Source organism: Alexandromys fortis, unplaced genomic scaffold (assembly GCF_014885135.2).
Source record: "Alexandromys fortis isolate MF-2015 unplaced genomic scaffold, M_Fortis_MF-2015_v1.1 scaffold_73, whole genome shotgun sequence".
In the NCBI taxonomy this organism is placed as follows: domain Eukaryota; kingdom Metazoa; phylum Chordata; class Mammalia; order Rodentia; family Cricetidae; genus Alexandromys; species Alexandromys fortis.
The window spans coordinates 8,146,204-8,290,382 of NW_026067959.1; the positions used below are offsets into that span (position 1 = coordinate 8,146,204).

The 144,179-nt window shown below is 37.2% G+C and overlaps 1 protein-coding gene across 1 annotated transcript; it reads left to right on the forward strand.

Annotated features, from left to right (window-relative positions):
- The first annotated feature begins 34,252 nt into the window (after positions 1 to 34,252).
- On the forward strand, positions 34,253 to 110,492 carry Fgf10 (fibroblast growth factor 10). Its single transcript, XM_050152794.1, has 3 exons — positions 34,253 to 35,383; positions 103,028 to 103,131; positions 107,670 to 110,492. The coding sequence occupies exons 1-3, from the start codon at positions 35,032 to 35,034 to the stop codon at positions 107,865 to 107,867; spliced, it is 654 nt and encodes a 217-aa protein (XP_050008751.1). The 5' UTR covers positions 34,253 to 35,031; the 3' UTR covers positions 107,868 to 110,492.
- Positions 110,493 to 144,179: the final 33,687 nt, after the last annotated feature.

A 144,179-nucleotide genomic window follows, 5' to 3' on the forward strand; every position in this document is an offset into this window, starting at 1 on the left:
TGTCACTTAGAATGAGTCCACCTTCCTGTGGGTGATTTCTTGGCCAAGTAATTGACCTGGCACAAATGGAGTGTAAGATTTCCTCCCAGACTAGAGCTTTTACTCCCTTGACCAGAGGGACTTCGTTTTCTATTCTATCCTTTCTATCCCATCTCCTCGTGCTGAAAGAAAATCAAAGAACAACAAAGCTAATTATATTCATACTACTTTGTATCATACCAATGACAAGTGTCATACAAATCTTCTACCTTGCAGGAAATGTCAGTCCAAGGTCATGGACTTCGTAAGTCTAAGATTATATTAGCCATAATAAACAGGGAACACATTTTGGTTGGCTCATGTCTCTATAAATATTTATACTTGTTTGAATCACAGCATTTTCCTCTTAATTAATATCTACGTAGAAAGTAGAGGCTGCCAAAACATTTAATTGATCCACTTTCCAAAAAAATGACCACTATAGAATCCAAACACAGGAAGATATCACTAAAATTTTGGTAACCTAAACAAATAATGCATGCCAATTATTTTATTTAGGGGAAAAGTCTAAATGTGCAAAGATTTACCATGCTATAAAAATCTAAATTATATTACTATTGTGTTTCTCTATTAATTTCATGTGTCAGGTATTAATTTCTTTATTTCCTTTATTTTCCTGAGGACACAAACATTTATATCTCTCACAGGTCATAATAGTACTTCACATGATACATGCTCAATCCATACTTGGATGGTTAGAAAGAATAATGCGAATTGTTAATTAGAACTATTTCTTAACCTATTCTTATTGTAACTTGATATGCCATGTTTGGTTGATATCCTTGGGAGGCCTGCTTTCTTCTGAAAAGAAACAGAGGAGTAGAAGGATCTAGGGGATAAGAGGCCAGGGGAGGGGCTTGGGAAGGGGGGACAGAAGGAGGGACAGGAAACTACAGTCCGGATGCAATACATGAGAGAAAAATAAAACAAATAAACAAAAATGTTTCTCAGACCTTGTACCCCCAAATAAAGTTTGTATATGTTCTTGTTCTAGAGAACTAGTGTATACACACAGTAGCAGATGTTCTTGTTCTAGAGAACTAGTGTATACACACAGTAGCAGATGTTCTTGTTCTAGAGAACTAGTGTATATACATAGTAGCAGATGTTCTTGTTCTAGAGAACTAGTGTATATTCACAGTAGCAGAAAGGTCCTTAGGAACTCCCGAATGTTTTTATTTCAAAATGCTTTAATAATTTATTTCTTATCTTGTCTAAAAAAAATAAAACATTCACACTAGTTACCCATCTATGCCCTTCATGAGTGACTCTACCCTTTGGGTTTTGCTAGATACAGTAGTTACAACAAACAAGCCCATATCCTAGTAGTGTACAAAACAACACTTTTTATCTATCTTACATTTTTTTTATTGGTCAGCACTTTATATTGTGAGTTACGTGTTTTATTTTCTGTTGGCAGAACAAATCATATAGAGATGTTTAGAGTCAACTATAATAAAAATAAAATGGAATATGATTCCCCCATCTAAAGGAAAAGAAGTATCTCCAGTGAAGCTATTCTCAATGATCCCGTACCCTTGACATTACTTTTTCTAGCCCCTAATTTGTGACAAAGATACTGTCACACTGACAAGTCATGGAGAATTGTCAACATGGCTCCAACCTGCCTTCATTTGCCTACATCTACTTACTCCCAATATTTTTCACCGCTTATATGTGCCTGGAAGTGTACAAAGACCACATTAAAGAAAGAAAAACTTTACTATTTTGTAACCATAAATAATCCTCCTTTTATTATTAAGGATGGCTTCAACGTGATTCACAGCGTTAAAATTAGCAATGTGAGCAAGAACAAAGATACCCATTGTATGTTTTCTTGAATGTAAGACATCACATCTTTATCTCAATTACCTTATTATCATGGCCTGCTTTGGTGCACTATGGAACAAATCAGGAAGTTTCTGATGCTTCACAAACCTCCTATCAGGGAATGGACTTCCAGCGTTGCTCCTTCTGAAGAAAGCTTCACTTTCTCTGATGAATTCTATTGAACCCTCCTTTGTCTAAGCAGAACAACCATGGCTTCTTTTGGTAAAAGGCAAAGGCAGTGAGATGCTCTTCTACTCTCAGCTAAACAGGAAACACATGATACACATAAGCTCATTCTCCAGGGGACTCTCAGCTGTTGCTTATACAGCCAGGGAGTCAGCATGAGGATGATGGTAGAACAACCCGGCAGACATTTTTTTGTCTAAACCCTGGCAGTGGTACTGGCCCCTCCCGAGAATTTATCAGCAAATGAAGGAGATTCTAACCTACATTGAACAACTCTCTGTATTCATGTACAACACAGGCATGCTGATATTTCTTTTATATAAGCACAGACAAATTAATCTATCTGCAGCGCACTCTGCTTTCTCAAATGGAAAGACAATGCTACACTAGTCAAATGCCATTAAAACCACTGGTGGCAGACACACCTTTAATCCCAGCACCCGGGAGGCAGCAACAGGACAAGCTCACTGAGTTTGAGGCTGGTCTAGTCTACAGAGGTAGTTTGAACAGGAGTTGGGAGAGGTACTTTGGTCTTTGACCTATTTGCATTACAAGAAATCAAGGGCAGACTTGGCGCTTCTTTTTTAAAGTATAATCACATTTTAAACACTAGGCTTCTGCCTTCTCTTTAGGATGGCGTTGGTGACTAAATGGACCACACCTCCTGCCATACTGATCAAACATGTAGGTCCCCATTTAGGACAATTTTAAAGCCCTTCCAATTTTGTGAAACCATGGGACTTACACTTTAGAATTTTCCATCCCTAACTACTTCTTGCGCGTCATAGGAAATCTATTCCATTTAAAATAAAGAAAAGATTTTAAATTAAGGCACAAAAGATCCAGAGGACTCTAAATTCAGTCCAGTTCTTCTTTGAAACCACAACTGATGAAAAAAGAGGCCTTTGTTAATTTCAGTTTGTGTTACATTCTTAATTTCATTTACATGTAGGTATTTTGTAATTTCCGTTTTCTTTCATGTAAAAAAAGAGCTGTATTGGGGATTATGGACATAAAGTTTCACAAATTACACGTATCCGGTATGAACCAGTTTGGACATAGCACCCCCTTTATAAGCAAACAACATAAGTGTACCTGACGTGATACGGACAGTCCCGAGCTCGGACAGTCCCGAGCTGTCATCTGTCATCAGCCTCTGTGTATTTCTACACAGTAACAGTGATTCTTTCCTCCTCACAAAAGCTATTTAAAAAGAAAGGAATAATTACTTCCCACTGGAAATTTAGGTACAATACTTTACTTCTAAAGCCTACTTGTAAGTATTTTAGGTTTGGTAAGTGATAATTTTCTAATTTTGAAACCAAACATTTTCCTGATTTGAAATCACTGAACAAACAAAATATTACTGTATTCTCAATGTAAAATCATTAAACATTTACTGATTTTGATCATGACCCACGTCACCTACTGTACTATGTGGAATTCCCTTTTAAATATCAGAAGGCTTGATTAGGAGTATGTAAAGTTTAACCACAGAGTTGCTTTATTTATTGGTAAGCAGACACCATATACTTGAGTGTTGATTGATGTTTCTGTCCCACCAGGTCCCACAGCCATTTAGTCCCAAATAAACACACAGAGGTCTACATTAATTATAAACTCATTGGCCTATTAGCTCAGGCTTCTTAATAACTCTTATAACTTATATTAGCCCATAATACTTGTCTGTGTTAGCCATGTGGCTTGATACTTTTTTTTTTTTGGCAAGGCAGTCACATCTTGCTTGATCTTTTTCTGGTTTTCTCTGTGTCTGGGTGATGAGTACAGACTGAAACTTCCCAGAATTCTCATTGCCCTGCCTCTACTTCCTGTCTGGTGGCCCAGCCTATACTTCCTGCCTGGCTACTGGCCCATCAGCATTTACTTAAAATATAAGTGACAGGGTACAGACCATTGTCCCATAGCACTTGAGAGCTGGAAGATCTTTTTATGTTAGGTAAATATTTATTTACACACTAGGTACCTCAAACTGTAAAGAGTTTGGATGCTGAAGTAACACTTGCCTCTTTTTGATTATGTCTAATGTGTGACTCTAGGGCTTGAGAGTCTAAACACTAGGGTATCAGTGCTAGGGAGAGAGCAAAGGCTGAGAAGGAAAAAAAAAAATGTGAAAAACCCAAAGCTTCTGCAATCTAAAAATTACTCATGTAGTTTTCTGAAGGAGACAGGAAAAGTTGCTCTGAAACCAGGTCCTCTGGTCACACATTGCCTTGGTAGCTATAAGGCAACAGATGCCTCAGGAAACACCAAAAGAGCAGAATCACAGGTTTTTATTCCTTGCTTTACTAAAGAAGAAAAAACGATCTCTTTGATAACATAGGAAAGCAGCCTAGGCAAGTGTGGGACTGTGAAAGGCATTGAGATGACACAGGGAAGTTGAAGCATGCCACAAAGAGAGAAAATAGGAGGGATGAAAATCTGACCCTTTGTTTAAAACAATAAAACAAACAAAAACATTTTTTTAAAAAAAAAAAGCATGTAAGTAAGTTACTCTAGCCAGACCTGATGATGTAGGCTTTTAATCTCAATTATCAGAAAGCTGAGGTTGGAAGATAACACATTCAAGACTTGTTGGGATCTTGTGGCAAGTGCCAGGCCACTCTGGACTAATGAGTGGAATGTCTCCAAACTCTTTTTAAAATAGAATAAAAAGGACTGGGAATGTAGCTTCCTGATAGAGTGCCTGCTTGGTTTCTTTCCTAAGACACACTTTCAGAGTTAGGAAATATTGAACACCAGGTACTGTAACTGCAAAGAAGAAAAACACCTATGTATAGGTTTCAACTGGCCTAATAAATACTTCTTCTTTTTTCGCCAAGTGGACAACTTGGTACTGATGGAGAGTTAACTGGGACCAACCAAATCATTGCCTTGGTACTCTCTAAAACTAAGTAGCCAGACAATAAAGGTAGTTTGAGAAGGAAAAAAATCAATAATTTCTCTGGCTTATTATCACTCAACAGATGGAATGTGCACTAAGGATATAAACACAAGAAACTTGGTAAACAACTCTAAGAAATTGTAAGTCCTAAGCAAGAAATAAGTTTGTTATAAAGTAGTGTTGTTCGTGTTCCTATTTCTGAGTTAGAGCTTTTGTAGATCGAGGATTAGTAAAAGAATGGTCTGCTGAATAAATAGAAGTACAGGACAGTGTCTGGTTGCTGCTCCAGGATCTTCCTGCAAGATTGATGAACACCTGGAGTATACAGCACAGAATGACCTGGAAGTCCGCCAGATTTATGCTATAAAGTCCCAATCTTAGGGAGAGAAAGAACATTGTCAGATGAAACTATAAAACTGGATGTAATGAAAGACATCAGCCATTACCATCAACCATGCTATGCAAGCAGTACAGGAAAAAGAGAATTTATAGTTAAAAAAGAGTAAAGAAGGACCCCGAATTGTGTAATCAGAGCCGAGATCATCTGCAACTTTTGGAGGATAACTCAAGATAGTAAAACACTAAGATTTGTTGCTTGAAACACATGATCATAGCAATGAAAACTTGCACTTTCTTCTAGTAGGAGCTTGAAAGAGTAATTAGATTCTACATGTCATGAAGATATAAGTTTATGTGGAACTCATCAATTCTGCTTTTGATAGCATGAAAGAAAATATCCCAGTGGAGATAAAACGAAGAGAGAGAACAGGGCGAAACAGCAGAGAAAATATTCTGTAGCTTGCTTATTGAAAGAAGGCCTTGTTCCTGCTCTTAGAACTAACATTAAGCTTGGATCCTGGAAATGTGGCTGGAGATGGCTCTAACATAGGCGGCCAGAGTAAGGTCATCTTGGGAACACTGTTTACCTAAGGAGTTAGAGGCCTTGTGGCTGGAGAAAGAACCTAGATCTTAGTTGAAAGGAAAAGTGCTGAATGGTAGATTTAAAGATCAAGACAAGGCAGGAAACAGGAGCGGTCAGCAACTGGAAGGATTAAGAGGGAGCTAGGAGGTTGTGGCAAAGTTTGCGACAAACGATTCATGCTGAAAGCAGTGGGCAGAGATCGGCGGAGTGTTTGGATTACCCTTGGAAGCAATGTTTAGTGCACAAGAGGTGGCCGTGGGTGGGAAAACTGACAGGTGGCACTGTCCGCAGCTTAGAGGACACTGAGATCCCAAACGTGCACAGGAAAATAAATACAATGCTGTTGGGAATATTTTGTTGCTTCCCTGTAGTCTTCGTTAAGGGTCTCACCTGTAACAGGGCTGAACAGTTTAACAAAATCAGGTAAAGCACAGATTTTAGAACAAGATAATTTTACAGGGAGACTGACGCTACAGGATTCTGCTGTGTGACCCTGAACAAGAGATGAAGCTCTCTATAATCGCTTCAGAATTTTTGTGTGTGAGGTGGAATTACAATATCTTCCAGTGCTGCTCTCACTGTGAGATGAGGAAGAATAAATACGACAGACAGCACATTCACCCACTGGAGCCTTGTGCGTTGTAGTTTCTATGTCAATGTTGGTTTCCTTTCAGTCCGAACACATGACCAAAAGCAATTGTAAGTTCTGGATCTGCCTGATAGAAAGTTTTGTTTACCATCAGAATGAGTGTATGAGAATACTCTACTGTGGGTCGAGATAGCTTTTAAAGAAAGGCATCTTATTCTCTCGTCTGAAAATGGGAGTTCTCTAGCTCAACACGCTTTCAACATACCTGATTGAGCTAGCCTAGATATAGTTTTGTAACGGGGGCTTAGTAAGCAGAGGCTGAGTAAATGAATAAATAGCGAACGAATTGCCAAGTAGTAAAGCTAGAACATGAAGGTTAGGTCATGAAAATCACGTCAGGTTTTTGTAAAAAGAAAGATGTTTTGCTCTCTCCGTATTTTGACAGTTTCATACATGTGTATAACTCATCTGGATTTCAAATATAGCTGCCCATCTGGCATTCTATCTAGAAACTCTAAAACTCAGTAAAGAAAAAACACCAGATTGAAAACTTAAGTGAAATTTATGAGTATTTATCACTATTTACTAGTAATAAGGAAGAAATTCATTTTCTTCCAATTTTATATTTATGGATGTAGGGAAATCACAGTGTGGCTGTTCAACAAAACATAATTCAAAAATTATCTCTCTGAAGGGATAAAAACAAAAGACAGTTGGGTTTTAAATATTATGCTAGATACAAAGGTATTATAAGCTACCTCTGCATGTGTGTACGTGGGTGTATTTTGGGATAAATCTTCAAACAGCTTTTAAGTGTTTTCTATAATTTGTCCTTCTCACGTTGGAGGTCACAGGGTGTATGTTTTTGCAACTAGTTTAGGCATGACCTTACACTTTGGATTACACAGCAGAGTCTGACAGGAACTATTACATATAAGTAATAGATACATACAAGATAGTCAAATACTATCTTTTCCGAACGTCCAGCAGAATGGCTTCACTTCCTGACACTGAAGACCAGTTAGTTGAGAGTTGCTCATACTAAGCCATCCTTGTAAGCAGTTGTCGCTCACAATCTGAGATCCAATTTATCAATTAGCAAGAAATATGTTGATATTTATGAAATTGTAAATATCTTTAATGAAACATCAGCTCTTGGGCTACTATTTAGACCATCCATCTTAATATATAGTAACTCTTCAATTCTTTGTGGGATAATTAAATTTTAGCTCAAGTGAAACACAAATAAGGCTATCACTGTTTTTTTCCATCTTTCATATTTTACTTCTCATTGGTGTAGATTTCCAGTCTCTCCTACCTTCTCAGTAAGTATTCAACTAGTAGCTTAATGGAAGCCTGGTGCCTGGACTCCTTAACCTATGGGCATAAAAATGTACCTAAGCTATAGTGCTCTCATGAAGATTAGCCTTATGTGGAGAAGTTCCTTGAAGTGAGAAATGGTAATCATTCCTTTGGTCATCACAAGAAGCAACATTCATCGTGGGTGACATTTTCACAGTGACAGTTTCATGCTGTCATAGTCTCTTTTCTCTAGGTATTCCGTTAGTCAAAGGGCCAGCCTTGAACTGAACAAACTACTTTTCACTGTTTTAAAAACAAAATCACCACCCTTTCTGGACTCTAAAACATCTTCTCAAAAAGTAAAGCCTACAACACTCATTCTTGATTCTTTAACTTCCTCTCCTCTGGCTTTCTGACAAGCTTCTCCTAAATGTAGTTGGTAACACCTTGTTTAACTCTTAGAGCCCCAGTTTTTTTCCCTGTTCATTCTAAAAGTCCATTGTGATATCGTTGCCATACTGTTTTTAATCAAATTCTGTCCGTTGAAAATGGAGAATTATTCTGTAAGCTGACGTTTACAAGACAGGACTAGACAACACAGAATACCACGCTTTGTAATATATTCACTATTTAACATTTATATTAAAATTCCCTATCGTCTGTTGCTTAAATAGATTTACCTGGCAGACCCACCTTATATGTTTAGCACATAGTTGTTTTTTTGAATACTCAATGTAATAAGTAATGTAATACATTTATAGTATCTCTTAGTTCTCTTAGGCCAGAAATGTGTTAATAATAGTTGGCATAAGATTCTGTGATACTATCTTGTTCTTACTACTTCCAAAATTACCATCCTGAACTATCTTCTATACTTGATTTGTTTTTATTTTCTATCATGTGTGTTTGTGTGTGTGTTCTAGTCTAGTATACAGGGCAGATAAATGCAAAAGTCTGTATATGAAGCTCACAAGACAACCTCGTCTTAGTTCTTGCCATCCTTTTGCTACTGCATGTGCCAATCTAGCCCATCTAGCTGGCCCAATTGCAGAGATTCTCCTATATCCATCTTCTGTCTTACCACAGGAGTGCTTGAAGTATAGATCCTGCCTATAAGGGAAAGAAGAAAAGATGATAGAGGCGAAGGAAAAATAAAGAAAAAGTAAAAGACAGAAAATGTTATCTTATTGGGAAAAAAAGAAAAACCTGTAACTGAATGCCTCTTTTGCCTCTTTGTAATTATTCATGCCCTATGCATTTTGAACGAGTAGTTCTCAACCTTGGTGCTGCAGCATTTTAGAAACATGGACAGGGCTGTCCCAATTCACTCTCCAAGAAAGGAATAGAACATTTTATGATTGGAAACTTGAACTTATTCTTTAAATAAGGTTTGTAAGATATTCTGATGGTCACGTGTGAGATTCATCCCATTTTTTTTCTAATGAAAGCAATTCACAAATCTATTAATGTACTTTTGCTTTTTTATAGCTTCAAAATCCTGAAATGAATTTACACACACAGTAAAGGCCACAGTCACTATCCAGACACCAACACGGGCCAATCTTACTTCATGTTCCAGCAGATCACTTTGTAACTGGAAAGGTGTCCTAGGAAATCCTTGTTCTCTGCTGAAGAACACTGTCGTCATCCTAGGAATCCACTTGTGGTACATTGTACCCTCTGCCTTAGAGTGCCATACCTGCCAAATGTTTGCTTGTTTTCCTATGAACTCTGCTTGGTGAAAAGAGACAGCCAATATATATGGACCCACTATGTAAATGAGCTTAGTTATTAGTAATGACTTACAATTGTGATGAAAAGGTGTATTCATTTGGATTGTAATAGTCAGTGTTTATTCATATTCTTTAAAAATAACTTACAGCTTAAGGAAATTAGTATATATAATTGTACTTTAGAAATGTTTTCTTAATTCCAAACAGATTGAATGCATTTTAAATAATGCTAGACAGAAGACACTCTATTATAGCCTTCAATTATCCATTTTAATATTAATAAAACTAAAAAAATGCTAATCTATGTGCATCATGATTAAACAGATAAAGCCTGACGTAGTTTGGAGCCAAACGCTCAGAAGAACCTTAGCGGGGGAGCATGCTTTCATATATAAGTTGTACCTCCATCTCTAATAGCTGTGACTGAGTCATATCTTATACATTAAAATATACAGCATAATGATACACTACAATGGAATGTCATCTACTTATTCCTAATATATATTCAAACATATGTAAATAACTAAATTCTGCATGGATCTATTTGCCAGTTTATTAATTACGTATTTTTCTGTTTTGTTTTGAAAGGGTATAATCGCTGTGGAGGCCAAGAGACTGGTGAAGTTCCAGGACCTGATGATAGCACTTAAAGAGACACTTAACCATGAAAGGAAGGCACTGGTTACAAAAGCGTGCAATTAATGACGAGCCAAACAAAATGCCTCAGAATTTCAATGACTCATTCTATATGTAGTATCAAACAACAGCAGAAAACGATCACATAAGGAATTCCAATGTGCTTTTAGTTTGGAATGAAACACAATAGATACCACTTTAGCTAACAATAGATCTAGGACCCAGCCCAATATAAAGAACTGCAGCTACAACCATTAGCAACACAAAGCAAAGCTCTGACAGCTATGGTTTGAGCTCAGATGCCCAGCTCTCCAAATTCCTGGACAATTTCCATCTTTCTAAACAAGTTTTTTGTTTGGCCCTTCTCTTTGCACTGAGGTATATGCCTCAGGTGTAAAAGAACTAATGTAGTATAACATGGATTACTTGAAGTTACCATCAAACTGTTTCTAAAAGTTGATAAATACTTCTTATGCCATCACAAACAAGGATGGGCCTTTGAGAATAACCACCACTACCATCAACACCTGAGCGATATAGCAATAATAGTTGGTAGTAATAAGTTACAAGCTTTTCTGTGTTACAGCCTTGTATCAACTGTCTAGGGGCATCCTGCTCTTGCAGAGGACCCAAGTTCTGTTCACAGCAGCCAGGACAGAGGGCTCACAACTGCCCATAGCTCCAGCTGTGGGGGATCAAGTACTCGTTGAGGGCTGGAAGTTTTTCTTTGTTTTTTTTTTTTTTCATAGAGTTAACTGCTAAATGACAACAAATGCTCAAATGAAGAAACCATGAGCTTTTTAACTACCCAGAATTTTATATTTTTTTGCATTAAGTCATTTTATCAATATTCCTCAGTTGCAGTAAACTTTAAGAAGAAAGGCTTATAATCATATATGACTAAAAAGTGTATTTTTGCTTAGACAATAGAATTAACAAACACAAGTTTGTTTAAGCACAGCTCTGTTAAACTTAATTTACATAATGGATTGGGGATAAACGAGTAACAGACCCAGTCTTTTTTTTTGGAACACTCAATACTCCTTCCTTCATCATAGAACCATGACCTTTATTGTATTCATTTGAACATTTATTTAATTTGAGGAGGGGATATATATGATCAAAATACATTGTATACACGTATTAAATTCTCAAAGAATAATAAATGAAACAAAGTAGAACACCACTGAAAATGTTTGCCCTGGATAAGCTTAAATTATGTTTAATCTCATATTTTAATTAAGTTCACTTGAAATACTTACATGCAAGATAATGATGTTTTAAATCATAGACTTCCCCCCACCCCGTGAAAATATAGTTTCATGGAAATGGATGGCTCATGAGATAGAAGGACGAACTAAAAAATAATAATAAAATGAAATATGTCACTAAATTGCAATCCACAACAAATTTTATTGCTTCAGTCAACTTAAGCCTAGAAAAGAAAATCTGTGACAGTTGTTCAAGGAGCAGAGATGCCCACACAGCACTTAAATTTCAAGGCCTTACAGTGTAGTAATTCTTTGGAAGCTGGGGGACTGAAATTGGAGATAGGTTTTGCATATTTTCAACTTCCGTTATCTTAACAAAATGCAAGACTTGAACTTAAGTTATTCCTTAAATCTTAAGCAATAAAATATAAATGACATCTTTATTCAAATCAGATAATTATGTAAGTTCTCTGGACATTGCTCCTGGAGAACATTTAAAAAGATATTATGACTACAAAGTCAAAACTATTCTTTCTCATTAAATTTCAAAAATGGTGAACATAGATACATTGGACGTGTAAATAACTTAGAAACATCAAATAAAAAACTACGATATTATAAACTAAAACAGTACATACATATTTGGTAGAAATATTCTTTCAACATATACATTTGAACACAGTTAAACCATTACAATATCCTTTGTCTCCTCTTCTAACCCTCAAGAAGAAGAAAAAAAACAAAACAATGAAATTTTTTAATATTCTTCTGAGATCCTTAGAATTGGTGTTTCCTACTATGCAGATTGGGATGTACTATGCCTGAAATGTCAAATACGTTCTCCAACGTTTGCATCTTTACCCTTATGCTCTCTACCTAGAGTCATAGCACGTGTTTGATGACAGTATTTTACCATCTAGAATTCAGAGATCATTATCTCAAGAGACAGAGAAGAGAATGCTAATTTGTAAAAGGCAGCAGATCAAGAACAGAACAGAACAAGTACTATGGTAAAATCACAAGTAGATACTAGCCCAGACCATGCCAGTCAAATTACTGAAACCAAAATGGCAGTACCAAACCAACATGATGTGTTAGCAGTTAAGCCAGCTGCACTCAGTTCAGTGGCTGCCACATCACCACTCTGCGTCCCCATCACAGTTTCTGACCAATGGGTACACAGTAGATTGACCACATAAATAAAAGCAAATTGTGCCCCTGAAAGTCCTCCCCCAGAATGTAGATCTGGGGTTGTTCTCATGGAATGAATATTTTTTAACTAGTTCTTTGGGTAATATTACTGTCAAAGTTGAAAGTTTCTGATGTAAAGAAATAGATGGGAGTATGTCACAGTATGTCACATGCAAAACATTTGTTTTCCCTATTAAAGGTTAATTGCTCATGGTCAGGAACAGGCTACTCATTGGGAGACATATCAAAGGCAATTCCCTCAGCTGTTTTTCAAGTGCTTACACTACTTTGGATCATGCATTTGCTTGTGAGAAAATGTTGGGGATACAAGTTCATTTTAGAAGATAACATTTACAATTACAAGTCTTAGAGATTTAAAAGAGACAATAGCAGAATCAACACTGTGTGTGTGTGTGTGTGTGTGTGTGTGTGTGTGTGTGTGTGTGTCTATTCAGAGAGGGAGATTGGTGACAGCAAGAACTGGCAAGTTCAAATGCTTCAAGGTAGACCAGCAGGCTGGAGACCTAGGCAAAGAAGTAACATTTTAGATTGAGGCTAATGTCTGTCTGGAGGCAAAATTTCCTCCTTCCCAAGAGACCTTCTTCCTTTTCTTAAATACTTTAGCCAATTGGTTTATTGTCAATTACATTATTAAGAGTTTAATGAGTGTCTATTGATTTAAAGTTTAATTTCACCTTAAAGATACAGAAATATGGGGAAGAATGCCTATTTATTTGTTTCATGTTCTTTGGGTAGTCCAGATGAGCAGAAGACACCTAAGGGAGGGATGCTGAGCATTTCCCAGGGTGCTCAGAGCTATTATTCCTGTACTTAATGTAGCAAGTTATATGAAGACTACAGCTACCAGAAAGGAGAGGGATTTACAAGGTGAATCTCCTGATCCTCAACTACAGAATGGAGAAGCCCATTACAAAAGTGAAAACATCCAGGCTTATTAAAAAAAAAAACTACAGGAAACAACTCCCTGTGACCTTTGGGGATGCCATTGACATAAAGGACAACGATTTTGTAAGCAATTCTTATTGATCAACTCACTGAACCTCATCCTTGATGGATCAATCACTACTAAGCAGACAATACCTAGAAATAGCATCTTAATGGTTATTCGATGTATCATGTTTATAGAGGGAAGCTATGTTTCTGTAGAAAACATGTAAGAATACCTGAACATAATGGGAACATAGGATGGTAAGGGACACTTCATCTGTGGAGCACCCAGGGAGTTCCCCATTAGAAATTTGGCACAGCAAAATTACCTGAAGTATCATTGGGCTCCTAAAAGTCATCTTTCAGGCTGTGAATTCTTGTAGGGTCCAAGATCTTACTCTGAAACCAACAAGATGAAAGTTCTTGGATTTTTGGTCAAGGTCCTAAGGAAGGATCTTATTTCTTTCTTGCTCTTCTGTGTTGAGGTTCTCAAAAGCAAGGAAGAGAGAAGCCTGGGCCAGAAGGGTCTCACGAGTTTGTACTGTGCTGACAGCAGAGCATGGGACAACAACTTCTCCTATGCAGAAGACCTCTATTGGAATCCATCTCACCATCTTAAGAGGAAAGTAAAAATTCCAAGTACCAAAGAATCAAAGTTATCCTGGAAGAACACGGCTTAGCACAGCTTGGTGTTCTGGCTCTAGACGGTGCTAGGCTGTTTCATCATTTTCCTTTTAGGAAATTTCCCCAATACTGGTCTTTGGAATTGAAGTTGTATTACCTTCACAATTTAAGTTTACATTACTGAACTGCTTTCACGTCTTTTTTTTTTTTTTCTGTCTTATCAGGATCTGAGAAAATATCAGGGGAGTATTCAGGGGTTAATTTTTGGGTTCCTTTAGTCTTATTAATTAAATCAAACCCCTCTCCTTGAGGCTCAATAATCTACATGGAAGAGCAAGGGGGGGATTGTAAGAGCATGAGGTTATGGACGACTCCAGGGAAACAGTGTCTTCCAGACTCGACAGGATCAATGTACGCGAGAACCCACGGAGAGTGTGAGAAGATGTGCATGGCCTGCTCATGTTCAAGCCAGACAGAATCCAGGCACTGAAAACGGGACGTGAAAACAAAGTCCTAACCCTAACCAAGAAGCTATTTGCAATTGATATCTCCTTGGAGGCAGAAAAACAGTTTCTCCAGTGGTGTGTCCCTGAGGATGTCAACCACACTCAAGGGTAGGCCCCATGCCCAGAAATAGGTGGCCAATACAAATTAACTCTTTTTTTTTTTTTTTAAGAAGGGGCTTTTAGTTACATTTTGGTGGAATTTTTGTTTGTTTGTTTGTTTGTTTGTTTTTCTTGTTTTAGATTTTCATTTTTGTTTTGGGGATTTATGTGGGAGAAATGAAAGAGGAGAAGGAGAGAAAAAGAAGTTGAGTAGGTAAGGAGGTGGGAGAGGAAGAAACATGATCAAAATATACCGCATGGAAAAAATAATAATAAAAGATTTTGACAACAAGAAAGAATCCAGTGTTCATAAAACTTGTCTTCAAAACACTTGGTAAGTAATGACATTTGAGGCAGTCAGTTAGCAGCAACTCTCCAATCCTCTGCTGAAGGGAAGCTGGAGAATCTGGCCTCAATGGCTGGAGTTCGAAGGCCACAGCATAAGGTAGAAGTACTTCTTGCTTGCATCTCTAATGCGCGGTGCCAGAGTTTAAATCCCAAGCTGTGTTCCAAAGGGAGATGCCAAAGGTCAGTTTGCAGAAATGTGTCCAAAAGTGCTGTCAAATCAAAAAGGCCTGAAAACCAAAGCCAAGACAGCCCTAATCCAGGAAAGCACACAGAGAAACAATGGGTCAGAACTTGGAACTGGGAGGCAGGGAGCAGGATGTCACTCCTTGGGCTGCCATTGTTCTAGGTGAACTAAAAGATAAAACAAGCCAGGATATTTAAAGACCCAGGACAAGGTAGATAGCAGACAAATTGGCTTTTTAAAACTGAGGTTGGGTAGAAATTAATTCTGCCAGAGAAGTTTTCTAGGAATCTAAAATCAGCAATAGCAAATGCAACTTGAGCAGAAAAATGTGATGGATCTTGGCTCCTCTGAACTGTATCCTTAATAATTCAGTTTCTAAATACAGCTGAATTTTAGCCAATAATATATTTCCTATAGATTAATAAATTATTTCAAATTTATATACAAATATTATTATTTTAATAAGATACCAATTCAGTAATTTCTTTTTTAAAATAGCCTCATTGGTTGCTACTCAGAAACCTCCCTCCAAAATGCAAACCAGAGTGAAGGTTTAGAAATAAAGTAACAGTATATTTTTCACACATATATACATATATGACATGTATTAAGTCAATGGGTCAGAACTAGGAGGTAGTGAGCAGCATGTTATCCCTTGGATTGTCGTTGTTCTAGGTGAAGCAGAAGATGAAACAAGCCGGGATATTTAAATAACATTCTTAGATTGGTTTTCCCTGAAATACCAAATATAAGAATCACCGTGCACATGATTTCCATGAAAAATGTTCCCAGGAAAACACAACAGGGACCCAGAAGAAAGGAAGGAGGGGAATGAACCAAATAAGATGAAATTCAAGACCCTTACTCTGAAACTTGGATACAACATGACTTTGTTAGAGTTCTCTCGAGTACGCACCATACCGTAGGGTTGTCCTGCCCTGGCACAGGAGAGATAACTTTCATATTATTGCATTATACTAACCCATCTTTAAAAGCTACCTACAGCAGACCTTCTGTCTTTTCTCACAGGCAGGTAAAAGCAGTCCTTTTTGCATAGAGTCATAAATACAGGTTGATGGAAGCAAAGATGCAACAAATCTTGGATGAGGTCTCTGTGAATCAGAAAAGTGTATTATTAAATACCCGGCGAGAAGGCTAATAATTGTAGTGTAATTTGAAATAATATTATATAATCAAAATCCATTTGGGCATTCATAGGAAAATAGTATAGAATGGGTAATTTCTAAACAATGAGGATATATTGATAACACTTCTAGAATCTGGAAGCCCAAGATTGAGTCATCAGTAACATCAACAAATTTACCTGACTTTCTAGATGGTCTCTTGTGGCTGCATGCTTGCAAGAAAAAATGGGCACAGTTTCCCTGAGCCTTGTAAGGGTTCTAATCTCATCCATGAGAGTAGAACCTTCATGGTTTGCTTATTCGCATAAGATACATTTAATATTATAAAGGTGGGTTTTAGAAACCCACACGGAAACTTTGGAAAGACGCTAACTTCAGTATATGTGATCAAAGAGTCTTTTGTAAGATAACAATGCTGAAAAAAAAATCTATTATGGGGTCTTGGAGAGATGGTTCAGTGGTTAAGTGTACTGTTGCTCTTGCAAAAGACCTGGATTAAATTCCCAGCACCCACATGACAGCTCACAATTGCCTGTAACTCCAGTCCCAGGGGATCTGACACCTTCTTCTGACCTTCACAGGCACAAGACTGTTGAAATAGGAGCGGCGGCGGGGCTGCGTCCCCAACACCCCGGCCACCTGCTAGCTTATGCCTGAAATAACAACACACAAACCATATTCATTTAAGAACTGCTTGGCCCATGAACTCTAGCCCTTACAGGCTAATTCTCGCACCTGGACTAGCCCATTTCTAATGATGTGTGTAAGCACCCCAAGGTGAGCTTACCGGGAAGATTCTAGCCTCCTTCCATCATGGTGTCTCTGCTCCAGATAGCAGAGCTGTCCGGTCTCTCTGGAAGCAGAGCAGAGTCTGACCTCACTTCCTCTTCTGCCCAGAATTCTATTCTGTTTCCTCCTCCCATCTATGTTCTAAGCTATGAGGCCAAGCAGTTGGTTTATTACTTAACCAATGAAATCAACAGATTGATATATGACACTCCCACATCACAAGACACACCTATGATGTACATACATATAAGCATGAGTCTATCACAACAAAAATTAGAAAGTAGAGATTTTGTTTCTTAATTGTAAAGAAAACTATCATCCACCTACAACTATAAATGAAAGGGAAGTGCAACAATACCAACCAACGATCTCTGATGGCCATTGAGTGTCCTCACAGTAAAGACAGTAATAGATGAAAAGAATGCACAGACTCACTGATCCCCACTGGGAAATAGTGACATGAAGTAGATTAAAATAATAATTAAAAGAAAACTGACACGTATAGTGATAAAGCACATTATTATAAAACGGCACATTAATGAAAAAATCATAAAAACTGTTGACAATTTAAAGCATGATGTGAAACCTGGAAGACTTTGAAGGGGTATTTCATAGACATGACCTATACTGTGCAATTACGTTCACCGGCATCTGTAACCGAATAGATACTTAATGGCTTCTATAACTAAAAGAATTTAAGTAGAAATACAATGATATCAGGAAATGCTGCTAAAGTATAATGGCAGATGTATACATAAGATCTAAATACAGAGACTATTTAGGCAAGGGCATTAAAAATCACTTTTCTTCAGGTGAGTATTCGAAAGCAATATGCATTTCTTTTCACAACTAAAACAATGTATGATAAAAGAAAATTATTCCTGCCATGAATCTCGTTCTCTTCTATACTTTCAAATAAATAATATTTTTAGTATCTCTACCCATATTTTATAAACATTTTTACATAAATAATTTATTAAAATTTACTAATTGATATTAAACTATATACCTATGCCCTTATATCCAGAGTTGGTTTTTTTAATTGCTAAGCTCTTTCACCCACTGTTAGGACAGAAATATTTCAGTGTTTCATTTCTTTCTTCTCTTAGTACATTTTTTAAAGTAGGGAGAGTTTCATGTATAGCACAAATTGTCCTGAAACCTATGGCCATCTTCCTGTCTTAACCTTCTACGTGCCAGGAAGGCAGGTATAAACAACCACCCCTGAATGTCAGTGTTTTCTTTCTAAAGGACAAATTCCTAGAAGTTGAGCTTTCTGGAGTAAATGTATAAATTTTTAAATTTAAAATGGTAAAAAGAAAGTTAGACAATAGCCCAGTTTTCTATTTCATTGGAAAAACAGGAGCAACCAGGATCAAGTTATAAAGTTTCCATAAACAAAAATCACCATGCATTTTCCAGAATCCATAAGCACAGGCTCTTGCCCATTGTAATTATCTTTTCTCCCAATCCAATATCTCCACATCTCTAATATACCTCAATATCTGATATACTCAGGAACATTTCAACTTCAGCTTTTTTCCTATTCTTTCTAAATTAGTTCAGTTTTTACATTTCTCCAAGACAAAGCCCAGTGCTGTTCCACCCCTGATTCTTGTACACATACAGCTCATCAGCACACAGTGTCTTGGTATTTTTGTGTGTCAAGGACACGGGCACTCCCCAACACTTTTAATGCTGTCATCCCGCCATTCCTCTTGAATGTGGCTCAATTTGGAAAATACAATCTCTCTGTTATGTTTTATTCCCTTCAAGTCTGCCTTTCATACAATAGCCACGATGATTCCATTTACCTTAAAATGGAGGCTGTCACTTCTGCGAAAAACTCCCATTAGATTTGCTGACAGGAGACACCGCATGTAATTCACCTTTCCCTGATGTGTGATGATGGCGAAAACATTTTCATGCATTTGTTACTCTTTACTACTTTTCATCTTTTCCACAACCATTTGATAATTTGAATCGCTTTGTCTTTTGCTCATTAATACATGAGCTCTTTTCACACTCATAGGCAACGATTTTTTCCCCCGGATGAATTGCTTAGGTATTCTTGCTCCACCTCCGTGGCCAGCTTCTTCATCTCTGTCTCTAGTGTCTTCATCAGCCTCAAGTTTTAGTTTGGGAAAAACTAGAAATGATCACTTTTACAGCTATTATTTATGAACCTAAGAAACAGTTCGTCTTCTGAGCATCATGAGAAAGTCCTTCCATGCTTATTTTACCAAAAACATTCCATGATTTGAGCTTTTACATTTTAATCTATGATTCATCATGAGCTACTTTGTGTGGTCAGAGGTAAGAGTTAAATTTGTGTACAGTCAGTTGAAATATGGTTCTTTGTGCACTACTTACTGGCAACATTTGTAAAGAACTATCATGATCTTTGTCAGATAATACTTAAAACAACTAACCATTGAGGACATTGGGCTTGAACTTTTCTTTGAAGGTAAATATTCATTAAATAAAGTTCCTTTAATATGAGGACTTCCAAATTTCCTACTGGGGGTAGCATTTCTTTATTTTAATAAATTTTCTCATTATGCCTAAGTTGTAAAACTTATTTATGTTTATACATAACATATTTATACTTGTTATACTGTTGCTAGTTTTTAATGTCCAAATCCCCTTTGTTCATTCATAAATTTCACTTTTAGATTCATGCTAAAACTGAAGAGAAAACTGAGTTCCCACACATATCCTATCTCCTCCACATACACCTTTGCCCACTATCATCATCCCACACCAGATAGCTACACCTATAGTCACCAGGCAACCTGTATGGCTGCCTCATCACCCAATCCCAATATCCATATAATGGCTACTTTCAGTGTTTTCTATTCTGTGGGTGTTTACAGATGAATGATGACATGTGATGACCATTCTACTCTTATATACACTAGTTCACAGCCCTAAAACTCATCTGCACTCTGCCTATTTAACACCTACATCACTTGCCAAGCCTGGAATACACTGCTCTTTCATGTCTCCGTGGTTGTGCCTTGTCTGGAATGTCATATACATGGAATCATGCATGGCCTCCTCCTTTCTGATTGGTTTCATTCAATTACTCATATTCAGTATGTCGTTCCCATGCGCACCATGGTTTATTAGTTCGTTCTGTTTTAGCATTGCACTCCAATGGTGCATGTAACAGTATATTTATCCGCTCACCTACTGAAGGACATATTAGTTACTTCCAAGTTTAGGTAATTATGAATAAAGTTGCTATAAATATTTATGAGGAACTTTTTGAGGGAGCCTCACTTTACTGTTGATTTGAGAAGCTTCCAAGGAGTGATTGCAGGATTATATCCTGGGAGTTTTGTTTTCCTTTGTGAGAAACTGTCAACATCTTCCAAGGTGTCTTATTTTCTATTCCTACCAGTGAGCAAAAGGCTATCTTTTTTTTCCCCCCACAATGATTGTTCCCTCTTGAAAATAGAGTTATAAAAAGTAATGTGAGTCTACTTCTGGATTCTTTACTCTATTATATTGATGTATTTGTCAGCTCTTTACCAATACCATCTGTTTTAATTATAAAATTAGAGGAAATTTATTTTTTTTACTTGTTGGTTTTGCATCTCTATTAAAAACAAACTATAGAATGAAGCTGAGAATATCTAAAGAACTATTTTATTTATTTATTTATTTATTTATTTATTTATTTGGATTTTCGAGACAGGGTTTCTCTGTAGCTTTTTGGTTCCTGTCCTGGAACTAGCTCTTGTAGACCAGGCTGGCCTCGAACTCACAGAGATCCGCCTGCTTCTGCCTCCCGAGTGCTGGGATTAAAGGCGTGTGCCACCACCGCCCGGCTTTAAAGAACTATTTTAAGGGAGATTTTGATGGGATTGCTTTGAAAATATAGATGAGGGTGACAAGATAATTCCGTCTCCACAACTTTGACTTTTGAATGTTCTCCAACTTAAGTCTGCTTTGCTATTTTTCATTAGAATTTGTAGCTTGAGCTTTCATTGAGTAGATCTCGAATGAGATTTGCACCCAAATTTTTCATTTCTATGGGTAATAATCTAAAGAGAATTGCAGTTTTACTTTCAAATTCTGCTTGTCTATTGTTCCCAGGCAGGGATTTGATGAATTTTGTAGGTTAACATTGTAGCCTACAATGTTCATTGCAGTCACCTGTTAGTACATTTGTAAGTTCCTTCATATCTACATAGATGATCGTATCATCTGGAAATACAATTTTACTACTTCATTGTCTCTCTCTCTCTCTCTTTGTGTGTGTGTGTGTGTAAAATTTTGTTTTGCTTTTGTCTGAATTCAGACTTCCAGTACAGCGTTTGAAAGCAAAGGAGAAAGAAGACACAAATACCTTTCTAGCCGTTCTGGGAAAATTTCAAATTTTTCTAAAGTGTGTCACCTGTAGTTGTGTGCAAGACTGATTTTCTCAAGCCCACAGTTCATCTCTATTTCTAGTCTCATTAGAGTATTTATTTATCATGAGTGGGTTAGGAACTGAGACCAGTGCTGTGTCTGTATCTATTGGTTTGATCATATGATTTTTTTTTCTCCATGGCTTTTTTATATGGTTATTATGCTTATCAGTTTAAAATGTTAATTAGCCTTGAAAGCATGGGGTTGGTCCTATTTGGTCATTTTGCACAAATTTATTTGTGCATTATTAGATTCAATTTGAAAACATGAGGATATTTATATTTATGTTAATAAGATATATTGGTCAATAGCTTTCATTGCTTTTAATATCATTACCTGGATTTGTTCCATGATTAGTGATGATATCTAGAATAAGTTATGAAATACCCCTAAATCCATCTTTTGAAGGAGAGTGTAGACTACTAGTATGTTGTTCTTATTATTATTATTAAAGGCTTAATAGATTTGACCATTGAACAAATCTAATCCTGTATTTTAGTTTCGAGATGTTAATAAATAACTATTTATTTAATTTCTTTAATAGATATAGGCCAATTCATATTGTTCTACTTATTTTTGTATGAGTGTGTCACTCTAAGAATTGACTTCTTTAATATAGGTTATCAAATTTATGAGTGAAGAATTCTTTTAATGTTCTTTTATTATCCTTGTGATATTCATAAGATCTTTAATGACTCTTTTTTGTTTCTGCTGTTAATAGTTTTTCTTCCTTAGCCTTTTAAATGCTTATTAATTTCTTTAGATTTTTCTTTATTATTATCTTCAGATTTTATTGTTTTCTTTATTGAATTCCTGACTTTGATTTCAACAATTTCTGCTGACCATTCTTTTCTGTACTCACTCCGAATCCAACTCTCTTGAGAAAGATGACTTTAGATAATTTTTCTAGTGTGTACACTCAACACTTACAAATATTGTTTTCATTTTTCTTATGCGCAGGCTATAAAAATGTTATCTCTTTATGTTATCAGACTTAAAAATAGCATGACATGAAAGATGAGAACAGAGCTGAAGTCTCCTCTACACATACATGTTTCAGTGGCTAGCCACATAACAGCCTAGAACTTATGGGTGGAAACTGGAATTACCATTATCTGACTCTCGTTTCTGAGAGGATTTTTCATTTCCCAGAAGTCACACAAGTTGCTGTGTTATGGTTATGGTTTTTGCATTAGAAACTTATCATGCTGCCTGGCCTCTAACTGCACCTTTTCCTCAGGCAGGAGGAGAACAAATGCTTCACCTATGGGAGGCCCTGAGTGCGATTCTCAGACAAGAAAGGCAGGGGGAGAGAAGAATGAGGGCATGGGGGACAGAAGAAAAGAGGAATAAAAGGAGAAAGAGAGAGGGGAATAAGAAAAAAAATGCAACAATAATTCTGGGGTACAATATACTTAGTCAGATTTAATAGATTTAATGTGATTTTTTAATATAGCATTTTGGCTACATAAGGTAATTCTTCTAGGTTATTTTGTTCTCAGAAAAGATGTTGGTCTTTAATATTTTAATATTGGTATTTAATATTTTTGTAATGTCTTTTTCATACTTTGTCCTCATTTCATGACATAAGTTGGAAAATTCTAATTTCATCATCATTAGAGCTGATCAGTTACACCAATGGGGACTACAGTTTTCTTCAAGTGAAGTTTTCTATAGCAATGTTCATTTATTTAATAGATTCAGAACTGTTATTTATACATGTTAAGAAGTTATTACACTCATATATGCCAGTCAGTTGTAACTGTGGCCTTTTCTTCTTGCTCTTGCCACGGACTGGCTGGCATGCTTTTGTCTTTTGGGTATGATGAGTTACGCTATTATGCCACAGGTTTGAAAGTTGCTTTTTATTATCAAAGCCTTGTTCCCTCTATTTTTAATATGAATAATTACCACTGAGGTAAGTTCAGTTTATAGACCCTTTCCTTTGAGAGCTTCATTCTATTAAGTAACTATTTTAGAATGCTGTATTTTGATTAATTGATTGATTGATTGATTTTAGTGTTCTTCTGCCTTCCTTTCGGATCGTTGTATCCCTGTGGGAACTCATTTTCCTTTACTTTAATATATCTCAATGATTTCAGCTCCTTTAAGTCTTTCTGTGGTCACAAGGATAATGGGGCTACGTTGATGCTGGTGTTTGTTGACTGCCCTGTTCTTGAGAAAGGGTCACACGTTTTTCCTGCCATTTCTATGTTGGGAGACTTGCAGCCACATTCTGGACATTGTAAGTGGCATGTTGTTTGTTCTACTGTAGTCCTCTAGCTTATTAATTGGCTGAGCTCCCACCATCAGCTTTGGGTTAATTCAAATCTCAGCTCGCTCTTTTCTTCTGCAGCCGAGCTCTCCTTCCACACACACACACACACACACACACACACACACACACATCTCAGATAACTGTCTGGTGTGTATGGGGAGATACTGGAGCGCTCACGCTCTGGCTGTCTTCTTGCAGGAGAGCCCCATACTTCAAGTGTCCTGTATTGTCATTCTGTCATTTTGTGTTATAGAGCAGAAAGCTGTGGTATTTCCTCATAGATTTGCCATGCCACATGGCCACTAACTGTAGCCTGCCCTCAGGCTTCTCCCTTTATAGCCACAAACTCTGCCCGGCTCCTTGGACCACGGCTGCCTATGACAAAGGCTGGCATAAGAAAACAGACATGTCTCTTTATTTATCAGTGGGGTTGCCAGAACCCTTTCCTTATGCCAGACCTGTTGTCATATGTCCACCCTGAGACCAGTCACCAGCAGAGACAAACACTGGTGTGTTATGTTTGGCGTAGTGAGTTCTAGGCATGAGAAGGGAAGTGGGCTTTCCGAATCAGACAGTGACAAGGGAAAAAGCTAGTAATGGGTCTGAGATAGACAGCCAGTGGTATCTGCTGCAGAAACTTCTGCATTGCAGAATTCCAGGAGATGCTTTTCACACAGACTACTACAAGAATTGTGGGCCCCACAATTGTGCAACGTGGTGCTGCTAAAATTAATTAGTAGATAATTTTATGAAAGTTGAGAAATTTCCAAAGTTGATAAGTCACTTTTAATCCCATATAACGATGGAACCACTGACAGAGGGGGCATGAACAGTGTGCTGAGGAATTCTGAAAGTATATGGCTACGGATGGAGCTCAGCTGGTGGAGAGCTTGCCAGAACCACATTAACCAGGCATGATGGCATAGTCCTGCAACCCCAGCACCCAGAAGGTAGAAGGAGGAGGATAAGAAGTTCAAGGTCATTCATTCTTGGCTGTAGGTTCAAGGGCAGCCTGGAATACTTGACACCCTGTCTTAAAAAAAAAAAAAAAACATTCAATTCTCGAAGAATGTGGATATATGTATGCATATATCTGTGATGGTTTGAATGACAATGACTCCAACAGGCTGGTTATTTGAATATTTAGTCCCCAGTTGGTAGAAAGGTTTTGAAAAATTAGAGAGACATAGCTTTGTTGCAAGAAGTGTTTCTGGGCTTGAACTTTGTAGTATCAAAAGCCCGTGCCATTCTCCTTAATATATGTAGCATATATTAAGACGGAGTAGTATAAAAGTAAGTGTCTAAATCTTGACCTTTTGTGTGTGTGTGTGTGTGTGTGTGTGCGTGCATGCATGTATGTGTGTACACTGAAGGTTGAAACAGGGCATTGTTCATGCTAGATAAGTGTTCTGTTTTTGACCTATACCTTCAGCCCTTATTTTTCCACCAATTCCTATTGATCTATAAGTCTGGTTTCTATTTGTTGGATTGTCTGCTGTTTGCTTTTTGCAGTAGCAGATGTTGAATCTAGGGTCTTGTACATACTATGCATGTACTCTGCCACTGAATACATTTATCCATTTATGTATATGAGGATAAAAATATATCTGTGTATATAATATGCACACATATAATATGTATTATATATATATATTTGATACAGGATCTTGTTAATTTGCACAACTGACTTTAAGTTTGTTCTGAAGGTCACATAAGCCTTGAGCTTGTAATCCTCTTGCCATGGTCTATTCCTATTAACTGGAATTACAGAGCAAGGCTACCAGACCCAGATTTAAATTTCACATACTTACAGGACTCAAAGCAGGACTAAATATCTAACTAGATGCCGCTGAAAGATTGCATATGTGTGGGTATCTGCGTGTGTGCATTAGTTTATTGATACTTGGAATAAGAGACATTCCCACAATAAGATTTTAATGTGAAAAAATAGGAATAAAATAGAGCTCATGCTTTTCTTTCTAGCCCATGGCAAGTACAGTTGAAGTAGGAAAGCAAATAAAGAGGCTAAGAAAATTCTGCACTAATCAATTTATATAATAGGCTTGATTTCATTGGTTAAAAGCAAAAGTGCTTCTTTCTCACAAAATTAGCCAAAGGAACTAAGGTCATATTCCCTCTACCAAGAAAAATCTAGTATTGTGTCCCAAACCCCACTAATTGCAATGGGAACGTAGAAGGCAGAGTTTATAAAATATTTACTCTCAGGCCACCCTAGACTCCACTAACTACAGCGGGAATGTAAGGTAAGGATTTGTACCTGGTCGTGAAGGCAATAGGGAATCACTGAGAAGATTCTTCTGCAGAAATGGGTTGTAAAACTCACAGTTTTGAATTGCTAGATTTAGTTGGCATTCAAGGAACTCATCAAGAACCTTTCAATTTAGAGATGGTTTTAGTACATTCCTGTCACAAAGCATGGTCTTCTAAAGGCATGATTTTCCAAACTAGGGGCAATAAACCCCGAGAAGTGTCCAATCCTCACAGGCTCAAGACCCTAATTCTGAAGCGTATCTTTCCTTCCCGCTCAATTTAGAGCCTGGAAAGAGTCTCTGCTCACCAGGAAGTGGATCCTGTCCTTGGTATGTGGAAAGCTAAAACCCTTTTCTGTTGTCTGCTGTCTGTTGATACACGAAGAAGATTATCACCAACCTGATTGCCTGAGAGAATACACTCACCTTTCCCAGACCCACCTTTCTTCAACCTGTAAAGTAGGGGCTGGAGGACAACAGGAAGTCCAGTCTTTACAAACTGGCAGGGTGCAGGCTGCACCTTTGCCTAGGACTGTAAAGTGAAAGCGAACAACGAGCATGGTCTCCTCTGGGTGGTATCAGTTTCAAAGGAAGTCAATGATTTGTGGAATTCCTAGAAGGACAATGGCCAACAGTCATTATCTACTCGCGTATTGTATTCCTTGAGATTTTTCCATGTGGAACACCTTTATGCCTAGCCTTAGAGTTTAGATGTGACGACTTCTTCATCTTAAAATAGTTGTCTTTAGTGGAAAACAAGATATTCAAAGAGTAACCCTAAGTGTCCCAGAAAGAAAGGACATAATTAATTCCAATCCTTATTTTCTACAATAAGCTATAACTATTTGTTAATAAAATATTTTAATTGCAAATATAATTTTTTAAAGATTTGCTAAGATTCATGCTAAGAAAAATTTGGCATTTTCATAGTTAACTGGAAAGGGAACTAGTTTTTATTTTTTTTATTCTTTGACATACAGGTATAGACTAAGTTTTAATTCTTTTCACCCCTATTACCATAGAAAAAATAATTTTTAATGTGGAGTTTTTAACCACAGTTTTCTGCACAGAAATGCATTTTGTTTACAGATGTAATTTCAACTTTACTAAGCTTCTTTCATTTATATGAAAGTATTTTATCAAACTTGTAACAATCAAATAATAGATTCTTTGAACCTAAAAATTCATTAGCTAAATAAAAAGCTTGGTAGTCCTCAATCTAAATGTGACTCCATACTATTTATTTCGGTAGGGGAAATGTCACGTATCATTATCCTTTTCTACAAAGAATTCAGCACATCCCCAAGCAAACACTAGCTGTTTTACAATGGGCTTTGTGTTAAATTGAACTTCCTTATAACCTCGTATAAAAAAACAAAAACACATTATCCCAGACTGATTACTTGCTGTGGAAGATGTGTATTCCAGTCCAGAGTCTGTCTGTTCTGTCCCAACAAAGACAAAAGTGAACTCAGACAATTCACAGGAAGAGACCTTTAAACCGAGCTTAGTTTACTCACAGAGGTGTAGCACAATTGAAGGAGCGACAAGGGGTGATGCTGGCAAGCCAGAAACAAAGAATAAAGCAACTCCTTGAGCTTAAATAGCAAGAGAAGAAAATATTATCCTAAGGACTCCATGAAGAGCTAGAGACTTGGAGGAAGGGTTCTTTGAAGAGAAGTGTAAATCTGGAAGGATGCACCTCCGGTGGAAATCAGGACACTGAAACAAAATGGAATATAGGAAGAAATACAATGAGATCTCACGCAGTTGCTTATCTACCCACTGACAAAACCATATGCAAGTCACCTGTCAAAGGAACACTGGAGAAGTACGGCTGTCAGTCTAGAGGTAGCCAGAGAAGGGAAGAGAATGGATTTCCAGAGATAATCCAAGAAAGCTTAGCACAACAAAGATCGCATTTACTACAACACAACAACTTTTTGGTTATCACTAATTCACAGAATGCACATTCTCTGTGTCTAATTCTATGGAATAAGGGAACAACTTGTCAAATTTATAATGGGTGCTAGGGTGTTGGTCAAATTGAATTTGATATGCCGTATGTTTTAATAGTAAGCTAATGGGGCTGGGGAGATGGCTCAGTAGTTTGTAACACCTATTGCTTTTACAGAGGATTTGGGTCAGTTTCCGGAACTCTGATGGCTGCTCACAACTGCCTGTAACTCCATTTCCAGGGCACACGCTTTTGGCCTCCATTGCAGCTCATGTATACGCGAAGCAGGCACTCTCTCATGCAACGCACATCAATAAAGAGTGATAAATAAATCTGACCAAAAATTAGAAAGTACAGAAGACGGTTCAGGGAATTTTTTTTTATCAGAAAACGGTTAACTTATTCATTTAGAACACATATACTATCCATCCACGATTCTGGAAAAAGAAACCAAGGTGAGAACATCAGGGTTAGCTGGCGGAGGTTTTGTTCACATCCTAAGCCTGTAGGGGAAATCTAAAGCAAAGAGTTGAGCCCTAACCACAGAGGAGATGGTCAATCCTGAATCCTTCATGGAGCCAGTGAGTAGAAGCCACCATTTTTTTTGTTTCTTTTGTAGAGAAGGACAACATAAAACTAATTGTCAGGATCCAAATCTCTTCAGATATTTTCTAGGTCATTCTAACTTTCCTATCCCTGATGACGAAGGCGAAAAATACAGGTTCATGCCTATGTACATACGTGCAAACTCTTTAAGAGCTGAATTGCCCGATCTTCTTTGTTAGAGCCAAAACACTAACAATGGCCTACTAGCACGTAGTTGGTACTCAGTAAATATCACTTGAGTTTAAAAAACTCAGAAAATGTATGAAAAAAATGGCTGTAAATATGTCCATGTTGATCAATTGAAATTATAAGGAAAATAATGTAATTTCCAAACAAAACATTGACAAGTGTCACACAACTAAGCAATCTAGAGAGCTTGGCTTGACAGGAGACACAGATCTGCTCTGGGACAGCTGGAAGCTCCAAACCCAGCTCTTGGGAGACTTCACAACATTGTCAAGGGAGGCTCTGTCTGCCAGTGGGGTGCAGGGATAAACAGCCGCTCTGTGGAAATATGTTCACTGTGTTTGCTTTCAAGTTGCAGAGTTCAGCTTTCTGGAATTGTGCTGACTTATTGTGAGAATATTTCGAACATGCCAATATAGATACTTCTCTTTTGAAAGATCCTTCAGATTTCTATCTTAGCCTTACACATTTTCAGTAGGAGATCATTGGATCTACAAAAATAAGTCAACAGAAAATTCATCTAACTTTCAAACATTAGGAAAAAAAGGTTTTATAAATGTCTATGCCCTAAAATAGCATACGGTTTCAGGAAAATTTAAGAGGATGGCATAAAGAACTTAATAGATTACTTTTCTAAATGATATCAGTTGCTTGGGGGAAGCAACTTAAAAAATGCTTATTAAATTCCAAATACCTCGTGAATATCCTAAAAATGTGTAGCGTAAGTCACATTTAAATGTGTTCATTGCATTTAAGAGTCTGCTTTACCCAAACCACAAAAACACTTATTTTGTTTTGTCTAAGAAACTGATAGTTAATAATTCAACACTGGGCTATTTTATTGCTTTTCTCTGGCTAATCAATGGCATCAAAGATATGCTGGTTTTCCATAACTAAAGCCTTCTAAGCTTTCTTATCTCTTCCATTCTGGCAACTCGGACATATTAGGGTAAGTAGGGTTAGTAAGGAGAAAATCAGAGAAAGGAGGAAGGGAAAGAAGACAGGTAGAAGGTGTGGCGAAACCTAGGGTCTCGGGTGAGGTCTGTCACTGGCGCTCCTATCCTATTGCTGAGCGACTCCAATCATTTTATAATGCAAGAGTCCTCAAAAACCAAAAGTTCAAACAGAAAATTCAATCATACAAACTTTGTGAGGGTCACCATGACACCACGAAAAGAAAATTCCACATCTGACCTCCAAATCTAGGTTGCAATCAAAGCAGACACACAATTAAAATAATAAATAAATAAAGTGGTCGGTGTATTCTTGTGTATGAATATGTGAATGGGTTTTGTGCCCGTAGTATAGAGTGAGCTATGCACAGCTCAGGGGAGTTTGTGCCGTTATACCATGCTCTACCTACCTTATTCCCTTGGCCAGCAAGCACCAGAGCAATACCTATCTTTTCTTGTGTGTACAGGCGCCAGGGTTCCAAACTCTGGTCCTCATGCTTACATGTCAAGTGCTGTTATCCACTGAGCCATCTCCACAGTTCCCTAAGACAGCAAATGAACTTACCTTTAGCACATCTCTATGAAGCATGCTTGAAACACTAACATCACTACTGGACTTACATTCAGCCTGTTAGTTACCACTCAGTATATATGCAAATGTGAAAAACCATTCAGCAAATCTGAATCCCAAAGGCCTTCCACCCTTGTTCATTTCAGGGAGGGATGTTCAGCGCCCCCTGCCATGCTTCCTGCTGACGGTGAAGTGTTGCACTCTGTAAGGTAAGCATGCTTTTTCCTTCCACCTTGAAATCAACAGTTATAAACTTTCACTTCTGTTCTAACATCACTGTTGTGGCCATCATTTCTAGCTGTAGCTTTGGGGGGGGGGGGTGAAAAACAAGCAGGAAAAATAAAAGCCTTCCTTCCAGCATTTCCTATATGTAAATAAGAAAACAGGCTCGTGCTCCTATTGGCTGCATGATGGGCTTTAAAAAAAAAATGAGGCCTGCACATGTTGTAATTGTCAAACAGCCTGGCTGACTTTTGACCTGATTTAGAATTATTTGAAGCAGCTTACTGACACTGCCAATAACATCTCACACAATAGAGCACACATCTTGTAACTGAACCACAGACACTGCGCAGCAACATAAAGAATACAGGAAATACATGTTTCAAATGTAAACTGCTCCAAGAGATTTGCTACTGAAGGGTCTGGAAGAAGGGCCCTCACAGAGCCTCCTTACCCGGCCGTGTCACAGTTTCGAGGTCTTTAATGCTTTCTTCTCACGAACTTGCTTCTTTAAAGTCTATAATTTTTCCAGTCATCCCATGTAACAAGAGTTTGCCTCCCTTTCTATCAATAAAGATTTAGTCGAATATCACTGGATATGCTTAAGCCATAGAAACAGAGCTTGCCTTCCAAAGGTTGGATGAAAGAGACAGACAGCCTTTTAGAATAGCGAGTACCACTCTAATCCGAAGCTTGTACTGTCCTTTCAATCTGGACAGAGAAACAATTAATAAAGGGACCCATTAAGACCTGATTATTGCAGCTAGAAAAGGAAGGTAGAATTTCAGCCCTTTGAAGTAACTGAGAATGATTCAGGCCTCATTAGCGAGATATAATCTACATTCATACATTTATGTTAGTGATTCAAATCTATTGGGAGAGATTGGATTCCGTTAAATAGTGCATCTCTCCTGTGGAACTTTTCTCAGGCTTTCTGGGGCTATGCGGAGAGGTGACTTTACAATACAAAGTGGTGGGGGATTTAGGGATCCGACTGTGCTGGGAAAGAAAGGGCAGCACAGAAAGGAAAAAGAAGACGGAGATACAATCTAAAAAGCCACGTCAGCTTCCCCATTGGGCAGTTTGGTAAATGTCCTCCCTGTCATCAACACAGTACAGAGGAGAGGCGAGAGGATCTCAGACGGCTCAGACACCGCACCTGCTGCAGCCAGGTTTAATATGGAAGCTTCGAGAATGGCTCTTTCCTCATTTTAGATAGACTTAAAGTAAAACTTTCAGCTAGAGGATCTGAATAATTTTCTCTGGAACAAAAAGGGAGTGTGTGTGTGTGTGTGTGTGAGAGAGAGAGAGAGAGAGAGAGAGAAAGAGAGAGAGAGAGAGAGAGAGAGAGAGAGAGAGAGAGAGGTGTTGGAATGAATGTGTGTCTGGTGTGAATTAAAAAAAGAAAAACCACTCAAGTTGGCATCAATAGTGTTGGTGCCCAGTGTAAAGAAACCCCAAACTAATTACTTCCTGTGTTTCATAATTTTTCACAAAAGAATCTTCATTGTATGTTTCCATCAAACATATTTTTAAATGTAGTTTCAATTAGTTGTCAATTCAAACATTTGAATTCTTCTTTCTATGAGGATGCAACTTAAATTCCCTAAGAAATTGTCTGCTCTCTCTGTCATTTGTCTGTTCAGGTATAAAACTGTGAAATAGGAAATTGAAATTAGCACTGTGGCCTCATTTTTCAATATCCATACTTTAATTAAAGAAGCAAGACTTCTTTGACGCATGCTCTTTATTTGCTTAACTTTTCAATTAATAGCTACAGAAATCAGCTAATTATATTAAAGTTAGAAATCTGCTGTGATGTTCGTCACATTGTTGAAATCTTTTGAATAAGCATTGCAATGAGTTATAAATAATGCAATTAAAATCCCGATTCTGCTACTAAATAGTTCTATTTCAAAGGCGCTGAACACACAGAAAAATATAAGAATATGCATTCAAAGCCATTCTTGAAGTTCCTAAAATGTATTTGGGCAATCATTAACAATGCCTATCTCTAGAACTTTTAAATTTTAATTTTCTTTCTCCAGTTCTCCAGGAAGACTGAAACCGAATGCTCATGACAAGGTTTCTAGCTTGTGTGTGCAAGTTCCTTTTGTAATTGTTTTTTCTGAATCATTGTTGCGGTTGTCTGTGCAGTTCACCTTGAAATGTCTGCATCTTATGCCGCCTCTTAGTTTGAGCTATGTGAAATTGCCACTTTCCTAAATGGAAAGCTCTAAGATATTGACAATTTGTTTGGCTTAGACAGAACACAGATGGCTAACTGCCTCTCACAACAGAGTAATCTATGTTCATGCGTTCTCTCCAGCCACTGGTTCCCTAGCTTAGATATTATCCTGAAGAAGTGATCCTCTGGGAGTCAGAACTGTATCACACTAAGGTAGGAATGGGTTAGCACAGTATTTCCTTCTCTCTGTGTGTGTGTGCCTTTTGATTCTGGGCAACGGCTTCCTGGGCGGCTCCTGACTTCTGTCTGCATCTGGGTTAAGAACTGGTTTGTGCTAGCTGTGGTAGAGTTACGGGTTGGCGTGTGCTTGGGGTGTGAGTGGAAGATTTGTAGGTAGTGAGGCTGCATTGTAAAATACAGCCCTTCAAACGTTACTTTTCCTCCTCTTTAGACGGTAAGATGCAAAGGAAATTACATAGGGAAGAAAACAGGCAGCAGGGGATTTGGTCAAATTGTGTGATAACATCTGCGGTTGCAGGAAAGTGCTTAGACTTTGAAGTCCATGCGTGATTCTGTAAAGGACTCATGTTAGCAATTAGAAATCAGTAACTCGGGTCCCTGATTTCATTTACGCCAAGAGAGAGGCGATGTTTAAGGGTGACAATAAATCTCCCTGAGCTTAAAAAGTCAGAGAGGGCCAAAGTGTGAACTTTTTACTTCAGCAACGGAAGCGAGAAATCAATGATTCATTAAAACCCGAGACCTCCTTGGAAGCTGGCAGGAAAGGAGGAAACGAAGCAGCTCGTTAGGTCTCCCTTTCCGACTCTAGCTCCTATCAGTTTATAATCTGCTAATCTTGGGGAGAGTTTGCACTGAGCATCCCCCCCCCACCCCCTTGTACTCTCTCCCCAGCCTTCTTCCCTGCTTCTGGGACCTGGAGGAGAGAAACGCACAAAAGCCAGGCTCCAAATTCTATTTTCACGGCCAATGGGGGGGGGGGGGGGGCGGAGAGAAAGAAAGAAAAAGGAAAAAAAAAGAAAAAAAAAAGAAAAAAACTACACTGGAAAACAAGTGAGCAAGGGGCTCCCAGGAGGGGAGTGGTTCCCGCCGGAGGGCAGCAAAATTCGGAAAGCATGCGGACAGCTCGCGCTGGTGGCCAGCGCTGCTAGCACAGGACGCTGGAGCAGCAATTAGCTGGAGCTGCAGGCTGCGGAGCGGCTGCGCCCACGGAGGCTGCGAGGAACGGACCCGCAGCCCCCAGCTCAGAGCAAAGACATCGCGCACTCCTCTCGCCAGGCTCCCCCCCCACACCCGGCCCCTTCTCCACCCCCTCCCTTTTCCCTGGCGTTCCCAGCAGCTTAGGGTTTCAGATGTCCCACCGCCGTTTGACCCCCTCCCCCGCCTTCTCCACCCCTGCAAATGAGGTTTGACCAGCAGAGTTAGAGCCCACCTCTGGCTGAAAAGCACTGACATTTAGACTGCAGGCTTCAACCTGTTTACAAGCGGCTTTCCAAGGGCCTTGGAGGTGGAGGGTAGAGCCAAACAAAACACCAGCCGCCAGCCGCCCCCCAAACTAGAAGTGGCTTTCGGGAGACTTCACATCAACAGGCACCACCAAAAAGAGAAAGGAAGGAGAAGAAAACAACAGCGCCTGGGCAGCTGCCTCCAGTTCTGACAACTCCAAAGAGACACACTTTTTAAGTTGGCCAGCAGGCTGGGACTCTGCAGGGAAGGACCAGAAGGTGCCAACCGCAGAGGGGCGCAGATGTCTTCCTGCACCCCCACCCCACCCACTTTGGGTTTTGTTCACCGTGCTGTCATCTGTTTTTCAGACCTCTTTTGCATCTAACATGGTGAAGAAAGGAGTGAAGAAGAGAACAAAGTAACCCCTGAGTGGGGAGCGGAGAGCGCTGGTGACCGACACCACCAGTTCCTACTGCTGCGGCCACCCACGTCCACTGTTCACCCGGAGACTGGAGAGATACAAGCAGCGGATCTGAGAACGGAGCGAGGACAGGCAGCCGGCACTTCCGAGGAGTTATGGATGTTGGTGTATTCGCTTCTGGCCAGATCCGTACCCGGAGGGAGCTAACCAGTAGCCACCACCTCCAGCTGTCTCTTTGCCTCGCACCAGGTCTTACCCTTCCAGTATGTTCCTTCTGATGAGACAATTTTCAGTGCCGAGAGTTTCAGTACAATGTGGAAATGGATACTGACACATTGTGCCTCAGCCTTTCCCCACCTGCCGAGCTGCTGTTGCTGCTTCTTGTTGCTCTTCTTGGTGTCTTCCGTCCCTGTCACCTGCCAAGCTCCTGGTCAGGACATGGTGTCACCGGAGGCCACCAACTCCTCTTCCTCCTCCTCCTCTTCCTCCTCCTCCTCGTCCTCCTCCTTGTCCTCTCCTTCCAGTGCGGGGAGGCATGTGCGGAGCTACAATCACCTCCAAGGAGATGTCCGCTGGAGAAAGCTGTTCTCCTTCACCAAGTACTTTCTCAAGATTGAGAAGAACGGAAAGGTCAGCGGTACCAAGAAGGAAAACTGTCCGTACAGTAAGTTACAAATGCGTGCTCCTCTCTTTCCAATTATCCACCCCCACCCCACGCGGGGAGGGGGGGGGCAGAATCTGTTCCAGATGTGGCCAGCTAAATATTTATGTCCCCAACCCCTGTAAAATGATGAAGTGGAATACTTTCACACTAAATCAACCCCCTCCCGAGTATACATTGTGCCGCAAGATTCCCTCCACCACACAAGCCTCCTCCACCTATTGCCACCCTATTCTGGGTCTCTCTAGCTTGTCACTCACAGGGCCACTCCCGGTACCCTAGAGTTGTTGCTGCTAGGAGATTCCCCATTCTGTCTCCAACCGCTCCCCCCCCCCCCCCTNCCCCCCCCCCCCCATCTCATCCAAAGGTCTCCTTTCCCTCCTTCCTGGAAATGGCTCAAGTAAACACATTTTGTTTCTTTTCACTGGCAACCTTAAGAGTTTTGGGACAGACTCCTAAAGCTGAAAATAATTATCCACTGTCAATTATAGGGGCTTTATATGACCTTTACGGAAGAAGAGTCACTTCCACAGTCTACCGGCCCCCATCTTTTGCCCCACCACTTCTAGATAGAAGCCAAAAGGTTTTTTCCCCTAGTTTTGAACTCTCCCCCCCACCCCCATTTTGGGTCCCTCTTTCTGGTTTGAGTGCTTGCAGTCCGTGAAGTTAGCGTTTCGGGCAGCACCACGGCTGTTTGTCTCTTGCCTGCCTTCTCTCTTGGTAACATGATGCTCATGTCTGCATTGTCAATAGCATATGCGCTGCTTTGTGGAGTCTTGTTGTACTGTTTCTTCTGAACCCTCTCATATTGCAGAGGCATAGTACTACAGCATTGTAAACATCTGGGACTGGATTCACACAGACCTCACACAAATTTCATTGTCATTCTTTTATTTTCAAAGCAAAAGCCTAAGTCTGTTTCCAAGGCTGTATCCCATAGGGCGAGGTTTGTCTCCCCAGCACACATTCGGCAGGGGATCCTTGGATCTCTTTCTCTCCTTCTTCCTGTCTCTCTGGCCTTTCTTTCCCTGGTCTGTCTTGGGTTGGGGGAGGGGAGAGCCTGAAAAGGGGGAGGAAAAATGAGAAGGGAAGGGGTGGATACCAAGTCTCTTCTTGAACCAACCCAGGCAAGCCAAATTATGCTGTTGGCTTCCTTTTCTGGTTGCTTTCATGTGCTGAGACTTATTCATATTCTATTGATAGTTCTTTGAAAGGATTCCCAAGGCTATGTAATGGCACACTGAAGACAGTAGACAATGACATTTAAACATCTTTAATGACCACTTGGCTTTATCTCTGCGGTAAATTCCAAGTCACCTTTCAAAGGGAACACTTTGTGTCAGTTCTTTGGGAATTCCAAACATATACTGGCCAGCACGCTGAAATATGTGAGTAAACCAATTTCAGACTTTTTTTTTGACTCGGTTGTCATAAAAATGACAACTGACCAGAATTCAGTATTTTATTTTTCAATAAAGACTAAATAAATTGAGACTTAGTTTTCTTCTTGTGGGACTCACAAACATCCAACATTCTTTTGTTCCTTTTCAGTTGCTTTCGTCCTAGTTGCTCATTAAAATTGGCAATATCTTTTTAAGTAATACCTTTACGGAAGCATTTGAAGTAATCTATGTTAGGTTTAGTATTGGAAATATTAAATACCTTATTATATATGCTAATATATTTCATTCTGATGCTAAGAAAGTAGCTGAAATAGTATCTTTAATGATAATTTCTCTTCCTTGAAAGTCTCTTGTCACCTGAGTGTGACAGATGCTATCCTATAAACAGTCTTTATGGTCTGCTGATGCGAATGTAATAGCTATACCTACTTCTAAAACAAAATCCGTAGTGGTGCTCAGTTAAAGGAAGAAGCCGCCTCCAAACTGGGCTGCACTGTTTTCTCTTTTATAATTCCCATGGCCCGAATTTCTTTTGTTCATATGGAAAACATGAAGATACTGAGCAAAATGTCCAAGTTTTAACTTTGAGCTTACTTTCCTCTTCTTAACATTTTGATAATAGCTAGGTCTTGCTGTTACTGTTTTAAGCGTTTCTTAAAATGTGATGTAATGATCAACCTGAAGATATTTTAGTTTATGATACTCAGATGACTATTTTGTAAAATAATGATCCCTGTGCCATGAACTACTTAGTAAAATGACTCCCAGGGAACACATTGAGTTTTATTTTTACAATATGAACTATCCCAAATGAGAAAATTATGCAACTTTAATTGCACAAACAAGTACAACAAATTTCCAACCTAACATTAAAAAATAGACATTATCTCTTTTGTGGAATAAAATATGGTAATTACTAATAGTCCGTTTTGAAATTAAAAGCTAAATATATAATATAAGAAGACCGTTCTAATTAACGGTTTAAAGGAGAAGGGTGGTGGTTATATTGCTAAATATTGTCAAACCATAACTAATTTAAGCTTTCCAAGAACATGTGTATCAAAACATAGCAAGTGAAAAGCACAGATTGAAAAGGCCTTAATTTTACATGTGGCCCAGGCATCAGAATGCGGCTATCATTTCCAGCTAGACTGATTCAGCTGAAATACATGGTATCATTTAGATATTGTTTAAATGTTGCATAATTGCACATAAGAAACATTTGCCACACCCACAGGGCAGCCAACAAGTCAGCCCACCAAAGAGTAGCCTGTTAACGAGTAGACTATCTAACCTCTGAAGAGTGTCAGGTCCTTGTCCAAAAGCCACATTTTGGGACCATTGTCCTAAACAAGATATTACTTAGTATCAATGCACAAAAATGTTATTTTGAGATTTGCATATTTGAAGACTACTTTTCTTTGTTACTTTTGACCCTGGTATCATTGCTGTTAGAATACCATCACCGCTTACCTAAGAGGTGATATATTTTTGATGCCTTGGATAATTAAACAGTGTTTCACTGGCTCATTGCCAGCAGAATGCTAACAAAAGGGAAGAGTGGAACTCATTCATAAGTATTGCAAAATGATGCTTTTTTAAAACTTCATCCTCCAAAGTTAGCACCTTTGTTTTGAATAGATCTGAAAGGCTGACATGTGCTAAAGAAATTCTTCTCAAATTAAGTGATTACTAAAGCTTTTTTCTTTAGAAGGGGAGAGCTGGGATGTAGCGGGGTGTGAGTGTGTGTGTGTGTGTGTGTGTGTGTGTGTTGCTCTTTGCTATTATCTGGAAGTAGAATAAAGAGAGTAGGGGTGAATTATGAAGACTGAGGAAGCTTGAATAATTGAGACTGGCTATAGCATATCTGTCACTAGATATGCGCAGGCTCATTTAGGGTTTGTTTTATCATTCCTTACATCTAGAGCTTTGCCCTTGAAACATTACCACTCAGCTCTGCTTCTGACCTCCTAGAAAGGCTGGATACAGCTGTTAGGTCCCCCTGCAAATGGGACTGGTTGACTTATTTCTGGACATGAGGAAAACAGCTGTGAGCTTCTCCCATGGCTGTCACTTGAAGAAAAAGAATAATCTAGTGAAAGGAAAACGTATCCCCAAACGAGAGACAACTGAATGGATGTTCCCAATACAGCATCCCAGAGCTTATGGGCCTCTCTGAGAAAAGATTATGAAACACAGGGAGTATAGAGCACACAGCCATATCTTGAAATATGTGTCCCAATTAGTACTCATCATAGTAACATAGCTTTGATTAACTATGAGCATTTTAAAATATTTAAATTAAGGTGGAATGATGCAAAGTTTCCAAACACTCAACTGGCAAGTGACAGAAGCACATTGCAAATCTAACCCTATCTATCTGGTTATCTCTCCTTGTAGGCTGTAGCGCTCTGCTAAACTGCACAAGAATTCAAGTTTATTAGACCAAGACATTTCCAGCCTCCTAAGAACAAATCATTTAAAACTCGTGGTGCCTTTTGCTGTGAACGCTAATAGATTTCAGTCTTTTTTTTTAAAAAGATTTCTGTCTCTTCCCCACCGCCGCCTCCCCTTTCCCTCCCCCTCCCCCAATCAAGTCCCCATCCCTCCTCAGCCCAAAGAGCAATCAGGGTTTTCTGCCCTGTGGGAAGTCCAAGGACCACCCGCCTCCATCCAGGTCTAGTAAGGTGAGCATCCAAACTGCCTAGGCTTCCACAAAACCAATAGGTGCAGTAGGATCAAAAACCCATTGATTTCAGTCTTAATTGGAAGAGAAGTAAAATGGCTGTGGGAAGAAAAGAAAATGTTAGAGATAATCAGTGCAGGTGGTCACCTGGTACCAGACAATGGCAGTGTATCATCCAGGTCAAGCCTCTCTCTTGCTATTATGTTTGGGAATATAATTGCTTGTGGACACACAGAAAGTACACACACATCAATCTCACTTATGTGAGCAGAGGTCATTAGGAGTACATGACTATTTAGGAAAATCCATGAATGTCATTGTCTATAGTAATTGTTTACAGCTGAGGGCCAAGTGCTTAATTGTTCCCACGTGCAATAAAATAATTTGATTGGGAATACCTGTGGGAGCTCAGGCTGTTGCAGGAACTTCTAACAGGTGACCCTACAAAGAATGACATTATAGAGACCTAAAGCTTTGCAGACAGTAACGCTTGCAAAGTGAATCCGTAAATCAAAAACATATTTTGCCACATAAAAATGATAGATTGTAATGCTAGACATAGAACTAAAGGTTGGCATTATTGTTTTAATCAAAATTCAGTTTATTATTGAAAAAAAAAGCTAAAATAAATAGTTGTTGAGGAGTACTGTCTCATAATAAATACTCAAGAGTGTTCTGTAGTGTGAGGGAATTCTATGGCAATTTATGGCTTCTGCTGGTGTCTTATTTACAATTGTGGTTCTTTCTAGAATTTGCTTGCAAAATTTATAACCAGAAGCATTTAATCATCAGCGTCGAGGATTTATGAAGGTGGAAGGCACTGTATTTAATGTTTACATGACACTGTCCTATTACCTTTACTGCATCTCTACCATGTGGACCCTCCACTTTGATGGCTTTATCATAAATCCATTAAAATGCACAATTTGAGAGTTTCCTCTTCATAAACCTGATTTATAACCACCTACTAGAAGAACCCAACAAACCAGTTGGCAGGAATCGCATGCTGGCAGTGGAGGAGGAGAATTCAGGCACCAAACTCTAGGTCTTGGGAATGTCAGTAACCTGGTACCTGAAGGTACAGACCATTCCTTAAAAGCATGTGTTTCCAAAATAATATTTAAACTTACAATTTTTGAAAAAGAAGGGTCCTAGTAAATCAAAGTCCATTGTCTGCACATTTTCTTCTACATTGTCACTAATAGCTTATAACATAAACTCTTACTCTAGTGTGTTTCCTTAGAAATTAAATAACTTGCAATGAACATGAATAGATACTTTAAATTCCTATACAATTACTTTAATGTTCAGAGGCAAACCCCATTTATTATCCAAATGTCTACCTTTCCACAAACTAAAATCCTGGGAAAAGGGCTGACAGCTCATTTAAGATGGAACTAATGTTCCTCACATTTATGAGCTGCCTTATGGATATCTATCTACATCTTTCCCAAACCTTAATGTCCATATGCTTATCAAAAATTATAGTGCAAATGATATTTATTATCCTTCCAAAGGAAGAGAATACATGTGGATTCAAAGTGATTTTAATCTACTTTAACATTAATTCTCTGAACTTTGCAATGAATAGTTATCCAGATGACAGTTTTACTGTGACTGGTCCAACATTTGTCAACATTAATAGTTGATGTTTGCTTAATTTAAGTAAAATATTAGCATTTCCCCTGAAGAAGTTGAAATCCTCTTGTAGTTTTGCAGTGAAACCGAATATAGATCTCTGTGCATGCAATTTTCAAACAGTTTTCCAACAAGGTAGGGCTATAAAAAAATCTTCATTCTGTTTCAAGTGTTTTATACAAATGTATCTTAACCCTACAAGGTATATCACAATTACTTAGGATCTTTTATATTTACCACTCGACAACTTTTTCAATTTGCTTTTTTTTCAGATGTAAGATATTGATGCTTTCTTATCAGCATATTTTCTCCCAATATTACTTTTACCTGTAACCTGTAAGTGGGTGCACCAAAGAACAGCATAAAGGTGCCTCCCAAGTTAGAAGAGAGAACTAGAGCTGAAGCCTAGGATCCACCAGGTACTCCTGATACTGGATTGATGGATACAAAATTTTGATGTTATTATCTAGGGTATTTTTAAAGTAAGACCTTAATCGGAACACATTTTTTTTTATTCATAGAAACATTCACAATATCCACCAGGTCACCCACAAAATAATGGTCGTCAAGGCCCCTTACCTTTAAATCAGGCCGTTAGTGTTCTTTCTTTGAACGCTGTGTTCTAATTGGAACACTAAATCAAAGAAGACACTCGGAGTAGATTCCCATGTAAGGTGGATAACTGGACAGTGACTTTATGCTGCTGTGAACACGTGCATCCAATTACCCTTCGAGAGATTCATAGTTCTGGCAGTACAGCATTACCTCATTGTATAGTTCACCTAATAATTCTTCTGCTGCAGTCTGTCCACCTTTACCTAGGCCTAACCTGTCACTATGTGTATTACCAATAATGAGGGACTTTCAGATGTTTGGCATGCTTCCTGCAATGAATGCTGTGATGAATATGTTAATTTATTACCCGACTAAGCCTAATAGAAGGGAATGTCTTGATTAAACTCATGTACCCTAAACTCTAAATAATTAAATTAACTAGACAAACCTAATAATTCCACTATAACTGTGATGTAATTCTGCAGTTTGGGTTAACAGAAAGCTGAAGGACTCGTTTAACAGCCATATCATCCCTCAGATAAGTTATTAGTCTCTTTCGGGTACCTTTTAGAATACTCACTGTCTTGATAAAAATAATTGTTGTTTTATTCTTAATCTTTCTTAAAGTCTCCCTCTCATGTTGAGAATAACTTGCCATCTGTAGTACTGCAACTCAAGTCAAGGCTCAATTACATTCTGGTAGTTTTGTTTTGAGATGCCCTATGGCAACTCTATTTTAGAAACATTGTGAACCCTAATTGGTTTATCGCCTCTCCTATTATTTTTCTCTTCTATTTTTGTTTGTTTTTAATTTATTTTTCAAAATGTTTAAAATGACTTCATATCCCTGAAGCCAAATAAATCATCACTTAGCACCCTGGGGCCTCATATGTAAGGCCAGAAGTGCAGACAGACAGTTTGGGATGTTCAACACACAAGAACCTCATCCTTTTAAATTGGACGCACTCTACCGGGACCCCATTACACTGAATCAAAAGCTAATCCTTTTGTACCCCACCCTCCAGGCCAGGTTTTTTAAGCTCTGCCTATACCAAAGGGAGCAAAGCCCTAGAAGGACGTAATTCTATATTTGATTTCCATCTTAAACTCTGAACCCATACCCATTTCTGCTGTTTTGTTCTATGATTTTTTTAACTCTGTTTGCATTTGTATAACTCCCTAAGTGCTTTGATACCTTTTGTGCCTTCATTTCTTCTCCTAAACTTGTATAAGGTAAAGCAATGATAATTTAAGAATACATATTTTCCCCATATATTATAGGAGAGGATAAATACTGATTCAGAGCTGATTGATGATCCCAACTTTCAGAATGTTACTAAGATTATCATACTTCTTTGTATAGCTTTGGCAAGTATATATAGCTTTTAAAACAAAATCCATGCCTTTTTAAATTCTGATTATTGGGAAGGGGAATACACACGCACACACACACACACACACATGCACACACAATTTGTATTTCTGCTTAACCAAATAAAGACATGTAGATCTCTATTAGCAATATTTTGAAATACAGACAGTAGTTAAGATCTCCAGAAATATGTAATACTACTCATATTCTTTTTCCAAGAAAGCACCTTTGGGGACTACCTGCTAAATTAGAGTTATATGTTTTATAAACAGAATCTGGCTATTTATTTGTATTAAATTTATCTCTTACTATAACAATAACTAAAAATCGAGCTTCTTTTTTAATTGTTTCCAAATTTGAAGCTATGAATTTATCAGTATAATGAAAGGAACAGTTAATAATCTATAATATGGCAAATGTGGCGACACATGACATATTTACATCTAAAGGGAGAGCTTTTGTAGCAATATTAGTAACAATACTTATTAGATCTCATGGGTATTTTTAGATGTATCTCTGGAATGATATAATTGCATAGACGTGGAGGGAGTGAGGAAGAAGATAACCAGATTACAATGTAAGAGCCTGTTGAACAAAACTACAGGAGAGCTTTAGATTTATAAAGCAGTCATCCAACCAGCCAGAAAGTGCAAAATGTGTAACGAAAATTCTAGAAACTGGAAGAAAAGGACAAGAGGAAAAGAGGACTCAGAGTGTGAGGAGGGGGTAGGGAGATTCACTAGAGTGATGAGGACAAGCGCTTTAACTCCCAGGATAGAGCTCAGGCAAATGATCAGCATTGCCCCGCAAAAGGGCTGACCTGACAAGAAAATACAACCCGACTCCTGCCATCAACTGTATGTTAAATTAACTGAAAGGAAAACCTGTGACCTAAGAGGAAGCCCACAGAGGTCATCAATAATCTGTGTATCAGCAGAAAGAAAACTTAGACCCAAGTCTTGCTAAAGCAACTCTATCTTAATGATGGAATGAGAAAAGCATGGTCTTTCTTTCAAAGCAATTAAATATGGATATAGGGTGAAAGTGGACTCAGCAGTCACAGGTTTGGGTCCAAAGTGCAAGACAAGAGTGTGCAGCTCTGTGTGAGGTGTCATCAGTACAGGAAGGTATTAATTGTCCTCTTTTCCTACCTGATGAAGATGAAAGTAGAGCATCCCCTCATTATTTAACTCACTTCATAGAAATATGAACTAATTATTTTTTGTGTCTGGTATTGTGTCAAGTACTGACAAGGTTCCATGTTTGAGAATGTCGAGTAATGGTTCTGCTCTCATGGAGCTAAAAACGTAAAAACATACTGACAGTGTCAAGCAGACAACTAAGTCAAGACATCGAGAATGCTACAGTGAGCACCAAAAGAGATAAGTAGGTACCAGAACAGAAACCAGGGAAACTCTTCTGATCCTAGTGGTGAGAAAGGGACCTGGAGAGGTGGGCTAAGGGAAGTGCAGGACACTAGGAGAAGGGACACTGAGACTGGGCTTGACCAAAGGTCACAGAAATGGGAGTTGATACATGGACACAGCATGCTATTCTATGGCATGTATTAAGTCTTCATCAAGCAGATATAGTATTTAAAAAATGAGTATGATGCTTCCATCTTCTTCAGGGAAAAAAAGAATTATTATTTGTAATAGTAGAAATTAACAATCCTAACATTGCAGAAAGATAATTGAGGCACCATAAGAACTTCCTAAAATTTGATTTGAACTTTGATATTCTTAGTGTTCTGAAGTTTGAGGAAAGAGTGGAGGCTTTCAAAAGACTGTTAACAGGTATTTGAACATAAAAGATGGGTTTAGGATGAGAACGAAGAATGGGGGGTAGAGACAATAGTCTTCAAGGACTCAAGCTATAGCAAATTTTACAAAAGAAGAAAAATTATTGGCACAGAACAGGTAGCATGGGGCAATGAAGAGAGATTATAGGATGAAAGGCAGAAAGAGAAAAGTAGCCGTTTCTTCTGGAATTACACATTTTCAGCCACATTGTATGTCACTGTGATGCAGTTTTGTGTATCACAGATACTGTGTTGTGGCTTTCACTTATTGTCCCTCTACTTCAACCTGCTGGGCTCTTCCCTTACAAGTTTTCATTCCAGAGACAAGAGCTCATCACAGGGAGCTGTAAGATGAGAGAACACAATTTATCCTCAGAGCAGAGAAGCAGTAAAGAATGACTAGAGTAGCAAACACTAAGTCAAAGAGACATCCAACAAGTCATGACGGAAGAATAAATAAAAGTAGAATTCACTAAAAGACAACGCTGGAGCATGCGCATTCACAACTATAGGGTATTCAGGAAACGGCACAGCAACAGAGTGAGTGGTGCACGGACTACGTTGGAACTTGCTGGCATGTTGAGAAGCAAGTGTGAAATAACCCTACATTTTAGGGTCTCAGCTTTTCTGACAAAATATCACTTGAACATGTTTTTGGTTTAAAACTAACTTTCTTCATTTTAAACATCGCCCCCAATTAATTTGATTTTTTTTGTTGTTGTTGCTTTAAAGATTTATTTATTTTTTATGTATGCAACATTCTCTCTTCATGTATGCCCACACACCAGAGGAGGGTACCAGATCTCATTACAGATGGTTGTGAGCCACCATGTGGTTGCTGGGAATTGAACTCAGGACCTCTTGAAGAGCAGCCAGTGTTCTTAACCTCTGAGCCATCTCTCCAGCCCTTAATTTGATTTGTTTAGGTTCATTTGATGTATATGAGTGTCTTGCTTGCATGCATGCATTCACACCTTGTGCTTTCCTGGTGCCCAAAGAGATCAGAGAAAGGTGTTGGACTTCTTAGAATGGAGTTATGATGAGCCACCATATGGGTGCTAGGAACTGAATGAACCCAGGTCCTCTGCAAGATCAACAAGTGCCCTTAACCACTAAGTCATCTTTCCAGCCCTCTCATTGACTTTGCGAAGTAAAGAAAATCATGGAAAGAAAACTGAGAAACATTGGGAAAAAGCCATTATGTAGTATTGTGATTGGCATAATTAAAGTACAGTTAGTAGCAAAAAAAAATTCTAGTTGGATTAAAACAAAACTCAGAACAGTATTTTTTTAACTGGAAATACGAAGCAACTCTTGATAGATCAGATGGCCATTAGCTTAAAATTTAAAATATGGGCAGCTTTAAAGATTCTTAATATGTGGAACCCTGGGAAGGGACTGTATACTTCTCAGCAGGTTCCACACTAGAATTACTGGGATATCCCCGTCCACCGCCAGGTTGTGCCTTTGTTCTTCTCCCAAATACTCTTATACTTATTTGATCTAAGTCATCAGAGAAAGAAACAAGATGAGGCTACAGCTCATTCTCCAGCAAATTAAATACTTCAGCATTTCGGAAGCAAACAAGGAGAAGAGGTCATTATAAATAGTGGCATCCAGTAATGAAACCGGATGCTTCGGAATCAGACTTTTGGGTAAAGAATCTGAAATCTGAAATTACACAGCAGTGTGATCTTGGCCAAGTGACTACCCAAGGCTTCGTTTCTGCACCTAAGCAAAATATGTTACTAATAATCTGCCTCCTTATTGATCTGAAGGTATGTTCACAGATTTACAAGTGTGGTTGGAATGATAAGTTCTACATCTAGGACCTTGAACAGAGCTCAGAGGTGTTAGCTTTTATTGCTATTTGACAAGATGACTAACTTGTATAGTTACTAATTATTCATTATCTAGGAAGATCTCTGGATTAGCTAATATTTTTAAATTAGGAATAATATTGATATTACACTGTCCAACTCTATTTTATAGTTTGCAAAACATTTTAATGTTTTCACCAGTTGATTCTCCAAACAGTAGTATAAAAATAAGGTAGTCTTTGTGACCCTGCATTATTGTTGGATGAGAAAAGTTAAGCATAAAAGTTGTGCCCAGCCTGAAGATACAGGAGTTAGCGTGAGTCAATATCAAACTTCGCCTGATCGTGGGTTGAGCAGCCTACATAAAAAATATTGGTTTTCATGAAATAGTCACAATAAATAGCTACCTTTTATTCTGGCCTACTTTTCAACAGTACCTCATTCTGTTTCAAATTAGTCTATTACAGAAGCCTTCCCATCTTTGTCAGTGTTTGGCTCTGGAAGGTGAACATCCACAAAGTCAGTTGTCTGTGAGACATTTTTTCCCAGTGTCCATTGCATTTCATGTAGAATGACCGCACTTTTCTCCCCACTCACTCCCAGTCCCGCTTATTCTTGTGCCCTCATTACAGACATCTCCAGTTGATGTTGATCCTGTAATTCCCAATCTCTGTGTTCCCACTTCAAGACCGCATAAGATGCCCTTGGAGTGGAGTCCTTGCCCTCATTCCCAGCTCCCCTTCCTTCCAGATTTCATCCAGGTGCCATCTCGAGGATGCTGTTTTGATCATTCCCATGCCTCCAGAACCCTACTCCACCATTACACAGTTTCCATCTGATTGTTCACTGCTTACCCGTAGCTTCATTCTGATGAGAAAGTCGCTCTGCTTGCACACTATGTCTCATTGACCTTTGATAGCAACTCTTAATTCAGTACCTGGCGTATATAATCAGTTTTCTCCACATTTGTTATTAAGCAAATCAATCATTCCAACTTTATAGCCTTAGTCAAGGCATTGAGACTTTTTGGGGGTCGGTCATATGAAAGTATGATTGATATTCTCTGTACTTTGTACTCTGCAGAGAAGGGAGCGATGTAATTGATCTCATACCCTTCCATTCAGCTCTTATTTTCCAATTCTGAGAAATAGAAAAATTGTTACTTTTTGACTCTGAAAAACTTAAGTTCATCCAAATCTCTGAATTACAATTGTATTAGTATGAAATTAATCATTTTTCATATATCCTCAGTTTTACAAAATCTTTTGATTATATTCTATGGATATTAATAATGGATCTCCTCCCCTTTAAAATTCTTGCTGCTACTGAAAGTTGTTTCTGATTTCAAGTTATTTATTCTTATTCTTGGATCATATGGGTGACTATGAAGAAATGAGAAATTCTCAGTAATTCCTTTGGAAGAAAAGAAGAATGCTCTACAAACAGCGTAGTAAAGGGATGTGCCATGTGGTCTTGGTTGTGTGAAAACATTTACCATGAGATCTTAAACTGGTCATTCTCTTTATCTTGACCTCAGAGACTTATCTATAAAATGAGTGCCACCGAACTGAACTAAATAATCATTGGGTACACTCATCTCATGGATTAACGAGCAAATTTCAGAAGCTTACCTATATTGGAGAATAATAGATAAACATGTTAAATGGTAGTCATTCATAGACATCAGGACCTAATCCTCAAACCCTGTGGATGCAACTTTATATAGTAAAGTTGCAGTAGAAATTTTACAAAAAAGATGGGGCATTACCTCTTTTTAGCCACGTGGACCCTATACGCTGTCACCAACATTCTAATGAGGAACTGCAGAGGATCCTGTAACTAAACTGGGGAAGAGCAGACTTCCCTTCCAGAAGCCACAAAAGAGCTTGATCCCTCTGATCCCTTGATGCAGATCCTCTGAAACTGAAACTGATATCAGACATCTGCTCTCCAGGGCAGTGAAATAACACATTTGCACTGGAATAACCACCTCTGTGGTCTTTTGTTACAGAAACCATAGGTTTTTGACAGGCAAAATAGAAGGCTGCTACAAGAAATGCCTAAAAAATGTAAGAGTGACTTGGAATTGAACACTGAGCATAAAACGGAAGAATCTTCAGACGTGTATTAAAAATGTCTAGATTTTTCTGAAGCAGATGCCTGGTAGAAACATGGGCACTAAAGATATTCTGTTTGAAATGTGGAAGACGAGCACATAGTCAAGCCCAAATCACCTGGGAATACCCATGTCTTAGTAAACTTTTATTGGTGAAAATAGGAGTGTTATCAATGCCTCTGGTGACAGCCGGGAAAAACCAATGAGAAGTCTGTTAGTAAAACTGGAGGATGGGTGGATCAGTTTGTAAGTGGTCAGCTCGATTATCTGGGCCATCCCCAAGGCTAATGCTGAAGGACAGCCTGCTTTCCTGTGGCTACAGGAAAATTCAAGACAAAGAGGGTAAAGTGAAGAGAAACTTGCTAAGGAGAGAAAGCACAATCTCAATTTATTTGGTTGTAAAATATTTTAAGCTAGGAGACCCTTAGAAAGAGCAGGTCCAAGGAGCTGCTGAACAACCTTAGGGTACGCTTAGAGGTGACATTGATGTCAATTCAATAGCAGCTAGGAATAATAATGAGATTGACCAAGTTCTGTTAACGAGGATTCTCCACCACTCACGTAAAATTCCCGCCGTGATTTTGAGGATGTTAAATTGTCAGAGACTGCCTCTTTGGATTAAGATGGGATTAAAAGAAAAAAAGGCAAGATGAAGTAAGATTATCAAGTGCCCCACAGATTTTATGGACAGGAAGGGTCATAAACTGCATAAAACTTTTTCACATGCTATCTTAAAGACAAGAGGAAAGGTCACTGCAATCACAGAGTCTTGGGAACAAATTCAGCTGTTTGAGTACACAGGTTTAAAAAAATCTTCCCACTGTGGAGCCAGAAGCTGAACCTGCAAGCCAAAGAGAATTGTTTCTAAACTACACAAACAAACAAACAAACAAAAAAATTCCTTTGCTGGGTCTGAAATTGCTTGGGACAGTTAAGGACACCTTGTTCCTGCGTTGCCCTCTTTGGGGAACTGTACTTTCTATAACTATTGTTCCGTGCCCTTTTTATCATTGCATTTGAGAACGAATTACTTATATTCTAGTTTTGTAGAAACATTGATAGAGAATAATTTCATCTAGGGATGGATCATGTTATGTAAAGTATGAAACTGGAGGTATTTGAACTGTTAGTATTTGAGTTTGAAGACAGTAGGCTATAACTGATTTGAAACTCTGGAGGGGTGAATACATCAGATGGGCCAGGAGGGAAAAATAATCGTGGATGGAGAAGCTGCAAGAGACATTGAGTGGAACCTTTTCTGGAGGGCTTGGAGCAGGGAAATTTATACTCTGATACCAGATTTACAGTCCCCCAAACTGTGAGACAACTAATTGCTGCTGTTTTAAGCTGCCAAATATATGGTCATGTGTTACAGACAACTATGGCAGCCTTATAAGGACCAAATTAAGAACAAACAAAAACAAAGCCACTTCTTATGGTAGACAGAACTAAGCATGGAGTCAAATGTATATACATTATAGCAGTACTACTTCTTAACTGGATGAAAGAGATTCTGGGATATTTCTGCTTCCTCAGCCCTTCTGTAGAGATTCAATGAAATAATATATGTAAAAAAAAAAAAACTAGCAAAGCACAGGGCTCAGAATGGCACCTCAGATCTGCCTACATATAGGTGGATAAGTTTAAATGATTACATGTTCTTAAGACATTGTTTAAGATACTGCTTCTTGTTTGTTTCTTTTTGTTTGCTTGTTTATGTTATGTGGCCTTTATGTTACTACAGTTTTAAAAAGCTTTGTTTGCTCAGTGCAGAATTTGACTACCCAGGTGGTCTGTTTCTGCAACCAGATAAACTCAGGTTGACTGGTTTGAAGGGTTTCCCTTGAATGCTTCCAAGATCAGTTCTCTTGAGTTGCTTGCCGACTCCATGGAAACACTTCCTATTGAAAAAGTTCCCTTTGTAAATGGAGGATGCAGGCAGAGCTCTCTGTCCCGCCTGCCAGTCTGCCAGCTCCTGAATAACCGCACACACTTTTATTAATTATTAAAGCTTGCCTGATAGCATAGGCTTGTTTTTTTGCTAGATTTTATAACTTGACACGTTTCTGTTTATTTGCTTTCTGCCTCATCATTTTATTATATTTGTTCTGTACTGCCCAAACTGCTTTCTTGCTTCTTCCATGACTGACTGTTGACTCTCTGCATCTCCACCCTATTTCTTCCCAGACTCTTCTCCACCCTGAAAATCCTGCCTTGCTATTGGCCGTTCAGCTTTGTATTAAACCATTCTGAGCAACAAACCTTCATGGTGTACAAAAAGATTATTCCACAACACGAGGTGACTGAAGACTAAATTATAAAAAATATAGGTAACTGGGCTTAGTGCTTAAGAACCCTTGTTTCTCTCCTAAAGAAGCTGGGTTCGGTGCCCAGCACTCACACACCCATTTGTTCACTCCAGTTCCAGAGGACTAGATGCTGCCTTAAGGCCTCCTATGTACCAGGTACCTAGATAAACAGGGGGACAAAGCACTCATTCACATTAAATTTTTTTTAAAAAGTTTTAAAGTACGTAATTAATGTAATTAAAATACCAGTAAGTAGTACTTTTTGGAGAATGTCCTCAATGTTAAAAAACAGTTAGCTACTATGCATTTGCTCTTTTTTAAAATCAGTTATATCATCTCTCTCTCTCTCTCTCATGTGCCAAAATGCATAAAACTCAAATGATAGACTCTATTCAAACCTGTATTCTCTCAAGAGGCTTTCACACAGTTCTTCTGAGGCTCATACATGTTCCTATTGTTTGAACTTGCAGGGTTTCGAACAGCAGTATGATTCTACAACATTCCCTTTTTTTTTAATAGAAATTGGTTTCTCTCATTATGGTAGAAGCTATAGAGTTCTCAGACAGACGGCAACCATTTTGTTACCCAGCCTTAGACGACAGAACTTTCCCGAAGATGAGACTGAAGCCACAGGTCCTACTTTTCCTCTTTAACACTCCCTATTAAATAGGCGTTCCTACAGGAACTTGAGAAAAGAGATAGTGGCAGAGAGAGTTGGAAGGGTGGCTCCAATTACAAACAACATTGTGGTACAAAAGAACTAGACGAGAAAGGCAACCCTCAATTGCTTCTAACACAGCATTTCAATTTTAGGCTCTAAAACCAGTCATAAGCAGGAGGTAGTTCAAGTCTCTAGGATCTTCCCTAAATTTTCTCAGCGGTAAAATGGCTACTAGGGTCAGTTGGGTATTCTCATTGAGATCTAGAACTTACTCATTACTCTTAAAAATATATACAATTCCTTCTAATAAGCTTTTAACAAGAGTATTAAAGTAAGAGAAGGAAGCCAGATTGGAACTAAGTTGTAATAATAATGGGTAATAATTGGCATTTCTCAAACTTACGTTTGTAAAGTAGACCACATGAGCAGAATGAGTTAGTATGAGTATTCAGATGCAAATTATAAATCTTAATCTAGAGATCATTTTTTCTAGGTGGGGTGGAGGACAAAGCAGATTCACACACAGTAAATCTGAACTGTGACAAACAGCTTCACTTGATTTTATTATGCCAGTCAGCCTTTAAGAAAGGGAATACCAGGAGTGGCTAAGTTGTTTTGAGTTTAGGACAACCTGAAAAATTGGCAGAAAAATCTCCATGCACACGTCCCATGTTGGCAACCTTTTCATTTTTACTTATATTCTGGAGAGAGAGAAAGTGCCAGTATGTTCTCTAAAAGGGAGGTAATTCTAAACGTAAGTTGAAACAGATGCTCGCCTTCTGCCGCTCCTTGCTTACTGAAAGGTTTTCTGATAGACCTGAGATTAGGTCAGCTTTCAGTTCCCGCTAGTCTGAGTGCCTGCGTGCTAGAGCTGGGAGGAGGAGAAGCAAACGTGATCCTCTTCTCCAATCGCCTGTATCCTCACCACGTCAGCGTGCTCCGCCACTGCCCTTTATGAGTGAGAACTGGAGTCGCTGCAGCAGATGACACTGTGTAAACAAACGTTAGAGGTTTGGGGCTTTTCCCTACTTCAGCTTTGAAGCCACAGGAATTTCTGAGCTTGTGCCTCTGACCCTGAGACTTCTTCCAGCACCTTAGCTCTTCAAGTGACCGCTGGAGATTGAAGTGCAACTTCCAAAGCTAGAAGTATTAAGAAAGGATAGCAGCCAGAGGCTGCAGCTTCTCTGTGTGCTGTCTTTTAAATTCAGTCATCCCTTAGCCTTGTAGACTGTTTGGAGAATGCTTTTGTGACGTGAGGAATTCCTTTCACTGTGAGAATTGAAGTTTTCTTCCTGTATACATTTTTTCCTCAAATAAATAGGATTGACACTGTGGTTTTAAAAAAAAAAAAAAGGTTCCTCTGCTCATCTACCCACCTTGGGTGTTTCAAGAGTATACACATGGTAACTTCACTTCTAATATATATGACAAAGTCGACTTCATACAAGACTAAGACCCTGTGTTCCTCATGGGCATACTTAGGTAAAGTCACAAAGAATATGAATCCAAGAGTGCTAATAAAGAATTAACTACAGGGGACTGGAGAGATGGCTCAGTGGTTTAGAGCACTGTCTGCTCTTCCAGAGGTCCTGAGTTCAATTCCCAGCAACCACATGGTGGCTCACAACCATCTGTAATGAGATCTGGCGCCCTCCTCTGGCGTGTGGGCATACATGGAGGCAGAATGTTGTATACATAATAAATAAATCTTTAAAAAAAAAAAAGAACTAACTACAGGTAGCATATCTCGGATACATCTCTTTGTTTTCCTTTATGTATTTGCAAACGTTTTTTCTCTGTACTATAGGCCATAAAGTAATATAATAAGGATAACTGGAATTTATTCACCTGAGCTATATAGCTACTGACATTGACCATTGACCATAATTCATTAGTCTCACAAACCTAAAGGAAAAGGCTTAGACTTTTCACAACCCCCACAGACTTGGGGATTCATTATTTGCTATAGCTTATTGTGCTGTCTTAAAAGATGCTTGGCCAAAAGTGTTGTGATTACAAGTATATATTACCAAGCTGAATGTATATAGTATTAGGGATCAAACCCAGAGCTTCATGTATGTTAGAAAACTGCTCTAACAGTTGAACTAAATCCTCAAGAGTAATATTGATGCTTTGGCTGAAGACATGCCTCAACATATAAAAACTATTTATTTATGTTTATATTTATATGCTACAACATATAAAAGTATTCAAGCCTGGGATTCCTGGTCGAAAGGAAAAAAAAATCTACCTCCGAAAATTATCTTCTATTTTCTGACCTCCACGGACGTACACACACTCTCACACAAGCTTGCACGATAATAATAACGTTAAATTAATGAAGTTAAATTTGCGGAGGGGCAGCCAGTAAGATGGCTCATCAAGTAAAGACAGAAGCGTACCAACTCCACAAACGTATCCTCTGACCTACACACATGTTTCATGGCACTTTTACCCTTCCCATCACTTACACACTTGAACACACACAATAATAAATAAATAACTTTCTTTTTTGAGACAGGGTACCACTGTGTATCCCTGGCTGTTCTAGAACCCACTCTGTAGACCAGGCTGGCCTCAAACTCACAGAGATCTGCCTGCCTCTACCTCCCTAGTGGTGGGGAAAATAATGATCTTTTTAATGAAGTAGAATAAGAGAGCAATACAGATTTTGGACTAGATTACTAAATTCTTATTTTGCAGTCAAAACAAATGAAGAACTCAGTAGCATACCTATGTTCACTTTGACTTGACAGAAAATTATGGTTTCCTTAAGTCTGTAGAGAAACAATGTGCAGGCTCTAATCGTTACCTCAGTATTAATCAGCAGATGGATTCTTCATGTGTCATTGTAACTTTTCATTTTATCATTGTGGATATTTGCAGTATCAATTGGTTAAGCAGGTCAATTTTGAGAGCTTATGTGGATATGATTTTTCTTAGGTAGCACTAAATGGATGCAAACTGGCCGGAGGATTTTGAGTATTGATACCTATCTATCCCCCAGTTTTAAATATTCCTTCAGCTGTTAATAGACTTGGATAAAACAGAAATAATAAGTATTTGGTATTTGATACATAGTTCCATATATTTTACACTTGTACCCATTTCATCTTTTAAAGAACAACTAAATGGTGTAGATACCAGGAAATCCCACCTTATAGATGGGAACATTCATGACCACTGATTAACATCACTGAAGTCAATAGTTGATCAGTGGGATCAAAGTAAGATTTGAGCCCAGTTGGCATAGTTTTTGTTCCTATCTACTTAATCACGATTTATCCTCAATGAGATACAACTAATACATTTAAAAAAACCATTTATTCATACATTAGATAAGTCTTCGACGGTACATCTGTAAATTAAATGCTATAGCTAATGGAACTTAAGTTTTACTTGATTTTCCTGATTAAATCTTTCCTACATGGAGACCCCAGAATATCTCTTCTTGCTGTCTAGATAATTTTACTTGCAGCTACAAAAATCTGGCTTCTGAAGCCGGGCGATGGTGGCGCATGCCTTTAATCCCAGCACTCGGGAGGCAGAGGCAGGCGGATCTCTGTGAGTTCGAGACCAGCCTGGTCTACAGAGCTAGTTCCAGGACAGGCTCCAAAGCCACAGAGAAACCCTGTCTCGAAAAACCAAAAAAGAAAAAAAAAAATCTGGCTCCTGTTTTTAATCTTCATAGTATCAAAAAAAGAAACAGAATAGAAAAAAAATCTATGCATTTCTCTCATATACCCTTTTCAAGGCATGATAAATATGGTATTTTAAAAGATGCTTTTATAGTGTCATTTTTCCCTGTATCAGTTTTGTCAGCTTGAAATTTTTTATGTCATCCCTCTAATATCAAAGTTTGTTTTGATATTCACCCATGGGGTAAGTATTTATTTTGTTAATTTTACTTTAAGAAATTTTTATCTTGATAATAGACTGCCTGCTTGAAGACATATTCTTTAAAAGCAAAATTTTATGACCAGAAGTAGTAGCCCACACCTTTAATCTAAGCACTTGAGAGATAGAGGCAGACAGATCTCTGTGTGTGTGAGGCCAACCTGGTCTAGAGTGAGTTCCAGCACAGCAGCCAGAGCTGCACAGTGAGCCCCAATGTCAGAAAAGAAGAAAAGAAAAAAAAAAAAAACTTTGAAGAAGTCCTTTCCTCTAACTTAAGTCTTCCGTAGTTCTCTACTTCAATACCTCAACCATTCTTTTTATAAAAATAATTTATCCTTACTTAATCCCACATCTACGTGGAACCATTCCTAAATCCAAAGGATAATTGAAAAATTATCAGATCACTGGATCAAATGAGAGATTTATTCCCCTATTTTAGGAAATGGATTTTCTAATGAATTTCAACCAAACTAACCCAAAATCAGCTTTTGGCAAACTTCATGCTAATGATAGATTTGCTTTTTGCTTTTGAAGGAGAATTGATATTCACAAATCATATGTCACAAGCCACTAAAAGTGTCAGACTCCCACAGCAGGCCCTTGGTGGCTTGTTAATCTCCCCTGTTTAAAGGAAACAGACTAATTCACTTACATATAATGAAAGCCATGCCTTTCCAGGCCAGCCCCTCCAAAAGCACCAGGCCGTGCAAGTCCTGCCTTCTCTCTTCACCTCCTCCTTCCTGGCTCTGACAATTAAGCACGGAATTAAGACACAACAATCTCCTCAATGTTGTCACGCCTGAGTCCTTTCAGATGACACATATGTTAAAAGAAAAAAAAAAGAATGTTTCATGTTTTTCTAGCATCAAACGGGAATAGAGGGGTCCCCTGTCCACCTTTCCCCATTGTTCTCTGCGAAGCATAAAAGGATAAACCAGGATGTTAAATACCAGGGCCAGATGTATATATAACCTTTTGCCCTCATTATTCTAATTGGTTTCCATCAGACAGAGGGCGGGAAAAATAAAATTCCACAAAATAGGAATTAATTAATGCCAAGCTGAGATAGTAAACTTAGTTTAGCTTAGCTAAAATCCGGGACTTTAGGAACTACAATGATAAGAGGTTACAAGAGATTAAATGATAATATGCATAATCCTAAAAGGAGGAAGGGAAATGACTTATCTTTATTGTTGGCACTCGGATATTATCTAACTTCCATGTATTGTCCCCAGGCTGTATTATTTTGAATGCTTCTCATATTTACATTTACTTTTGTACTTTGAAAGACAAGTCAAATGTTCTAACACTTGTGGCTAACTATGTCTGTAGTTGGATCTGTGCTTTCTGACTTTGTGTGGTTTTCCTTTTTAGTAGTAGTAGTAGCTATTTGTGACAACTAAACATAGTTGAGTCAATCACCCTCACAAGTGTCTTAATGACAAAAGGACAAACCTGGAACTGGGATGAAAACAGACTTGTGCTTTCGATGTATGTCTTAATCAAAGCTTAGAGTCACAAGAGTGAATATCTGGAGTTAGGCCATTTAGGAGGGAAATTTTTTCATTGCAAGCATACTGTACATGTTAGTCATGGCTCAGAGTGGAGATTTTATGGAGTAAAAAGGGGGAGGTGCAAGAAGGTTTTGAATTTCCTTCCAAATGTATTTTTTAAATAACATTACAGAATCAGGGTCTAGGAAGAAGGGAACAATAAAAGAGAAAGATTTTGTTGTTGTTGTTGTTGTTGTTGACAAATGACTTGAGGATGGAGTTGACTATTGGGAATGGGGTATGAAGAGACCTGAAGAGACATTGATTAAAGAATTTTAGAATGTGTCAATGCTGGAATCCTATAAGATACCCCCTAAAGTGCGTTGACAGCTAATTTTGAAGTATAAAGTCAGAATGGAGGTTCTGAGGTATGGGAGGAGCATCCAGAGGTCATTTAGGTCACTCCAGTCTTTCTGCAAACCATACCCATCATTCTAGACATCTTCCCCCCACTCTTAACAATAATAATCACAGTTGGAGATTCTCTTGTGTTCTTTAATAGCCATGTCTAGCATGGTTAAATATTTGGATATGCACAGATACATATTAATGAATATATTCATCATACATATTACACTACCTATTTTCAATTTTCAACCTGCATGCCCATTTTGCCTTCTTGGGGTAAATAAGGAAGTTCATATCAAATCACACACACATACACATGCATATGATGAGTCTCAGTAAGAAATTGTTTCTTTCCTAATGTACTTTGAAGAAGCTGGGATGATGGCTCAATTTGTAAAGTGACCGAAGAGCTTGTCTGCCACAAGCATGCAGACTGGACCTGAACTCAGATTCCTAGCACCCGTACTAAAAAGGATAGGTATGGAGTGGGCAGGGTGGAGGCAGACAGATCTTCTGAACTCACTAACCACCCATTCCAGCAGAATTGGAGAGCTCCAGGTTCAGTGATAGACATTATCTCAAAATCCAAAGTGGAAAGTAATCAATGAGGACAACCAATGTCAGCCACTGGTCTTCAGAACACAGGCACACCTTTACACAACCATAGACACACACATACATGATCTCGTATACATGCCTCACCAATTTGCACACAAATTAAATTGCAAAAGAAAATATATAATTTAGATGATTTTGAGAGTCCCTTAGCCACAAAGCCTCAGTCTGTAGCTAAGATCTGAATTCAAAAGTTTTACTATACTTTCTGGAACTTATGGAAATACATTTTGAATTACATGATGCACATTACATGTAAAACCTCATGCTATTATAGACTTTAGTTTGATGCTTTACTACATAGGTAATCTTATTTGCATAGTTGATGTTATATAAGAGATAAAGTCTAAAGAAAAAAATGTGTCTTGGGTAAATAATAGAGAATAATAGAGAAAAGAAAGGTTGAAGATTTCCATAGACTGAAAATGTATATAAAATTATAAATGGCCGGGTGGTGGTGGCAGATGTCTTTAATCCCAGCACTTAAGAGGAGGAGACAGGTGGATCTCTGTGAGTTTGAGGTCAGCCTGATCTGCAAGAGCTAGTTCCAGGACAGTCACAGTTGTTACACAGAGAAGCCCTGTCTTGAAAAACTGAAAACAAAACAAAACAAACTATAAATGATTTCAAGAACAGAATATGGTCAGTGGTAGTCCACTAATTTAAACATAAGTTTCCTAATGACACAATACAAATATAAGATTGCTAAGAACATTTTGCTTACATGGTAAAGAAAATCTTTCAATGGAGAAAAATGCTGTCAATGACCTAAATGAAGAATCCAACTAAAAGTGGTTGAATATTTCATTCTTTGATTCTGCTTTTTAACATGCATTTGACAACATTCAATGTCTATCTTATTTCCTTGGTGAGTAAGGTAAACTCACTTGAAATCACAAACTGTGACACTTTTTTGATTCAAAAAAAATTCACAGAAATCTTACAACATTCAAACATCATGAGAATGTTGTAATTTTTCTCTTTTAAATTGCTGTTGCCTTCAAGACTATCCAACATCTGAGTCTTGCTGATTGCATGCCAGTATGATCGTATTTTTATGAGGCTTTAAAATTTCCAATTCTTTACTGTTTATCAAAATTCTCAGGTGACATTCACAGATGGTCATTAAGAGAGGATCACTTGATATTTACCAGTTCCTGACCTGCTAATTTTCTCTGATAGTGTTGGTTTTTTTTGTTTGTTTTTTTGAACTGAAAGTTGAAAACTATATTGATAGTGTATTGAATAATGGAATTTTAGAGATCTTATGTAAGGACACATTTTTAAATGACATATAATTAAGGTCAATTAGACTCTTCTGTTGTTTATGCCAAATTAAACTACCAATAAAAATCATGTGAAATATTGGAAAAGTCACAGTGCCTCTCATTCAGAAGTGTATTCATCATTTGGCAAATACACACTAATTACTTGTTATACTCCATCCTTTGTGAAGTAGTTTAGTACAATAAAATCAATCATTGTTATCTCTTATATGCTGCTTATAACTTGGAAGCAGAAAAAAAAAGCATATGTATCCACACAGGAGAGTAATCATCTGAATAACAGACAAGCCAAAAACAAAGAAGAGTAAAATGCAACCCCATTAGGTCTAAATGTTTAGGTTAAAAACTGTTTGAGATGAATGATACCAGTTTCTCCAAGAAGGACTTCTTTTTGTCAGGGAATAAAAGATATATAAGCTATCTTCAAGGCATTAGGGAGATTGTAAATACATATTAGTGGCACATATTATAGCAAAAATAATTAAAACTATTTGTCATGGTAGGGCAATATAAATCTAAATGTTTGTAATTTAACAAATAATATCTACTTATACTATCTGAGTGTTGAATTATCAGGGGTAGAAAAATGCCAGGCTAACTACAAGATAAACCAATTATATTTTCTCTGTTATAAAGGGCAAATTCACAAAATGAGAAGTCCAATTTCAACTGTGTAGTGAGGGAACCACAGAAAGAGAGAGAAAACTCTGGGCCACCTGGCGTTTTTCTCCAGGTACCCCAAAGGTCACGCCCTAACCTGGTCCCACCTCTTAAAGATCATTGGCTGAGATCTCTGTATATGGTAGGCTTCCAAAGTACATCTATGAACTCATAGCACGAAGCACTGTGAGGAATATTAGTTCTGTAGGGGAAAGATAAAGAGATCTGTGTGCTATATGCGGGATTATAGAATCTGTCTATAGGCCCTAATCAATTCAATCAAAAATACTATGTAGAGAGGAATGGTATTTCCAATTTTCAGGAAAACTAAAGCTAATCTAAACTAGTTGGCAAGTACAATGATTAGCAGAACAATGGTCCCAAGTTAGGTCTACCAGAATCTAATCATTACATAATAGCATCTCATTTCTATGAGTTTGGTATGGCTTTTTAGAGTTCATGGTCTTTTCAAAAGACCTACAGGGTTGAAGTAGAAAGAAGAAATGTGGCAGATGCAGTTTGGCAAAATAATTAAGACGTCTTTCTAGGAAAAGTAGCAATGGGGAGAGAGGAGAATGGCTTTATGTCGGTGTTTGTTTAAGAGACTTCACAAATACAGACAAAAGGGCAAAGTAAGGATATATAGGGACTGTGAAAATGGTGACTATAAAAGTGCTGATCAGACAAAATAAAATTAGTAAAAAAAAATCTCAAGGCAATCTATATACAACATCAAATACAGATTTATTAAGTGCAATGTAATAATAATTTGTAAGGCACAAGAAAAAGTCTGTAGAAGTCCAATGTGTCTAAGACTAGCCAAGACTATGCAAGGCAATTTCTCTTGCCTCCCTGGCTCAGCTCCTAAACAGAGCTCTTATCTGGAGAGATAATTCCAGATGTTCTGACCCCTTCCAAATTCTTACTTGATGATCAGTCATCTGGAGTGGAACTCTCACTCCCCATTGAGTTTTCAGAGTGACACACTGAGGCTTGCTTTCCTAATTAACACATTGGGTCATCCCATGTGCCTAGGAGTTCTTATAGATCAAAACGTCAGATTCTCAAATCAATGGCATTGCTGCTGGGGAAAAGACATGACTACCCCTTATTTGGTGGCCTTCACGTGTCTCTGCAGAGAAGGCTACCATGAGTGTCTGAAAAATCTCAGCTGTTAGTTCTCCAACTTAATTTGTTTTATGATTTATCCCAGAAAGCAATAAACTACCAGCTAAGAAGACTCAGGGTGCTTCTGTGGAGCAGCAGAAGCTGCTTTCAGCAGAACTAGCAAACTCTCTGATTGTCACCATCCAGTCAAGATTTCAACACAGAAGAATGATCTTGACATAGAGTTGCTTCTGTAACACAGAAGAGTGATCTTGACATAGAGTTGCTTCTGCAAATGAATTAAAATTTATTATTGCTTCTAAGGATCCAAAGTAGCACTTAATATAGATATTTCTGGACACATCTGTTTATATTCTATATTATATTAAAAATATAGTTAAAATAACGTTCATTCACAAATGAAAATATGAGGAAATTAGGAAAATATGAGGAAATCATCTCGGATTTTTAGCCACATCAGCCTTCTTAAAAGAGTCAAATCTTGAAATACCATTGAGATAGAATATATTATTGACAACATAATGACATTAATATTGTTAACAATAATTCAGTTGTCAATTGTATTGCGAAAACCATCTGGCTTCTTTTAATAGAGCAGTAATAATGGATTTCATCATATTATATAGATATTCATTGAGAACCTATTGGATGCCTTGTGGCAGTTCCTGTAACTCCAATAATTAATTTAGAATGCTGAGGTAAGGGGATAATGAGTTTCAGACTAATTTAACCTACATAGAAAAACCTTGTCTCAAAAATAACAGTATTTATAATAACAAGAAAACAGAAGACGCCAGCCCTATACTTCAAACTTCTACAACCATCTAATTTAGAATTTAAAAAAGTTAATATAATGGAATCTATAAACACCTATAATTTCTGAGTGCAAATGAAGTAACCAGTACAGTGGTGGGTATGATAAAGTCTTGGAGGTGGAAACACAAGAGATGTTCTTTGAAGGAATCATACATTCTAAAGGAGAGACTGAAGGGAATTCAAAGTAATAGCTTTGTCCTAATTTGAAAGGTAGTTTGTACATGGATTAAGAATTCAAAGCATAGGACTGAAGGAATAACGAAACCAGAGAAGACAGTGCTTGAGATAGTTGGTAAACTCATATTTTGATAGACATATGAAAGGCTCTCATAAGGTTGCAAACATAGGAAAAATAGGAGAGTTCAGTTGGCACATTGTCTTGCTTTTAAAAATGATTTTTCTTGATGGACTAGATTTTAAGCAATTAAATACTATCTGTTTTATTTAAAGATGTCTGCTATTGGATTGGATCTCATTTGGCTTTCAAAATTATCCAAATGAATCTTGGCAAAAGTCACGCATGAAGTCATGATATGTCACAATGCATGAAAGTATTAAAGGGATACTTGTCAATTGGCCAATTTGCTTTGCCCTTTTTTTTTTTTCAGGACAGTGATGACTGCATTCATGCGAAGGGCAGTTCTAAGGATCACACACACACACACACACACACACACACACACACACACACAAACTATAGATCCTGTAGGAAAATTCAGTCAAGGAAAGGAATAAATATGTCTCAACAATCATAATGAAGTCCCTCATCACATTTTTTAGTAGGGAATTGAACTCTCTAGACCAAATTACACCAACCACCTAGTCAGCACAAAGCTACCTATTGGGGAAAGTAAGGGACTGTTAAAGAATCTCTCGTATGCAAATGATTTATAAATGCTATTGTATGTGTTCCCACAATAAACCAGCCGGGGGAAAGAGTGTCATTATCACTACTTTGCAGTCAGAAAATCTATGACCTTAAGATGCTCCATTAGTTTGCTGCAGTCTTCAAACTAATAAATGTAAGCCGATAGCCCAGTCTCTTTGAAAACTCCAAAACGTAATGCTGTCTCTATGACTCAATCTGAAGGACTGACCTGAGAAGGATGCATGTATCTCAGGCATCTCCCAGGTAATATGGATGGTTTTAGGATACACTAATTCCCTCTTTAAAAACCTCACAGCGACAACAGGCCAGTAGATTAGCAACTCTATTCTCGGTGAGCAACTTCTATCTTTATCTATCATTAACTTTCGCATACTGTATCCAGCCAGTGTGTATTAGCATCGTTTTTTTTTTCTTACAAACCTCCTGTATACTAAAAGGTGAGGGTTCATAACATACCTAAGAACAAGAAGAAAACTCTTAAGTTTTCATTATCATTATTTAGGCCTCTGCAATGGTGCTATGAATGGTTCAAAAACAAATGCAAAATGGTGCCCTGCCCTACAGGACTTACAGTCTTGCTAGGAAACTCTCAGAGAGATACAAGACTGTACATTATCTACTACTGACTGGCTTGAGTCTTTGTATTTATGAGGATTTGTGTGTGTGTGTGTGTGTGTGTGTGTGTGTGTGTGTGTGTGTTGCATCATACAGGGAATGAACACAACACAGAAACAGATCTGGCCCTACAGACTGTTATCCTGTGATTTTTATTTTGGGAGGCTAATCCTATTAATTATATGATTTTCATTTTCTTTTCTTGGCTTCTAAAATAGAAATCTCAATTTAAGATACAACACGCTGACTTTTAGTGTTGTCATGGGTAGAGCATGTACCATTAAAACTGATGTGTGGAGATAATCCACACCACATGGTTCCTTACTGTCTATATGTCTGGATTTAATCACAGATTCTTCATGAAATGTCGCAATCCTAGGGCGAGTTAGCTGTTAGATTCTTCCGTGTTTGAGCTGGGCTGCGTGTTATAGGTGAAACTGCATTACAAGGCTACTGAGGTTAATTATGTCTGAAAGTTTCCAGTACAATCTCCATCAGTTGACACTCTGTGCATACTACATAAACAGTCTGCAGGGAGACCTTTATTAGCAGAGCAAGAGAGCAGCTAGCTGTCTGGGCTCTATAATGTCCTTTTGTTTTTCAGAATCCTGGCTCCAATAGTCATTCTGTTTTATTTAATGTATAGTTAATCAAATGGATGCTTATAAAACCAAATAATTAATAGCAAATAAGATCAAATCTTGAATTTCAACAATCCAAATGGAGAAACAGTTCTTAGTTTGAGATGGTAGTGCCGGAAGAGCCCCCCATTGCACCTCAAAAAAACATGGCATCTTTTACCCCAAATTTCAAACTAAACATGGTATGACATTGGAAAACAGCCTAATCTACAAAAAGTACATAAAGAAATTACCCAATAAGCTTAGATTAAAGACCTAGTCTCTTGAATGTCTATTATATTTTCCGTCATATAAAATCTTGCTTATTTTCCACAAAGTATACGCTTCTCACCTGTAGTACTCTTTCTGTCTTAAACAATAAAAGACAAAGACTGAAGCTAGACAATCTAGGATGGTCTGGGAGGACCTTTTCTTCCATCAAGCCTCTGAATACGGTGTCATTAATACCAGGGTTATACAAGGTCTATCTTTCCTCATGAATGTTCTGTTTCACTGGCTTCAGTACGGTTCATTGTTAGCGAGGCTAGGCAGATATAATCCCTGCAGGTATCCTATGACTTTCAGGGCAAAACCACTCAGGAAGATTTTAGGGTTCTAATATCTTTGCAATAAGGAACTTACTAACCATATAGAAAAAAAAAAAACTATATTCACTGAAATGTTGAAGAAAAAACAAAACACAGGAGAATCTTGGCATAAATTGGCATATGTGTTAGAACAGTAGAACCTAAGAACTCCAGAGCTGATGATGAACTTTCACCATCAATGATGAAGTAAGTTGCTAAACATCACACTCCTGCCACCCCGCAGTGAAACGGAAATGCCCATAGAACCCTGCTCAGGGTTCCACAGTGACTGGATAAGGGGCAGCTGGCCCTTATCAGTCAGTATTAAACAACATCCCAACTGAGAATTCTCAGTTCCACTCAGTTCTCTAAAAACAACTCCACAGTTAGTCTACATATGATAAACACAATTTGAAATTATTCCAGAACCAACAAGCAGTGGCTTTGGACAATTCCCTGAACTTTGGGGGTTCAAGTCTCCTCCGTTGTAAAATGAGATGGGCGATTACTTGCATGGCGTCTTGTGGGTATAACATCCAATTTCTTCAGCTTTAGGGCTTTTGGTGGCTATGCCAAAATAACTTGTCGTGATTCCAATTTTTTTTTTTTTTACAATTCCAGGAAACTTAGGTAGTATCAGTGACCTAAGAGACATCTGCTACCTACACGGACATATATTTTTGTATAACAACCTCTTTTTTACTAACAGTTTTTGGCAGTTGAAACAGGAAGAAGTGAAACATTAGATTTTTTTTCCTTAGAGCAAAATATATTGGGAGGAAAAGGGATACAAGGTCACCCGGTTAGACTGAAGTATATAATTCTTTTCTCTCTCACCTCATTCCTGTTCCTCCAGAAGGGCCGTTGGGTAATACTGCATCAATTTGATAAGGCTGCCTTGCCCCTCCCAACAACTAAAACCATCCTAGACACCTTTTCATGGATACTCCCTCCATTAAAGCTTCAGAGAACTTTAGGACTGCTTTTAAAAATAGCAGATAAATGGATGGCTTTCTTGGGTAACACTCTTCGTAGAAAATGTCTCACTGCAGCAAACAGTTGATAGTGCAGTATAAGATTCGTGCCTTGACTACAGACATGAAGTCTTTCCTGCCTCCAGAAACATACTCACGAAAGAGCCTGGGACGTCGACATTAGGAAGAAACAGACGCAAAGTCCATTGCATTTGGCTGCCGGTACAGAGTTCATTTTGTTTACATTATTGCTCTCCAAAGCAGACAAGATGAGATTGTCATTATCCAAATGTTGTCCAGGGTTTTCCAAGTTCGTTCCCGAGCTCAAGTAACAGATTGCCAAAAAGCATGTTTACGACATTGAATTCATTGTGTAATAAAGTGTTAGGTAGATCAGCTAATAAAATTACTTATTTTGGACTTCAATCTAAGTTGAATTTAGGTTTAATTCACCATCAGGGACAAAGAGAGTTGATTTTGTGATAAACTGAAACATACCCAACATTTTGTTGTTAATAAGGAGTGTGCTCTTTTATCTAGATCCTGCCCAGGGGAACCACTCCCTTTCAGTGGAAGAAGTTGGCCAATATCAACTGTATTGCTAATGGTCACTTAATTGATCTTGATTCCCAAATTTGTTAAAGCATAGTTGGCACACACAAAAGAAAGAAAGAAAGAAAGAAAGAAAGAAAGAAAGAAAGAAAGAAAGAAAGAAAGAAAGAGAGAAGAAAAAAAAGCTCCCTTGTATTGTCCCTTTTGGCTGACTGTGGGCTCATGAGCTGCGATGGAGTTGAAGTTTAGAAACGGAGCTAATACTAAATCTTTCTATTCCCATCATTGATCTCCTAGGGGAAATGTTTTAGCAAGTTCTCCTCTCTCCCTTTCCTGACATGGAGAGTTTTATGCTCAGCGGTCTACTGTTTAAGCATTAATGAGTCAAGACTCACGGGAAAGGCAGGGATGTGCTTCAAATATTTGGCCCAAAGCACCACTTAAGATAATTTATCTCTTTTTATGCTACTTATCAAATACAAAATAAAAGAAGTGAATCATGATGCTTGAAGTAAAAGTATGCATCTTATCCAGCAACCAGATAGCTGACCTTTCTATTCTGTGGTGTGCTTTTGTTGTTATGATTTAGTTTTGCAAAAGTATTGTGAAAAATATGGGCCATTCATTCTGTTTTCCTTGTTTTTTTACTCATGTACACTAACACCTGATTGGTCTGCCTTTATTTTAATTAAGAAATCTGAGGTGATTGATTTTTCATTCTCTACCTTCTTAGTTAACACTATCACACTAAAAATAAGATATATATATATATTGTCTTTGAGTCTTCATGTCAGAACTTCATAAGTAATTTTCCCTTTTGGTTCTAGCTATCACTTATCATGTCTACAAAAAGCACATTATGCCATAGAAGAAAGATAATGTACTTGGATTTCGCACAGCCTCTGTAATGTTAGATGGGGCCACATGTCTCAAAGGGCTTTGGTCAGATGGAGCTTTTACACATTCTGTGGAGGCCAGGAGATAATGGCCTTGCTCCGTGAATTGTTTGTTTGTTTTCCTACTCTGTTTTTCTAACTGTAGATGCAAGTAAACTAAAGATTCTTTCACATTCTTCTCCTCATTGATTGCCATTCCGATCCCAGATCTAATTGTATGGACATATCATTTAGAGACTGATTTCACACAAAGAGCATGGCCAGGACTGATTTGCCAAGGCCTGAGCATGCATCAGCACCGCTCTGTCGGGTAGCTAGCCTAACGAGCTGAAAAGAAACTGGTGTGAGAATGGTAGTGAATCATGCGAGCTAATAAAACCAACATCCCACCAAAGCAGCATCTGGGCGTGAGGTTTTAAGGAGCAGGCAGGAATGTGCACTAATTATCGGACTGTTAATATGTTGCATATGTTCTGGAGAGGAGATAGTGTGACTCAGGGCAGGCAGTAGCTGAACTGGTAGCCCTGGGTTTTATCCATCACAGATTTAGTATTGAAGCTCCAGCTGCATTACAGCTTTCGGATGGACCGAATTCCCACACATGACCTGCCACTACAGCCGAACATTACGGCCCATTCAGACTTTTAACTCGTGTGTGAGGACTGATGCCTATGTGACATTGTCTCTCATAGGATGGAAATTTGAACATATCCATAAAGATAACATTTGTAACTGTGCTGTAGCCATAAACAGAACTTTAAAGTTTCAAAGTCTTCACGAGCCACTTTTTAAAATTATTTTTCCATTTCTTGAAATTGTAATACTATAACACCTTCTCCCCTTTCTTTTTTTCTACCTCAACCCCTCCCATATATACCCTCTCCTTGCTTTCTTTCAATTCATGGTCTTTATTTTAGTAAATTATTGTTACATGTATATATGTATATGCACATATATTTCTAAATAAAACCTGTTTACTCAGTATCAGGTTGCCTGTAAGCATGTTTTCAGGACTGACCATTTAGTATTGGATAACCAATTATTGTGCTCTGTCCTGAAGAAGACAGTTTCTCCCACTCCCAGCATTTCTGAGTTGCCTGTAGTTCTTTGTGTAAGGTTGAAGCCTCATGAGCTCCTTTCCACATTAGTCCTTCTTCAGACTTTGTTTGGGCAGCCATGTGACTTCATGAGTATAGCTTCTCTAACATTTCTAGGAAACAGAATATCACGTCAAACTCCCTGTTCCGTTGTCTCTTACAGTCTTTGGAACTCCTATTCCCAAATGATGCTTAGGCCTTAGGTGCAGGGATTGTGTTACACATGTATCATTTGGGACTGGGCTCTACATCAACTCTGCATGCATTTAAAATTAAGATTTAATTATTTGTCTTAAAAATGCATTATAATTTTTTTGTTATGCAGTAGCTGGGGTCAGGGAAGATGCAAAGTAATATTAAATAATTCTATGTGGGTTATTTCATGTTTTATGACTTGAAAAATCACTTGCAGTTATAAGTATACTTCTCCCACGTTGCATGAAAGACAATATTATTTATATTGCCCCACAAAGGGTCCCTCTTTTGTGAACTATGCTCCTAATCAGTCGTTGGATCACTTTGGTCTGAGATGGAACTACCAGTAACAAATGGCTGATTTACTCTATGATTCTATTTCTTAGTAATTTTTACTAATATATTCCACTTAAACATTTCCCAGTCGGTAAAAGAAATGTAGACTTTAAAATAGAAATTCCAATCATAAATATAAATATTTAGTTCTAGATTGTGTGTGTGTATTTAACTTGAAGCAAGGAACATCTATGATGCACATCTCTTAAACCAAATTATAACCATAAGTCACATGATTGACTATATTTCTTCAACTTTATTGTGCAAAGATGGAAATTTCTATGACTTGTTATAGTGCTTCCAGATGTCAAACAAGCAACAGAGTAAGCAGAAAAAGAAATGTTCGCTCAGAAATTAGTGATAGATAACCTGGGAGTCTTCCTCCCTTGCAGAATTGAAATGCTGATGCTGAAACTGACTACAGAGGACAAGTTCCTCCTGTAGATGCCTCTTTATTTGAACAAAACAAACAGTGTCTGTGAGCAGTCATTTGTTTTATTTTACATCCAGTTTTATTTTATGTTCACTGGTGTTTTGCCTGTGTGTATGAATGTGTGAGGGTGTCAGAAGCCCTGCAACTCGAGTTACAGACAGGTGTGAGCTGCCATGGGGGTGCTGAGAATTGTACCTAGGTCCTCAGGGAGAGCAACCAGTGCTCGTAACTGCTGAGCCATTTCTCCAGCCCCAGTGAGAAGTCATTGGAATAAAGTTTCATAGATAGTTCTGAAATCCTCAGGAATTTTTCGGGTAAAAATGAAGTTAGAGCCTTTCCTAAAGCACACATCAGAAAACGTGGCCTGGCATGTAGCAACTAGGAAACATCTTAGGATAAGATCTTTAGGAAGAGTCTAAGAAAGATCTCTGACACGTTTAAGAATTACTTGTCTATCATGGAATGATAAAGGCCTTCTTTTCTGTGACAAAATGTGCAGGACCCTCACATTATGGAACCATATTTAATCGAGCTAATCATGCCCTTTGAGTGAGAGAAATAGAAATTTTTATCTTCTGTGATCATCTTCTACCTTGAAAAGTAGAAAAGAAATTTTTAGATCTACGAAAACCAAGTTTCAGTGTTGGATGAATTGAATAAGTTAATCTTGTTCACTTAACACTTACAGAATGAGCAAATTGACTTAGAGGGTTAATTTTAGGTACTCTTTAAACTTTTTAGACATGATTATAATAACAGTGAAATGGTTTTCGTTAAGACATATTTACTAAGGTAGTAAAATAATGCAAATAAAAATGTGGGGTTTTTCAACTTGAAAACTCAACCTAAAGTTATTAAAAAATCATATTTTAAAACACAAAACAAACCCAGACTGTGGTGCTATGAAATACACAAGCTAATAATGAACCACAGTAATTTGATAAGAATGTTGCTAACATCAAATAATGATTTTTTTCATGAAATAAACTGTAGATAAAATAAAATCTCATTTCCAAAAGTGCCTATGGAACTTTAAAACTGGATACATTTCTTATCTTACATTTTACACATGAATTACATATTCTATATAACTAAAGAGCATATACTACACACATTTATAGATAGGTGGTGTAGCTGCCATTTGCATGCCTATGTATATGCATATAAGCATTATTTTCATGTTAGTGACTTTAATTCATGTCCTTTATTGCAAGTGTGTAAGATAAAAGAGGAGCTGCAACAATAATTAGTCATAATTCTGCTACACAGAGATACCAGCTTTTGCATTTTGCTGAATTTCCCTCTACTTCATTCTTCGTGTCTATGATTATGTAATTAATAGATTTTATTTATCATTTATTCGTTGCACAAAATTAAAAGCTTCAGAGTGGTATTTTATTCAAATATATCATGTACTTTGATCATATTAAACCCTAACAGAAGTCTAATTCCCCTTTCCCTGCACCCACTAGTCTCCTTACTTTCCCCAGTCACTCACTTGACTACATGCCATATGTATAAGTACATGTATATTATAGAAGTGTGTGTGTGTATGTGTGTGTGTGTGTCTGTGTCTGTGTGTGTGTGAAGAGAGAGAGAGAGACAGAGAGACAGAGAGAGATTACTGCAATATTTGCCTACTTGCATTTCTGGGTTTGACTTATTTTTATTTAATACAATAATGTTCTATTCTCTCCACTCCCTTTATGACTGAACACATCTTCCTTGTGTGTATGTATAACCCATTCATCTGTTGACAGACACCTAAACTGATTCCATAACTTGGCTATCATGACAGCTACAATAAACATGGATGAGCCTGATCCCTGTAGAATGTTGGCTTTGATCTCGTTGGGCATATTCCCAGGAATAGCCCACCTTGACTATATAGTAGTTCCACTCGCAGTCTTTGAGTTATTTTTTTTCCTGATTCCCACAGTGATCAAATATCATTGATACGTTAATATTCTCCTTTCCCTGTGTCCTCAACAGCCCTTGTTCTTGTTTCCTTACTGATGGCCTTTCTTATTAGAGATGGAATCTCAATGTAGCTTCCACTTACATGTGATCATGTAATTACATAATAAGTGGATACTCTGAGTAACATTAAGCTGTACACAGTCCATTGAACAGTAGTTATAATTACTCTTACTTACGGATAACTTTCCTTATCATAAAAATGTCCGTGTATTAGTTTGACTCCCTTAAAAACTCTGACCAGTATTTAGTTTACCGAGCCATTCAAGTGAACAATGAAAAATTTACTGATCATAGAAACAGGGGGAACAATGAGCAGAACCGAAGCATCGTGCGGGGGAGGGGGAGTGACCTTTTATTATTTATTACTTTTATTATTTACATTGGCATAACGTATGTGCCTATCCCTACTCACAGAAGTTTGCCTAAGTCAGCTCCGTACACAACTGTCCTGAAGGAGTTTGTGGGAAACTCTACAGAAAATAAGGCCTGCTTCACAAAGCAACTGACACATTGCGTAAGGAATGAAATAAATATGAAAGCTGAGAGTGACATTTTACTGGAAAGGATACAGTGACGAATGGCCTGCCAGTATCTTTCCCACACAAATTACCAGATGTTCATCAGTTACCACCTTTCCTTTAAGGAATGTGCCATTCCAAGAGCTGGGTTAAACAACAATGGACTTTTACTGTGAATAGATGTGTGCATAACATCGCATGGAATACTCCATACACTAAGTAAAAATTCCTAGGATATTTACGTAAAGTTCAGCCTTAGCTGGGTAGTCCACATTTTGTTCACTACTCCCAGCAACTTGCTCCTGAGAAGAGATAATGAGAAGGGTCACAGGTTCCATCTTATCTGGAGTGGGAGTGGGAGAAAATTGCACTGAACTGTGCTGCAGCTCCAAGGGTGGAGTGTGCACAAGCATGCACAGTTAGTGTCAGGATGATTATGAAATCCAGATCCCAAGTCAAGTGCCCTTTCTTCTGTCCCCGGTTCTGCTTCCATTTATGGCAAGACGATTCCATTAGTAAGTTTTATTAGCATTAACTTTGTTTAATACTTATAGATTATTTTATTCTATTATTGTGAGTGGTTTCAAAAATGCGTTTTAAAGAATTCGCTGTAAGCCTTCCGTGAAGTGCGTAACTCTTCTTAAAGAAATGCTGCATGCATTGACACCATTATCCACTTCATCTATAGTATAGCTAGAAGGCAGACAGAGTCTTTGTGGGGCTTCCTTGGATCAGTTTCGTATTTTTCAAAAATTTTCATTCAAACATTTTCTATCTATATTTATGCTCAATTATGACATTCTTATGAAAAACATTACACAGCAGAATGATTTTCTGGAATGATCATATATTGCCTTCTAAATTAAATAAAAACGTATCTTTGTTGTCCAAACATAAAATTATATTTCCATAACAAAAGTATTTTTCCTATAGTACAAAAACTAGTCATATTGGTTGATGCCTGGAATCATAGTTCTTGAAAGGCTGAGGCAATAGGATGGTTAGGAATTCAAAGTCAGCCTGGACCATGAAATGAATAGTAGACAAGCCTGTGCTACAATGTGAGAGTCTTATCTCAAAAAAATAAAAGAATTATTTTTCTATAGTAATAGTGCAAGCCTAAAGACAGAGTTACGAGGTGACAACCTCTAGTGCTGTGGACTCCTGCTATATGGATGGGAGCCATGTTTAATGGACAGCTACCCATTCAGCATCTACTATGTGTTTTATTCAGATCCTCTGGTCTGGGCTAAGGTCCTGAAAGAAGAAACTATCTCTGTATTGGATGTAATTTATTCACATAACAATCAATGTGTGTCCAAGGTATGACAAGTCTCTACACACAGACGCCAAATGATTCTTTTCAAGATACCGAAGGCTCGGCAGAAAGAATATTGTGTAAAGCAGACCTCTAAGTTGCTTTATAAAGAATCAGGATAACTCACCCAAACATAAAAGGAAATATTGCTAGTGTCAGCCTAAGCAAGAATTGAGACTTGCTCTTACATACCACCCAATTCAATAAGCTTTTTAGCTTTCAGTAGTTCATTTATTTGTGTGCATATGGTCACGCGGATTCGGTTTTAGTCAGCATCTTTATTACAGCAACACAGAAACAAATACAGTACCATATCAATATCAGGGAAATGATTCTCAGAAGCCTTGAAAAATAAAATCATTGAGTTTAGGAAAAACCGAGAGTAAAAATTGAGACTGTTAACTTATAAAAGTAAAAATGAAGAAGTTACAGAGTAGATTATAATTACGTGGTGCGTTAAAAACAGCAGGAAGTTAGTGAGGGAATTAATAGAGGTGAAAGAGAAACTAGAAACGTGAAAGCCTTGTGCAAATGAGAACATGGCCTTAGAGCTAACAGTGGAGCTGTAAGAAAGTAACAGTATCCACAAACACATCCGAGGTGGAACACATCAGGCTTCAGTTTTACTGCAAACGGGAGTGGAAGGTACAGGCATGTGAAGGGTGAATTTCTGTTCCTGAGGACATTTGTTCAAAGAACAGCTTTAGGAGGACCACTCAGTTAATTTCAGAGATATTAAGATCATCATTAAAATTTCAAGGGCTCTTAAGTAGAGGTTTATGGACTTACAAAAGTTGTCACAGTTCAATCTGACTGTTTGGGCATCATTACCATGTGTTTGGGATTTAAACTCATGAAGCCAGATCCCCGTGGAATCAACATAGGGCATCTGGGCCTGAGTCCAAAGTCAACACAGAATTTCCATGATGAGTAGAGAATTGGAAAAGATAGACAGAGGAAAGAAGCGCAGTAGTCAAGGTGTTATCAACGATGACAGCAGAGAAAACTGTTTCCATGGAAGGGTTGAGATAAGACCTTTGGCGTAATGGGGGTACCAGTATTGATGGTGATGAGAGCAAGCAAGGACCCAGCAGCGCTGATGAGGAGAGAGGAATGTAAAATGGCGAAGTCGAAGTAATAACCTACAGAAAATCCCATGCTTTCCTGAGGAAGGGAACATGAAACAAAAATGAAGAGAAATGCAGAAAACCCTTGGTGGGTCAGAGAATGGACGTTCTTAACCTGAGAGGGAGACAGACGTGCTGCTACCGTAGCCCCACACAGACAGATATGAGTGGTGGAAATAAACATTTTCTCAGGCAGAAGTGGTTTAAAGTTGGGTCATATTGGAGACTTTTATTACATCAAAATTATTCTGAACAGATGAATATAAATTTGATGGAATCTAAGACATTTTAACAATAGCATTTTAATGTTTTAAAGCCTATATTTTCCCTCAGGATTTGCTCAAATCAGATCACCTAATTTTCTCATTCTATCATTCATTATTTTACAAGATGAAAATATTATCATTAACCTTCAGCTTTTAGCATTTGAAGATCCTTTTTTTTTTTTTTTTTTTTTTTTTTTTTTTTTTNTTTTTTTTTTTTTTTTTTTTTTTTTTTTTTTGAGATAGCATCAGGCTAGGAACTCGCAAGAAGTGAAGCAAAACTTGAACTCTTGATCTCCGTCTCCACCTCCCAAGTACTGAGACTACAGTCACATGCCACTGGTGTGGGAAGTCTGTGCTGCTCTTGCTGGTTAATAAATAAAGAAACTGCCTTGGCCTGTGATAGGGCAGAATTTAGGTAGGCAGGAAAAACTGGACTGAATGCTAGGAAAAGGAAGGCAGAGAGAGAGAGAGAGATGCCATGGAGCCGCAGCCACAGTCAGACATGCTGAAACTTTGCCGGTAAGCCATTGTTATGTGGCAATACACAGATTAATAGAAATGGGTTAAATTAAGATGTGAGAGTAGCCAATAAGAAGTTAGAGCTAATGGGTCAAGCAGTGATTTAATTAATTCAGTTTCTGTGTGATTATTTCAGGTCTAAGTTAGCCGGACAGCCGGGGCTTAATAAAGCTATCTTTTAAAATGAAGTTATTTTTGACTCTATACTTAGAATTATTAAATTTGAATCATGATGAAAAGTTAGTTTTTGTGCTTTGAAATAGCTTTATTATTTCATGGCTAAGAACAACACTTTGGATGAAAAATGGTGCATATACATACAACATGCTTGTTTCGAAGCTAGACAATGTATAGTGTAACTATGAATTAAATTAGCTGAAACTTTTGGCACTCAAAGCCAAAGATCAATGGTCCATGCACAATAAAAAGAAAACAAAACCCGAAGAAACGCCTATTATAGTTTGTCTAAACTGAAGATGTTACTAGGAATAGACAAATGAGTTTTATCCAAAGTCAGAGTTATTTTTTCAAGTGAAATCCTTTGAAAGTCCAAAAACTTCCTTTCCTTTCCTGACCCATAGAAACCACTGACCCAGTACATACCATAAAATCAGAACAATGTTGAAACACTGTTATTATTAGCATTAGGCCACGGAAAATCCTCTTGAAGCGAACAGCTCTCTCTCCATCTTGAGTACTGGAAACATAAAGTATTTGTTCCTCAAAGCAAAAGTGGGCCAGGCAGCTGGACTGGGATAGGGGGTGGGGAAACAGAAAAACCTAATTTAAAACTTTTCCTAAATTACAACGCAGCTAGAAACTGGCAATTTTGCTGATTGAAATTTACAAAATATAATTGAGCATTCACGTAATATTTAAAACATTTGCAAATTATATTTTGCATGGGTCGGCAGTAACCTACAAAGAATTGTCATCCTGATGGCTTGTCTTAAGCAAGCTTGGTTTCATCATACTCCTGAATTTACCCCTGCGGTACGTTGAGATTCACTATTCCCTAAAACTGAACTATGGTGATGGGATTCCTTAAACATGGGTAGGGAATGTAGTGAGCCTCATTGAAGCTGACTTGTGTCATTTTAGCTCAGTTTCAACTGACTCATCACTGTGGACACATTTTGTTTACTCTTCTAAGCAGACATCTGGCTATTCCGTATGGCTTGCCCTCTCCATCTCTGTGTTCGGTTTCATCTCCAACTTCCTCTCTGGCTTGTTAGTTGTGTGACAGTAGATAGCAGTCAGTTTTCCATTGCTAACTTGTTCTGCCACCATTAGCATTGTTTCTTCAACAGCTGTTTCAAATAGTACTGTTACAAAGTTGGCCATGTCTGTTAGACCTCTATCTTATTACTTACTAAATACTCTCTTTAAATTGATTTGTTGGTGTGTACTAACATGTCTTTGAAAAGAAATCATCTTTCCTATCACTCTCATAAAGGAAAGCTAATATCTATTGCCAGAAACACAAAGTAATAAATAATACGAAGAAAATTATATATTAAGTCACCCTTATGTGGTGTGTTTTGCAGAATAATCTAAGTTTTGGAGTAATGATTTCACCTATCAAATGAGAGATATAAACATGTTTTCCAGAGATCCTAATGATATTGTTACTAAACAGATTCTGCTTGACATATCACAAAAACTGAAAAGCTGTGTGTCATTGTATAACTCTGTGCTATTTCATGTCATGTCTGTGTCACCCCAGAAATACCACATGTTTCTCGACATGTTATGTGAAATTTGTGCATGTCACACTTTAGTATATTGTGATTAAGTATGGAACTATCAGACAGCTTGTGCTAAACAATAATACAACTAGCTACACTGTTGGCTGATTCATGATCTTTAACTGCACTTTCTACTTTTGAGCTATAACATTAGTACGAGGCTTGGAAGACATTTAGACTTTGAAATCCAGTGTAAGTTATGAGTGTAATGATTCTCCTTGCGCTTGTCAACTGACAAAACTCTTTCTATACAGAATTAATACCTTAAGCTAAATTTGGATATCAAGGAAAGCTTTAAATGGAAAAGTTCATTGTAAATGAGAGCCATTAAATGAAAAGCAAAATCTTCTAATAGTGAACAGCCATAATATTACATATAATTATCAGATTAGTTTGCCCGTGTGAATGCACCCTGCACCATTTACACATATACACGTGTTCGTGCACTAATGCATGTGTGCACATATGTACATGAATCTGCATTAATCTTGGAGATATTTCTTCCCTACATACAATTCAGAAACCGGAGAATGCTGAGTAGATTGTGGTAAGGATGCTGATAAATAGAAACTCAGTTTTCTCCAGGGATGTGTCTCCTAGTAAGGTATACTCTGCCAAATGGTCAGTCCTAAGCACAGGTACATAAGTACAATAGTAAATGGGGCCAGCGGCTATGTACGTCCTTGTGCAGGGGGAAGGTGTGTATGAATAATAAAGGAAGAGGTCCTGAATTTGAGATGCAGTGTAGGCACATGGAGGAGAAGTTTTCGTGGTAGGAGGTGTCGAAATGATTTAAATATAAATGCTCTTGTGTGCAATTATTTTAAAAAACAGATAATAAAACCCAATGGAAATCTTACCAAATTTTGTGATGCAATTTATAAAGAAGGACCATGCTATGAGGCTAGTGAACTGGTAACTCAGTAAAGTCTTGCACTATTACTTCTTTGGTGTTATAGATTCCATCTTGTAACTAAAAGGGAAATTGACATTTGTACATTTATTATTCAACTCCTTTGCTTAAATGACTGAAAAATCCCAAAGCATATAGTTGATGAGTTGTGGTTTCTTTTAATTTTTAAAAATTCACAATTTCATACACATATACAATGTATTCTGGTTACTCCTATTGCAACTATTTTTTAAATCTCCTAACATACAAAACTCCTTTCTTCCCCTACCAATCCCTTCCAGAGTCATGACTTTTATGTTTTCGTAGTAGGCGTTAGTGTCACAAATAGCCTGAAGTCAGGTGTGATGGTACAGTTCTAAAAGACAATCCCTTGAGAGATAGAGGTGGGAAAATCAGGAGATCAAGGGTCAACATCAGATACATAGGAGTTCTAGTCTAGCCCGGGCTGTGTGAGACCTGATGGCAACCCCTCACTTACCTACAGGAGTTTCCTGTCTTTTTTCATCTGATTATGGTAAGGATTTCTGTAGGGATTTATTGTAGAGCTTGGTCTATAACTGACAGTCAGTAAATACTTTGAATAATGGATTCTGGTGTTTCCACTGAGCCTTCTATAAACTTCATTATCTAAAATTCCTTTGAATTGCTATTCAAGTTGCTATTTATTCAAGTTATTTGGCAATTCATATTTATATATCTGTGACATCTAAACTTATTCGTGTTCATATTTGTGATATCTATATTGATGTTTGGATATCTAAGTATGTCTAGCATTTATTAACTTTTTGAAAATTGTTTTATCTCTTAACAGAATGTATATGCGTAATATTTAGCAATTTTTAATGGTGGAATTAGAGGTAAGGTTTACCTGCTGTTTCCTTGTTTTCTATAATGAAAAGCACATAAACCTGATGTTAGATATTGTTGCCATACAGTTACATCAGCTGTCAGTTCCATAGTTAATGATATGCCTGGATGCTTTAAAATCAAATTTAACATAAAATAGTATAAATTTTAGAAGCAGCAACTAGCTTTTTTAGTATGCAGGAAGAGGCAGATGAAACTGAAAATACACTCAATAACTTTGAGATAAGTTTATGTGCCCAAATATTCACTACAATAAATTATTAAGAGATATACAGCTAATTTTTAAAAAGTTATAAAAGCATAACAATACCTTTCAGCCCCTGTTTCCTATGACACCCAAGTGCAATTCTGGTAATGCCTACTCCTACTCTATCAGCTGAAATATGAAAATAAGAATATCTGTTTTTAATGCTTTCTGTACATTAATTTGTTCTTCATTTATATTTTATCAGTTGGGGGTCATTCGATATCATTACAGGCATTCAATCTCATTCAAGTTAGACCTGGATTCTGTTTTAAAACTCCATCATTATTCCAGAATCAAAGGTTCTTTCTCCGTCTCCTCAGGTCATATTCGGTCCTCCTAGCTCATCCTGAGAGCAGTGTTGAGGGGCCATGACAGTCTCCTAGCTGGCACGGGTCTTGCAATAATGGCTGTGAAATCTCCACCATAGTTTCCATGTGAGAGGATGGGCCGGATGTGGACAGGTTCACTCCGTCCATTGTTCTTTCCTAAAGAGTGAGTCGTTTTCTATTGGAAGACTTTCAATTTTATGTTCTTTTCCCCATAATGGAAAACCAGGAACAGAGACGTCTCTGGCCATTTACATGTTCATGTTTTTGTCTAGCTGCCCAAGTATATAAAATAATGAAGCATAGTCTCTTAACCCTTCACTGTATTCAGTACATCTCATCGCATGTCCCAATGAAGTAGAACTGGGTTGTGGCATTTTAAAATTATATTTTTAATTCTTGCTTTTTGCTAACCCATGAAACATCAAATTCAAGCATTTTATTAAGCTAAATAATGTTTCATATATTAAATGTCCAAGAAGACGTAGTTACTAAGTCTGTAAAACATAAATGGTAGAAACAAAATCCATGACAGACTGCTATGGTAGGGTAGTTACTTGCTCAACACACATCTCTAGTTCTTTATTTTTCTTTGCACTCTGATGGAAACTTTTATTTTAGAGCCTAAGATCAGATACACCCAGGGACTTAAAAACACAACAACAAATGAAGACAATAAAATGTTTTTCTGATTAGTTAGACAATATATTTCAAGGCAATGTATAAACCAATTCTTAGAGTACATTTAACATTAATTTCTCAGATGTACATACATAATTTTATATATATTTACTTTCTTCTATAATTTTATATATATTTACTTTTTTGGCATTATTTTCCTTTTAGGCAAAGAAGAACATATCATTTTTCTTTTCTTCTCTATATTTCTGATTTTATCCCAGGTCACAGATTCTAAATTATAGAAAGAAATCTGTGACAGAAAAATAAAAAATAAAATAAACCTACCCCAATATAGCCTAAATTCTTTTTCTTTTTATTGAGACTATTTTTTTATACAATATATTCTGATCATGATTTCCCCAACTCATCTCCTTCCAGATCCTACCAATCTCTCCCCACTTCCAACTCCACGACTTCCTTCTCTCTTTCTTTAGAAAACCAATAGGCAAACAAAAAGACAAAAACGCCAGACTGAAACAAAATTTAACAAGTAAGAACAAAGAAGCAAAGAAATACATACGTACATCTAAAACCTATAAAACCACAAAATCAGAAACCATAATATAAACAAAAGACCAGTACCATAATAAATACCCAAACAAAGCAATATGAGAGGAAAAAAAATCCTTCAAAAATACCATTGAGTTTGTTTTGTACTGTAGTCTAAATTCTTTAAAGGCATTTTCCTTTAGAAGTCCACACTAGTGTGTGTTGTGTAGTCCAAAGTGAATTATATGAACTATAGATTAATTGTGTCAACACTAGCAAAATAGTGAAAAGTAGTATTTCACGTAATGACCAAGAAAGCCCGGAACTATACTTTGATCTTGCTTAGCTTTGTTTTAATGTTGAAATACATACATGTTTATATACTATTCTTAAACTTCCATACTTTCATTATGTTGCATATGATTTTCTCTTAAGTCAATGTTGAGTGTTTTAAAAAGTTCAAGTAAATCGTCAAAGATCCAAGGGTTGTTGCCTTATACATACAGAGTAGTTACAAAGGTTTCGATTCTCACCTGAGTTTAAACTCTCACAGTCATTGGGCTTGCTTTTTTTTCTTTTTTTCTTTCTTTCTTTCTTTTTCTTTTTTTTTTTTTTGAGACAAGTCTTACTTTGTAGTCCAGATTGGCTTCATAATAACTAGGTAACCAAGATGGACTTCTAAGTGACCATATAGCCCAGATTGGCCTTAAATTCATGAATTCTCCTGCCTCATACTGAGAGGTACAGTGATTACGGCTATGTGCCACCACACCTGGTTAACTCTTGTATTCTTGGAGACTGGGAAAGAAGCAAGCTCAAGGAACATTATTACTCTTGTTCATTTCCCCTTCCAAATTGTGTTAATTCAAATATTTGCATTTCTGTTCCCATTCACTATTTTTTTTCCTCACCCAGTCATGCCCTTTTTACATGTTCCTCTCTTCTTTGGCACCACCCTTTACTGACTTCCGCAACTGTTGATACACAGATATAGAAAATGAAACAGTAGTGTGAGAGCAAAAGACACAACTGCATCCCCAAATCCTCCTTCTTGACTTCCCATGAATTCTTACCCTTTTTCCAACTACTAACCAAAGATAGAGAAAGTAATTAAAAGGCAAGAGAAAAGTGCAAGACAGCAGTTCATTTGAAAGCAGTGTGTAAGAAGAGAGGCCAAAGTCTTCCTATGTGAGAGACTAGTGTTGATAGGACATAAAAAGAAGGGAGGCAGATGGCCTAAAGTGATGACCCTTTGTTTGAGATAACAAGATCCTGACAGGGGAGGGGAGGGGGGGCGACTATAACACAAGGTGGCAAGGTGAGGAGCTGAAGAGCAGAGAGCAGGAAGCCTGACTTTACAGAGAGGGGTCAAATGTCCAGAGGAAACCTGTAAGATAAGGAGACACCATTCAAAGAATCCCCAAGTGGAGAAAGAAGTGAGTGGTTAGTTCTCAGCATGGGTCTAATAGGTTACTGTTCTCACAGACAGAGAGCTGGTGGGAGGTTGTCATTGCGGTTCAGATAATTTGCAAACACACAATGAAATTGTCTTCGCATAACAGAACAAAGCTGACTGGCACAAACAGAGAAAATTTCCCTGGTAGACTGACTGCCTTACTATCAAGATTTAAATTTTGTGTGTGTGTTTAAATCTTCCTGGTCTTGAAAACTATTCAAATGTAGTATTAAAAAACCAACAACATCATTGTCCACTTAACAGCTAAAATACATTAAATTATAAAATGGTTAATATCTTTGGGTGGTATATCTATCTTTCATCAATAGGTTAAACACTAATACTGCTTAAAAGTAGTGTTATGAATTCTAAAATAATTTATTCTGATCATTTTGTAACACTGAGAAGCTAAGATATACAAATAAGAATCATTAAATCCATTTTAAAATGTTTTCTGGAGAGATTAAATACTTTGAATGTTTTTCTAGCTTACTTTCTTTAAATCTTATTCTCTGTGTGCTTAGATCACTTTTAGAGTAGAAAAAGATAAGATCTCTTGAGTAAATTGGGAGCATGGGGACCTTGGAAGAGAGTTGAAGGGGAGGGGATAGGCAGGAAGGAGAGCAGAGAAAAATGTAGAGCTCAATAAAAATCAATAAAGAAGAAAAAGAAAGAAAAATAGTTGACAGGAAAGGGTTTCTTTTGTTTTTAAATTGAACAGAGTTCATTCTAAATAAACAGGAAATTAGAGTCATTGTTTTGGCTTTGCGGGAACGTCTATCCACATTCTGACTGACATTTTTAACATGCTTCAGATGCATTATTAAGTACCTGGTTGAATAACCTTCATGTGGATATTACTTGGTTTCCTAGAAGCAGAAGCCATTAATCTCAACAACAAATGAAAACTGATAAGAGTACAGTACTTTAATAATTGGTGAATTTCTAATATAGTTTTGGAGAAACTTTACATCATAAGTAAAAGCAAGGAAGAGGCTTTTGGTACAGTTGCACCCCTTCATAATAAAAGTCCCTTTGAACTTGTGTGCCTAGAGGAAGATCAGGGAAAATCTCTGATGATCTTTAACACACAGCAAAGCCCACAAGGCCAGAAGGATGCTTTTCTTAGCCTAAAAGGGAGCTGGGAGGCATCTTTCAGTGTAGACAACCATTTATCTCCTATGAATAGTAAAAAAAGAGCACTGCTCACTACAGGGACTCCGAACCAGAAGGTCTACACAGAGCATAGTTTCTCTTTGTTTTGATATTTGTCAACTTAGATGATCAAGTCTTCTTTTCTCAGAATAAATTTTGTATTATGGGGGAAAGTTCTGAGTGCCAGCTCTAGAAGATACTGAGTAATGCAAAGAACAAATTAAAGCAGAAATAACATCATCTCTCACAGGAGTCACTATTACTTTGGATCACCTTTCCTCTCTCTAGTATTTCAAAACTACATGTAGCATATAAATTGGATTATATCTTTTATAGGATTATTGATATCTAGCAGTATATTTAAAGTGTACAATATGAGCAATTATGACTTCAAGGCCATCTACCATACTTCTTACCATTTATGTGACCATGAGTCAAAATGCACTGATCTTATGTTGGGGTAGCAATGTAACCAACACATGCCCTTAGTTGGATCCTCAGTTTGTCATTATTGTTCATAATGATTTTGACATTATTTAATAAGCAATTCTAGGTTTTAATCTCCTACCATTTTATCACCCCAACAGTGTTCGGCACCCAGAATAAAACTCTTGGCTTAAAATAACTTGTACTGAACAAAACTCAAGAGCTCTTAATGATTTGAATAGATAGGTTACCTTGGAAACTTGTTGAGGTGATAAGGCAACCCAACCAAAAGTAACCTATCTACTCAAGTCATTAAGAGCTCTTGAGTTTTGTTCAGTACAAGTTATTTTAAACTAGGAGTTTTATTCTAGGCTACTTTGTATTTGGTTGGGTTGTCCTATTGCCTCATGCTAACAGTAGTGTGGCTTCCTCTCCTTAGTCCTGACCCTCCACAATTTTCTTTGCTCTTGCTTTGTTCAGTCCTTTTGTTTAATGTTAAAAAACAAAACCCTCTGTGTCAGCTGATCTGGATTATCTTATTGTAAACTATGTTGCAACTTTTTAGCCTAAATCTTACTTCTTATGATTGTCCTCTACAATTCTGTTGAGTTCAATTGACTATCCTTTTATTTAGGATTCAACAATACTATTCTTTGAGTATTAACTTTATTATATTTCAGTATAACAACTATGCAATAATTTTGAAGTTGAGATCACTGATAGAGCATAAAACTGCCAGTATTAGAAACTTCAATAACATTTATGAGCCAAACAACTAGATAATTCTATCACTGGTAAAAATTTTAAAAATGCTTATGCAGTGTTGTGGTCCTAAGGATGGACCTACAGTGCATCTGTGACAGGCGTTTTTCCTGTTTAAGTACTGAGGAATGGAATAGGGGAGAAAATCCAGTCACCTTGATTGCTTTCCAAGTGTTCGCACCTGCCTTGCCCACTTCCCAACAAGCAGGTTAAGAAGCACCTGTTTTGTTTTGTCCTTGTTTGGTGGGTTTTTTTTTTTTTTTGGTTTTGCCCCATATCACTTTTTCTCTCTGGACTTTAGGTTAGATGGGATATAACTCAAAGGGTTTGTCTCTTGGATTAAGTAAAATTGATTAATTAACAACATTTTTGCCACTTAAGTATTATTATCATTCCAAAAGGTTTCAAGGTATCTTGTCATTTAATTCTCAGCAGAGTTCTAAATCCTATTATTATCTCAGATCATAGTGGAATGACCCAGGTTTATCAAGATTACACAATCCACACAAAGTTACAAAGACAATAAGTATGTGGGGGAAAGCAGAATTTAATCCAACTAACTGGAAATTTTCAAAGTTCATAAATTACCACCTTTCTCTAGAGGGAGAGGCCCTGGGGAGACAGTGATGTGATGTGATTAACAACAAATGAACGAATCTGGTACTTTGTGTCATTTTTATCTTAATAAGTATTTTAGACTAACTATTCTTCAATACTATTTAATCCAAAGAAATAAAAAATATAAGTTGAGTATGTCTAATGTGAATACCAGAAACATTAAGTGCCGCAAAATGTGAACCCTCAGATAGTAATATAATACCAGAAGTATTTCGAGTGACAGGATTCTGCAAAACGTAGGCATACTAAGAACAGTATATAAAATAATCTTTGAACAATGTATTTGAAGGATACTAAAACTAAACGTGAGTATGGATTAATACACATAATATACCTACACATATACACATACATATGTATATATACACATATTATCCATGTATATGTGCATATATACACACATATAAAGAGATGGTTAAGTGATTAACTACAAATAATAGATAAAAGATATAAGGAACTCAATTCTTAATCACAAGACATAATAACCAAGAGCAACGAGATCCCAGCTTTCCAAGAACGCTAATGAAATAAATGCTAAAGAAAGCTGCTTTTAAAAATGTTGGAAAGCATATGGGAACAGTTAACATGAAAAGATAAGTCTTCCACAATACAGGACTGGAAACAGGACTAAAGCTGAACCCTAATCTGGTAGAAAAATCTAAAGGGCTTTTCCAGTCTACATGGATTTTGGGGGAGACAGGGAGTAGCCCTTGCTTTTATCATTAAGGCAGGATGTCTGAATGCCTGAGCAACTCTTGGAGAATGATTTTTAAATCACGTGGGGGTTTGAGATGCAGAAATTGAGGCTTTATTTCTGATAATCTGTGAAAAAGTTTGAGAGGAACTACCCAACGAAGCTCATGGCTAATCTAAGCAATACATGGTTTCATCCACTAGAGGGCGCTAGGACATATGTACCACCCAGTATTGCCTTTGTTTCCAAAGTAGGGTTAAAAACTCTTCTAAAAAAAAAAATCACCTATTGTTGTAAAGGAGTTTAAGCTTAGTTCCTTGAAAATAAAAACAATGAAGTCATACTAGGCTAACATGGAGAAAATCAACAAGGGAGGTTAATGAAACAAGAAGTACCATGGCATTAGCAGTATAAAATCGGGGGTCAAATCCTAAATTGTAACTTCGGCTCTTGTTCATAGAACACAGAACTAAAAAGAGAGTATCCTACTTATTTTACAGAGAAGAAGGACCTTGAGAAGTTAATCGGGTTTTTCCAAAACTAGAGTTTATGGTTTCATCAGACAAAGTTGAAACTGTTGTCAATCGGGTTCCAATCAAAAGAAAGCGAAGGATGTAACACGTTAAACTCCTCTCTGTTTTGTTCTGTTGGAAAAATGTGGTTCACACCTAGGGTGGACAGCTGTCACCGGCCTGACTCCAGTAGCTGTTTCCGAGGAACGTGAAGCTGCAAGACCAATTTGTAATTTCTTTCCTTTTTTCCTTCCTTGAGTTTCTTGTTTTCATCTACACTACATTCAGAACAGCTTGCGTGTCTCCACATCAAGTGAATATCAACCAGTCCCTGAGTATTGGGCAACCACACTATGGCACCCTTTTCCATTCCTTTCAGCAAGAACTCTGAATGTGATTCTTGGTGGTCCTTGGTTCTGCGTAGCTTGGCTAGTGACCGCTTCTCATGCTGAGTCCCACATGGTTTTTGCAAGCAAGATGGGATCAATAACATTGTGTCAGGCCCACAGATACAAAAGGTGTTGAAAACTGGGCGAGTAGATATTCATTCATCTGAGAAACTGGCAAGGCTTCACAAAAAAGAAATCCCTAATTGCCCATGCAACACCCCCAGAACAACGTATGTGTCTTCAGAGCGACCTTTTAAAGGAATGTTTTTTAAATGTCAGTGCTATTTAGAAAAAAATAAATAAATGAACCAAAAATGGAAATGGCCTGAGAAAGAAACAATCACACTGGATTAAAAGCACATAGAATGTCTTCTTCCTCTTGTTTCTTTTCTTTTTTCAATGAATGTTTAAATTATATAAAAGGTATGAACATAGTCACTTGGGCGTCAGTAGAAATTTTAGAAGTTTTATAAATTTATCAATTTTATAAGTTTCTAAAGATCTAGATTTCTTAGTAAGGTTCTAAACTGAAAACTATAGTAGAGAAAAGTCTTTGCAGAGTTGTCCCAGCAACCGATAAACTCTTCAAAGAAGTGCCTGAAAATCTGAAGGTCTATCTGGTCTACCTAAATTTCTGCCCTTATGAGGGGACAAGGTCTGCTCAAAAATGCAAATCCAACTCCCAGATAAATCTTTAAATTTAATTTCTCCAAATTAAGCAAACAAACAAACAGTACAAACACCATTTATCCATTTCTCCTTCATCATGATTCTGGTGTATGAAAGAAGTTGTAACTCTCATAATGTGACCAAGAAGCAGTTATGCAATGTGGTTTTGCTCAAGCTCACTTTTAATTATCCACAACAGAAATGTAAAATCTAATCACTAAGGATGATTGGAGACTGAAGAAAATGACCAAATAAGGATTTTTAAAAACTAATAAAAATACCTTACAGAGAATTAAAACTGTCTGATCAATTGAGTTAATAATTCCTATTTTTAATTTTATCAGTTTATAAGTTATAATTTAGATATTTTCCCAAGAGCTAGACAAGATTTTATGCCATTAAATAAGGCTTGTGTTTTTCTCTTAATAAAAGTACAATAACCTCGACGCCAAACAGCATTTTTCAATGTGTGTTGCTTGCAAAATTCGCAGACATGCATACTTAGATATTTTAGGAGAACAAACCATTTAGGCTGATCCTACAGGTTTCATCTAAGAGTCTCTTTTCTCTGACACTCTTAGAATAAAGGAATGTGCTTGCAACCACTACCAGTAATGCTAGTGGCACACTCCTGTTTATATTTCAAATATGCTTTTCATTTTCTGAAACAGAGGCAAATTCCTGGTGATATCTTAATGTTTTAAGGTAGTTAATGCCAAAAGGCTTGGACCTGTTCTAAAACTGAATATTTCCCAGATGTGTGGTAGGGTTAAAGGTGAAAGAGCTAACAAAAACCAACTTCCTACCCATGTTAAACTTACTTAGATGAATTTTAAGTAAGGATTAATTAGACAGTAGGACGTATGAGAGCAGCTGAAGCCACACAGATAAAAAGAAGGAGGCTTTCTTAGTTGTAAAATAAACCCGCTGCAGAGAAAGGCAGCCATTGCCTGCCAGTGTCGCCTAACAACCTTGCTTATAATTACTTCTCTAACTAACTTACTTTTGAAACTGCAACACCCTTTAGAGATTCTGAATGGTTGTTTACTAACACATTAAACAATTTTATAGTTCTGAAACAACTACCAGATGAAGAGTGAAGTAGCCAAATTACATTTAAAAGATTTAGCTCATGGATAAGTTCATTCATATAAAAGACCAGACTATGCATCCCAAGAGGAAACTTCTATCAATGGGACTCATCCTGGACTAGCTGTGCAGTGCAGCATCCTCTGGGCATGTGATGATTCTGAAAACTGTGTCCCGGGGAAAGCCACGCTGTCTACTGTAGGAAGAGAAACTGTGCCGCCTCACAGGTTCAGTAGATCTAAGGACGAATTGGAACAATGATCTTCTGTCTAGCCGTTCTTAAGACTTGGGTACTGTCACCTGGCATGCCACTGAGAGCAGCTGTTTTGTATTGGAGACTGGTAAATCTCACTGAAGCACTTAAGACTGATCCATAAATTTTAAAGCAAATGTTTTTTTTTTATTGGAAGTGTGTTCATTTGGCCATATTTTCATTCTGATTGTCCTACGAATAGGGGTTTTGGTTGAGGTAGAAAAGCAATGGTGCAAACTTAAAAGGCTAGCATCAAACATGTCAATCAAATTAGAGATAAATCTTCTTTGAAATATATAATAAAAACCTGAGTGGACAAAGCAAAAAGGAATCAATGGCTTGGTTCTTTTTGCTAAGAGATGATCAAAGTCTGCATCTATACATTTTCACATATGTCAAACATTTATTTTATATAAAAATCTGCTTGGACAATACTCCTCATGGAATCCTCTTCTTCCTTTTATAAGCATTTTATGTACATAGATAAGGTTGTCAGTATGGGTTAGCCTCTCACCATCAGGAGTATGGTAAGAGCTAAGGGAAATATATAAAATCTGCTTGAGAGCCGAGCGGTGGTGGTGCACACCTTTAATCCCAGCACTCGGGAGGCAGAGGCAGGCGGATCTCTATGAGTTCGAGACCAGCCTGGTCTACAAGAGCTAGTTCCAAGACAGGCTCCAAAACCATAGAGAAACCCTGTCTCGAAAAACCAAAAAAAAAAAAAAAAATCTGCTTGAGAAGTTAATCATGCTAGAAAATAAATGATCCTATTTTTTCGCTCCCATTAATTTGACAGCAGAATTTGCTAGCATGATTTGGTGTCAGTATATCCCTGACTTTCCAGTGTGACAGCCTTACAGAATAGTCAGCTAGCCAAGACACTCACTCCCTGTGTAGGCCAGTATTTTTGGAAAAGGTTAGTTGGAGGTGAAAACCAATCTAACAGTAGAGCATCCACAATCATTGAAGAGTGAGTAGGAAGAGCCTAAGGAAATGTCTCCCGAACTCTCTTTCTGCAAATCAAGTTAGTGGAACTGGACAAGACATGTGGCAGAAGCCTGTGCAATTGATCACAGAACCCAGGACCCCAAATGTAATCATTAGCGGTTGTCTTTGTAGACTTGTGGCAAGTTGAAGAAACCATAAAAAGAGGATATGGTGGTAATGAAAGAAGAGGGGGTGTTGAATGGCTCTATTTTTTTTCCTGGGTCTTTTAAGTCCACCTAAAGGAAAGAGTTTGTCATCCTCTTCAGAGTTAAAGTGTTGAATGACTGTGAAGGCAAAGAGGGATGAGGAGGCTGTTTGTCGGCTAGAGGAGGAAAGATAGGATCTGCCAACATGTCAGAAAGCTGTTAAGCACTCAAGATGAAAACACTCATTGGAGTTTTAGAGTCAACAAACAATTGTTTATATTTGGATATTTGCACCAGACCTCCTTACCTTCACATCCCTGGCTTCTTAGACAAAGACTATCCAGAGTGAGGGCTGGGACACTGGCCTTCTGTGCTTAAGTGGCTTCTTTAAGAATTTCTTTTTATAAAGGTTCCCATGACTACACACTATGCCACAAAAAAAAGAGAGAAGTGGTCATTGGCTCCTGTGAATGAAAGAAGTGGATTTAGCAAGAAAAGCCTAAGTACAATAATTCTCATTTAGACTTGAGGTTATTTTTTTATCCTTTATTTTCCTAGAACACAGAGTCGACAGTTGCTTTTTTGTTTCCTACAAGGCTCTTAAGCACTAAACATCAAAGACTGTCAACACAGTTTTCTTAAAGTTGCACTGGGCCATCAGATCTTCAGGGTACCAGCTTGTTGCTTTTGAGTAAAATACACATACATAAAATCATGTGATCAAGGCCAGCCTGGTCTACAAAGGGAGTTCTAGGACAGCCAGGACTGTTGCACAGAGAAACCCTGTTTCAAGAAACAAAACAAAACAAACAAACAAAACCAAAATCATGTGAGGATTTGTTCCATAGGCTAGGGACTGTGTTGAGTGTAGAAAACAGACGTGGGTTTTCTGATTTCAGCTTCGTTGAGTGCCATGCTTAGAGTTGCCAAAAATTACAGGTGGAAATTCTGGCTTCCTTTTTCACTTAGTGTCACCATGGAACTTCAAAACTGAAAAATGAAGGACAGACACCAAGAGCTCCTACAGCTCTTCTTTCCAAAGAAAATAAGGTTCACAAACAGATCCATTGCTCACAAGAGTTTTTCAGATTGATTAATTTTTCCCATGGCTAATATTTGGGCATCTGTCATGAACCTGCCCTGCTAGTCCAGCATAAAGAAAGGGGGACAAAGGAGGCCCAGAAGGAGACAGAAAAGAACTGTTCTCTCAAGAACAAGATAGACCTCATTCTACCCCTCGGTCAAACGCTCTGTCTTCTCCCTTCATTACAGCTCTCACCTCTGCTGTGCAGTCAAAGATCAGAGATTTGAAACTCGCTTGAAACCTCCATACTAAACATTTCTCCATAACAGTAAATGCCTAAAAGAAAGATGCTTAGTTACACAATAGCTGTAATCTACCCATACTAGAAATTCCTTAATTGATTGTCCCTTCTATTTCTTTATCAGCAGATTTCTAGAGGGCAGCTCTATTTTGGATCAATTCTGTTTTGGCTATGTCATTGTGTAATTTAATTTGAAGTTGTTTTCTAACTGTTCTTTTGTGTGAGACGGATGAGAATGCACCTATTCCTCAATCTATCTATTCATCCACTGAATGTCAGCAATTGTGGAAATAAAGCCGTGCTGCTGGTGCTCTAATTTTTAGCCTATTTTCTAAAATATAAAAAAATTACAGATATATCTCCTTCTGAAATGTAGATTAGGACCCTCGCTTTTCATCCATCTAAATATCATTTGTAAGCTCCTTATGTGAAAATTCAATTACATTGACTCTTATTCAAGAGTAATCCTCACTGAGATACTGCAGTGTTGGTACTTAATTGAGAGGGTGCAGATCAGTTTCTATTCTGATCTAGAATTAGAAAGAGAAGCAGCGACAATTGAAACAGAACTTGAGCATTATGGAACCATTGGTGCTTGCTAATTCTTTTCTTTTGCATTTTCAAGATTATAATATAATTACAGTATTTCTCTATCTTCTTTTCTTCCTCCAAATCCTCCCATATATTCCTCCTCATTCTCTTTCCATTTCATGGTCTCTTAAAAAAATTATTATTGCATATATATATATATATATATATATATATATATATATATATTCCTAAATCTAATTTGTTCAATCCATATACTATTACTTTATATATTTTCAGTGGCGGTCATATGGCACTTGGAAAAACCCCATTCTTCTTTATGGATATTTTCAATAATTAAATCCTAGCCTAAAAAGCCAGGCGCTTTACCTAGAAATGTGTTTTGTTGTTTAATTGAATTTGATGAGATTTTAAAACATTTTTGGCCTTCTCAGTTAGTGATGGAGCTATTAACCACACATATTACAATAGATTAATGCTTCTCATTGAATTTGTAACTGCTTGACAAAAACTCATTCAGTCAAGACTGAGCAAATCAACCCAATTTCCTCATTACAATGTACTATGAACAGTAAATAATATTTATAAGTCTTGTAAAGATAAAGACATTAGGAACTTTACAGCTAAATGTAAATTAAAGCATTTTTTCATGTCCTAATATTGAAATTCTTTACATGTATGTCTTTGAGCATGTACAAACTGGCAATTGAACCCAGGAGCTTGCGCGTGCTAGATGGGTACTCAACCATGCATCTATAGCTCAAGCCAAAGCTGTAGGTTATCATTAAACACGCAGCTGAGTTAGATATGCCCAAAGGAAATTAAGAGAATTTTAGTCTGTATAATTTTCTAATTGTTTTCAAGTTTGCCATTCTTGAACAAGCTACAAACTGAGTAAAAGCAAGTGTTTAAATTTAGCATACAGATGTATATAATGTTTCTCTTTGTTCTGCTAACTTTTAGGATTTGATTTCCTGTTAATCACTTCTGCCCTCTGATTCTTCACCATACGGACACTTTATGTGTGCAAGAACTGAAATAGATTGTAATCCCGAGTGAATGTTCTAAGCACTATTAAATATTGCTTTCAACTCATTTTATTTATAGAGTTGCTCAAACTTCCTACAAGTATAAATCTCTTTCTCTACCTTTCTCTCTCTCTCTCTCTCTAGCTCTAGCCCTCTCACTGTGTGTGTGTTTGTATATATGCACGCAACATTTCTTTAAATGGCAATATTGTAGACCTTAGTGTGTGTAAGGATACCCAAGGTAGAGATATGATTTACCTCTTTGCATTTTGAAATCCTTCCTAAGCACTCCTACTGATAATTTGTAGCAACATGTCATAAACTCTTCCTCTTATCCATTGGTTCTTACTTGAAATCTTGTATTTTTCTGAAAAAGCAAGTCTGTTTATCAAGAACATACAGTTTTCAACCAGTATCAGCTTCGGTTTTCTGAGGAATTGTGATACTGACATAATTTATTTTCTTTGTCCACATGAGGAGGTCATAAGGTGTCAGGTAGGAGGATTCACTCTTTCTGGGAATTCCTTTACAGATTGTTAACCTAAGATTTAATGACAACAAAAGTGTGTTCAATCGGAACTTTGACACTTTTGCTTGACACTCTATGCCCCATATGTAATTACAGGACTGAATCACAAGTTTGTATTCTGCTACCCCGTCGTCTTGTATTCTGCTACCCCGTCTTCTTGCTGAAGAAGCAGGCCTCCCTCTTCCTGTGTGGTTAAAAAAGCAGTGTTTACTCCTAGAATGTTTCCCAGCCCAGTACTACCCGTTTACTTTCTAGACTAGAACATCTGCATCACCATGCTTTAACTTTTGTCTTTACACAATTCAAACTATCGCGCCAAACAAGCACTTTACGTTAACTTACATGAAGTACCCACTCTAGCCTAATTTACTGGCTATATTTGACAATGGCCAGAAAAAAAATCCTTGGTTCTGTTTTCTCTCTTGGGCCAGTTGTGCAAATCCAGAGCATTTTCTGGGACTTTGAGAATATCGCTTCTACCCTTGGACTTACTCCTGCTGTAATCTAAGGAGCATAATCTTAAGTATTAGAAACAATTTCTCATAGTCAATTTCCACAACTTACCAAAATATAGCATTTAATTATAAAGATGAGTAAACATAGTTTGTCAGTTTCTAGTTATGATTTGAAAATTTCATGTTATGAAATTTCACAGTCAAATCAAAATTTACATTTCTAAGTAGTCATGGAAAGAGTTTAATGCTAATTTATTTTATTGTGAGAATTTGTCAGGCTTGCAAGCATATGTGTTTGAGCCATACCTTAAACCCCTAAAACTTGTTCCATATTAAGTATTTTACTACTTAGAGCCATCCATGTTTATCTAATTTATGAACTCTTCAACATATCAAATAAAACTTTTTTGTGGACAAAGAACAACAATAACATCAATGTGTGCTCCAATCACTCATTTTCCTTTTTATTAAGGTGAGAAGAAAAAGACTACATTGTAATTATGTACACTAGAGAAATTGACTTTAAGAATTAATAAATAGAGTAGACATTTTATTGAGCTATATTTAAGATAAATATCTAAACCAGCATAATGATAATTTATTGGAATATTTCATGTAGTAATTCATCTAACCCTTTGTGTTAACTTTAATTTTTTTCTTCATTTATAAATAAAAAGCAATGGTCAGAGTCAAATAGACTGAATTGTTTCTGTGTAATGAACAAGACGAATTAGTCTATAAAACATAAAGTCGATATAAAGTCTTTGCCTGGCTGCCAACTGTTTATAAATGTTTACAGGAGCCCAGGAAGAATATAGACTTGGGATTTACTTCTTGTCCTTAGTGACCTTTCTACAGGTGCTCGGATAAGCTCTCCAATCTCTCTGAATCCCCTGGTGTCATCTCTTGTAGAAGAGAAGGGATAGGAAGCAGACATTCTCTACATTTCTTCAAGCTCTTCTCTGAATTTACAGTGTGCTAAACCATAGCCTTCCTTAAGTTTTAAAATCTCTCAACGTTTCTCACTTTAAAAAAGAAAAAAAGCTAGTCTTTTTTATTACTATTATTTAGTGGTGTTTTACTTATTTTGAAGCTGTGAAGTTCGTCCCTTCAATTAAACTGATCACAGGCTTTGAATGCATGCAGATTTATGAAATAATTTATAACTTAATTTTAGGACATGAAAAATATATGAGAATTGATGTTTGCCAATGCTTCCCTGCAGTAGATCTAACTGAAGGAGTCCTCCGGCTTCTACTAATGCATAACACAGCTATGAGATCATAAATCACTTATTGATTTCTCTGGAAGCAATAATGTTATGGTGGTTACTGGTGAGGAAAGCACTTCCTGTTGAGAATAGCAGACTTTTTCTTCCTTCAATGTTCAGTAAAGACCTGCATTACATATGAAATCACTCAGGCCTTTTTTTTTCACAATGTGAAATATAATAATAGGAGGTATAGTCACTTGTGTAATGTATCTAGGATACCCTGTTTTTTTTTTAAAAAAATCAGGATTTTTGATTTTGTAGAATTATTTTAAGAGTCATTTATCTAATAAAGTGAGAGAAATAATAGCTGTATTTGACTTTATACAAATATATCTTCTGGTCAAACTCATCTAGGAAAAACATTACTCACCTCCTTCAAAGTTTTGATTGACACCATTTGAACGGGCCTTTTTGGAAGTACCTGTCACTCTAAACACCTGTGTTTTGTGTACCCCACCACACCCCATGTGATCCCGTCTCAAACTGGGACCAGCCGTCAATCATATACAAGCAAGTTCAAGTATGTACTTTACCATCAAATCCTCTCCTGTTTTGTGAAGCAAATTTATATTGGAACAAACTCAGACGGTTATGAAGAGCCCTCGGAAAAACACGATTTATGTCTTACTGTGAATATATGCTAACAGAAAGTAATATAAAAGTAAAGAAAACATAACACTTGCAAAATTGATAAGTTGTGTTTCCTAACATATTCAGATAAGGTTAATTTGTGTTTTGGTTTTATCTTTACTAGAGAGAGACTTAATAAATAATCACCTAGATCATGCTGTCTTACGAACATGGGAAATTGTATATAGGAAATTGTCTTGATTGACAACTGATGTCTGAAGACCCGGTTCTCTTGTGAATGTCGCCATTCCCTAGACGGAGTGGAAATTGTATATAGGAAATTGTCTTGATTGACAACTGATGTCTGAAGACCCGGTTCTCTTGTGAATGTCGCCATTCCCTAGACGGAGTGTTCTGAACAGGAAGAGAGAAGAGAGAGTGGGATGAGACAGGCAAACATGGGTGCATTTATTTAGGTTCTTTGCTCCTGACTGTGGTGTGCTGTGACAATCTGCTTGAGTCCCTGCCTTGACTTCCCCAAAATCATAGCCTAGGGCTTGGAATCAAGTCAAATAAAAACTTTTCCCCAAAGTTCCTTTCTATTAGTACTTTTATCGCAGCCACGGGGGAAAAAAATCAGAACAGTTAGTGAGAAAAAAACAGCCAGAAAGTATCAAACTCATAACTAAAACACACATTAGATCACTAATTCCAAGTATTTATTGGCTACTGATCAGTATCAAGGACCTGAAGTCACATTTTGTTTGTCATAAAACGCAGTAAGAATGGTCTTAGACAGAATTTAAAAAGTAAATAAAATTTAAAAAAACTGTGTTTGGATCCCATCATAAATTTCTGACATTAGGAAATGTTAGTTCAGTGCCGATAGGTTAACTATTTAAAAATGTGTGTGTGTGTGTGTGTGTGTGTGTGTGTGTGTGTGTTTGATGCTGGGTGTGAAACACAAGACATTTTGCATACTAGTTAAGCTCTTTACCACTGAACTATATCCCCTGACCAAACGCTTCACTTGTTCTTTAAATTACCAGTTAGTTTTAAATTTATGATTGTTTTAGGCTTGGCCTTCATTCTCATGCATAAGATCAAGCTGATGGCTGAGTTTATCCTATGCTTAAATTACTAAGTGAGAATGTGAAAGGTCATTTGGTCTTTACTGAATTAAGAAATATATATGTCCTCATGGAATATGGGTAAGGATTTTCTCATTTGGGATTAATTCTAAGTGAATGTCAAAAGTCTCCGAACTGATAGGGAAACTAATTAGCTGTCCTGCATTATGCTGAACAGGAGACCCACGTCTATAATTGCGCCAGATAGCCCAGATGTAGACTAATCACTAGACTACTGTGCTGTCCCTTTTTGAAAGACAAGATCATTCTAGGAAAAGCATTATTTCTTCAACCTGGGTTGAAAGTCTGGTGATAAAATGAATATCCATTGCACTGAACCATCATCATAGACATAAGCAAAGCTTTAAGGGCAACATATAGGCCTTTAATCCTGTCTGTAAATACAAATAATCACTTCAGAATGTCAATAGTCTCCCAAGTTTCCGTTAACATTTCTACAGTCTTAGAAGAAAAAAATCTGGTAATATTATCTTTAATAAGTTATTTATTTTTATTTCATGTGTATATGTGTTTCATATGCATGGATGTATGTACACCATGTATGTGTCTGGTGCCCATGGAAACCAGAAGAAGGGATTTGGTCCCTCTGGCCCTCTTCAAGAGCAGTGCATGCTTTTAATCACTGAGCTGTTCTCTAACCTCTTTAATAATAATATTATTTCAAATCTTTAAAAAGCTGAGAAAAGAAATGATACGTATACAGCACACATATATCCCAAATTCATGTTTTGACAGTTGTGTGAATGTCGTGAATCCCACACCTGCTATACAGAAGAAAATCCCCTTCTATCCACATCTATCAGAAGCTTTCGCAGGGGACGTTAACTGCTGCCGTCATTTGTGTCTCTTCCTGTTGTGGTTCTGCTTCTCTACACATGTTTTTGCCATGACTTTCATGCATCAAAGCTGCTGCCTGCCTCTGAGTTGTAATGTATAGAGCAGTGGGTGGTCCTTGTGCTAGCAGAGCCAAAATTGACTGAAAATCAAATGCTGGAAAATCTAATTCCAGGGATCCAGCCTAGACCTACAGAGGAAAAAAAAAAAGAAAAAAAGAAAAACCAACCAACCCATATTTCAACGCGTCTTCCAGATGGTTGCTAGGCAGGTTTGGGTTTGGGAACCACTGGAGTAGATTAGATAACTTGACGCCTCTGACTGAGCTGACAGGACATAGATTTAATGGCCCCCTCTCTAAAAGGCCACATAACCTAGTGAGCGACGGGCAATTAGTTCCAATTTACAAATAATACTAATACTAAGACTCTGGGATTGCAACTGGCTTACCTGCATCAATAACTACCCAGCATCAGAGATGGAAAGCTGACCTCCTCCACTGTTTCACAGCTACTACAGATCCACTCCCTACACACTAAGCACCTTTCCAAATTTCATGACCAAAAACGGGATCCTGAAATTCCCTTTAAACTACGTGGTGAGTAGAAAAATTAACTAAGGGAATAAGAAGCTAATCAAAAACAAATAAATACAATTAATATTACCAATATTATATTATTCTAGCTATACTGATCGTAACAATTACTTAGCCATTCTTTCAAAAGAAACCAAGCTAAATTGTCAAATTAACCACATGCACTATTTCAGACAGGTCAAAAATGTGTTCTCATTGTTATTGTTGGGAGACACATTTTAGAGTGTTCACACCCTAGTATTACAGATATGACTCCAAGACAAATGGTATTTTATTTTCATTACAACCCAGACAGGTTTAAACTGGCTGTACACTCACAGACACTAACATACCTTGCTTCTCTCCTTAAGTAGATCTCCTTTAGTAATCCTTTTTGATCTTCTTTTTTTTGTATGGAATATTTTGTTGACATGTAACATCCATTTTTTGGTAATTTTTTTACTCTATAGTCTCTGAGACATTTTAATATCATGTGATTATCAAAAGGAAAATAAAAACAAGTAGAAAGAAAGCAACACTGGATAAGGACTTCAGATGTTCTGATAGTCACAGTAAGGAAAGAAGCAAACTGAGCTCAACTCTAAAACAAACGCAACTGCATACCACGTAAAGAATACAGGTTTGTTGAACTCACTGTTCCAGATGAGCAAAAGTTCATCATCAAGTTCTGGACATCTGGTAAACCCTTCTTGTGGCAACAATACAGCAGACAGCATCACATGTTGGGGAAAAACAAGTTAGTTCAAGTCTCTCTGTTAATTTAGCCACGAATGTCAACATACATATATACCTCACTCTTGTAATTCTACCTAAGGCTTTGGTATATTACTAAATAAAAGTTTTATTAGTAAAGCCCAACAATATAGAAAGAACAGAGAAACTTTGAGTCCAAGCATCAAATCAATGATACGCAAAATAATAAATGTCCACTAACTTATAATAAGTAATTTCTCCAAGACTATTTTTGTATGTAAAAGACATGTTTAAGTCTGATATATCTTGTTAGATTAATCGGAAATTTCCATTATATATAAAAGTAGATGACACAAGAGGATCCTTTATTACAGCCTTATCTTGCTACATTACTGTTTTTATTGAATTTAAAGGAGCTGGAGAGATGGTTCAGTGAATAAATACAGTTAGATATGTTATCCTGTTATCTTCTGTTGTCTCAAAATCAATATTGCATAAATCAAGGCTCCTACATTAAAAATAACCTTTCAATATCATTTCAAAACTTCTCTACTTATATTAACCAATAGTTGAAGATTACTTAAAAGCAACAAAAACTTTCACATTTATAATAATTTACCTATAACTGATATCAAATTCATCTTATAATTCATTAACATTTCTTTATTTTGTTTTCCTTACTTTTATATTCATTTTAATGAAAATATTAATGCATGATTTCACAAGCATAACTGTGATCAAAAACAAACAAAAATTAGAGATTTCAGAAATGCCCAATTTTGCTTTGCACAGTCATTGATTCTTTTTTTTTTTTTTGCTGTTCAATGACTATGTATCAAGTGTATATAATAAGCACAACTGTGGTTATTATGATTCCTTAAAGAAGATGAATTATAAAAGATATGAGACCCAAAATAGGAATTCTTAGGAAATGAAGTGCATAGCCATGCAGAGTGTCTCACAATACTGAGTGGGATTACCTAAGCCCTGATATATATAGTTTAAAAGTGATGGCTACCCAAGATGTTTTCCCATGTTAGCATACAATAGATCAGTTGAGGACTCTACAACTCATGTGGGAAACGGAGAGATTTAACTTTAAAAGTTTAAATTCTAATACCATTATCCTGACCATGTTATAGTTCAACATATTGATTAAAATTATATTACAATTGTCCCCAGACTTGACAGTAGATGTCTTTACCACTGAATCATCACGTTAGCTTTCACAAGCTTTTTAGCAACATTTAATTTTTGAGATAATTATAGCATTATACAAGATGCAAGAAATGCAGAGAGATGCCATATACTCTTTACTCATTCTTTAGCACCATGTCTTCCAACTGGCATTGCATTTTATGTCAAAGTGGACACATATAGCTATTGATCTAATGAACCACAAAAAAGTTCTGGAGTTTCCTTTCAAAAATAATTTGAATAAGAAAACCTGATAATTTTCAGCACATACTAAACACTGCAGAAATTACATATGAAGAAGCAGGGATGCCCTGCAGGCTTGGTTCCTCACACAGAAGTATCCATATTCAATGATGTTTGCAATAAATAAGTCCAGCACTTGCCTATGACCTACAAAGCTTCCAAATTATGATTATGATTATGATTATGATTTAGTGATCTGTACTACAACCAAAGCTTATTTTTAGAACTCTAAGGGGTATTAAATAACCTAAGTTTTTTCTTTTCCTATCTTAAAAGTATAGTAGACCTCTTTTGTAGAGATAGGCAGACTTATTCTGATACAAACCCCGAGCAGTACACATTCATGGTAGAGCATCATGTGATGACCCTTAATTGAAAAAAATGCTTAAAAGTAAATATTTTGCATTCTTACTCAAACTAGCTGTAAAGTAAAAAAAAGATGCTTGATCAATCCTTTAAATACTGAGTTCTAATTTGTGGTAAAACTCAAGGAATTTAAATGTGTCTTAGTAAACCTGGTGTATGCCACAAATTCTCCGAAATAACTAGCCAAGGATTTGGCGATATTCATATCATGTTGTTCCCTTGTCTTTGTCTCATTACTAAGGCTCCCCCTACTTTTCTCCATCACAAAATTTTGCTTTATTATTTGTTAAAACATTCTTCCTGCCCCCCTTTTCTATCAATTTCCTGTCTGAGTAGAGATACATGTGGCCGATCCCACAGTTTACTGATACTGTACACTTTATTTCTGCAGGCACATCAGCTCAAATGCCACCAGAATATTACTTCCTGTCTAGTTGGTATCTTTTCCTTGTCACAAAGGTGATTAACTTTATTCACCCTCTGAAACTTGGAAGTTTTCCCATTGTGGCACACCTACATCGTTGTGACGATAGCATGGTGTCATTTAGTAAGAGTTTCTAAAGAATCATATTGCTAACTGGTTCCTACAGAATCCCCCTCTCGGAAAGGGAAAGATGGAGAAATGAAGATATTCAGAGGTGGGGGAAAGGAAGTGTGAATGCCCTGGGACTGGGTGTATATAACCATCGTGATGGACCTAAAAATCACCTGTGTGCGAGCTATATAACTTTATCTTCCATAGTCTAATCTACAATTGACAAGAAGAATGACAATACCTCCTTGGGGAACAGTTACAAAACTTAAACAAACTGCAAGAGAATACTTTTTTAAATAAGCAAATGAATATGTGGGTGCATGCCCCAAGGGCAGTAACCAGCATAGAGTAAGACATACTGATGGCATAAGCCTTGCCCCAAACAGACCTCCTAGATGTCCTTGGTTTGTGTTAGCAAGCACAGTGAGATGCCATGTTAGTGAAGATTATGCTGTGTGAAATCAAATATTTCCTTGACACATCGATAGAGGTTTTGCTTCATGTTATCTAGTGGAAGTCTCTTTTTATGTCAGCTCTGCTGTCAGAAAAGTCTGGCATTACTACCAGCTTCTGGGCAGACTAAGCTGGGAAAGAATAGGAGAGAAACCATTCATGTCCCTTAGAGGGGACAAAATCTGAGAACACACTTTATATACTCATTGAAGATGTTGTTTGTCATCTTAGGTGATAGACAATGCATGGTAATTATGATTTCCTTCCACATCAACTGGCTAAGACAATGGGGAGTTTGTCTGATCTATGGAAAAGTTCCGTAGTCTCTTGAAGAAGTTTAAAAATTCAGGGGAAAAATGCCTCTCATAATAACTAGAGTTTTGACCTTTAGGCAGATACTAATAACTTTGTGCATATAATCTTGTTTGCCTTCACAGCAAGATTCTGAGAGAAATATTGTTATGTTGCCCAATTTTCAAATGACAGGGAGACATAGAATGGTTTAATATCTTCTGGGGTCATTTTCCTACAGATGCTGAGCTGGGAGTCAAGTACATAGATCCTAACTCCCGATACCACATTCTCCTCACTGTGCTGTTCATCCAGCCTGAGCAAGCTCTGTTAAAAATAATCAAATGAGTTTTCGTTTGAGGTAGTCTTGGGTGGAAATGGCTGGGCTTTTTGCATTCTATATCAAATGCTTTTCCCACACCTGCTTACAAACTTTTCTGAGGATATCATCTTTACATAAACCAAACCAAACACCTGTTCCTGGAGGAAATGCCCTTGTTTGTTAATCACTGCTTCCCTCTGCTTCCCTTTCTTTCTCAAAACAGAGAAAAAGCCCTTAATGTGGAGCATTGTATCTGTATGGTAAGGTTGGACAGATGCTGAGGCAAGTCTCCCTATGCCTCAGCACGTCAACACATTGGTCAAAAATGAATTTATCAGTTAAACGCAGCCAAGGGATTTAGTTTATCTAAATGTGCTACAAAAAAAATAGTTTGCCATTGTTTTTACAGATTGAGGTAAGTCTGACATATCACTGACATATGCTGTGGATTTAATTTAATACCACAGTACAGATGTGGGCTCTGATAAGTTTTTGTGAAATCTAGGCTAAGATGAGTAGAGGAGTTTCAATATTTATGGGGTTGAAGATGCAGAGGTTGCAAAGGAAGCATTTTAATTAAAACAACATTTGCCTGTATATGCTCAGAGTGAAAACGAAAAGGAAACCTCCCAAAGTCTTACTACTGGCTTCCTGTATTCACTGGGGTTTTCAATCTATTCACACAGTGTTGTCTGAGTTTTCTGTCCTGCCCTGTTCCCGCAGTCATTAAGTCCCAAAGAAATCACACAGAGGTCTACATTAGTTGTAAACTGATTGGCGCATTAGCTTAGGCTTCTTATTAACTCTTATAACTTATATTAGCCTATTATTCTAGTATATTATTCTAGTATATGTTAGCCACATGGCTCAGTACCTTTTTCATCGAGGCTGTCACATCTTGCTTCTTCTGTGCCTGGGCTAGTACTGTGTCTTCTTCCCAGAATTCTCCTGTTCTCATTGACCCACCTCTACTTCCTGTCTGGTTGTCCTGCCTATACTTCCTGCCTGGTTACGGCCAATCAGCATTTATTTAAAACATAATTGACAAAATACAGACAATTGTCCACACCAACACAGTTTTGGCTCAGTTTGGCTACCCCACTATTTGCCTTTTGCTTTGCAATACTACAAAATGTACCTTTTCATTTGTTTTTGGTTGTTTTACCTTCTCCCACCTAAGCACAGATGACTCTTTACAGCTTGCCTCTGTAATTATGTGTTTTAGGTATCCTAGAGATAACATCAGTGGAAATCGGAGTTGTTGCCGTCAAAGCCATTAACAGCAACTATTACTTAGCCATGAACAAGAAGGGGAAACTCTATGGCTCAGTAAGTAGCTGGCTTTCGTTTTCAAAACACATTTCACTAAGTTAGCACCAGAGACTTGAATGGTTTCCAGGAGGAGATAATGAATGTCCTTGTGGTCATTCCATCATTAATAACCAGATTCACAGTGAGAGGGGCTGGGTCACCAGCATCTCACAGGCCAGCAAAGCATCTTGTTCAGCTCAATAATCCCATAGTTCTTGGCCCATGAGTCTATTACTGGCATTTGTGAATGTGCAGAACTGCAAGTCAATAAGACTTTCTCTCAAGTGAACGAATTAGCGTGGGGACTGGAGACAACTTGGAGAAGAATTGCTTAAATCAAAAACCTTGGGTGGAATGGAACCTCATATACTATGAGTGTCTGCCACAGCTGAAGAAAAAACTAGGGCACAGATGTTCCGTGGTCTTGTTAAAATCATAAATGGAGAAACATATTAAGAGACTCATGATTTTTTCCAAGTTATTCAATGAACCCTAGAATTGCACTTACCTAGGAAATAGTCATTAATTCTAACTATGCATGAATATTACAGATATTATGTGAAGACTTAATTGCCATTTGAAGGATAGCACAAGAAGGACAGGTGATGATGATGGATTATGTTTCGTAGTCTTAATCCTAAAACTCTACCAAAAAAATACTAAATGATTTTAAATTTTTCTGAATTCCACTCTAGAAGAGAATATGGAATATAGCTATATAAAATTTTAATTACATTTTTTGAGGATATATATATAATATCAATGGGCCAAGATAAAGTATTTGACACAGTTATTTTAAATAATCTCATGTATTTCTAGCCAGATAGTGTGCACTTTTACATTTTTCACAGCATTGAAAAGAATTTAACTTTAAATTCACTTTTTTGATTAACATAAGTGTTGTTGGTGGTTCTTATACCTAAGTAAGCCTCAAAATCAATGTGAGGCATTGTTAAAAGACATAATAATGCAGCCAAGGCAGGCCTAGACTCTCTGATTCAGAGTCTAAGATAAGGTCCAGGAATTTACACATTCAACGTGGAGCCAAGCACTGCCCATGCTTCTGGTTCAATTCTGAGAATTGAGAAGCAGAAGTCTAGAAATGGCCTAGTTTGGTCTTTTATTCATATCAGGTCTACTGTTAAGTGACAAGCCAGTCATACCAGAATGAATACGTGAAGTATGAGGTCTACAGGAATTTTAATTCAATTTCTTCATCGCATATTATTCTAAAAGGAGCCTAAAAAGCAACAGAACATTTTTTAAAATAGCTCCATTTAGGGCTGTAAATTTGTACCACTTTTGCAAAAATATTGTTTTTGCTTTTTTTCCCCATTAAACATGTTTGAGGACCTGCCAGATAGTCCAGCAAATCTGACAACCTGGGCTCAATCTCCAGAACTCAACTGATAGGAGAGAGTTGACTCCCACAAGTTGTCTTCTGGCTTCCACATGTGTGACCCAATATGTACATATATACACACATACAGACATTTAAAAAAGAAAGAAAAAGAAACAAAGAAATAAAAAAAAATCACCATCATCACCACCACCACCACCACCACCACCACCACCAAACAAAATAAATCTGCTTATAAGTTTTCTTTTAAAAACATTATGTCATAGGCAAGGAGAGATGATAGGTCAGCATTTAAGAGAAGTTGCTGCTCTTGCAGAGGACCCAAGTGATGGCTCACAACCTTAGGTAACTCCTGTTTCAGTGAATATAATATTCTGCTAACCTCCTCAGTTGCCAGGCATGCAAAAAGTAGAGAGAAAAACACTCAGGCTACTTCTTTTAAAATATATTTATTAATTCTTTAAGAATTTCATACAATGTATTTTTAGCATATTCGTCATCAGATCCTTCCCCTATCTTTATCAAGATATACTTTTACCTCTTTATCCTTTTCTGTGCACAATTAATAAAAACTCAGAAAGAGAAATTGGGTTCAACCTGAAGATCCGAAAAAGCAAAGCACACAACTACTGACTCTTACCTTGACCTCAATCCAAAATGGCAATCCTGCCTTCAGGAATCCCAGAATTCTAAAAGGTGTGCCAACCTGCCAGTCAAGAGATCTGTCTTTAGGGATTTTAGATTTAGGGGGGGCAGTCTGATACTCTCTATTTAGCAAAATGGTAGTAGTAGGTTCATTCCTGTGGCCTGTAAACCCCCAACCATGAATTCTTGGCCAGATTTATAGCACAGGGCATGCGTTTTCTACTGTGAGTTGGGCTTTATATCTAATCAGAAAGTGGTGGTTATTCCCATAATATTTGTACCACGGCATTTCTTGTCACACCAGTCATTACTACAATTCACAAGGTTCACAGACCTAGGAGACTACTAATAGGTTTTCCTCATCAGCCTGCATCATACCTTTCAGTGTGAAGGCTAGCCAGCAGGGAGAAATGAATTAGTACAAACTATTTTTCTTAAACATTAGTAGTCATGCTTTGCCTGTGTCTCATGAATGTCTAGGCCATCCTTCAGAGAATATAGCTATGGCACATCATACTTACATCCCAAAGGTCAAAATATCTGGGATGAAAAGGCTGACTCAGACACACTCATTTAAAAAAAAATATCAAGGCACACTTCTTTTTTTAAAAAAAAAACGTTTTCTTAAAATTCATTATGGCAAGAAAAAAAAAATAAGCATCTCCAAATGAAATTACCGGAAAGAGTCCCGGTCTTCCTTTGAGTAGAGTTGTTACATTTGTTTAGTCTCTGTGTATCTGTGTGCATGAGAGGGCAGGTACATACCCCAATGCCCTGTGTAGAGGTCAAAGGACAACTTGAAAGAGTTGGTTCTCTCTTTCCACCGTATGGTTCCTGGGGATGGAACTCAGGTCATTTAGTCTTCAAGGCAAGAGTCTTAAGCACTGAACTGTGTTATTGGCCTTGTGCCTGACTCTTTAAATTGCATACCCTTTTAATAAGTGCAAAAGCATCCATTTGCTTGAAATCCATATTTTAGACAGATGGATAAGTATAAAAATTAAATAAGTTCATAAAATATTTAATTTTCTAGTGAATACTTTTTCATTTATTGTAAGAATTATCTTTGATAATTTTTTTTCATTTCAATCCTATCACCATGTGAATTTTACATTTACAGATGAGAAACACATGCTACTACTTAATTCCAGGAAACAGAAAAATAAATGAATAATATCAATGTAAATATGCAATGTGTCATTATTATGTTCTGAATTATTACCTATACCACTAAAACATGAAAATTTATAAACCATAATTTTTAACTTGGGGCCTGGATCAATGGCTCCGTGATAAGACTGCTTCCTGATTTTGCAGAGGACCAGGGTTCAGTTACCAGCACCCACCTGGTGGTTCACAAACCCAAGTTTCAGGAGACCAGATGCCCTCATTTGACCCAAGTGGGTTCTGGCTGGAATATAGTATACTCAAACTAATACAGGTTCACATAACTATACATACATTTTAAAGTTAATAAATTCTTCAAAAATTAGAAAACACAAAAATTCCTGAGGTGAAATAAATTACGCAATTGAAGCCTCCATCAAAATGTGCCCACAATACCTTTATGGTACATGAAGGGATTAGAACCCAAAAACTATTTGTCATTAGTTTCTTTATTACTCTATTTTGTATCAAGAGCACAGGGATATTTCTTTAGATTTTCATGTCTGTTAATAATTTCAGAATAAGACACTGAATTTGGGAAGCAGATGAGAAAAAAATCTTGACCCATTAAAACTCCCTAAAGCCACGTGGACACTTCCTTGGTACAATGTAAAAATAATGTAGGCATAGATGGATATCCCAGTGAGAGCATCTGAATGCATTTTCAATTACTATGTTCATAATTATGTTGACATGGCAAAACAAGGCATCTCGCATAGCTAAGACTGGCCTGAAACTCATTGTGTAGCTTTACTTCTGATCCACTTGGCTCTATATGCTTAGTGTTTGGATTATAGTTATAGGCCACCATGTCTAGTATATGGAGTACTAGCCAGGGTCTCATGCATTCTGTGTAAGAACTCTGCTAGGCGAGCCACATTCCCAATCCCCAAAGAAAGCATTTTCTATATCTTAGCTTTAAAATATTTTTGGGGTTGACCTTTATAGATAATGTTTGTAAATGTGATAAGCCCAAATCTCTGGAGATTCTGTTTTTCCCATAGGTCCTACATTGAACACTAGCAAAGACAATACTATAATACTGTCCTCATAAATATTGTTGATGTGGTATCTACTTTCTGATAACCATTCTGGGCACTTAAACCATGCTATAGTCAAAGCACATCATTTTATTAAAGGGCCAGAAAATGTGGCTGTGGTTCTGTGGTTATTAATCAAAGATGAGTCATGTGTTTTCACACACAGAATCTGTTTTGTTGTTAGAAATTTTGACTCTTCTGTTGTTGACATTTTATAAGAAGTGAGCATTATGTAAAAATGGCAGCTATAAACAGGACTATTCTCTGTAACTCATTACATGGTTTATATCCCATGAAGTCAAGTATCAACACCATACCAATAAATAACTGTTTTTTCTTTGCAGAAAGAATTTAACAACGACTGTAAGCTGAAAGAGAGGATAGAGGAAAATGGATACAACACCTATGCATCCTTTAACTGGCAGCACAATGGCAGGCAAATGTATGTAGCATTGAATGGAAAAGGAGCTCCCAGGAGAGGACAAAAAACACGAAGGAAAAACACCTCTGCTCATTTCCTCCCAATGGTGGTCCACTCATAGAAGAAGGCACCATTGGTGGATGCAATACAACCAAAGACTCTTTGACCAGGAAGAGTTAGAGTTGGTATCCTCACAGAAGACTGTAGAGTAAAAGGCAAAGGCATATCACAGAGTTCAACCTGCTTAAAGGAAGGAAGGCTTTGGAGTCTTTGGTACTCACTGCTGACATATGAAGTTCTTTTCATTAGCTCTGTGTCATGCCTTATACCCAAGGTAGAGGCAAATCAAATGGAATGGAAGTTATCCCCAAGTGAACAACACTGTGGGCTGGGTTTTGTTTGTTTGTTTGTTTGTTTAAGTTTTTGCTTTTGGACTTCGGAGATAGAACTTAAAGGACATGGAACAATCCGTCGAATGATCTTTGGGAAAGTTATTTATGGAATATGAACACATATCAAAGACTTTCATTGCTCATTCAAGCCTGATGAATCAATGAGCAGGAAGACACGCAAGCATTTACTGGAAAGCACTTGGGTCATATCAATGTGCACAACCAAAGGAGCTTTGGGTGTGGCACCAGGGAAGAATTGGATCAGATTTACAAATATAAGCATATTAGTGTGAAACTGTTCTAACAATACAAATAGTATGGTATGCTTGTGCATTCTGCCTTCATCCTTTACTATTTCTTTCTAAGTTATTTATTTAATAGGATGTTAAATATCTTTTGGGGTTTTAAAGAGTATCCTCAGCGCTGCCCTCTGATTTGCCTTCTCATTTTTTTTTTTAATTTTGGCGTCCTATGCATGACCATGACAAAGTGTTTTAAGAACTTGGTAAACACTTCAGAAACAGGAGATGAGATCAAGGGAGCAGCACAAGGGCCCTATGTGCTATCAGTTGACTTCATTTACACTTCTGCAGTAAGAACCATCAGTGATGACTATAGCAGAGTTCTGCTGTAGCTTGAGGAATAGATATGTGTCATCATTTGCCAACACGTGTCAGTTCTGAGGCTTCCTTACTTAAAAACATATAAGGCCAAGCGAATTCTCTTTCATTGCCTTATTTTATCTCCATAAGTATACTAAAGCAAAGGAAATGAATTATTAGAGTTTAGCCTAACCTTGTTTTTTTGTTTGTTTGCTTTTTGTTTTCTTTTTTTGTTTTTTTCTGATGATGGTTCACTATAGGTCACAGTCACAAATGACGGAAAGGTTATCTAAATCCCACAGAATGCTTCTCCCCAAAAGGAACCAAAAAGCAATTTGGTATGACGTACAACTCTCCCAGGGGCTAAAACTGAGCAAATATATCCTGGTATATGTGTAACCATATACTGAAACCTGTTCAAGCTGTATGATCTAGTCTTTACAAAACCAAATAAAGCTTGTTTTCTGTACATTTAAAGTGTTCTAGAAGATTCCATAATATAACCACATCAAAATTCATTTTCTTAGAGCAGGTATAGAAAGCAGTACGTAAGTGTACAACTCACTGTCACTTTGTATTTCACTAAATAAACACATAAGCCTTATTTGCAGTGTCTGTAATGATTTAAACATGTAAAAAACATTATTTGTTCTAAATATTTTTTATTTTTTGGTTTTTCGAGACAGGGTTTCTCTGTGGTTTTGGAGCCTGTCCTGGAACTAGCTCTTGTAGACCAGGCTGGTCTCGAACTCACAGAGATCTGCCTGCCTCTGCCTCCCAAGTGCTGGGATTAAAGGCGTGCGCCACCACCACCCGGCTGTTCTAAATATTTTAAAGGATAATTCTAAGTCTATATTGATGCTGCAGTTTTATCTTCTTATTTCTTGTTTTGGGAAGATCTGTTCATTTTTTATTGTCTGGATACAGTATTTTGGTACAAACAAAAGACTAAGCAAGCATTCTTTTTACTAATAATTTAACCTCTACAACGGCTGGTGATTTGTGGACCTTTTGCCAGTGCAAATCAATTACTTAAAATATTGAGTTAAAAGCTAATCAGTTATTTAAAAATCCACTTTGTTGAGAATGATCTAATTCCACAAAAGTTATACTTTGTGATTTCTTTGTAAAGCGTTAGTTCAAGAGAAGTGCACAGAGTCACAGTGCTTATGTTTATGGGTATTGCTGCATTTCATGGTATTTTTCATTCAGCTTGTTTTGTGACAAATGGGATTTTAAAAATGTATGCTTTTTTTGTGGTTGGATTCTGTATGTTAACATTTAATTGGTAACTGGGTCTGAGAGCTCTAATGTAATGCATTCCTAGAAAAACTAGGTGTCTCTCTTTTTCTTTTATTTTAAAATAATAATTATACCTGACACATGAACACAGACCACCCACAACCAAAATTAAATGTTTGGGGAGACAAACTATAGTATTCAATGACCAGAGTAACAGCAAATAGGGCAGACGTTGGATTCTTATTTCACATTGCCATTTAGATTACTAAAGAGACTACGTGTAAACAGTCATCATTATAGTACTCAAGACATTAAACAGCTTCTAGCAAAATGTATCAAAGCTTGCAAAGTCCAAAAATAGAAAACATCTTTCCCCCCTTCCCCACGCTACACCGTTCTCTGTATACAAGTTAACAGAGATAAATACAGAAACAATTCAATAAGGAGCGAGGATTTTTCCTCATTAAAAAAAAAAAAAATACCGCGTCTTTGTTTGATAATAGCAGTCCCTTTTACAACTACTGAAAGAAATGAAGTTCAGTCCTGAATGTTGTGTGTTAAAGAAAAAAAAAAAAAGTATCACGATTTTGGGAGCTGTGCCTCGGTGGGAAGTGTGGGCACTGGTCCACCACGCTAGAGCGTGTCAGTCACAGACACAAGGCCATGTGGGCTGCCAGTGTTGGCACTAAGGTTCCTTGATAGAGAATCACTCCTTCCTTCTACCCAACCCCCAAAAGGCTGAACAGTGTATATTATGTTACATTTAAATAAAGGCAATAAAAGGCTGGGAAAAGAAAAGAAAAATACTGTCCTTGGTTTTGTTTTTTTTTTTTTTTCTTTTTTCTTTTTATTAGCCTACACTCTACCTGGTAATGAGAGAATCTTCGAGCTTGTGTGCATGGCAGGATGTGGTTAAATGCCCCACAGCTCCAAACAACAACAACAGAAAAAAAAATTACTCAAACATTTGTAAGGTTTCTTTAATGTTTTACATGTGTGAGCCGGCTATCCTTACCCTAATAACAACCAAATGCTTTCAGTTTGCCTAACCATTCAGGTCCACCGAGTTTACACAGTGGATAAAGAAGGATGAATTGAAAACCAGGATGGCTTGTGCAGCAACGAAAGGCTTTTGGAGGAAAGCCAGGAGCTGCAAAATCAGACTTCCAGGGGATGGAATAGACCAATGCATTTGATTTGAAAAGTAGGCAGGAATTAAAAAAAAAACATAATAATGCAAGTTGATACCAGGGTCCAAGTGAGTTTGTAGACATATTTCCAGTTTGGAGCAGTAGTTTTGTGTGGCACACTTCTAAGACTTAGAATGCTGCTAATTCTTGGTTTGAGTAGTCAATAATGTAAACGACATGTTTCATATCAGGAAGTTGCTAGCCCTAAGTTTGTTTAAATAAAGATATATGTACAGGAAGTTAGACTATTTAAGAGATAATGGTCTGCACTTTAGAACAACACACATGGATGTAAGAAATCCTGTGTCAAGAGCTCTGTCTACCTTGACAGATGACACCTCTGCAGTTCAAACTAAGGTATGAAAACGATTTATCTTGGAAGGGTGCTGGGGACAACATCAGAACTCTTCCAGAACTGGGAAATGAAGCTCTATTCACTTGTTCGCCTCCTTCAGCCTCTCTCAACTGATTGGCGGTAGGTAGATAGCTACGGAGGCTTGCTTCCAAATTGTTCCTTTCCAACTCCAAAACCCCAGATTTTCTTTTCTTAAGACGAAAAATAGAAACAGCCTAGGCATGACTCTGACCACTCTGTTTTGGGAAGTTATCAATCCACTTCAGGTGCAGGGGACTAGCGTGTCAAGGAATTGAGGCGCTGGGAAGGAGCAGTCTTCATTCATGTGACCACGAAGAGAAAGGACAGAGTTGTTAGAAGTTCAGAGGCAAGCATGAAAATTAGCCACGAAACTGAAGAGGAAAAGTAGAAGGACAATAAGAAAAAGTAACCAATTCAGTGATAGGCAGGTACGAAGTTAAGGGTGCTTAAAATAAACTATATTTTTAATCAATTCCAATCATTTGCCACTTGTTTTTCCAAAGGAGAAAGACCTAAAGGTCTTTCTCTTTCGTGCAGTTGTTAAATGAAAGTAATATGTGTGTTTTGCTGTAAGTCAAGAATAAGGCCCTGACCACAGCCAGGCTATCTGTAGTTTTGCACACCTTAGACGGTGATCAGTGGAATGACTGACAGGTTTACAGTGAAAAGAAGCTGATTCTCGTAGTAAATACCAACTTGTATCCTAATGATGCTGGAGACACTTCTTTAAACATCTCCCGTGAACATGTGCTAATGTTTTTGAGAAATCAGTGCACAAAAAGAGTTGAATAACCAATATCATTTATTGTTTTCATTGTAGAATAAAAATGTAAAAAAAAAATACCCTTCTGTTGCATGTATACACTCAACAGTTTCATGTATACACTCAACAGGAGACAAAGGAAAACTATTCAACCTGCATTCCTCTTTCCTTTTGTAGATTAGGGGAAAACACCAGAAATTTCCCTTGTAAGTAAACAATCTACTGAAACACATTTATAAACACCATGCATTAGTTAAAATGGAATAATCATGATCAAACTAGCAGGATCAAAGGAGCTGGTCTTATTTCTAAGTGGATAATAACGAACATTTTCATGAGTCTCCATCATGATAGCAGCTAAAGGCAACAATTCCAAACTCTGAAAAAAGCCATATGCCAACGGTACATGCATGTGACATGTATTATTTGACACAACTTTATTGCCCTTCACAAAAGAGCCTATGTGCATTTTTTAAACGCAGGCAATTGCATCCTCTAGAGATGAGCACAGCAAATGAAGAATCAAAACACCCCATGTTCCTCATTACAACTGTAAATTGAACATATGCCTTTGTACAGTGTAGGCAGTGACCCCAGCTGCAGAATAACCAACTGCAGTGTGGCCTTAACCCTCCTAAGGTTTGGTTTTAATTACCTTATACACATCTTAAATGCCTAAATCATCTTACAATTTTCTAAATTATTTAGTTATCATTTCTGTGGTCAATTTAAGCTGCTGACAATGCAAATACCCTCAAAGAGGTCTTTCAAGGAGAAGTAAATTAAAACCAGTTTTCCATGAGGTAGTATACATTTTGAAAGGACCATGTTTTATGGCTATGGGAAGCTTTAGGGTTAGGGGTCAATTATTAATTCAATTCAGCATTAAAATATTTTAACATATAGTATTTTTAAACCTGAATCCTTAACAAATACTTTTTTGTGTGTGACACACATCAATATGTTCAGACATCAGTGGTATCCAGGTCAGCATCTATGAGAACTCAGTGTATTATTATGAAGTTTTCCAAATACAAACACTGCAGGATGATCGCACTGGATCTTAAGGAAACGGTTATCTCGCCGACTTTTCCAGATATTGGGTTCTGGATGCAAAATGCCTTTCATATCTCAAGCTTATGCTCATGTAGAAATCAAATGGAACGATAGATTCAGACTGATGTCTGCAGTCCTTCCTCCTTGTCTCATCAAGAAAAACCTCTACGTTTCACCCCCTACTTCCCCTAGAAAATTGTTAAGCTATCCTATTTCTACAGGAATAGTTCATTTCCACAGGAATAGTTCATTTATCTTTCTACTTTTCTCCTGTTTTAATGCAACATAATACTAAATAACCTCCTACCATGTTTTTCCTTATAAGACTCTCAAGAAAACGATGGCTTTTATTGGAACCAATAACCTACCCCACTTTCTTCCAATGAATAGCAGTAACTCTATATTGCTGTTAGTAGAAATTGTTAGCGGCAATTAGGATAATAAACTTGAATTTTTTTATTTTTCCTTATTGTTAATTTATTTACCTTATTAAAGTAATGGTTTTCAATCATTTACATAATTGAGTTTTAACTCAGTATTAATGGTAAAGTAAAACAAATTTTAAACACAAGGACTATATTATTGGTTAATTTCTTAACCTGCAGTCCCTAGAATGTGTTCCTATATAGAACATAATCCAAGGTCAATTCATAGATATGAAATGGAGAAATTTAAGCACAGACATACACACACCAAAACCACCGTTAGTCTCTTTGGGCTGCTATAACAAAACATCACAACCTGTGTGAATTCTATCAATAAGTGAATAGAACACATCTTTTAATCATCATTTTTGCATGCAAAGATTTGTAAGTACATATTCAAAAGAACACGACTATAAACTAGAGTTGCCTAGTAAGGTTTATAAATTCTAGTGAACATTGCCAATTTCAAATACAGCATCAGAAGATTGTGTTTATATTAATAGACTTCATCATAGGAATTAGATGCTGTTGGGTGACTGCTTTGAGAGCTATGAAGAAGAAACATCCATTCACCCCGGATAGGAAACTAATGACAAACCAAAGAAGCCATTCTATCCAAATCTATGTTGGTGAACCATTGAGTTGTTTAGAGTTTTCTATAAAAGATCTGACGTCTCAGATCCTACAATGACACTGAGAAGTCTACCTCAGCATGAAAGCTGAACCCCAGAGCACCCTATCCAACCTGTAAGCAGTTCTACCAGAGCATCTCCTGTCTCTTAGCAACTACTCACTACTTAGACAACTGTGCGGACCAGCCTTGTAAAGCCTGTAAATTTCAGGTGCTTCCTGAGACTTGTACATAATCACTTTCCAGAGTCCCATGAACTCCACTTAGAGAGGGGATGTTCTGTTTGAAGGAGGCAATTAAGCAACACTTGGTATCAAATTTTCACTCCTCAAAGGTGACTTCATATTATATGCACAGCTACTTGAACCAAGGATAGCACCTTGGTTTTAAATAATTCATCATCGTATAAGTAATTTCTTCCTCTTTTATATTTACATATTAATAATAATGCTTTGTTTTCTAAAGTTTTGTGAATCTGTCTTGAGACAACAGTGTATGAAACAAATACTTGTGGTAATATCCCAAACAGGGAGATCTTCTATAAAAAAAACAGTCATCTGCTTAGCATCTTTGCTAATTTATTCTTAACAACACTTTTATTAATTCTTTGATAATTTTATATAATTACAGAATTTTGTATAATGAACATGTTCATCCCCTTCTCAAAGTCCTCCCATAACATCCCTCTATACTTTCTCAGACCTTTCCATGAAACTTTGAGACTTAACTCTTTTTTGCACCTTTTCCCCATTGAGTTCATTTTTAGTTGCCCAGCTTTTCATGGCAGTGAATCCCACCCTTGTATCTCTTTAGCCTATCGTGGATTGCTCATTAAAGATAGCTAACTCATCCTCCCCCAAGAGCCTTCTAATGATAACAGCTTATCAGCTAGTATAGAATTTTGGACTCATTGTATTCCCCGTATGCTGGGTATTTTCTGACTGGATTTTACACAGGTCATTTGCATGTTATCACAATCTACTTGAATTTATATGTGCAAGTGGCCTATAGTGTCTGGAAGATATTGTATCCTTGATGTTACCAACAACCCTTGACACTAATGATCTTTTTACTTCTTCCTTGAAGATTCCTGAGCCCTGTAGGAAGGAGTGTGATAGGTATGTCCCGTTTAGGACTGAGAACTCCACAGTCTTTTATTCTATGCACATGACCCAGTTGGGAATCTCTGTGTTAGTTGCCATCTACTACAAAAAAAGCTTCTCTGGTGACAGCTGAGAGATGTTCTTATCTATGGATACAGCAATAAGTCATTAGGAGTCCTTTTAATACTGTGTCCATTTAATAATAGTATTGGGCCATTCCTTAGATCCCATTACCTATTCATCACAGGTTCTTGGCCTTTTTAACAGAGCCATGTATGGATTCAATATCATGGAGTGGGCCTTAGATATACTGGGAAAGTGGTTGCTTACTCCTATAACATTTGCACCGTAATTGCACCATATCTTTTAAGACCAGTTGTTGCAGGGTTTTCAATCATGTGAAACTGAGGAGTACCTCCAACAGGGTACATAGCATCTTCTAGCACCATGAAAGTTAGGTGATAGAAATAATGCTCCATCTTAATTTCTCCATGTTTTATGACTCAAGTGTATGATATATTCAGCAAATGGTTTTGTCATCTACTTCTTAAGGATAGTTATGAATGTTGCTGGATAGCTGATAATTCTTGGGCTTTATGTGACCTAATTGGCCAACATGCCAGTAAAGTATTCTATAGAGGGTGAGGCAGGAGAACTATGAGTTCAGATACAATCCTGAAATTTTTCTTTTATGTTACTGAAAATCTAGCTGCAGTGTAAGTGTAAAAATCACACCATAGTTTTAAAATTGTAACTCCTTATTTCACAGACATTTTTAGTTCACTATCCTCTTTATTAAACACTAAATTATTGAAATAAAGAATAAATGTAATATATTGACTAAAAATCTGGACAATCAGATTAAGTATTGCTTTTTTCCAAAGTACAACTTTTTTCAAAGGCAGTCTTTTTTAGTAGTGACTTTTCTCTGTCGATTACTTTGTTCAGGGAATGCTATTTTAGCCTTTATACTTTCAAAATATTATGCTGGGTTGCTTTGTGCATTATTCTGTTTTAATGTTAGCAATGTCCCACCAATTGTAATAGAAAAAATGCTTATATGAAAAAGGTTAAGGTTTGTTTTCTATCTCGCAATTCACTACTAGATAGTAAAGAAGGTCTCCCAATTTCAAATCCTCTCTCTACTCCTTATGTATGTGTTCTATAATAGAAAAAGCACTATGTCTTTTATAACCCTTCTTTCCAATTTTCAGAAGTACAATTTTTATGATAATCAAGGTATTCCATTTTAACAACATACAACATACTTCTTTGTTGGCACTGTTTTGCAAGAATTAATATATATATATATATATATCTTCTGGCTGTTTCTAGCAGTACATTTGGGAAAGGAACTTCACATACATGAATACCTACAAATGCAAAATTGCTAATACTTGGGTCAGTAATAGGATGAAATAATATATTTGCTAAGAGTGTTGTATAAAGCTGGCCAACAAAGCCAGGCAGTGGTGGCACACGCCTTTAATCCCAGCACTCGGGAGGCAGAGGCAGGCGGATCTCTGTGAGTTCGAGACCAGCCTGGTCTACAGAGCTAGTTCCAGGACAGGCTCCAAAGTCACAGAGAAACCCTGTCTCGAAAAACAAAAACAAAAGAAAAAACTAAAAAAAAGAAAAGAAAAGAAAAGAAAAAAAAAAACTGGCCAACAGTAGATGGCCAGTACATGCTACTGCTGCAGCTCACCATAGTCTTGGTTTCTTAAGCCAAAGTTCCTGATGAGTGTGATACCACCTTATCTGAAGTAGGAACATTCATAAAGATTTTCCTGACGTGGTAAAGTAATTAAGGAATCCTTCCTTAAATTTTTCCTTAAATGAAGGCTATGCAGAGCAAGTATGAATGGATCTGGCGAAAACATGTGTGTGTTCCCTTGCCAGAAGGCTGACCACCCAAATCTGCTGAATATATCTTGAATTCACTATAGCAGCCACATCCAATGAAGGCTCCCTGTGAAGTGTACAAACCTGAGAATAGCTCAGCAGGGTTACCAGCTGAGACAGTTCCTGACACTTGATGTCATATTAGCTTTCCATACTTCTCAGCACACATTCTTAAGGGCACTCCTCACAGAGCTCCTATATGTGCCTCTCTGTCACGATTAGTTTCCTGTGGAAAAAGCCCTGAGACATCCTATAAGAAACGTTTATTTGTTTTTAAGATGGAGAATGAGCCTGTTTCATGCAGTTACAAGAACACACCTAAAGCTAGGTCATTTGTGAGAAAAGAAAACAATTTGTATTGTTCAGGAGAGTAGGAAGGTCAAGGCCAAGGGCATGTACCAGGTGAGAGCCTTCTTATTCTGTCATTCCTTGACGGAAGGCAGAAGGGAGACTATCAGAGAGCAAGAGTTTTAACTCGCAACCTCAAGACTAATTATAATTTGAATTAAGTTTTTTATTTATTTTTTAATGAAAGCAGACCCTGCGTGATACAAATGCCTCTTATTCGACCTAACCTCACAGTCCTGTTGGAATGGGGATTAAATTTCTCACACATGAATTTTAGATGGACAATTTTAAACTATACCAAAGACTGTTAGAGATAATTATTGCAAAAAAAAAAAAACTAGTTACCTTCTCATCTGAATGACATTCTCCATTTTCACTTACATAGCGTGTGGGTTTAATTAAGTCACTGGAGCTATGCAATGCTTTCTTGGAGCCAAATGATAAGGCAGATAGTTTTTAGGATTAATTTGGAAATAGGCAGCAAGAGAAGAATAAAGAGTGAACAGGCTTGCCAGGCTAGCTTCAGGAGTGAACTAGAGACATTTGGGTATTGGAGCTTATGTGCTGACATTAGGGAAAGGAAAAATAAGGGTCCTCCAAGTTCCTTGCTTCCTTATTTTATTGAGGGACTGTCAGAGAGTACCTGTCATGAGCCCAGTTGAGTTGGAGAAACCTCCAGTTTCCAAATACATGCTCAAACATTCTTAAAAACCACATTCTCCAGCATAGCCTTACAAGACACATTTGTGCTACAAAAGGACAATGAGAGGTGTGCAGGAGATACATGAGCTTCCATATGGGAGAAACGAAACACAAAGAGTAGCCTTACCCAAACTGACCAAAGTCTCCTTTTATCCCCCAAATAGTTGCTGAGGCTTGTCTGTGTACTTACAATTTTTGTAACAAAAGTCACTGATAACAATGTCCTATTATTGTTTTCCAATGTGCTGTGTTGAAATGTCTTACCAAGAACCCCAAACATCATTATTGAAGACAATCCCCTATTATGAAGCCAGGAATGGAACTTAGTTTTAGGTTTCCAACTCCAAGTCCCAAGTGGGAACTAAATGTCACAGAACAAAATGTCATGCAATGAGATCGGATACTAAAGTATGTGACATTAACCAGATGCCTCCCTAGCAGTCACCACACAGCAGAACTCGGTCAAACAAATGAAGTGCCGCACATCTCACGGTTCAAGTGGCACTCCATGTTGTTATTTTGTATGTTAATATTTGCCAGTTTCCGTTCTAATGAACACAGCCTGGACGCCTCTGGAGAAACCAAGACTAAATTGTTAAATACCATTGCTTCTTTCAAACATAATAGTTTTTAGAGTTTGGGGATGGAACCCAAAACCTCGGATAAGCTAAGACAATGTCCTGTCACTAAAACATAGCCAGATACCCCCCAAATGCATAATAAATAAATTATAAGGAGATCTCACTGAGGTAACTTACATCCACAATGAAACCCAGCTCCTCATTAAAATATGAACTAGAAAGAATGAGGACGTCTTAGTCCATTTGTATCACAGTTCTATCCTTCCTTGCGTAGTACCCACTTTTCCAGCTGTTGAATGGACAAATGGACACCAAAGAGGAGAACTCAGAAATATGAGGGAGGTTCAACTCAAAGAACCAAAGCCAAACAGAGTAAAGACCTAGAGTAGCAACCATCCTCAGAACTATGGATACATATGGTTTGCTTTATGTTTGTTGGTTTTTAAATTTAATTTTAGTTTGGGGAATTTCATACATGAACACTGTATCTATATCTTTCCCAGAAATTTCTCCCCACTCATGTTCTTCTGTCCCCCTTCCCAAATCCATGATATCTTTTAAAATTATTATAACACTTATGTACATGTAACAGTATATATAATTATAATATATAATTATACAATAATATATATAACACATGTATATAACCTACTGAGTGTATGACACAGATCTGAGTCTTAGTTCATGAATGGATTCCTCAGCATCAAAATCACAAAGCCAATTGGAGAGAGTCAATAATGAATCAGAAGACAGATGCCACGCACGGCACCCCTGTGTCTGTGCTCTGTGCGCTAGAACCCAGTTCGTGAGCTTCGGGCAAGGGGTTGGAGGTTGAGAATACAGACGCAGAGACAGACCGACATGCAGACCTTTTGACACTGAAACCAAAAAGCCCCTCTTTATTAACACCATGTAGACTTAAATACACTGCAGTCAATGGTCAACAGGTGGTAATCCCATCCTCTGATCCTCTAACTAGGCACAGCTTCTAGTAACTTATATTAGAAGGTTCTAGGAGGGAAAAGCAGCTGAAGGCCAGGACTCATTAATCCCAACAGATAGGCATCCATCCTTCATTGTTAATATCCACTTTACCACTATGGTAAAGTCCTGACCAGGAATGAAACAAAAAATGAAAAGCAGAAATATTTTTCAAGCTCAATCGAGATGCCTTAGCTTCATTGAGATAAAGGTAGTTATTAGTTTAATGATTCAGAGAAAGTATTTCAGCAGCTGAAACCCATAAATAGAAGCAAAAATGCAAATATTCTTTGGAAATAAAAGAAAATTCAGTTAGAGATGGTTGTGGAATGTATGTAATAGTTTGACCCCAGCAAACTAAAAATAATATATTTCATTTCCCCATTACAAGTATAATCTTTCTTTTCTAGGAGTTTTAATGCTCCTGGAAACTTGTAAATTTGTGAAGCACCATGGATAGGTTTAATGTAGAATAAATAAGATGACAACTACAAATGTTTTAAATTCTCAAGTATGTTTGGGTTTTTCTTCTCTGACTACACTCAGTGCTCAAGATATGACAATATACAGCAACCTAGCTGGACAGATTAGATGCTTTCCTTGTGGTGGTAAAATAGCTGATAGAAGCAATTTATGTTGAGGCACAAATTGTGGATGACAGTTTCAGGGGACATCAGTCAAGAAAGGCAGAGAGGGGAGAGCATGAAGGAACTGCCACATCATGACAGTCACCAGGAAGCTAAGTACAGAACCAGAAAGGAGATGGGTTTAAGCTGTCACAGCCAGCCTCTGGTGACCATCCTTGACCCATAAGGCTCCATCTCTTAAAGATTAACCATTATTCCCAAACAGTTCAGCCAGCTGGGGAACATGTGTTTAAACACCTGAGCCTACATGGGACATTTCAGATCCAAGTCATTGCACAGAATATATTATTTTTAATTCTGAATTTGGCAAGATATCTTAAAATATAAAAATATCTATGCTTCTCCCCCTTCCACTCCCCAGCTTTTTTATTAGATGTGAATATGCCGTCAGCACCCTTGGTATACAAAACATAGAAAGCAGACCACAAGTCACATTGAAGAAAAAACAGCAAAGGTCTGCCTCCATATTACTGTATCAACTTTATTTAAGGTTCATTTAATTAATTAACACATGACAGTTGATGAAAATGTTTCAGATTCGCTTCTCCTCCCTCAGACTGATATATATAAAGGCTGTTCCTAAGTTTTGTATGAGTGCTAAGGTAAACAAAGAGCTTACACAAGTGCCATGGGAAACAAAGTCAAAATCTCTACTAAGTGTCCAACTAAATATAAATTTTGGAATTTGAACTCTTAAAATATTTTCTATGTGTTATCAAACTTATTTTCAAAGTACATTCAAAACAGAAATATTAATCTTTACCATGCTTTCTGTTATTACGTCATTATAAAAAGTTTGCATCTTAAGTGGGAATGGGATGCATGATGTAAAGTCCACAAAGAACCAATAAAAGTTAAAAAAAAATCGCATATTATTTTTGTAAGGTATTTTCACGTTTAGATTTTCTACTTCTAAAGAATTTACTTTTTCATGGTGCAGAGTATAGAACTGATTTTTATTCCTTGGAGTATAGATAGAAGATGATATTCCTGTGCGTTCCTATGTTGTTTCATCCATGTATAAAATAACATGTGATTTTCTTCAACCAAACCCAAATCCTTTAATGTTGAATGGGCACATTGTTAATAGTTGTGCTTAAGCAATAGGAACTGTCCCAGGAATTGAGGACCAAGTGGGTTTTTCCTAAATCATAATATGTATGCATTTAGAACAGTGTTTTGATGTTCTTGTCTCTTCCATTAAATCTTCCATGTCAGTGAGGGACGGCAGCGGCATAGATACAATTGAAAGCAAGAGTAAGGCGGGCATATGGCAAGCAGCACTTGTCTCTTTTTAGATCTCCTCATGGCTGACCAGAAGGCACCAGCCCCTGTAGGGGAAGGATATGTCTCCTTCAGTTAATCCTTCCAAGAATCATTTTCCCAGCCCTGCTCAGAGGCATGTACCATTGTCTATTCCAGATTCCAATCACGCTGACAAACAATACTATTAAATTAAGGTCAACTTCACATCCTCAGCACCAAAAGCATCCTAAAGGATCCCGCTTATATAAGCTTTTTATTTTAGTACATCTCAATTAAAATAGAATTATACAACTTTCCTTCTTCCTTTTCTTCCCTCCAGATATGATCATGTACTTGTTTTGAGCTCAGTTTATCTTTTCTCTCTGAAAACTGTTTCCGTTCACCTGGGTCTTTGCTGTCAACTGGCTACACTCATCAGCTCCAGAACACCAAGGTCACTCATCAAAGCATCAGAGTTTGCTTGTTTAAGAGAAAACCAGTGAGGTTACATTGTTGTTAATATTACTTAATTAGAATACAAATAGACGTACGAGAGAATTTTTGCTGTAAAAAAATGCCTAATTGATGAGAGAGGACAGTTAAAGTGGGTTGTGAGGGAAGGGGGTCAGATTTTTAATTATATCCTCAAAGACAACTTAATATTTTAAAACAAACATTTATTCTAATGTACTTTGAAATTTATATACTGTTTTAAGAAACAGAGAGGTTTTGTGTATCCTAAACTGATTTGCCCCAATGATCTCATCTTAAAAAGCTATGCCATGGCATCCAAGAACGTAAGAATATCACCATGATATAAAATGTCTTCATAGTCACAAACATCCCTTATGTTGATGCCATAGCCAACTCAACTTCTGCCCAACTCATCCCATTACACTTGCAAACTGCTAATTTCTTATCTACTTGTATGGTCTTGTCATTTCAGGAATATTATGCAAATAAAATCATACAGCATACAACCTATAGGGAGAAGAGAATAAAACAAAGAAAGGAAAAAGGGTTAAGAAAGAAAGGAAAACAATAAAAAAAATGGGGGGGATCATGGCAAGACGAGGAAAGTAGAAATAAGGCATAGGAATCCTCCTTTTGAGATTTTAATTGATTTGTTTGAAATGCATAGATTAATTAAAGAGTTAATTCTTTCAAATTATCTCCTTTCATCTAAATAAGCTCTTTAACTTTTTCTTGTATGCATGGATTGTATGTTTCTAACGTTATATCTAACAATTGCCTTGACGAATTAAGGGAAGAATAAATTGTAAACTCAGGCCTTGTGGTTTGTACTTTTCAACTGTGGTATAAGGCAGTTGTTTGGGGGAACTTGCTTGTACTATTTTCTTCACACATGGACATAAGTTAGAGGTTTGGGAATGGTGTTTGGTCCTTGCTCATCTCCTGCACGTGTGTTTTAAGCCATGTCCATGCTGATTTCCCAGCAGTCACACAATGTCCATGGCTTTTCTCACCAGAAAGGCATTTCAGGAGCTCCTGATCCTGCCTTGTGCCACTGTCCTCCTGGACATCCTAAATGCTAATCTTAGGCAAGCTTAGTCATGAGTTTACTTAAAATTCTCACATGGATTCACTTTTCTGCACATCACTTACAATCTAACACAGTCTGTGTTTACGTCTGAAACGGAAGATCCATAAAGTCAGGTATGCTTTGCTGACTGTTAAGGTCAGAACATATCCTGGCACGGTTGTTGTCAAGCAAGTATTTGTTGAGTGGATGAGCTGAGTAGATGAAAGAAAAAATAATAATGAAACGATTGCATTTCCCTAGTGATCGGACACAGCTATACCTAGCTGTGATACATTTTAACACAGAAAGGTCCAGAAAGAACATTTGAAAATAATCACATAGCTTAGCACAAAATAAAGGTGAGACCCCAGGCTGACTGTGTACCTTCACCGCAAAGGTTTCCACAATTGCCTGCTTCTCCACGGCGATCTCGATCTTGCTTTGTTATCTGAGATTCTTCTATCTTTTCAACCCAGCCATAATTTCACAAGCAGAAATCTTGTAACATAAAACATACAGAAACATTTTGTTCCCCCCAAATCAGGTCTAAATTACCTCAAGAGCAAGCTTTCCCTATAGGATTTCGGCATTTCCCCCTCCTGGCTCCAATCAGATCCCAAGGCCTAAAGGTGTTCCAAGCAAAAAAGGAACAGGAAGGAAAAATTAACCAAAGTCCTGAAGCTTCCAGAATGATTCGTTTCAAGTTGCATTTGCGTCTTGGTATGGATTAGTCATGAGAAGCGAAAAGGAAGGGTTATTGCTCAATTCAACCTAAGCCTCAAGGTTTGAGCTAGTTCTCTTTGTTTTACTTTCTTTAGGGGTTTCTTTGTTTAAATCTCTCCTGTTTCTTGCTGACAACTCACTTTTAACAATTTCTCCTTCATGTGTATTTAGAGAATTTTAACGGGAGCCAGGACACGTTTAACATAATCAGGATGGTCCTAATTACAGAGGGGGACAGATGGCGATCTTTCCATAATACATGGGAATCTTGTAAGATTTCTTTTTAATTGAGCATGAAATATGTAAAATGTTTATTGCCACCTAGATAGAATGACAGGCTTGAGAGTAAATATGCATGATGATATACACACAAACACACACATACACACACACACACATGCAGAGAGAGAGAGAGAGAGAGAGAGAGAGAGAGAGAGAGAGAGAGAGATTTTTAAATACTCCCCCAAAAAATAAAATGTCAAAGACTTATAGGAAATAAAATGTGGCCCTCTTTTATCTTTTAGAATAATTGTCCCGTACCCAAGTTAAAGTTATACAGCACATTTCTATAATTTATTTCACAGGCCTATTAGAAGTCATCTTGTCATGAAGAAAATATAGACATTGGGGTCATATTTCTGCATTCAAATCTAGCTCAGTCATCTCACAACTAAGTTGAAGTTCAGTTGACATGGTAAAATTCTTCTTATTATTTAATAATAATAATTTTACAATAATAAATTACAAATAGTTATTATTTGTTCTTAAAGGGTTCTGCAAACCTCTGAAACATGTACATACTATTTCCATCACTATTCTAGGCATATAGAAAATGACTGATAAATGCAAAGCAACTTGTACTAAGAGTACATATCTGAAAGGCTATAAAAAAACAGATTCTGCCTTAAATGAAAAATTAACATGTCCCCTTAAATGTCCAGAAATATATACATTGTATGATGGTCAGATTGGAAGGGGTCCCAGAGGTCAACTAGATCAAAAGACTCACTTTAGAAACAATGAAACAGATGACTTCATAAAAACTCAAATCTAGTTTGGCATATTAATTATGGTTTGCTTATTGTATCAAAAGTCCATCAAAACAATGTCTAATTCTTGTCTCTGTTCACATAATTCATCTGTGTGTGAGATGATAACTAAAATCTGTGGATTCTAAAAAAAAATTAGAGGGTGGAGAAATGGAGTTAAATGAAGAAATCACAGAAATGGGTTATCTTAATGTGGAGAAATCCTATTGTTTGGTAGTCTTAAATTCTGGACCCTCAGTTATCTTTCCACTGATGCCCATTCAAATGAATTCTATTATTATTTGCATCAAAGTAAAGCATTCCTATTACATGAACTTCAGGTGATACTTCTCATTCAAACTAGTATATTCTATACCTCACATCAGAGACTCATGACCATTTCAAAATAAAAAAAATACATTTAATAAACTTTAAAAGTCATCATAGTATTAGTCTCAAAAGTGTTCAAAAATCCATCATTTGAAAACTCGAGGCAATTTCTTAACTGTAACTTCATGTAACATCAATAAACAAATCACATTTCTCCATCATATAATGACATAGAATATACTCTCTTATTCAAAAAGGAAGACTTGAAACTATAATGAAGAAATATTGAACTACCAATAGGCAACCACCAAATCCTATAACTTGATGTCCTTTGCCTGGGTTTTCGTTTCAAGAGGCTACAATGGCTCCATACCTCCATCATTGCTGCCTACAGTATACATCTGTCTTTTAGGATGATTCTGCTCAGTTTATGCAGAGTTTATTGGTAGATGTCTCACAGCTCTGGGTTCTCCAGCATCTTGTGGTCCCCAAACAATCCAAGCTTCACCATCATAGCCTCCCATAAGGGCCCTTTTAAGGCCTCCTTGCAAGGATCCCAACACTGCCACATATTTCCTGGCCTTGGTGGTTTTCTGAAAATATAGAGGACTAAATCCTGACCTTTCAATCTTACATTTCTCATGTCTCTAAAACTAGTATTTTGTGGATAACACCACACAATTCAACTGTCAGCTTGGGATGAAGTTTGTCTCCAGGAACTAACCCTACAGCAGTTTCTGCATACTGATACTGATGAAAATATGTTCCATTCTCTAGGAGAATAGTATTTAGTAAACCTTTTTTGAATTGGATTTTCAAGAGTGTAAACCTTTGCCCTCGGGACACATTTCTTCTTTACCCAATGCCAATAAGAAGCTTCTATTTATTGATACTATTATCTTCAGCAACTCTATACTCCTTTCAGTATATGACTTACCAACAGTCTTCAGCTTTTTAAATATTCTGCTCCTGCACTTGGGAGGCAGAGGCAGGCGGATCTCTGTGAGTTCAAGACCAGCCTGGTCTACAAGAGCTAGTTCCAGGCCAGGCTCCAAAGCTACAGAGAAAGCCTGTCTCAAAAAAACCAATAAATAAATAAATAAATAAATAAATAAATAAATGTTCTACTCCTTTTCAAACTTCACATTTTAAAATTTCAATCTGTCCCATTTATTGTTATTTTTCAATGCATAAGAGTAATCAATAATAAGCATTCCATAAATTCAATATTTAACTGTCTCGATTTTTTTCCAGCTAAGAAATTATTCATTACTTTTAAATTTAACTTCATTAAAATTTCTCAGACAATACCAGAATACAGTCAAATTCTTTATCAAAATATTCTAGTCTAGTTGAAGTTCTTACTCCCCTCTGACACTTCATGAGCTGCGCATCTACTGCTGCATTTCTCTCTGTTTTCTTATCTTCCAAGTTCCCATTAGAGGAGCCCATTAATCTGTTTCCAATATTCAATGGCTTTTCCGCTCACACTTCCAAAATTTTCCACAAAATACTCCAAGGACATAAAGGACACATGGTCACTTTATCACGTGAGTATCTCACTCCTGGTACCAATTTATCTTCTGGTTTACTTTTTGTTGTTGTTATAAAACACCCTGGCAAAAACCAACTTAGAGAGGAAAGAGTTCTTTTTGTCCTGTCGTTCTAGAAAGATAGAATGTGTGAGAGCGGGAAGACCTGGAAATAGCTGAGCACATTTTCATCTACATACAGGAGCCAGAGACAGAGAACATGAAGAGGAACTGATCCAGAAAACCTCAAAACCTGCCACTACTGAGGTACTTCTTCCAGCCAAGTTCTACCTCATAAATATTCCATAATCTCTTCAAAGAGTGCAGACTGGAGACTAAATATTCAAACACATGAACCTATGGTGATCATTTCTCATAAAAATCACCATAAAATAAAAAAAATTTGGAAACCAAATTTATAAGGAAAAAGATGCTGTTAAAAAATTTAGTGGCAATAAGTTTAGTTAAAACAAAATGCTTGCATGCTATCTTACTCTTATCAGTTGAACTGAACTTATAAAAATATTTGCTTTCAGTTAGACTAATTCTAAAATATTATTGACTTGCTTTTAAATTTTAAAAAACTATTCAATAAGCAAGCTAGCATTAAATTTACTAATTATTAAGGTAAGTATATATTCACATGAATATTCACAATTATAGCATGTATATTGTACTTATCTACTCTATATCCATTCGAAAAGTATGATGAATGTTTTATTAAGTCAAATCTGAATTCCAACCATATTTTATTTTTTCCAGGTTTCTGAATGTGTCTTTGCTGCCTGCAATTCTTTAAATATGCAAATTTCTAGATAGTTTTGAATTGTGATTTTTGTGAACACTACATATCAAGACTTCAAGATAGATTTTTAAAAATAGAGGTAGACTATTACAATGATCTCCCCTTTCCTTTCTCCCAAACCATACTTTATTTTGTCATCTGATCCTAATTATTCTTATGGTAGACTAAATTCATACAAAACTACATTTTGAAACTACGATTTTAAACATGATCTTCATATTTTAACATTATTACAAAGTCCGGGACATCAGTGGATAGTCTTCTAATTAAAGACATATTATAATCAAGCCAATAGTGGAGTCATTCAAATCTTTTGTTTGTTTTTGACACCTTTAACATTTGAGAAGAGTTATATTCTTGCCAGTACATCTTTGTTATTTTAAAGGAAGCTCACTTTACTGAAATTTTATATAATACTACATATGTTTCTTTTATATTAAAGAGAAGATTAGGTTTTACTGTCCTGTTTCCATACAGGTAGTATAAGAAAACAGCAACTCTAAGAAAAGAACTTAAAAATAAAGTCAATACAATTCTACAACACCAAATTAAATATTTTTACTAGTCCAAGTATGACTACATCAGTCTTCACAAACAAATGAATCGTCCCTTCGGAGGCCAAAGAAATCTTCTCAGGAATTGAGCCCTTCCTCTCCATAAAACTCAGTAGAAACACAACTCTTTAATCTGAAATTTGATGATAGATTCTGTAAGGTAACCAGCTTCTAGTCTGAAAAAAATGTTGCTCAGAAATTGGCTTCAGGTTTATTTTAGTGAAGCAAGAGTTTCAATCTAATTTTAGCATACTTTATTTAAAGAAAGACACTATTTACAATTTTTAAAGTTTACTGTTTGTTTACAATTACATAACACTGCTAATTAATACTGGACACATAATTTTTTACTTGATATTGCTTTTTTAAATTACAGATAAAATTATTAAAGAATTCTATCATTTTATCATAATTGTATTAGTACAAGATACTAGGAAATATATTATCTCATCATTTGATCTTTAAATATATAAATCACTGTTTATCAATACTGTTGTTTAGAAAAAGTCTAATCTTCTTCATATTAAATAATATGATTTCTTTTTAATATATTTTACTCATAAAAGGTTTTAATTATTTCTTGGAGTTTTACTATTTTTTCATATTTTATTTTGTTTTTATATACTGTTAAGGAATTTTACAAATTTTATTTTGCTAGGTCACCAACTAACTTTTCCAATTATCAGATGTATTTTGGATCCATTATTGTGCACTGATAGCCTGGTCAGGGGATGTAAAATCTTTCAACTATGAATCAGATAATCATAATATTAACCAGTGAATCTGGGGGTAAAGAATTTAATTACCTCTCATTAGCTAATGTTATAATGAGGGACACTTGTATTAAAATTTCTCTGGACCTATCCCATTGGCTAGTTACAGTTCAGTGGTGTCGTTTTTCTTACATTATGGTATGTGGAGACAAGTATGATCAAAAATTAAGCAAACTCACTATTTTGAAGGATAGAAAAGTGAAATAAGCTATGGGTATGTGATATTGTATTTTATTCTTATTATTAGCCAACTTCTCCCTTGAGAGTTTCCCCAGCCACTCCTATGGATGAATATGGTTACCTGGTCTACTTCTGCTTCCTGAAATCAGTGTGAGTAGCCCAACAGGAATGTGTTAAGGCTGAAATAATGAACTGAAAAATCTACATTTTTATCCCAGGTACAAGTTTTATTTTCATTTTTATAAATATTAAGAAGGGATAATTGCATGAAAGAAATACGTAATTTTCTCTGTGTGTGTCTGTCTCTGTCTCTCTGTGGTTATTGAACACATCAGGAGTCTTCCTGTATCGCTCTCTCTACCTTTCTTGTTATAAGGTCTCTCTCTGATCATGAAACTCAGCTTTTTGGTTCAGGCTGGAAAGCGAGAGAGCTGCTGAGGACCCACCGGTCTTCACCAGTCTTCCCAATGGTGCAGAGATGGGCACACAAGGCCATGCCCAGCTTTTACATTCATGCTGGAGGTTTTATCTCAGGTCCTTTTATTTTCATTGCAAGTGCCCTTACCTACTGAGCTGTCTCCTAACCCGATTTCCTTGTTTTTCAGTGTAACCATTTGTCGTGGTGTGATGAGAAATCACAACGACAAGACTTACATATGAAAGTTGCAGTGTTGCAAGGAGCCGCTTTCTTGTTCATCCCAGTTGCCCAGAACCGAAATAATCGCTCAAAGACTAATTAAATAACTGCTTGGTCCATTAGCTCTAGCTTCTTATTGGCTAACTCTTACATCTTAATTTAACCCATTTCTATTAGTCTATGGATCGTCATGTGGCAGTGGCTTACCTGCAAAGCACATCTATCTCCGGCGGCGGACCCATGGTGTCTCCCTGACTCTATTTCCTTCTCCCAGCATTCAGTTCTGTCTCCCCACCTACCTAAGTCTGCCCTATCAACAGGCCAAAGCAGTTTCTTTATTCATTAATGAATGCAACACATAGACAGAAAGACTTCCTACACCACTACAGAACTAGGTATCAACCAGATTCCAGAGTAGAATTAGATTCTTTCAGAGTTTCAGAAACTAATTAATTTCTGTTGTGTATAAAAAGCTTTCTGTCCAACAATACTACTGGCTCTCAAATCTTCATTTCATCTTAAATTCTGATTCTTTTTCTTTCTTTTCTTTTGTCATTAGGAATCAACTGTGAATTTATCTAAAAGTTCATTGTTAAAGATAAACTTACACACTTCTCTGGTTCCAGCATATACAATGGTGATGCTCAATCTCAGCATTCAGGAGGCAGAGGCAGGTAAGTCCCCAGAAGTTTGAGGCCAGCTTGTTCTACATCATGAGTTTCATGCTAGCCAGGGTTACACGGTGAGACCCTGCTTCAGAAATTTTTTCTCTGTGCATCTGTGTGAGCTGTATGTGTGTGGTTTCTGTATGGGGATCAGTAGTTTGTGTGCAAGTGAGTGTGAGGCAATTAGAAAGGCAAGAGGGAGTCCTTGGCCACCACTTTCCGCCATATTGGGGCAAACCTCTGCCTCTCATCTGAGCCAGTGCCTCAGCTCCTCAGAAAGAGAATTCACTTGCCATTTTCTCCGTTGTGGAAGAAACAAGTTGCAGGGCCATTGGGGCAGAATTTGGCCTGAGCCATGCAGAAACTTCAGACTACTTTTTTCAACAAGTTCAAAGTTTTAAATGTGATGTAACTTTTACAAGGACTTCTAGAAATTTTATCAAAATCAAAACCTCATTTAAAAGGTGATAGTGGCTTACTTAGAGACCAAAATTTTAAAACATTGTTGAAATAATACCATCCTGCTTATGTTTGTGCCTTTTTTAACATCTAGGTAATTAAGCACTTTTTGTACATCTCTTGTGAAAACAGACTCAGGCTGTTTCTTTAAAGAAAACATTTGAAAGAGTTTTAGGGTTTTTTTTTTAACATGGAAGGACATCACTAAAACAAAATCAATTGTCAATCAATAAAATATTTACCTCGATTATATATTCCTTTATCTGTAATTTAATTTTTTGTGCTTTTAACTCTTTTTAATTTTTATTTATTTATTTTTTAATTTAATTTTACTTTCCAATCACAGTTTTCTCTTTCACCCCTCTTCCTGCCCTCCCTCACCTCTCCCTCAGCCCACCCCCTATCCATTCCTCTCAATGGCTAAGGGCTCCCATGCATTTAGGCTAAGCATAGCATCCTACCACAGGGAGTGGGCTTCAACAAGTTAGCTCATGCACCAGGGATAGATCCTGGTCCTACTGCTAGGGCCCCTCAGATAGTCCAAGATTCAGATTCACTACTGTCTCTCACATAGGGAAGGCCTAGTTCGATCCCACAGAGAATCATAAGTAACATTAGCATAGCAATAATGCTACTTATGTTTAAAAAAGATTTCAGCATATTTATTGGTATGAAATATTTCTCATCACAATCTTCCTATACACCAACAATACTGGTAATCTCATTTACTAATTTGAGCTCAATTATCATGTGTCATGTGGTAGGAGATGGAAATATAAATATGAATAAATCAGTTTACTTTTCAAAGACTGCAAAGTTCTCTATGCCAGAAATATAACTGCATGATAAGCAATAAATAAAGGGCATGCTTTTGTGAAAATTGTTGCTACTTTTTACTTTTTATCACTGTGAACAACGTGGTTGATATGGAAAACTTAAGAGTTGATTTGAGTTCACATTTTCAGAGGGTTCAGGCCATAGATTTTTGGGGAAAGGCATTTAGGAAGAACACAATGGCTGCGGAAGGCTGTATCAATGAAAATTCTACTTATATCAGAAAGCAAATGGGGAAGAGAGAGACAGAGATAGAGAGGGAAGAGAGAGAACAGAGACAGAAAGAGAGGGTGGCAAGGATACTGTATATCCAAGGATGGACCAACTTCTTCCACTCCCCTGCTACTGACCTTTCTCCAACAAAGCTGAGAAACCAACCAATGAATCTTTCAGTGTGTTAACCTTTGGAACCCACACTTCATTATACAAATCATATCTGGGACCTACTGCAACCCAAGCTGAGGATCAAGTGATATGGTACTGTTCTCCATATCTTGCAAGGTATATTTCATAAGCACCTTAAACGTAATCATTCTGTGTTTACAGAGGCAGCATATCTTCTTAGAGCAAGAACTTCTACTGCTGTAATCCGCACTTCATTGTTTGATTACCTTATATTGCATCATGTGTTTCTTTAACTCAAGCTCCATTAGTCCTATTGCACCAGAAGGTGCTACCTCATCGGTCAGTGCCAGTTTTGCTCCCTCTGCCTCCAAGTTCTGGGAATCAGAAATGCATAATATACAGGGATGTTTTTATTATTTTTCTAATATCCTCAAAATTTCTTCTTATATTCAGCCAAATTTTCAATTTGATATTGCGATCTCATGTGTTTTAACAAATAAAGAATGCCTTTTGCATTGTGAGAGGTTTAGGACACAACTCAAACTAATTCGAATAGTCTTTCTACTGGCTAGGAAAGATTTCTTGGAGTTTAAATACACCTCCCTCTGTGGGTCACATAAGAGCCTTCACTATTGCCTAACAACATTAAAGAGATCTTTCATTCTTCACATACGGCAGGACAGTTTAGATATCCAAAATCATATTAATTCACATGCATTTCTTTTTGTTTTATGTGAATTGAGATCATTGGGTTGGATTGCAGGCCTTCAACAATGTCCTCTGCTAACAGGGTCCCAAAACTTAAACTGTGAGTTCAAAACAACCTTGTAAAACCTAATAGACGCCATTTATGTGGACTGTCCTGCCCCTAATTCTGTAAAATTCTTTTTCCAATGGCATCATTCATATAAAAGAAATGTGTTTGTTTTGTATTTTTTCTTCCCTTTTCCACATTTGTGGTAACCGTTCACCCTTCATTTATTAATATTGTAAAACTGAGAGTAGACTCCTTGAACAATGGGGTGGCTACTGTGGCTGGAAAAACAGGAGATTTTACTTAAAAAGAGCAGCCACTACAGCAAATAAACTGCTTGTGAACTACATAAGCTGCCCAAGAAAGGTTTCGGAGTTATTTGACCTTGTATTTCCTTTGGGTAAACAGAATTCCAGGGCATGAATGCCAGCCATTGCTGACAGCTTCTCAGAGTTTGCCTACTGAATCCCCTTTCTCTTTGTGTCTGAGCTGAAACTTCTCTAGAGGGAAAAAAAACCACAATAGAACAGTCTCATGAAATGTACAAAGCCAAACTCTTCCACCTCAGTCATATCATTTCAAGCTATTTTGACAAGATGAACAGAAAGGTTCATTTTTTACCTCTTATCTACTTAGTTCTATTTTATATTTCAAGTGTTTTATTAATTTGATTTGTCATTTTCCTCTGGAATCAAGAAGAAATAAAATCAGACATGAAATTCAAACCTGTATGATAGAACTGCAATAGTCTTGGGCCATGTAGCAAGTGGTTTTTCCACTGTATCTCCAGCAGATAGCAGAAAGATGAGGTAAACTTCATTGGAGATTCAAGAAATGAATCTGAGAATTCTAAGTACTTTATCACCTATGGGTTTGAATCTTTAGTTTCTTCTACGTTGACTACTTCTTAGAAGAAATTTCTTTGCAGTTGTCAAGTACTTTCCTTCCTAATTGTATATTTATCTTGGTTCACTGCTTGAAATAAAAAAAGACCTACATGTATTTGAGGAGATTAATAGCATAATGTATGTATATAGGGAAAATTATAAAAAATTAAAGATATATAATTGTAAACTATATAATGGTCCCATAAAATGACCATTTAACAACATCTAGATAGTCTGTAATGTGACTGGATTTTTTTTCCTATAACAATGGGTACAGAAGTAGAGGATGTTTTACTTAGCTCCCTGTGGTGATTTGAAAATAATTACTTCTTGTTTTGAGATCCTTTAGTACTTGGGCCTAGAAATGATTTCAATGTCTCATTGTTCTAACAAAGATGATGATGAGGAGGATAGACAGACAGATAGAGATAGACAGATATGAGATTTATAGAGAGATACATTTACCATGAAGGCATCTTGTGGAAAACACCTTGGCAGTTTATGAATAAGGGTGGTCATACCAAAACACCTTGCAAAATATAGCCTGAACTCATAAAGAATTATAAATATCATATTGTATTACTATACATACATATTAAAGAGACATAATCTACCATATTTCAAGTTGATAGTTTAAAATGTATGTTTTAGTTAAAACTAAAAAAAAGTTGAATTACACCCAGACCACTGAATACTTGGCTTGTAAGTTATTATCTATTCATAAGTATACCTTACTAATAATCTAGGAAGACAGGTATTTCTGTCAAATGAATGTTGACATTTTAGGTGCTAAGTAATCTGAAGGTCTTCTTAACTGTCACACCCAACAGTACTATTATGAACATCCTTGATATTCGTTGTCTTCCTTGTAACCCATTAGCTATGTGTTATTGAGTAATGAGATATTATGATGCAATTCAAATACATTCTCTGTCCATAAATTATTTTATTAAGTACAACAAAGCTCTTTCAGCCCATTGTTGAAAGTGTAGCATACAGTAACTGGGGAACTGTGGCTGCATTGTGAGCTCTGAATTGATATTGGAGAGGATGAACTAATTCAATAAAAGCCCTACTATATAAACTATTAAATATCTTTATATATATTATATTAATAAATAAGTGATAATCTTTAAATATCATTGAAAAGCCAAGGGACACTCTGAGCAAGTTTCTTAATTATATCCCTTCCAGTAAAAACTAAATTAATTGAATTAATGAGTAGACAGTATATACTTACATTCCTTTGCAGGTTCTTAGGATGCAACAATACAATTGCTTTGATATTTTATATAGTTTTGTGATTATACTAAATTCAATTCGGAGTTGTAAAATCTTTATTTGTAGATTCCTCATAATTCTTTAGGAATTATACTTATCTCTAAAGATTACTGACTCCCTTTTTCTTAATCTGTGTGAATTAATAAAATCACTACATTTTTACTCAGTGTGTTGCTCTGAATAGGACGCTTAATTTAATGTCAATGGTGGTAATAAAAGTGATCCTTCTTTTCTACTCTTAGGAGGAGATAATTCAGATTTTTCACAATTATGTATTATGCTAATTACTTTTAAAATACTGGCTGTTTTTTTTGTATGTTTATCTGTGTTGTTTTTCTAGTTTTCTGCATCCAAAAGTTTCTTCTTGTTTCTTGTTTGTCAAGCTTTTTAAAATACTTATTTTTACATTCATGAACCAATACTGAATTCTGTCAAGTAAATATTTGAGTCTAGAAGTGATAGAATAAAGATTTTCTCTTTTACTGACTTCTTGAATCACACTAATTTTTGAACAGTGAATCAGCCTTTCTCATGTTAAATTTTCCTGATTGTTGCCATAACATATTAAATACTAGAACTAAAAAAAAAATCATCCTGAGTGTGGTAACCCAGACCCAGAAAGACAAACATGGTACATACTCACTCACGAGTGGATATTAGATGTAAAATAAGGATAACCAGGCAACAATACTCAGCCCCAGAGAGGTTAGGTAACAAGGAGAAACTTAAGAGGGACACATGGATCACCCTGGAAAAGGGAAATAGAGATGAGATCTCCCAGGTAAACTGGGGATGGGAAAGTGTAGAAGGAAATGATGGAGAATAGGAAGATGAGGGAGTAGGATGGTGGAGTTGAGGGAGGGATGGTAGGAGGACCAATGAAAGAGATATCTTGATATAAAGAGTCATTATGGGGTTAGGGAGAAATCTGGTGCCAGGGAAACGTCCAGGAGTTCACAAGGATGACCCCAGAGAAGATTCCTAGCATTAGTGGAGAGGGTACCTGAACTAGCCTTCTCAGGTAATCAGATTTGTGAGTACCCTAATTGTCATCATAGAACTTTCAGTCGGTAACTAATGGAAGCAGATGTAGATACCCACAGCCAAGCACTGGGCCAAACTTCAGAAGTCCAGCAGAAGATATGGAGGAAGGATTAAATGAACAAGGGGGAGGTCAAGATCATTATGAGAAAAGTAGTTGAACAGTTGCTAGAAGCTAACCCAACAGGTAGAGAGCGTGCATGGGACTGATCTAGACCCTCTGCATGTGGGTGACAGTTGTGTAGTTTGGTCTGTTTGTGGGGCTCCTATCAGTTGGACCAGAACACATCCCTGATGCATGAGCTGGCTTTTTGGAACTTATTCCTTATGGTGGGATGCCTCAGTCAGCCTTGATGCAAGAGGGAGGAGTTTGGTCCTGCCTCAGCTTGATATACCATGGTTTGCTGATTCTCCTAGGAGACCTTACCCTTTCTGAATGGAGATGGAGGAGGAGTGGATCGTGGGTGGAGGTAGAAGGGAGGTGTTGGGAGGAAATGGGAGAAGAGGAGTTAGGGGGAACTGTGGTTGGTATATAAAATAAACTTAAAAATTTTAATAAAAATTAAAATTAAAAAAGTGGCTTACCAAGCCGTGTGACACTTGTTGTTTAAATGAATGTTAATGGCTAGTTTATGGTTCTAATATGAAAAACCAGGGAGCCATCTGTAGTTAGAAGAAAATTTATTATCAATTATTGCTACTGTATCTTCAAAATTTTATTAACTCTTTTGGAAGAGAAACCATCTTATTCCCTGGTGTGGGAGGTCCTTCTGTCTATGTGTTGCTTTTATTGATTAATGATTAATTAATGAACTGCTTTGACCATTAGCAAGGCAGAACTTAACTAGGCAGGGAAAACTAAACTGAATGCTGGGAGAAAGAAGGCAGAGTCAGTGAAAAGCCATTTATCCCTGCTGGATATAGATGCTGGAAATTTACCCAGTAAGTCACTGCCTTGTGGAGGTACATAGATTAATGGAGATGTAAGTTAGCCAGAAATATGCTTAAGCTATTGGCCAAATGGTATTGCAAAAAATACATTTTCTGTGTGATTATTTCAGGACTGAGCAGCCAGGAACAAACAAGCAGCCTCTTACAACAACTCCCCACACTGAAGAAAGACTTGGGTAGTTCACATAGATATTTCACCATTTTGTGATAACTCCCTCCAGAACAAAAAAAAAAAAAATCTGAAACTCTTTTTTGCAAAAGTTCTGGTATTCTAGCCCAGCCATCTTCATTTAAAAGTTTCCCAAATGATTCTTTTAAAAATCTTGTATATAAATGTGGGGGGGGGGGCGTGTGTGTAAAGATAATAAAGAGAAAGAGATTATCAATGTGAGAGAACAGGGACATGGGGGATAGAGGGTACATGGGAAGAGTACACAGTCTTTTAAACAATAGCTGGTTTTTAATATAATCCTTTTAATGACAGTTAAATGACTGAATCATAGTAATTCAATTTATGTACCAGGTAATTTAATAAGTACTGGTTCAAGGATTTCTGTCCATGCTAAATAAATGTTCACGTATTCATCCTTAAATGTCATTCAATCATAGTTATTTTCAGATAAAATTATTTCAAATACCTCGGAGTAGAAAATATAAAATATAAATTCTATCACCAATCATACAATACATCAAACTTATTCATAGGACATACATTCAGTGAGTAAAACTGCGTTGTGGCCTTAGTTTTAGCACTGAAGTACAGGAAGATGCTTAGTGGGTCATTATTTTCACAGCTCATCAGCATGGCGAGCTTGGCCTTGTTTTTTTTTTTTTTATAAGGAACATTTTATTCACTCTGTAAAAATTGTTTCCCTCATTTCTTTATGTTGGGGTTGATGGTTAGATGTTGAGGTTTAATGAGTGTAAAACATATCCTCGTTGACTAGAATTATAAGCTTCCCCTGGCAAGTCCTTGTTTAGCTTCAGGAAACCTTGGCTAACACTCTCCCGGAGAATATATTGCCATTGCTTTGGCTTTCATTCACTAAACAGCCCCATTAATTATTGGTAACTAGACCTTACTTCCTTGCAACTTTGCGTGCACCTGGTTTGCAGACAGGAGGTAGTAATGGAGACTGAGGAAGCACACCCAGACCTCACCACAGGCTGGAATACTGGCTATTCGTAGCTAATTTTATGTGTCTGTGGAAAACAGAGCTTTGGACTTGGACCAATTGAAGTTACTGTTTAATACCAATGTTCTTATACACAAATGCCGAACAAGGAAGCACGCTTTTAAAAGGCTGGACAAATCAGCGTTAAGTTGCAGTCGCATTCCAATAACTAAGAATTCATATGCTGGAGTTAGCATAAATTAAAACATTCTCTCAATTTTGAGATTTGTCATTGAATGGGACTATTAATAGCATAATAGCCTTCTCGAAATTGTATATATANATATGTATTATGTATATGGATTTGATCCACAGGACCCCATAAAAACTGACTTGGAGGTGTTTATATGTGATTCCAGGACTCAGAAGATGAAATTAAGAAGACAAGAAATCCAAAGCCATTCTCAGCTTCCTAAAGGATACAAGACAAGGACACTGAACTACAGGAAACACTCTTCCAAGAGCACTATACAAATAAAAGCGAATAAATCAAAGCTAAAATAAACCTTGAAAGCATCTTCACTGAATGTGGATGAGCTACAAGTCCATGCCACAATAAACATTTGGGAGAAGTCAAAGATTTCACGCCCATTTTTTTTTTCCCCAGCAGTAAGTTTTGCTATACTCAGGAGAAGTCTCGGCAGGGCAGTGGTTACTACTGGGGTCTTTTCTGAGTCTAAATTGTGTGAGCTTGCTTCACTAATATCCCCAGGTACCTATGGTGTTGTGAACAGTTGCAAAGCCAGGTTTAACACCTGATGAGAAAGAGACAGGCTTTCAGAAACAGATGCAAAGCGCATCCCTCCACTTCAGCTCCGGATTAGCTCTGGGGTGAAGATGCAGAGATGGGAGACAAGGTGCACATATTAAAGTGGATGACTAAACAGCACTTTTGAGTACAGCTTTTAAACAACAGTAATTTAAGAACTCCAATTTGCAGCACAAAGGATGAGATAAACCATCCCAAACCTACTTTCAGAGTTTCTATATGGTATCCAAGGGAACTACTAGACTATTTCTGTAATAATAAAGCACATAATCTGTCCCAAGTTTATTTTACTTTTTATAATATCATAAATCAAAATGGAGTGACAGTTGATAAAATGATGGATATTGTGGGTGGGTATAGGGAACATGATAGAGATGGTTAAAGCCAAAGCAAAGCAGATTTTTTTTTTTAAAGAATTTCTCTATTGTAGATAGAACTACTTTGTTCTTAAGTCAAATATATTAACTCAAAGAAAAGATCTAAAGCTATTTTAATTTTTCACCTAAAGTGAGAAAAGAAGCAATGGTAAGAATGCTGTTTGGTTAGAGAAATAAAATCTATAGCATTTTCTCCAATTCTGGGCTCATTGCTGAAGAAGTAATTAGAATTTTTTCTTACAGAGGACAGAATTTAACAGGAATGTCACAAGATTTTTGCTAACTTTATCTTTCAATCGTAGTCCTTGTGGCAATTATTCCCAGACCAAACTGTGGTTTCCTGCACAAAATTATAGCCTTAAGCACAGCAGCCTCATGTTTACTACAGCCTCAGAACAATAAAAAATCAACAGCAGGAGAAAATATGTTTTATGCATTCAGTTAAGTTTATACGGAACTGGAAAATATCAACAAGCAGCATTGATAATTGTGTGATCCTAGTTTCTTTCCTAATAGCTTAGAAATTGTCAACCTGATTAGAGAGGATGATTATTGGGCATAGTTGTTGAGAAGTAAAAATAGCAATTTCTGTATTAAAGATCTTCAAATAATAACTTGTGAACTATGATTGAAATTCCTTCTTCTCTTCCGTTTATATAATTACCTTTAAAATATTTAACTCTAGCTGTTTTCCAATGCAAAATAAAGGAAAAGTGATTTTTATCCGAGATAAATACAAAATAACTTAAGCATGGGTAAACCTAATTTTCTTAGTAGTTTGATTTAGGAGTTTTATTTGTTTAATATGTTTCAGATCCAAGAGCTGCCCGTGGGTGCTAGAGTCCACCAGTGCATTAACTATACATAAACAGCCTTACCTAGCTGCTTAGGAAAACAGAAATATCATCTCAGTTTCTATGGGACGAGAGTCTGTGGGGAGCCTTGCTCAACAGTTCTAGCTGAAGTCCACTCTCAGGATGCACTTCAAGAAGGCATGTAGAGATGTAGGCTTTTTGGCTTTTGTTTGTTTGTTTTGTTTTGTTTTGTTTGTTTGTTTTAGTCTAGGCTACCAGTTCTGGCCCCAGAACTCTCACCCCTCACCTCAAGACCTCAGTCCCTACCTCTCAGGAAGCCCTTGCCACACACATTTCTCTACCCAGCTTTTTGATTGTCTTCACAGTGAAGATTGGCTTCCCCTAAGCCCAGTGATCTAAGAAAATGAACGAAAGCTGCAGTGATTTTAATCACCCAGTTCCTGAAGCTACATTCCATGGTTTCCACAATATTCTATAGGTCACACACACTCGCACTCTTCTGAATGCGCAAGAACTATGACAAAGTAAATATGTATCAGTAAAGAGACTACTGAGATAATCTATAATAATCCGGTCTAAGGTTTACAAGGATAACACATGAGGACAGAAAGAATTCAAATGATTATGAAAGAAACTGCACGGTCATGCACAATAAGAATTATAGAGTATGATGACTAGTCATACTTCTGTTCCTACTGAAATATGCACGGGAAATATTGCTCAGACTAGTCAAACACAATTTGTCACCTTGAATGAGTCAAAGGATGCTAAAAATATTGAAAAACCACACCTCTGTGGTATCTGCCACCAGAGCCTAAGAGATCCGTCTGCTGAATGGATTCGTCCTTTAATGGCTTGAGAACAAGGGTATTATGAAGAGGTAAGACCCAGTTGGAAGAAATGGATCACTTCAGGAACACCTTTGGGGCCTTCATGCTGGTTTAGTCTTGTAACTTGCTTTGTCCAGGCCTCCTGCCTGTCATGAAATGACCCCTTCTCTGTCATGTCCCTCTTCCCTGATGGACTGACACTTCTAAAATCAACTCATACATAGTCACAGCTGATAAAAATAATACTCTCCTCTTACTTCACAAAGCAGCCCCAAAGCAAATGACCATATTTAAGTGAGATACAAGGACATCTACTCTTCTGCATGTATTTTATTACAGTTAATTTCTTGGATACCTTTCCATAATAGATCCTCTGTCGTCATTGATTATTAAGTTTCCTTGTAAACAGGACAAATACACAATCTGTGAAATGAGGCTTCTGGAATTTTGTCACAGATTTCAGATGAAAATGGATGATGGGGTTATGGTGTAGTCAGTCCTGGAACTAGCTCTTGTACACCAGGCTGGCCTCGAACTCACAGAGATCTGCCTGCCTCCCAAGTGTTGGGATTAAAGGTGTGTACCACTACACAAGAATAAATATTTCTAGCACAAGCATCATGACTTGATTTTGAGCCTCAGATGGAGCTGAATGTAGTGACAGATGCTTACAATCCCGGGTCTGGAGAGTAGAGGTCAATAGATTTCTCTGACTCTCTTATCAGCCAGCCTGGAGCAACCAATGAGCTCCAGAGCGGTGAAATGCCATTTCTCAAGAAAAAGATGAATAGCACCTGAGGGAAAACACCCAAGGTTGTTGGCCAATATGTGTGTGTGTGTGCACGCACACGCGTGCACGCACACACACAGACACACACACAGACACACAAACTCATCTAAAAATTAAAAAGAAACTGGGGCAGAGGAGACAGCTCAGCAAGTAAAGGGCTCACCACACTTGTGAGGATCTGGATCTGGGCTTGAATCCCTAGAACAGACATAAATGTCATGTGTGGCTAGGAACCTAGAATCCCAGCACACAGTAGGCAGAGAAGTGGTCAATCACCCCCTCACATTGACTACCTAACCTAGCTAGAACTGACCAGATCTACATCCAGTGAGAGACCCTAACACAATAAGTCAGTAGAAGTGCAACCAATATAGGTACTTGATATGAACTCTGGGCCTTAACATACATGTACAGACTTGCGGATGCCTGTATATGTGCACTCTCACATGTATGCAAACTTGCATGTACATGTATGCACATTAAATACACAAAGAGGTGAAGTGGCACAAATGATAATTTCCTTTCATTTAAACTCTAAGCCAACATTGGTTGCTATTCACCTGTAGGTTTTTAATGGGGTAGAACGATAATCTATAATTTGCGTTTAGTTCTATAGAAATGAAACCTCTTCCATGGGTACCAAATATACACATTACATGTAACAAAGATGATAAAGACCTATAAGCAAAAGGTGACTTTGTAGTTTCTCTAAGTCCTGCTAAATGATTGAAATATTTATTTAGGACTTCTTTTTCAGAAAAAAAAAATGACCAAAAGTCCAGAATGTCAATGGCTATTCACTGAATTAAACAATATTCTACAAACTCTAGGACATAAAGATAAGAATATATAAGAAATGGTGAGGTCAAATATTTTATTTTTCTAAGGTCTATGCTTAGATAGCCAGGAGTACAGAGTCTTAAGTTACAGACTTGATTTAAGGAGACACAATGAATTTAAGCCACCGAGGTTACAAACTGAAAAACAAACAAGAGGCTGAAAAGAGAAGCAACTGAAAGTGAGAGAAAATGCAGCATGAATGCAAAAAGCAATAAATGTATCACACTGTAGGTGAGAGGAAAGCAAAAAGATCAAAAGTATAGGAGAAGAAACAAAAGAACAGAAAAGAGTTACGTTCCAATTCTGCTCAGTGTAGCAGAAACCTGAGCAGCATGTGACAGAGTACTAAATCCAAGAGACATACTCCACTCCACACACTGGACATCACAGAAGGGACGGAGAAAGACCCTTCAGGTTACAGCTGGCCTAGGAGTGAAAAGTGGGCACTGGAGCCTAAAGTGAGTCCTGAATTTCATCAGAATGGATGATCCTTCTCCAGAACGGCATTTGGCAAGCATTGGAGAATTTGGTAGGTTCTAACGGGAGTAGAAGATAAAAGGTAACACAGGAAGTAACAAAGAACATCAAGTGTTAGCTACGGAGCTGAGACCATGGAAGAAGACAATGCAGATGAGTTATAAAGATTAGAACCTTGCAAGTTTACTTGCGTTTCACGTCTTAATGGCAAAGCTCTGTTACTAAATTCACCTTAGCAGCACGGACCCATTCAGCATCAGAAAACTGGCTCACTGAGAAAACACGAACTGCATATTAACAAGCCAAGACTACAGACAATATGGGATCCATGAGGTCATGACTATTAAAACCCTAAAAGACCCAAATAGGAAGTTATATTAGCATGTGTAGTCTATTACTAGGTACTCTCTAGATTCTAAGTTGCCAATTTACTTTTATGTCTTACTTTCCTGAAACTTAAAAGTTACAAGAGAAAAAAAGTAGCTTGGTGCTACCTCTGGGCATACGTGGCAGAAGGTAAATGATGGTGAATGTGTGAGGGGTTAATAGGAGCAATCAAGGATGTGGTTCAAGTGCAGAGGTGGAATAAGCTGAGAGGCAAGCAGCTCTTCAAATCTGTGGTTGTGGTGACCACATTAGAAGGGCAGCTTACATAAACAGGCACTTTTAATCTTTCAAAATACTTCCACATATTTCCCACCATCCATTTCCTACTCTTGAAGCAGTTGTCCTGAAATAAGTTGGATGGGTACGGTATCTATTTCTCCGGAGAAACAGACTCAAAGACACAAGACTTGTGGGAATACCAGAAAGATAGCAGAGAGATGGCTTCTCTCCAAATGGACATCTGTC

Bases quoted from the DNA above. Each gene is read 5' to 3' on its own strand.
- Fgf10 (XM_050152794.1), top strand. From the start codon at position 35,032: ATGTGGAAATGGATACTGACACATTGTGCCTCAGCCTTTCCCCACCTG. The intron at 35,384-103,027 runs GTAAGTTACAAA...TATGTGTTTTAG, and splicing joins GAAGGAAAACTGTCCGTACA to GTATCCTAGAGATAACATCA. The intron at 103,132-107,669 runs GTAAGTAGCTGG...TTTTCTTTGCAG, and splicing joins AGGGGAAACTCTATGGCTCA to AAAGAATTTAACAACGACTG.